This window comes from Capricornis sumatraensis, chromosome 15, assembly GCF_032405125.1.
Source record: "Capricornis sumatraensis isolate serow.1 chromosome 15, serow.2, whole genome shotgun sequence".
NCBI lineage: Eukaryota > Metazoa > Chordata > Mammalia > Artiodactyla > Bovidae > Capricornis > Capricornis sumatraensis.
In genome coordinates, this window is record NC_091083.1 from 34,013,836 (window position 1) to 34,158,014 (window position 144,179).

The 144,179-nt window shown below is 40.3% G+C and overlaps 2 protein-coding genes across 2 annotated transcripts; one reads left to right on the forward strand and one right to left on the reverse strand.

Moving 5' to 3' along the window:
- The first annotated feature begins 17,975 nt into the window (after positions 1 to 17,975).
- On the forward strand, positions 17,976 to 96,607 carry PTER (phosphotriesterase related). Its single transcript, XM_068987700.1, has 5 exons — positions 17,976 to 18,026; positions 61,169 to 61,639; positions 64,281 to 64,546; positions 88,729 to 88,869; positions 96,320 to 96,607. The coding sequence occupies exons 2-5, from the start codon at positions 61,208 to 61,210 to the stop codon at positions 96,528 to 96,530; spliced, it is 1,050 nt and encodes a 349-aa protein (XP_068843801.1). The 5' UTR covers positions 17,976 to 18,026; positions 61,169 to 61,207; the 3' UTR covers positions 96,531 to 96,607.
- A 3,138-nt stretch (positions 96,608 to 99,745) lies between these two features.
- Positions 99,746 to 106,318, reverse strand: C1QL3 (complement C1q like 3). The gene is made up of 2 exons (XM_068987775.1): positions 105,731 to 106,318; positions 99,746 to 99,925 (listed from the first exon to the last, which is right to left on the reverse strand). Exons 1-2 carry the CDS (start codon positions 106,316 to 106,318, stop codon positions 99,746 to 99,748), a joined length of 768 nt encoding a protein of 255 aa, XP_068843876.1.
- Between the last annotated feature and the right edge of the window lie 37,861 nt (positions 106,319 to 144,179).

The window sequence follows — 144,179 nt, forward strand, 5'->3', positions numbered from 1 at the left end:
CATTTATGTTTCTGTTAATGTTTCTCTGTTCAACTTTTTTCCAACTTAACTTACAGAAGAATAAAATTACTGACACTACCTCAAGCAAAGTTCAGATTCACCAGGTGACACCAATCCCTTAGGTAAGGAGTTCCAGTGCATTCCAGATAGAAGGTGAAGTGAAGTCGCTCAGTCGTGTCCGACTCTTTGTGACCCCATGGACTGTAACCTACTAGGCTTCTCCATCCATGGGATTCTCCAGGCAAGAATACTGGAGTGGATTGCCATTTCCTTCTCCAGGGGATCTTCCTGACCCAGGGATCGAACCCAGGTCTCCTGCATTGGAGGCAGACACTTTAACCTCTGAGTTAATCTAATCTTCCAAAAAGCATGGAAGGGAGATGTGATTTCCTGTGTACAGCCTCCATCCTGCTGCTAAGTCACTTCAGTTGTGTCCAACTCTCTGCGACCCCATAGATGGCAGCCCACCAGGCTCCCCCGTCCCTGGGATTCTCCAGGCAGAAAGCCTCTAGCCTAACCCTAGATAATTAAAGAAACTGCTCCAACCAAAAGTAAGCCATTTCATACCCACGCAGACTTGGACAGTTTAGCTTTGAAATGCAACTCGATTCCTTGAGAAGCTATCACCCCACCACTTACACAGCTTCTCCAACAGACACAATGAATTGCAAGAAAAATATATTACATACCTCAGTTTTCCATTTACAGCAATGATTGCTGGTTCTACAGAGTTTGATTGGGTGGGAGTTTTGTGCTCAAAGCAAAGATTCTTGCTATCACAGATTCCTTTAACCAAATGAACAAAAACGGTCAGTATTCAGCAGGGGGAGACTAGATGAAGCCTGTCTTTCTGGTTACACACTTGATCCATTCCATGTCTTGGATGAGCTGCTGCAGAGGGTTTTGAAGATCTGTGATGATATAAAGGACATGTGAATGATTCATTTGAATAGACTTAAACCAGAATTGGCCAGTTATTAAACTCAACTGGATAAGAAAACCAGCTACTACCTATGGGTGCAGAAGACAGAAATTCACAGACTCTAATTCCAAAACATTCATACAGAGTGCTGCTGTGGTATCTGAAATTTACACCATCAAATGAATCACTACTTTGGTTTAAGGAAGTGTATCTCTAAGTGGGCTTCCCTGGTGGCTCAGACAGCAAAGAATCTGCCTGCAATGCAGGAGACCCAGGTTTGATCCCTGAGTCTAAGTGTGTTTTCCATGGAGCATTAAGAGGTGTTATAGTGAGGGGAAAAATGCACATAGACTTATATGTTCATTAATATTCATAAGCACAGGAAAAAACTGAGGTTTAAATACATAGCTCTTTACTATAGATCTTACCCATGCTGGGAGAAACTACAAACTTCTGAATCTCCAATAATGGGACATAAATAAATAGTATTTCCCAACTCTACTGACCATGGGACACTTTTTTTTTTTTTGCAATATATCTTTATTAGATTGCTTTTTTCCCCCCTTAGATTAGAAAATGCATCTTCCCTAGCTGACTGCTAATAGCATGCAAATGCCCTAACTAGATGGACAACGTATGAACCCACACTATTCATGAGTATCTGAGCCTGAATTTTTTTTCCATTAAAATAATTAGCTGCTCTGCTAATCCAGGCTCAAATATTCATGAATGTTATGGATTCATAAGTTGTCCATCTAGTTAGGACATTTGTTAACAGATATATGTAGAATCTAGAAAAATGGGACAGATGAATCTATTTGCAGGGCAGGAACAGAGATGCAGACATAGAGACTGGACTTGACACAGAGAGGCAGGGACGAAGAGGGTGGGATGAATTCAGATATTGGGACTGATGTATATACACTACCATGTGTAAAATAGATACTGGGACCCTGTTGTATAGCACTGGGAGATCAGCTCAGTTCTCTGTGATGACATAGAGAGGTGGGGGGAAGGCTCAAGAGGAAGGGGATGTATGTACACAGATAGCTGATTCACACTGTTGTAGAGCAGAAACTAACACAACATTGTAAAGCAACTATATCCCAATAAATTTTTAAAAAAAAATAAGTGAGGATAATGTAAAACAATATTAATAATTGGATACAGAGAATAGTAATTTGCAATAACAAGGAATTTACATTTTGAAGTGATTGAAAAAGAACAGGTAGCACCTAGAGGTGCTGGCGACAGGGGAGGGGGTTTGCCAGGCAGGAAATCTCAGGTACAGTAAGCTGCTGCTGCTGCTGCTGAAGTCGCTTCAGTCGTGTCCGACTCTGTGTGACCCCATAGACGGCAGCCCACTAGGCTCCCCGTCCCTGGGATTCTCCAGGCAAGAACACTGGAGTGGGTTGCCATTTCCTTCTCCAAGGCATGAAAGTGAAAAGTGAAAGTGAAGTCACTCAGTCGAGTCCGACTCTTAGCGACCCCATGGACTGCAGCCCACCAGGCTTCTCCATCCATGGGATTTTCCAGGCAAGAGTACTGGAGTGGGGTGCCATTGCCTTCTCCGCAGGTACAGTAAGAATTATTCCAAATCCCAGAGTGAGCAAAGAAAGCATAATGAGGAGTCCAGAGAGCATGAGCAAGAATCACCAGACAGACTAAAACAGAAGTGAACAGGGGAAACAGGCGGTGACATTAAAGTGATTTTTGTTCAGGGAAATCTTTTGCCTAACTACCCTTTTTAGGAAACACGCATGTCACTATTTCTGATTTCCAGAGGCAGACAGCTATGTGAGGTCCCCCTGCCTATAAGCCCTCTGAATGTAATTCTTCCTGCCGTTATCTATCAATAATTATAATTACAGTGAGCAAAGGAGTGGAGACCTTCAGGAATACAAAGTTAATGCCTAACAGTCAATATGCTGAGACTCTCCAAGGCTCTGAAGTTTAACATCACCTACATCTGAATGCCCCACTTCTAAGGAAAATGGGTTAACTTACTATTTTAAAATCATTCCTCAAAACCACATAATTTTAAATTCTGTATTTAGAATTTTCTCCTAAAATGGGAGTTGAAGATTCACTTCATAACAGAAGCATCTATCATGTCTCCCAGTGGGATGTTAATTTCTGCTGTAAAGTTCTGTTTAAGACTCTGAGTTAACATGTGAACACCATTCTAATTTTAAAATTAAATTTCTCAAATATTTGAAATGATGAAGACTTTGCTTGTGCCTAAAAACGCTTCTATGTTGCCCCTTCTTATAACTGAAAATAGTTCAAAAGCCAGTGGTGATGGAGGTTTTATTTGGGGAAATGAGTATATCATGTTAGCACCACATTCAACGAAGACATGATATCTGTTGGGACTGTTACTTTGAACTGCAGACTTTTCCTTCTGAAGGAAAACTGTGTCATGCCATAGCAAGCATTTTTCTTCCACCCACCTAATGTCATGTTTTCCATCTTAATACATTCAATGAAATATTTTTATGTGAGGTTTCTACTGCCTGTCAAAAGGTACGATCTGCCTGTTACATGATGCGCTAAGATATTTGTATCTTATCAACTGTTAATTAGTGTGACAGCCTGCACCTTTTTTTTAAATTCAGTGCAGTTCTGGGGTGTCTAGGCTTAGGTTAAAAGAGCAGGCTGACATAACTGCTCTCCTTTTACACATACTCTGTGTTCTCTGGAAACTGACAGAAATATTTTTTACACTGATAAGTCAGGCTGTCCTGTTATCTGAAAGAGGAAAGAAGGCAAGCAAAAAAAGTTAGGGAAATGAACATTTCCATGATTTCACTCAGGCCAGAAGGAAAGTAATAATCTCACCTCTAGAGGTCTAAGTGAAATCTCATTCCCATATGATTTATTTTTTAAATTTATTTTAAAATATTAAATTTGCCTAGTGTTTTTTAAAACAGTATGTTGTTTTCTTTTTAAATTTATTTTTAATTGGAGGATAATTGCTTTACATTGTTGTGTTGGTTTCTGCCATACAACAACATGCATCAGTCGTAAGTATACATATATCACCTTCCTCATGAGCCTCCCTCCCTCCCCACCCCCCATCCCACCCCTCTAGGGCATCACAGAGCACCAAGCTGAGCTCCCTGTGTTTTCTATTACTACAATAAATGATGTAATGAAGAGTAGCTCGCCTGGGTTTCCCTGATGGTCTAGTGGTTAAGCATCTGCCTGCCAATGCAGGAGATGTGGGCTCGATCCCTAACCCAGGAAGATCCTACATGCCGCAGGGCAACTAAGCCCGTGCGCCACAACTACTGAGCCTAAGCCCTAGAGTCCAGGAGCCACAACTACTGAAGCCCACGCACCCTAGAGCCTGTGCTCCACAATAAAAGAAGCCTCCACAATGAGAAACCAGCAAGAGGAGTAGCCCTCGCTAACACAACTAGAGAAAGCCCAAGCAGCAACAAAGACCTAGCACAGTCAGAAAGAGAGAGAGAGAGAGAGAGTAGCTTGTCCTTTTAAGTAAGTCTCCAATTCCATCTTTTCCACTTTTCCCCTCTTTGCCTGTCTCTCTATCACTCACTGATTAGAATAATCAAATAAGGCTGGTTTAGGATCATGAATCTCAGCAGAACCGCAGGGCTGGTGCGTCTGCTAGGTCACGTGTGATCAGTGAAGAGCCAGATGAGGTCTGAAGCAATCTACAGGCAAGAAACAACTCCAGAACAAAGCAAAAGAGTTCTATGCAACTTGCTGACCAGGTAGAGGAACAGCACATTCTCAGTAGCGCTAGGCTACTTTTATGCAAAGCACGACTTAAACAACTGTCTTAGGGCCAGTACCTAGAAACCCCTGCATCTCCATTCTGAAAGCGTTGCCAGTGTCATCACTGGAATATGATTTCCAGAGCACACAATTGAAATCACATAGAAATGTACAAATGCGCACTACAAAATAAGATACAACCAACATTACCTTTTCAGGCTTCCCTGGTGGCTCAATAGTAAAGAACCCGCTTGCCAATGCAGGAGACACAGGTTTGATCCCTAGGTTGGGAAGATCCCCTGGAGAAGGAAATGGCAGCCCACTCCAGTATTCTTGCCTGGCAAATCCTACGGACAGAGGAGCCTGGTGGGCTACAGTCCATGGGGTTGCAAAGAGTCAGACACAGCGACTAAACAACAACAACATTACCTTTTAGAGCACTGATACCAAAATACTGCTCCAACCAAAATAATGAAACAAGCTCATCAACATTGTTGCCTTTTGTGTATGTGTGGTGACTTTAGTTTAGAAAGTTCCTAGATACTGCCCGTTTCCCAATCCTTTTTTTTCCCCCTCATTGCCTGTTTTTTTGAACAAAATTCAAAAGGAGGAGCACTGTCTTACATGTCTTCTCACCTCTATTCCCACTCCATTCCTGACAAAGACACAGCCTTCTCATCTCGTATCATCATTGAGTCCAAATCTCTGGTTACAAGTTCCTTTCTGTTGGATGACACAGTTTAGGACCTTTAATCAGGACAGTCCAGGCAGCATGGAGATGGAGCACCTACCATCTGTGCTATTCCTTGGGTACCACAGAATTAACTGGAGTCCAGCGTGACCCGTGGTGGATTCGAAGTCCTTCCTGGTTGCCTCTTCAGCCTCTCCAGAGCTATCCCTGCCCTAATATCAGCAGAACCGCTCTTATCAACTTCTCATCCTCTTTGTCCAACTTCCCTGCCCTACACTGCACCTACAAAACGGGAGTCTGTGAGAACAACCATGTACACATTCACCAGGAAAAGCTTGGGACCTCTGATTTAAACAGCAGAAAAGTAAGCCAATATGCCTTCACGCTCACCCAAATACAAAACAGTCCTTCTTGTAAATACCTATTTTGTGGCTCTGTTAAGCCTCTGTACACATGTGCTCTGGGTGTTAGAGAATTTTGAGTGTTAAGGAGAAGAGGGAAACAGAGGATGAGATAGTTGGATGGCATCTCCGACCCAATGGACGTGAGTTCAGGCTTCCCTGGTGGCTCAGACAGTAAAGAATCTGCCTGCAACGCAGGAGACCCAGGCTCAGTCTCTGGGTTGGGAGATCTCCTGGAGAAGGAAATGGCAACCCACTCCAGTATTCTTGCCTGGGAAATCCCAAGGATAGAGGAGCCTGGCAGGCTACAGTCCATGGGTCGCAGAGTCAGACAAGACTTATTGACTGAACAACAACAACTATGTTAAAACAGTCTTCGCAATATGTAACTATTGTGGACATTATTTCTTGGGGAATTCTAATTCCCCTAAGACTGAGACCAAGTCAAGCTCATTAATGGGTAATAGAATTTGACTTGCAGACTGTGTGTTTAATTCTGCTGTAGGAGAGAATTTTTAAAGTCATATCTGCCTGATTTTTTATGTCTGTGAGAAGCTAGTACCATCATTAACTAATTTTAAAAAGCTAAATTTAGGCAAAACTGTTAAGAAATGTGGCATTTGTTGTCACATCACAACTCTGATTTTTAACAGTAATACTTTTTCTACTCTTTGGAATCCTATATCCAGGAAATGGTGATGGTGGAGGTGCCAGAAATGCTGGGCATCTCTGCGAATAGCAAGGAAGTAATTAACCTTAAATTCTGGAAAGTGGTTGTCCCTGGTTAGGGGTGGTGGGTAATAATACCAAAGAAGAGATTGCAAAGGACATTTATGGTATCAGTAATGCTCGGTGGCAGGTTCACAGATGTATATTTTATTACTACACTTTTTAACTTTCCGTAATTTTTACTGAATATGTGAAGTGAAAGTTGCTTAGTCGTGTCTGACTCTTTGTGAACCCTTACAGTCCATGGAATTCTCCAGCCAGAATACTGGAACGGGATCAAACCCAGGTCTCGCAGGGATCAAACCTAGGTCTCCTGCATTGCAGGCAGATACTTTACCAGCTGAGCTACCAGGGAAGTCCTCATTATATTCTGTGTCAACTAAAAATACTGTGTGCCTGATATTCAAATAAGACTAGTATGTTAAAGCTTCCACGCAACTATGTTGTTGTTGTTGTCCAGTTGCCCAGTCGTGTCCAACTCTTTGGGATCGCATGGACTGCAGCATGCCCTGTCCTTCACCATCTCCCAGAGTTTGCCCAAGTTCATGTTCATCACATTGGTGATGCCGTCCAGCCATCTCATCCTCTGATGTCCTCTACTCCTTCTCCCCTCAATCTTTCCCAGCATCAGGGACTTTTCCAATAAGTCTTCTGTTTGCATCAGATGACCAGAATATTGGAGCTTCAGCTTCAGCATCAGTCCTTCCAGTGAATATTCAGGGTTGATCTCCTGAATACTCTATGTAACTTTTGTTTAAAAATAGTTCTTTTATTAAAATGACCACACTATCCTCATCAGTTCAGTTCAGTTCAGTCACTTAGTCAAGTCCGACTCTTTGTGACCCCATGAATTGCAGCACGCCAGGCCTCCCTGTCCATCACCATCTCCCGGAGTTCACTCAGACTCACGTTCATCGAGTCCGTGATGCCATCCAGCCCTCTCATCCTCTGTCGTCCCCTTCTCCTCCTGCCCCCAATCCTTCCTAGCATCAGAGTCTTTTCCAATGAGTCAACTCTTCGTATGAGGTGGCCAAAGTACTGGAGTTTCAGCTTGAGCATCATTCCTTCCAAAGAAATCCCAGGGTTGATCTCCTTCAGAATGGACTGGTTGGATCTCCTTGCAGTCCAAGGGACTCTCAAGAGTCTTCTCCAACACCACAGTTCAAAAGCATCAATTCTTCAGTGCTCAGCCTTCCTCACAGTCCAACTCACATCCATACCTGACCACAGGAAAAACCATAGCCTTGATTAGATGGACCTTAGTCGGCAAAGCAATGTCTCTGCTTTTCAATATGCTATCTAGGATGGTCATAACTTTTCTTCCAAAGAGTAAGTGTCTTTTAATTTCATGGCTGTGGTCACCATCCACAGTGATTTTGGAGCCCCCAAAAATAAAGTCTGACACTGTTTCTACTGTTTCCCCATCTATTTCCCATGAAGTGATGGGACCAGATGTCATGATCTTCGTTTTCTGAATGTTGAGCTTTAGGCCAACTTTTTCACTCTCCTCTTTCACTTTCATCAAGAGGCTCTTTAGTTCCTCTTCACTTTCTGCTATAGGGGTGGTGTCATCTGCATATCTGAGGTGATTGATATTTCTCCCGGCAATCTTGATTCCAGCTTGTGCTTCCTCTAACCCAGCGTTTCTCATGATGTACTCTGCATAGAAGTTAAACAAGCAGAGTGACAATATACAGGCTTGACGTACTCCTTTTCCTATTTGGAACCAGTCTGTTGTTCCATGTCCAGTCCTAACTGTTGCTTCCTGACCTGCATATAGGTTTCTCAAGAGGCAGGTCAGAGTTCCAGAAAAACATCTATTTCTGCTTTATTGACTATGCCAAAGCCTTTGACTGTGTGGATCACAATAAACTGTGGAAAATTCTTCAAGAGATGGGAATACCAGACCACCTGACCTGCCTCATACCCTATTCCCACCTAAACATCAGAATAATGAAATGCTTGTCTGATGGCTCAGCAGGTAAAGAATTCACCTGGAATACAGGAGACAGAGGAGATGCGGGTTCGAGTATTGGGTTAGGAGGATGCCCTAGGGAAGGAAATGACAACCCACCCCAGTATTCTTGCCTGAAAAATCCCTTGGAGAGAGGAGACTGGAGGACTACAGTCCAAAGGGTCACAAAGAGTTGGACACAACGGAGCCATTAAGCCCAGCACAGCAAGAATAAGAATGCCAGCACCGAAAATAGAAGTTTTCTGATGACATCTGTTACTATTAACCCATATTCTAACATTAATCTCACACATATGCTGTGATTACAGAGGGCTTTCTGAATTGCTCTGCTTCTCTCCAGTTAAAACCTTCCTCTGGGACTTCAGATTCTTGGAGTTAAAGGCCCTTTTGAGTTTGCATCTTTCTAAGCAGTGCATGATTTTTAAAAAAATCCCACTGAATGTCCCTTGCCTCCTTCCAAAAGAGAGGGGTATATACTAGGCTTTAAAAAATTGTTTTTAATTTATTTTTTATTGAAGGATAATTGCTTTACAGAATATTGCTGTTTTCTGTCAAAGTTCAACATGAATCAGCCATCTGTATACATATATCCCTTCCCTTTCTTCTCTGGCTCTAAACATCTCTGATTCTGGGACAATCAGGAGAAGCATTAGCTTTTCTTTTCCAGCTTCTCTGTTCTTGAAGAATCAGGTTCCTTTTCCCATATGACTGAAGAAAAAGAAGAGTGCTTGGAATTGGGAATTACTTTGCTCCCTGACTTCTCACTTCATTACCTTCCATGTGATTTACCTACAGAATACCCTATAGGTTCTCCCACCTCCCCACTGCTCTCTCCTACACACGCGCGTGCACACACCCACATATGCAAACACACTGTATACAGGGCACCTAGGCTCACAGTCTTTCCAGCTCACATCTAATCCTGCTTCTGCTGATCTGTGCCAGGCTGTACTCATTTCCTTGTCTGAATGATAACAACTAACATTTATCGATCCCTTTGCTAAGCCCTGTGCTAAGGATCTGACTTGGATGACCGGGTAGTTAATTCTTAGCCTTTGGATTTTGGAGCCAGCGAGTCCTAGATTTGAATCTCTGCATAGCCCTTCAATAGTTATGAGACCTTGAGCAAAAAGACATCACATTTATGAGCCTCAGTTTCCACATCTGTAAAATGGGGATTATGCAAGTATAAAATCTTATAAATGGTTACCAAGGGCTACCAGAATAGAGACTGGCACACCAACTGTCAATAAATGATAGCTATTTCTGTAACGATTATTAGCTTTATTGCCAGGGCCACTGTTTCTATGTTCTTGCTCCTCAGCTTCTCACCCAAGGATCTGATGCTTGATTTTCCTGCCTTTATCCTGGGTTTCAAATCTCCTCTCCTGACTCTGGTTCCTGAGCCTCTGTCTGATGCTCCTCACATGGTTGTTTCATAGAGGACTGTACCCTGAGGCCCCACCTACCCTCTTACCTGAAAACATACTATTAACTTCATTCTATTTACTGCTTATTTCCCCCTGCTTTCTCCACTTTTGTTGAGGTATAATTGACATACAGCATGGAATACATCCAAGGTGTACAGCATAATGATTTGACTTACATATATCATGATGATCACAAGAAGTTTAGTGAACATCTATCATCTCATATAGATACAAAATTAAAGAAACAGGAAAACATATTTTTCCTTGTGAAGAGAACTCAAGATTTACTCTTTTAACAACATTTGTAAATAACATGAAGAAGGAAATGGCAAGCCACTCCAGTATTCTTGCCTGGAGAATTCCATGGACAGAGGAGCCTGGTGGGCCACAGTCTATGGGGTTGCAAAGAGTTGGACCCAACTGAGTGACTATCATTCACCCATTCATATATAACACACAGCAATGTCCATTATGTAATCATGTCATATATTCTATCCCTAGTACCTATCTATTTTATAACTGAAAGTTTGTACCGTTGGCTGCCTTCATCTGATTCCTCCTCTCCCCAACCCCTTGCCCGTGGTAACTACAATTCTGACCTCTTTTTCTATGACCTTGTTTGTTCTTGAAGTATCATTGACCTACAACACTACTTCTCTATTCTTAAACCATAATTACCTCCCCTGTCTAGCAAACCTCCCAGTCTTGCTGTGAAGCCTCCAGAAAAGACAACTTCATATAAGGCAGCACTTAATTCACACAGCAACCTATGAAGACACGAGGTCTCTGCCATCCTCAACACAGAAATTCTATCTCTAGTCTCAAGAAAGCTTTTTCAATTTCCATTTTCTCCCAATGGGAGGAATCACAAATCAAATCTGCTAAGTCACATGGCCAAGCTTAGCTGCAAAAGAGGCAGTTAAAATCTTAGATTTTAACTTTCATAAGTTACTTAAAATGGTGTCGATGAACCCTGCTAAAATATTAGTGTGAAAGCAAAGGAGAAAGGATCTAAGGACAACCACCAGGCTGCCAGAGGGAGGTGACCATGTTTCCATTTCATATGAGGACAGCGTGGCTCAGGGATATGAAGAGGTCCCAGGAACTGAAGTCAGGTTTGTCAGACTCCAGAGCTGCTTCTGAAGATACTGGTTGGTTCTACCTGGTTTTCTGTGTTCACAGAGGATAGAGCTGTCTCCAGCACACTCTGTCTTGAGATTCGTTCAAACAGAAGGCCTGACATCCCCCCACCCCTCTGATTTTATCTAGAAATGGAAGCAAACTCCTCTCTTCAGTTATTTTAGCTACAACATGATTTTTACATACCCCAGTATACCGTTACTTCTCTTAACAATATTTACTAAGTCAGACACAATTTTGCCAACTACTCACAGGAAAAGAGTTCTTTAGCGTAAGGTTGCACAGGCTGTGTTCCTTACATAGCACAAAATATTTAAAACCAGTACTTAAACAAGGTTTCAGAAAAGCAATTTAAACTAAATCCATGGTAAAACACACACACACACACATTTTCAAGCTCCTGAAATGAAAACAAAGAAATTATCCATATTACTTACAAGGAAAAAACTAGTCAAGTTATTTGAATTATACATTCAAGTCATCCTTTTAATGTTTGCTTCAAATCCACATTGTTTTGTTTTTCAACACTGAGAAAACTACCATTTGGCATTCTTAACAGACACACATGCTTGTACTTACAGTTAACGAATAACTTCCTTGCAGAGTTTTTTTGGGGGGAGGGGTTGTTTAACATCATTCTGTTTCTCATTCTGTATCTTTCAACACTGTAGTTAATATCAGAGACCAATAATTATGTTATCATGTGCTAACAGATGCCTCTAACACTTAAGTAATTCTCTCAAGAATTCAGAAGCCACCACAAAAGGCATTTTGTATTAGTTATTAACAACTGGCTCAAGAGGGTCATCCTCAATTTGCAAATGGAACCACCTCATTCTTCGACCAGGACAGATACTGTATTAATCAGGGTAGGCTCTCTGTGGTAACATATAATCCTATCTCAGTGGTTTAAGACATTAAAAGTACATTTTCCACTCATATTTTCTGGTAGTTAAGGTTGGCAGGAGGGCTTTCCTTCACATGCCCATTCAGATACAGCTTCTTTCTCTCCTGTGGCTCCATGACCCACGTTTGAGGAATTGTCTCCCTCCTGTCAAAGAGTGGAGAAGAACGAGGATGTTTGGGGGGTGGGGAGGCTTTTTGATAGGTCAGTTCACAAAGGCACTTCTTCCACATGCTATTGGCTGGCACTCAGGGGCAGAACCATATCTAACTGCAAAGGAGCTTGGGAAATGCAGTGTCTTTATGTGCCCAGGAGGAGGAAGACAAGAACATAGGTTTAGTGAGCACTGAAGCGACTTAGCAGCAGCAGCAGCAGCAGCAGGCTTCCCATGTGGCTAAGTGGTAAAGAATTCACTTGCCAATGCAAGAGACAAGAGACACGGGTTTGATACTTAGGTCAGGTTGGGAAGATTCCATAGAGAAGGAAATGGCAACCCACTTAGTTTTCTTGACTGGGAAATCCATGGACAACGGAGCCTGGCAGGCTACAGTCCATGGAATCCTGAAAGTGTCAGACATTACTTAGCAATTAAATAAAAACAACAACAAACCACAAATACCATTGAGTCTCTGTTGCAAATACCAAAAGAAATTGCTAGGCCAGAAAAAAACAGAAACAAACAAACAAAACCCAACCAATCAAACAAAAAAAAAAACAGACAATTCACTTTAAAAGTTGTTTCAAGTTAATGATGATGTAATTAAAAATTATGACCTTTTACTTATACTAGCAAATCTAGTGTGAGTAATAGGTGTTCGAAATTCAAGTCAACTTTCATAAGTTATTTACACACAGTTACTTGAAGTCAAATATTTTTTATTGTGTTAAAATATTCAAAACATACAATTTATCATTTTAACTATTTTTAAGTGTCTGGTTCAGTGGCATAAAGTACGCTCACTATCCATCTTTACAATTTTTTCATCTTCTCCAAGTTGAAACCCAGCACTCATTAAATACTAACTCCCTATCCTCCTAACGCCAGCCTCTATTCTACTTCCTGTCTTTATGAATTAGACTATTCCCAGGCACCTTATGTAAGTGAAATTATACAATATTTGTCATTCTGTGTGTCTGGCTTATTTCACTTAGCATAATGCCTTCAAGGTTCATCCAAGCTGTAGCATTATCAGATAGCATTCCTTTTTAATGCTAAATAATATTCCCTTGTATATACAGACTATATTTTGTTTATCCATCCATCCATCAATGAACATGTGGGCTGTTTCCACCTTTTGGCTATTGTGAATAACACTGCTACCAACACAGGCATACAAATATCTGTTTGGTTCTTTGCTTTCACTTCTTGGATTTACACCCAGTAGTGGAGTTGCTGGATCATTTGTTAACACTAGTTTTTGAGGAAATGCTCTACTTCTCCAAAGTAGTTGTAAATCACAATAGTTTTTGAAGATAAATTTGTGACTGGCTTCTACAAATGGTTGTAATGACTCCTGTGTAAAAGTATAGTCCCTATTAAAAAGTTTTCTGATGTAAGTTGGTGTAGCCTATGGAAAACAGTGTGGAGGTTCCTCAGAAAACTAAAAATAGAATTACCATATGATCCAGCAATCCTAATACCACTCTTGAGCATATACTGAGATAATGTCACACCATGCTAAGTCGCTTTAGTTGTGTCTGACTCTGTGTGATCCCCATGGACTGTAGCACACCAGGCTCCTCTGTCCAAGGGATTCTTCAGGTAAGAATACTGGAGTGGGTTGTCATTTCCTTCTCTAGGGGATCTTCCTGACCCAGGGATCAAATCTGCATCTCTTAAGTCTCCTGCATTGGCAGGTGGGTTCTTTACCAGTAGCACCACCTGGGAAGCCTCACTGAGATAATACTATGATTCAAATAGATACACGTACCCCTATGTTCAGAGTAGCACTATTCACAATAGCCAAGACATGGAAACAACCCAAATGTTCATCCACAGATGAATGGATAAAGATGTGGTACATATATACAATGGAATACTACCCAGCCATAAAAAAGAACAAAACAATGTCATTTGCAGCACTATGGATTCAACTAGAGATTATCACACTACATGAAGTCAGAAAGACCAAGACAAATACCACACAGTACCACTTATATGTGTAATCTAAAATATGGCACAAATGAACCTAACTACAAAACAGAAACAGACTCCCAGACATAGAGAACAAACTTGTGGTTGCCAAGGGGGAGGGAAGGACTGGGGCTTTGGGATTAGCAGATATAAAGTATCATATATAGGATGGATAGACCCAAGGTCCTACTGTTTAGCACAGGGAACTATATTCAATGTCCTGTGGTAAACCATAATGGAAAATAATATTTTTTTTAATGTAAAAATAATTCCCTGGATGGGGAAGAGGATGGGGTTATGTTACTCTAGTTCTTTAGGAACTAGAATAGTTCTAATTTCACTTTTTCTTTGCCTCTAAATAATAAAACACATTGAATAGTTAGTTGTATTCTCTGAGAGGTGAAAAGAATAGGAGTTTGATGGGAAAATTGTGTGGAAAGCTCTGTCCTATCTCTCTTGTGACATTGGCATCTAACAGATTTCCTAGAAACGATGGTACTAGTTTACCACACCATGACCAAAAATTAAACTGGGAAAAATTTCTGTAGCAGTGAAAGTTTTAACTTCTAATTACCAATTAAAACCTGACAGCAACACTCTTCAAGAATTGATATCATTAACTGTGGTTTTTCCCTGCCACTCATATGATAATTATCTGGACTACTTTATATTTTGTCTTCTCCAGATTTTTTCCTATAGTCTATTTCTGCATAAATATTTAATACAGTTAAATAGGGTAATGAAAACCTGACTGTCTTCTGGAAGTTGAACCCAAACAGCAAGGGGTACTGGATGTTTGGGTTGGATTTTATTCTCTTTGCCAATTTAGTGTTTCTGAGTATAGGTACTGTCAAAATTCAAAGATACTATGAAAATAAAAAGCAGGTACTGTGGAAATGAGAGTGTATTTGAACTAAACCCTTAACAGAGAGATTGATTTGGGAAGCTTTGGTTCCTTAATAATATGATTTTTAACTCAACTATTTCATCACAGAAAGATGATAGTACAGTGATATTCTAGATTTCAAAAAATATCTCCAAGTTAAGCTTTTCCAGGAAGAAAGGCTGGAAAAAATGACACTGGGTACAAGGCTTGATGGCAGATTACGATTTGTCATGGCAGGACATCATAAAAGACCTCTTTCATCCATTCTTGCCTACCAGTCATCAGGGCTAATAGATCTGGGGCCCAGTTCTGGAGCACGTTTATTTTCATTTTTTTTAAATAGGACCACATTGGGTGTTTCAGTAACAATAGTGCTTACATCACATGTGACATGAAATGTAATTAGAGTCTATGAACTCAAATGCTACACGCTATCAAGTTTTTTCACTGCTGTACACTGAATTTGCATAATTTAGCTCCCCATGTTCAAACACACGCGTTCACAATAGTTTGAGAAATTTCCTGAAATAAAACTCCTACCTATTAATTTGAAGTTTCTTTGAAGCTGCTTCTTTCAAAACAAAGAGAAATAAAATCTAGAGCAGTTTCTCTTTAACACTATCTTTTTAAGGTGTTAAGTCCTAGAAGGAAGAGCCTGCATGTGAAATCCATCACAAATCTTCCACCATGGGTGTAATGTGGGCAGTGGAGAATTTAGTAACTTCCATAAAGGAAAACTGGAGTCATTTTTTTTAACATGAATCTTGTGTATAATTTCATGTCTGGCAGCGTGGACTAGTGAAATACATAACATTATAAATAATGGACTTTTAGGCCTCTCCTTAACAACCACAGTCAGGTACACATCTGTAGGGCTTCATGGCTATGGTACAATCAGAGCGGCCAGTAGCACTGAAATCACTCCAGAAGCTTCCACTGATCCATCTATTCATCATATAATCTTCATATGAGCCCCAGTCATTCCTGGTAATAGTCACCTCTCCAAGACTCACACCCCTGGAGTTTTTAACCCCAACATTTTTATTCTTTCTTCTGCCACCCCTGGGTGCTATTTTTACCCCCTTCTTGGTTCCTAGGATGTAAAAAGCCTGCTCTCCCGTTATTTTCTCTCTGCCTGTCCCTCACCAACCAACATCTTATACTTTTAACCTCTTGATAAAAAAAAAAAAAAAACCCTTGCCAAAACCCTTATTTTTTTTCTCTTTTTCTCATCATATATATTTTCAAAAATTTTTTTTGGTTATTTATTTAGGATGTACCAGGTTTTAGTTGAAGAAGGCAGGATCTTCATTGATCATGCAGGCAGCATGTGTCAGATTCAGTTCCCTGACCAGGGACTGAACTTGGGCCCCCTGCATTGGGAGCATGGAGTCTCAGCCACTGGACCACCAAAGAAGTTCTTTTTCACTTAAATATATTAATGTACTTCCTAGCATCATATTGAAGTTCTCTGTCCTCTACTAAGAGGGCAAGTGCTAAGACATCATCAAACTGGGTTCTAGCCCTGACCTTGCACAAGGCACTTTTCTGTCTGCTTTCTTATCTGTAATCGGAGGAGAAATTGATCCTATCATGTAGACTGTTCTAAAAGTTAAGATAACAGACGGTCCTTAGAGTAGCAGAAGTGGCCTCAGGAAACATCTATTACTATTAATATTATTATCATTATTAATGTTTGCCTTCATTTCAAACGACACCTGGAGGTTCTTCCCATCTGAGTACTCATCCTTTTTTTTTTCCCTCAGAATTCAGGATGAAGTTAAAGCAGTGCAAAGAGCAGTAACCACAGAGTAATCCTTAAACTCTATGCAGGGTAACTGCTCTCCGCACTGTTTCCTAGACTGACTCACAAGTATTCAGGAAGCCTGTTTGTCATAGCAAGTGCCTGACCAGAGCTCATGTGAGTCGTTCAGTTGTGTCCGGCTCTTTGCCACTCCATGGACAATAATAATTCTTGCCCAGGCAAGAACACTGTTCTCCAGGCGAGAATACTGGAGTGGGTTCTCACTTCCTTTTCCAGGGAATCTTCCCCACCCAGGGATCGAACCCCGGTCCCCGGCACTGCGGGAAGATTCTTTCCCATTTGAGCCACGAGGGAAGCCTGTCTCGTCACATCAAGTGCCTGGGCCAGTGCTCAGCATCACTCTCATTTTAAAGATGAGAAGCCTCAGGCCCAAGAACATGAAACAATGAAGGAATAAACTAATGTCAAATATCATGATTTTACTAAATGCCACCTAACTGTAAGCTTTAAAGTAGTAAATGTTATGTATATTTTACCACAATTTAAAAAATCATTTGGGAGGGAAAAAGAGAAAAAGAAAGAAACTCAACATTGTCCGTATTCAGGACGCTGATCCAAATTCTGTTCTTGCCATTAAACTACCAGTGCACTCCCCCTGGCTTGCTGTCCTTGCAGGAAACTCAAAATAGCTTCTAAGGCCTCCACGTTCCAGACTTTGCCACGGAGAACTGGGGTCTGGGGTAAATGCAACTGCTTCCTTTCTCCCCGGGGGCTGTAGTTCCTAATCCTTCAGACTCAGCCAAACTAGAAAGAGAAACCTCTCCTTCCAGAGTATCTGGCGGGTACAAGAGACTCGCGCAGAGGAAGTGGGTTCTGAGCTCAGCAGTTGAGCGGATTCTCAGGCTGTAAGTCTTAGACTGCTCAGGGGAAGGCCCAGCGCCCAGAACTTGAGCTCAAATAGCCTGGAGGCGGGAGGGGCGGGGGCGGGACCGAAGGCGGGGCCTGGCAGAAACCTGCTGGGCGTGGCCGAGTCTGGAGGGCGGCCCAACAGGAGCCCATTGCGAGTAGCTAGGGTCGTGGGCGGGGCCGACGGGCGCCCAGTGGGCGTGGCCGAGGGCAGGTGGGCGCGGTCAGGGCCGGAGGGCTGGGAAAAGACTAGACCGGAGGGTGAAATGGGCGGGGATTGGGGACAAGTCAAAGACCCGGAAAGTTGGCCCTGCAGAGGGTCTCCAGGGAGAAGGCGGCACGCAGCGAGTGGAGGGAAGGCGCCCTGGAACCGGAGCGGGCTCGGGAGCTGTGGGCCCGGTAGGAAGGGTGCGGTTGCTGCACAGCTGGGCGCGTGAACTCCTGCAGGGACCGTGGCGAAGGTCCCGCCTGGGGAACGAGTCCCTAAGGCTTTGGCTTCTTGCTGCCTTTCTCCTATCGCTCTCGGGGAAGCTCCAAAGACGGGGATCTTGAGGCTGCGGGAGGCCTGGGAGACTGGTCTAGGCTTGCCGGTGGCTTGTTGCCCCGAAGTCTGGTGGTGGTGGTTTAGTCGCTAAGTCGTGTCCGACTCTTTGGATCCCATGGACTGTATATAGCCTGCCCGGCTTCTCTGTCCATCGGACTCCCCAGGCAAGAATACTGGAGTTTCCATTTCCTTCCTCAGTCCCGTAGTTTCAAGTCCTGCACAGTCAAGCTTGAAACCCGAGATTCAGAGTCCCGCGCAGAACGAGGCCGAGGGCCCCTCGTGGCTCCAGCTCAGGGTTGGTGGGCAGCAGTGCTCTGGGGTTGTAGTTTGGCAGCTGTGCTGGTTTTCACTTCTGGGGTCGTAGTTGGGCAGCTGTGCTGGCCTCAGGGTCATCTTTTCCACGCTTGTTCTCCTTTATAAGCTTTGAAATCATACCTCTAAGCCTTGGGCCTCAGCTTGCCGCTTTATTTTACTGTCGTGGTCTTTCCATTGTAAAGATACTCCAGATACACTTAGGTGCGGATATGATCATGGTATTTACAGCCGCGATGTGATATTTTGAAGACGCCTCAGGTGCAGAGACACCTGGGGTGGGGAGACGTTTAGAGAACTTCCTCCATGTGTAGACACATGAGTCTATTCATCCTTAAATCACTTCTCCAGTGGAGAAAACTGACAAGCACTGACTCCTATCCTAAAGGGTCTGTCACGTTCACTGTCATATAGAATGAATATCAGTAAGAAAAAAGCCCTAAAAAGTAGAATTCCTCCTTGGCCAGTTACATTTTATTTTACATTGGCAGGAGGGGTGTACAGCTTTTATCCTGAAGGCCTGATGTAATTCCAGAAATAACCTAGCCCCTTCGAAAAGAAATCTCAGTGCAAGAGGCAAAGAAAAAGAGATCAGACAGCTGACTGACTGCTGATAGCAAGATAGCAACTTAATTTTTAGAAGGATGAGAGTTCTACTCTATGAAATGCTGTGTTCATTTGTGGAGGCTAGATGCTGCTTTATTATTATAAAAGTGACTAAACTATATGTAATGTAGATTTTTTAAAATAAATATTCTGTTGTTGTTTAGTCGCTAAGTCGTGTCCAACTCTGCGACCCCATGGATCGCAGCATGCCAGGCTTCCCTGTCCTCCATTATCTCCTTGAGTTTGCTCAGTTTCATGTCCATTGAGCTGGTGATGCTATCCAACCATCTCATCATCTGCTACCCTCTTCTTTTGCCTTCAGTCTTTCCCACCATCAGGGTCTTTTCCAGTGAGTTGGCTCTTTGCCTCAGATGGCCAAAGTACTAGAGCATCCGCTTCAACATCAGTCCTTCCAATGAATATTCAGGGTTGATTTCCTTTAAGATTGACTGGTTTGATCTCCTTATAAACTTTGCAGTACGTATAGTTAAAATTTGATCCAGATAGGAGCAAAGAACAACAGATCATTTACAGTCTTGAAAAGTCTATCCCTATGTATTTAATGCCTTCTTAGTCTTGCGCTTGGCCCTAAGATCCCTGGTATTGTAGTAGGTAGTGGACCCCTATGTAAGGCTTGTAGAAGTTGTTCTCAGAAATAAGCCTGAAGACAAAATAATGAACTACAGAGAATGGGAGGAGCTTTCTGACCTTGGAAAATATCCATTCTTGTTACCATATGCTTTAAAGGGTTACTATATGAGGAATCTTTCTTCTACATATCTTAAATACCTGAGTCAACCAAACAGTAACACTGCTGAGAAGTCCTTAAGCTGTGCACTGCCTATGAACGTCACTGTTAATAGGAAAACCTGAGATGGTTGTTGAAGAATACGTTTTTCATATACTGAATACGGCATCTTTCTGTTTCTCAGTGGTTCATGTTTTTCTAAAAATGTTTCATTTAAAAAAAGCCTTCTCATTCATAGACTTTCCTCCCTCACTTAAAAAAAAAGGAAGACGAAAAATAAAATATCTGCTCCCACTTAGTCATCTGGCATAAACTGGCTCTGTGGTTCTGACGACCTGTCTCATGAAACCATTATCTCTCTGAGTACAACTGTCTCTGCCTGCTCAGCATGGGAGTCCTAAGTGTTATCCATGTCCCTGTCCCCTTCCAATGAGGCATGGCCATGGAGCTGCCTTGGATAATTAAATATAAGTGGAGTGACCTGTGTCACTCCCAGGTGGAAGCTTTAAAAGCCAATGAGAGGCATACCTCACTCTCCCTCTGCCAGAGTGACCACTGGTTTTCTAGACAGTGGCTGTTCTGTCAGCCTGGAACACAGAATGAGGACAACCAGCAGAGTCTCCATCACTCTGTGTTAGACACAGTGTGAGCCAGAAACCAGCTTCTGTTGGGTTTAGGCCCCAGGGTTTGGGGATTTGTTTGTTAAATCAGTATAACCTAGCCTATCCTGACTAATACAGTCAGGTAAGGTCTGAGTCACATGCCTGCAGGGATTACTGGTTTCCAGCTTATCAGATATCCTGGGAGCCTAAAAGAGGGAAGGTTCTATAAGAAGTGTGCTTCTGTGACCAGTGTTCCTTTTTAACTATCAGATGAGATAGCAGGTAGACTTGTTTCCAGAACACTCAAGTCAACTTTGTGATTTTAATCAAAGGTGAGGAAGATGGCATTTAGATGTTTAATCACATTCTCTAAGGGCAGCAGGTGTTAAAGTGTAAAGTACAGAAAAGTTCAATGTCCATAAGGGATAGGAATTAAGGCTGTCATTTTCATTTTGAAAAATGCAATTTATATATAAATATATTTATATCTATAGATACAGATATATTTATAAATACATAAAATGTAAATATTTTACATACTTAAAATATATAGTATAAAATTTATATTTATATATATAAATATATCTTGTATACTTGTAAAATATAAATGTATTTTTCTATATAAATACATTATTTAAAATTTTAGCATTCTTCCCAAATTTTCCGATATAGAGGAAGGTTCACAGATTCATTGTTAAGAGACAGTTCTTTCCAAATGTAGTTATATCAATAGATGCATTGCAGAAATTATTTTGTCACCAAGGGACACTTGAAATGAATCATCCATACTTACCATTGACTACTTTCTAATTTTTTTTTTTAAAGCAGCCTCAAACAATACTTTAAATATCATTTCCTTGCTTCCTTATTTCAGATCTAAGAGGATCAGACCTAGATTTTGCTCTCCCCATGCAGGAAGCAATGTGTTCCCTCTTTTCCTCTGACTTAAACAGAAGTGAAGCAGGGAGCGTTTTGCTTAGGGCAGAGCCATGCTGCCTTCTTAGGGATGTTGGCTATAAATCCAGTCTCCCTAGAGGTTAACAATCAAAGTTCTCCCCCTCTCTTACTCAGACGAATGATATGATGATGATAAATTGCTTGGACATGACTGCCCTGAGCACTGGTGTGATGAATTATGTTGTTCAGGGCATGACCAAAGATCCTCCACTGTCAGTCGGCCACACTGAATATTGGCAGTTTTCATAAGTAGCTTTCTGCCAATTTTGGTCTCTGTTTTGCATATTAAATTCTCTGTTCTCACTGGTCATGGTTTTAGTTCTTAATCATCTCTGTCTTCCTCTGAATTCACTTAGCTAATCAACCTTTTGCTTTCTCTGTTCCCTGTTCACTAAAAGGCTGGTCTCTGTCTCACAGTTGTGTTCAGTAAACACTGAGTCTTTCTTCACAGAAACTGTTAAAATAATAATTATTAGTCCTTTCCATTAAATTCAGAGTAATGATAGCTTATCTCACAATGGCTTAATTGGGTAATTATTTAGTGTTTGAAAAACACTTTGAAGACTCTATTGGTAAATATTATTATGAATTTAATGTTCTGTGTGCAATTGAAAGTCCACTGCAACCACAAAATCCTTAGTATTTTTGTACCAAAAAAGATGTCTTTCTTAATATTGCTTACTATTTTCAAACGTATATTATTGATTTTTGAAATATTTAAAATATTTTCTTTCATACAATCTCAAAGTTATCATGTTTATTCGGTCACATTTCTAGATCTCATCTACTACATTCCTTATGTCTCTGAAAAGTTAGACATCAAATTCTTGGTCTGTGAAAGTTTGTAGGAAATATGAAGTGGATTCCCTGGTTCAGGGGTATTTCACATTATACAGCTGCCACATCTGTTGTGTGTGGTATCTGCTTAACTTTTCAGCAAGCTTTTCTATTAAGCCCTGACAAATAACTGCAATAATGATTTATTTCCTCTCAGTCTATACACTGAGCTGTCACCTCATTGGCATCAACATTTGTCAAAAAGGATTAGATTATATTGCATATGCCTGGCCAGACTCTTGACAAATTTTCTACTCACTTGATAGACCCAGAGCCCCCTGGTGTAATTAAAGGCCACTTCCATGGCTTGGACTACACGACCTCTATTACTGACTGTATTGGTTTGCTAGGGCTGCATAACAAAATATCACAGGCTGGGTGACTTAAACAAAAGAAATTGATTTTTTCATTTTTCTGGAGGCTAGAAGTCTGAGATCAAGGTTGTAGGTAGATATGGTTTCTTCTGAAGTTTCTCTTTTTGGCTTATTCATTACCCGCTCCTCCCTATATCCTCACATGGTCCTCCCTCTGTGTCCTAATCTTTTCTTCCAACTACACGAAATAGTATGTTAGATTAGAACCTACTGTAACAAACTCTTTTTAATATAGTTTCCTTTTTTAAAGACCCTGTGTCCAAATACTGTCACATCCTGAGATAGTGGGGGTTAGGACTTGAACCTAAGAATGTTTAGAGGGGGTATAATTCAGCCCATCAGACTAGCCTACAGTAATAATGGTCTGTGTGTGTGCGTGTGTGCTTAGTTGCTCATTTGTGTCCAGCTCTTTGTGACCGCATGGACTGTAGCCTGCGAGGCTCCTCTGTCCATGGAATTTTCCAGGCAAGAATACTGGAGTGGGTAGCCATTCCCTTCTCCAGGGGATCTTCTTGACCCAGGGATAAAACTTGGGTCTCCTGTGTTGCAGGTGGATTCTTTACTGTCTAAGCCTCCAGGGAAACCCAATGGTCTCTAGAAACTACCATTTTTGGAGGGTTTAAAAAAATTTACAAATTTGAACAATCAAGTGATAACTACAAATTTTTGTAGAGTCTACTCAGTTCAGGAACCTCTTAACATTACTTGGAGGAGAGCTTTATGTTTGTGACTTAAAAGACTGAACTGATGAAAATCAAAGAAACATGATTAGATGAATTCTACATAGTGTATTAAGCTGTTAACCATAAAATGCAGGTAAGCAAGTATATCTTGCTGTCTGAACTATCACCATCCAGATATTTGTGATGACAACTAGCACATATTTTTAACCTAAAATATCCTCTCTGAATCAAAAACATGCCTCGACTAGTCTGGCATCAAAAAGGGTAACAGGATATAAAATACACTTTGGTCCTGTCGCACATCTTTTCCCTGGAGGGTGACATCTTGTGCTCCTGCTGTAAGATGTGTTCGGAATCTCTGCCTCCTTATTATCAGCTGAAAATGTCCATGAAAGCAGAAGAGTCTCTGAAGAAAGATGATGAACCAAGAGGAAGTTAGATAAGCTCTTATATTTGGAGAAATACTGGGAACGTGAAAACCTCAAAGGCGTCGATGTCCCCTGTCTGCATCAACCACGCATCCTAGAGTTGATACTGGAAAACTGCACCATGTTCAGCTTCAGAACAGAATTATAGTTTTCTTTTAAAGCTCTCTTTTTAAAATGCCTTTTGCAGTAAACGGATAGCCAGAAATCCTTAGAGGATTGTTATGTGGGTTTATAAGAGTATGTTAGTAATATGTGGGATAATTGGTTGAATGGTTTTGCATGAGCTGTGAAACATTATTTTTCCCTTCAAAAACTTTGTAGTTGGAATTACTGTTGAAGCTGTGTGATGATACATAAGGGTTCATTACACTGATCTTTCTACATTTGTAAACTTTTAAAATGTCCACATTAATAAGTTCAAATAAGTGAATTCTTTCTTCAAAGATGAAATTATATCTATAATTATGTAATCACATAATATAATCATATGAATATATAATTCATTTCTTCTTTATATATATATATATATATATCCTGTAATGCAAAATTTGATACCATCACATTTAGAGGGACAGATTAAATTTGAACAGTAAGGTATGCAGGTTTACATAAGAGAATATACACATAGGTAGAATGTGGTTTTCCATAGAAAAGTATTGTTGAAACCTTTACCCAGGAAAGGCTACAAGGACGTCTTTGCTAGTTTTAGCCTAGATTATTTGACACATGTTCTTATTTATCACTCCCTGGTCTATGGCACGTCTATCATATGATGAGTCAGTGCTTTTCTACAAGTTATAGAGTTTCCCAGGCTGCATTTTCTCCAAGTTCAGTTTTTAACTTCAGCGCCTCCATTTGCCACTGCACAAATTCACATAACACAGGAATTTCAGAAGGGGCCACTGGCCTCCAGTGCAGATCTAAGGCCTAAACACTGATTCCCTTTGGCTTCTGTGTTCTTTTGAACTTGCCCCAGTATCAACCAAGAAAGAATAGTTTCCAAGTATTCTTCTTTCTCCTGTGGAACTAAATATCTGGGAGCAGCTGAGTGCATAAGTAGTGAAGATTCTGCTGTTTTAAGTATAGACATGACAGAGACTTTGACCTTACAGCCGTATCTGCCCTGCTATGTGTCCAGGGAGATAGAAGATTCCGGCAGATCCAGCTGCAGTGTTCCTTTCTGACCTTCTTCATTCCTCCCAGGTATTGCCTTTTTAACTTTTTGTCTATCAGAGTATTTCAGTGGAAAAATTAACATATGTCAAGCTAAGAGATTCAAGTTTAAACAGTCTCCACGCAGATTCTACATAGTTCTATATATTCTTGCCTACTGAATGTCACTGAATTGTTAAGATTTAAAATATATACAAGAACATATACAGTTTCTAGCATTAGGGATATTTCATGGGCCTTTGCTATTACGTATTCTTGCCACAGTGAGCTCAAAATGATTAGTTTCCAAATTATTTTGCTTTTAAAAATCAGAATTGCAATTTTTTTTTAATGTGGAGTTTTCATAAGGCATTATGTAAGGATACTGTGTTACCTGATGAAGCTGTTTCCACTTACTTATTTTTATTTTTGTTTTTAGTAATAATTTGGCTAAAATAAGTTTTCGTTAAGAAAAGTGAAAGTGTTAGTCACTCAGTCATGTCTGACTCTTCACTACCCCATGGACTGTAGCTTGTCAGGCTCCTCTGTTCATGGGATTCTCCAGGCAAGAACACTGGAGTGGATATCCATTCCCTTCTCCAAGGGATATTCCCAACCCAGGGATCGAACCCAGGTCTCCCACATTGCAGGCAGATTCTTTACTGTCTGAGCCACCAGGGAAGCCCAAGTTTTCAGGAATTATTCTTATATAATGTGATGATTTTACAACACTGTCACTAAAGGAGAGTTTATTTATATCTTGTTTCTCTAAAAAGAGTGATGTATTAAACCTTTAGAGTTTTACTCTATAAAAATTGGAAAACTTACTAAGTAGTTTTACTGTCTGACCACAGTGTCTCGATCTATAGTTTTTTACACCATATACTATCACATTTATATTTTTATATCCACATCATTTAAAATGATGTCAATTATAGGATCAATGAAAAGGTCTGAGAATTAAAACTGGATAATAACTTTCTCTGACTAATTAGAAGTCAAGATTATATTTCTGATATGTTGTGGGGATGTTACCTCCAGAACAGGAATTAGTTCCTTAATAGGCCAGAAAAATTAAATGTGTTACAAGACATTGCAGAGATGTTAAATGTCATTTAAAAAATTCATTCATTTTTGACTGGAGGATAATTGCTTTACAGTATTGTGCTAGTCTCCACCATACATCAGCCGGAATCAGCCATAGGTATACATATGTCCCCTCCCTCTAGAACCTCTCTTCCACCACATCCCACACGTCTAGGTTATCACAGAGTACCTGATTTGAACTCTCTGTGTATAATGTCATCAGAGTGAATGAGTAAATTCATCATTCATTGGTATTCATCAAATTTGATTCACTCTCATATCATCTTTAAGAGTGTTTGCCCAACAAGGACCTAATGTACAGCACAGGGAACTCTGCTTAATGTTATGTGGCAGCCTGGATGGGAGGGGGTTTGGGGGAGATGGATCCATGTATCTGTGTGGCTGAATCCCTTCACTGTTCACCTGAAACTATCACAACATTGTTAATTGGCTATACTCCAATATAAAATAAAAGGTTTAATAAAAAAAAAGTTTAAAAAGATAAGAGTGTTTGCTATGCCTATATACTACCTTCACTACTAATGACAATATTTTTCTTTAAACCAACCCATTGTTTTTCTTTGGCCTCATCCTAAGCAAAAATGTCTGAAATCACAGGCTTGCAGTGTTTATTACTTTCTCCCTAACATATATTAAATAAGTAAATACTTTTAAAAAACATTTTTAAATGTCCATATATCACCTAAAATCAATTTGAACACCAGTGGAGTATATATCACTTTCTGAAAACAGTGACAAAAAACAAGCAAATTGACTTTTTATACTTATCTCATTGCCCACTAAAAAGTAAAGTAATTCTTAGTTGAAAAGTTGGCACATAGTCATTTTCAGAATAGTTTCTGCACCTGTACTGTGATGATTAGAAACTCTGAAAACAATAGAAAATGTAGTTACCTATGTATCCATATGTATCAGTGTACACATATACTTAGATAATGGATCATTTTAGCTGGTACTTGGGAAAGAGGCAAAAGTTTCCAGTTGCTTAGACCAGTAGGCCCCAACCTTTTTGGCACTAGGGACTGGTTTCATGGAAGACAATTTTTCCATAGACCCAGGGTGGAGGTGAGGTGGGGTGAGGTGGGGGATGGTTTCAGGAGGATTCACATACGGTAGGGCACAGGCTCCTATGAGAGTCTAACGCTGCCCCTGATCTAGCAGGAGGCAGAGCTCAGGAGGTAATATGAGTGATGGGAAATGGCTATAAATACAGATGAAGCTTTGCTTGCTCACCTGCCTCTCACCTGCCCTGCAGCCCAGTTCTTACCTGGGGGTCCCAGTTTAGACAGTCAGCATCATTTATCTGAGGGCTAATCACCACCATTATTTTATACTAGTGCCTCTATTTACTCTTAGTCATAAGCAGTATAAAGGGTGACCATAGAAAGGAATCATCCAGGTAGCATAATATTTTTCTTTCATTTGCTAGTAATAATCTGAATTTACCAGTAAATACTATAGTACAGTTTGTTATAGGATAGTTTGCCTTGGTGGGAAATCAGAAAAAGAACTAGAAAGATCAATATTTTTACATTCCTTGCATAGCAGTGTTTCACCTAATTTTCTACTACATATAAATCCCCATTTGTTTAACATCTAAACACAGTGAGCTTGTGGAGGGGTGGCCACAAAATCAGTTTACAGGCCTTTGAATGTTACTTCACATAGAATCAGAGAAGTTGTATCTGAAAGGAATGTTAGAAATCACCTGCTTATTCCTTTGTCTTATTAATGAGAAAACAGGCCCATAGTTCAGCTCAGTTCAGTTCAGTTGCTCAGCCATGTCCGACTCTTTGCAACCCCATGAATCGCAGCACGCCAGGCCTCCCTGTCCATCACCATCTTCCGGGGTTCACTCAGACTCACATCCATCGAGTCCGTGATGCCATCCAGCCATCTCATCCTTGGTTGCCCCCTTCTCCTCCTACCCCCAATCCCTCCCAGCATCAGAGTCTTTTCCAATGAGTCAGCTCTTCGCATGAGGTGGCCAAAGTACTGGAGCTTCAGCTTTAGCATCATTCCTTCCAAAGAAATCCCAGGGCTGGTCTCCTTCAGAATGGACTGGTTGGATCTCCTTGCAGTCCAAGGGACTCTCAAGAGTCTTCTCCAACACCACAGTTCAAACGCATCAATTCTTCAGTGCTCAGCTTTCTTCACAGTCCAACTCTCACATCCATACATGACCACAGGAAAAACCATAGCCTTGACTAGACGGACCTTATAAAGGAATGTCTCTGCTTTTGAATATACTACCTAGGTTGGTCATAACTTTTCTTCCAAGGAGTAAGCGTCTTTTAATTTCATGGCTGCAGTCACCATCTGCAGTGATTTTGGAGCCCAAAAATATAAAGTCTGCCACTGTTTCCACTGTTTCCCCATCTATTTCCCATGAAGTGATGGGACCAGATGCCATGATCTTCGTTTTCTGAATGTTGAGCTTTAAGCCAACTTTTTCGCTCTCCTCTTTCACTTTCATCAAGAGGCTTTTTAGTTCCTCTTCACTTTCTGCCATAAGGGTGGTGTCATCTGCATATCTGAGGTTATTGATATTTCTCCCAGCAATCTTGATTCCAGCTTGTGTTTCTTCCAGTCCAGCATTTCTCATGATGTACTCTGCATAGAAGTTAACTAAGCAGAGTGACAATATACAGCCTTGATGTACTCCTTTTCCTATTTGGAAGCAGTCCGTTGTTCCATGTCCAGTTCTAACTGTTGCTTCCTGACCTGCATACAGATTTCTCAAGAGGCAGGTTAGGTGGTCTGGTATTCCCATCTCTTTCAGAATTTTCCACAGTTTATTGTGATCCACATAGTCAAAGGCTTTGGCATAGTCAGTAAAGCAGAAATAGATGTTTTTCTGGAACTCCCTTGCTTTTTCCATGATCCAGCGGATGTTGGCAATTTGATCTCTGGTTCCTCTGCCTTTTCTAAAACCAGCTTGAACATCAGGGAGTTCACGCTTCACGTATTGCTGAAGTCTAGCTTGGAGAATTTTGAGCATTACTTTACTAGCATGTGAGATGAGTGCAATTGTGCGGTAGTTTGAGCATTCTTTGGCATTGCCTTTCTTTGGGATTGGAATGAAAACTGACCTTTTCCAGTCCTGTGGCCACTGCTGAGTTTTCCAAACTTGCTGGCATATTGAGTGCAGCACTTTCACAGAATCCTGTTTCAGGATTTGAAACAGCTCAACCAGAATTCTATCACCTCCACTAGCTTTGTTCATAGTGATGCTTTCTAAGGCCCACTTGACTTCACATTCCAGGATGTCTGGCTCTAGATTAGTGATCACATCATCATGATTATCTGGGTCGTGAAGATCTTTTTTGTACAGTTCTTCCGTGTATTCTTGCCACCTCTTCTTAATATCTTCTGCTTCTGTTAGGTCCATACCATTTCTGTCCTTTATCGAGCCCATCTTTGCATGAAATGTTCCCTTGGTATCTCTAATTTTCTTGAAGAGATCTCTAGTATTTCCCATTCTGTTCTTTTCCTCTATTGCTTTGCATTGATCACTGAAGAAGGCTTTCTTATCTCTTCTTGCTGTTCTTTGGAACTCTGCATTCAGATGCTTATATCTTTCCTTTTCTCCTTTGCTTTTTGCCTCTCTTCTTTTCACGGCTATTTGTAAGACCTCCCCAGACAGCCATTTTGCTTTTTTGCATTTCTTTTCCATGGGGATGGTCTTGATCCCTGTCTCCTGTACAGTGTCACAAACCTCATTCCATAGTTCATCAGGCACTCTATCTATCAGATCTAGACCCTTAAATCTATTTCTCACTTCCACTGTATAATCATAAGGTATTTGATTTAGGTCATACCTGAATGGTCTATTTACCCAAAGACACACTCTGAGCAAGTCAACTTTTTTTTTTTTTTTTTGGTAATATAGATGTAGTTGGTAAATTTCTAGCTTGTCTTTCTCTTTGGGAAATAGTGATGTTTTCATAAAGTAGTATGCTGTCCCATCTGTGTGTATTCTTCCATTTTTGGAATACAGCACATTAGCATTAATGTTTGGTCGCACTTAATATATTATATAGCTTCTAGCTTTTTAAAAAATCAATGTATAGTTGATTTACAACATTGTGTTACTTTCTGCTGTACAGCCAAGTGAATCAGTCATACATGTATATAAATTCTTTCTCATATTCTCTCCTACTATGGTTTATCCTAGGACATTGAATATAGTTTTCTGTGCTATACAGTAGGATCTTATTATCTACCCATTCTATATGTAATAGGTTGCATCTGTTAATCCAGAAGCCCTAGTCCGTCCACCTGCCACACCCCCTCCCCCTTGGCTACCACAAGTCTGTTCTCTCTGTCTGTGAGTCTATTTCTGCTTCGCAGATATGTTCATATTTTAGATTCCACATATAAGTGATGTCATGTAGCTTCTAACTTTTGTTTGTATCAAAAGATTAACCTATTGCATATTATCATAAATGATGTCTGTTGCCTTCAATACATTTGAACAAGAGAGCGAAACTGGTATTTTTTAAGCAGCATCAAGATTTCAATATAATTCCCATGATAAATAAAATTTCTGTTCTTATGGTTAGTGCTCTTGGATTCAAATCTCCCTGAGTTCCTGATTTTTTCATCTCAGTATGTCTGATAATAAAATAATAGAAAACTGATAACCAAAGGTAATCAAGGTAATTTTCGATATGAATTCATAATGAAAAGTATATGACATGAGTTACTCTGAGCATTAGCCTGAGAAGTGAGTTGAATGTCATGTGATGCCCATGCAAGAAATCAAGGAAGACTAGGTATCGAGGGCCACAGACTTTACCGATGAAATTAAAAATCACTTCTAAAGGAAGGCCAACTAATTTCATTTATGTAATAATATTGCTCCACAGCCTGTCAGTAAAAGCAGCTCTGAGCACTTAGAAAGCACATCTGTATCTCATTGCGCTCCAATTTTAAAAGCGTCATTAGTTTTTTTGGGAAACTGAGCCGTGGTGTAGTTCTGAGATTTCCCAGGCACATATAACTAGAAAAGGGCAAAATTAGCAACCATGAGCCCTCTGAATGCTGATATTTGCCATCACTAAGAAAACGGGCAATCTTTAATAAAGTAAGAGACACGGCCAGTTGGTAATTCCTCTGCCGTTAATGCGACCGGACAGTCCGTATTCCACATCTGCCCTCTGCGTTTTCAGACCCACGGCAGCTCTGAAGCCTGCGTGTTCTCTCCAGCCACGATAATGAACTCCTCCATCCATCAGCATCTCTAGAACGCCTGCCACAGGCCTGTCACCCAGCTCAATGCTGGCTGTGACCTGACTCTCACTGAACGTTGAGCAGAGAGGAGGATTCCTTGAGAGTTGGGATAATCCGTTTGCAATTCCCCCACAGTGTCTCCAGAGAAGATCAGAGGCTCCTCCAGTGAACACAGTGCCCTGCCAGGCTCTGCATCACATGCCATTTGTCACTGACACACATAGGCAGTTTACTCTGTGGCTTCAAACCAAGGAGAGTGTCAGGGCCTGGGCGGTGCTTTTCTGAGCCTTGATGTGGCGCTTAGGGAGACCATCTCTGCTCATTCCTCTATTAGTGAGAAAGATCAAGGTCCAGCTTCCATGTTCTGCTCAGACTCCAGCAAAGGAGCGGGGTTTTTTGCTCTCTCTTTTTGCTTCATCCTTGGGCGGGGCTGTGGCTGTGAAACCTTTCCTCCTTCCCAGAGTTAACGGCTACAGAGATGCCAGCTGGACTGTAAGGAAGGCTGATAACCCGGACTCCATTCCTGCCATACAGTTTTTGTCTGACCCTTTATTAATTGGCAAACCTTTTCTTTTCAGGAGCACCTTGTGCGATTGTTCTCATAGGTATGTAACACCAGTTACTTCAAAATTTAGCATACGGGGCCTTCCCTGACGGTCCAGTAGTTAAGACTTCACCTTCCAGTGTAGGGGGTGTGTGTTAAGATCCCACACACCTCATGGCCAAAAAAACCCAAAGCATAAAACAGAAGCAATATTGTAACATTGGGTTTCACTGGTGGCTCAGCTGGTAAAGAATATTGTAACAAATTCAATAAAGACTTTAAAATGGGCCACATTAAAAAAAATTCTTTTAAAAATTAGCATAAGAGTATTAATGCTGCATGTAATTGGTCATAAACCTGACTAAATTACAAAGTCCTCAAAGAGAGGACAACGTCTGCTTTTCCTTTCTGTACCACAGAGAGGGAACGGACCTCCTTTCTTACTGTTGTGTGAATCCTGAACAAACACAAAGAAACAAGGAAAACAAAAACCTCACCTCCTGTGAAAGGAAATTTCTTCAATTAAAGGTCTCAAGGCCAACCTTACTGTAAAATGCGCTGACCTTTTGAGAAGTGATATGCTTTACTGCTAAGCATCACTTTTTAAAAAAACATTTTTTAAGCTTTCATATCGCAACAACAGGGCTCCATCACGATTAATCTTATATGGCAGTGTAGTGACAATGATATGATTTCTCTGGAGAACCTATGCTAATACTATTAAAATGCTCTTACAATGCCAAAATGATTGCAGTGGAAGCATGTGGGGACTGTGCTTATGTGATTATGATATTCTAGTGATGGGTGATTACCATAGGAAACTAGTAATTCAACTCTGCAGGGACTTGCATTATGAAGCCATTATAACATGAGATTATAATGACACAATAACTTGGATGCACATTCGTGTTTTGAAAACGAAAAGCTAATTTGAATGCAAGTAGTGTTTCCATTAAGTTGTAATTAAACACTGAAAGCAATGCTTGTTTAAATTTAAGACTGAGACATACAAGCCAGAAGTGAAAATGGTGGGAAGGAATGCATGCCAAGTAGAGGTTTAGGAATGGTTAGAGCCATTTACAATTCTGCCCTTTAGTACTTACTCAGGGTGAAAGCTCACCTTGAAGTGGCCTCCCGAGACTTTCTCCCCCTCTGCTGGCCCCCTAAAGTAACCAAGAGCCACATCAGGACCCAAGAACCCTAGAGGCAACTCCCATTTCTATCACTGCCATCAATTAACATTTGAAGCCTTCTGGTTTTATTTTGAAGTGGGCATGAGAGTATCTTACCTCCCTCAATACAAGAAACTAAAGCAATTTTTTTTTGCCATTAAAAGTAATCTTTTTTAAAATATGATACACTTAATCCACGTTCAAAATCCAACAAAACAGATAAGCACAAAGGAGAAAAAGAAAACAAGAAAAAATTCTACCCTTATAGCCACTATATGCCAATACGAATTTAAAAAAAAAAAAAAAACCCTACGGTATAGCTCAGGGACCTCTACTCAATATTCTGTAATGACCTGTACGCGGATAGAATCTAAAAACAAGTGGATATATGTATAACTGACTCACCTGGCTGTACACCTGAAACTAATACAACATTGTAAATCAACTCTACTCTAATAAAAATTCAACTTAAAAAATTCTACCTCTAGAAATAACCTCTATTAGCACCTCTGGGTATTTTCTTTCTTTCAGACTATTTCCTATGCATAGTATATGCACTTTATCCCTCAAAATATGTTGTTGTTTTTTTTACAATACTGTAAAAACCTACTTATTCATTCTTCCCATCCCTCGAAGTTGCAAGATTTATTTCTTATCCAAGAGAATCTAGTTGATAAGTTTTTGTTTTCTAAAGGTCAGCTCAAACTGGACGATTGTACATGTCACCCAGGAAATTATATTTTGCTATTAGAGAATAGTATTTGTCAGGGTTTATGCTCTGCATATATCAGTTACAGGATAGTTCTATAGTAAAATTTTCAGGTTCTTGGCAACACTACAAATGCTTCATTAACATTTATATCTGTTTAGGAATGAGTGGTGCATTTGATAAGTCACAGAGTTCTAATTTGTTCTTAATTGATAATTTCTATATGGCTTAGGTCAACATAAAGACAGATTATGAAAAACTAGGAAAATTCAGGAGCTGCTGAACTTGTTAGATAAACCCCTGCATTAGCTTGTTCAGATGGCATGAGGACACACAACAGCTAATATATACTCCCTCCTAGTGATGACTCAAAGGGGTTATTACTCCTTGGTTTAAATATAGTTGAGTTTTTTGTTATTAAGTATTTCATTTGCACTTAGAGATGCTGGACGCTTTATCATCATTTTTTATTACCACTACTTGCAACAACCAATTTAGGTAGATACATGCAAATTACTCCAGTCCTTATTTTTATACTCACACTTAATGGCTTGATTCGTGCCATCTAGGCCACAGCTCAGTTGGGATTAGATTTTCTTCTTCCTGAGGCCAGTAAGTGATGTTCCCTCTGAATGGTATTTCCACATTAATGGACACCAGGATAACTTAATGTGGTGATTACAGTAAATATCTACATGGTTGAAAAAAGGCAGCACCGGACTAATGAGTTAGGAGACTGAGTTCTGGTCAAAGTTACCAGGAAAAAAAAAAAGATTCAGTTTTTACATCTGAAAATGAAGCCTTTGCTGGGAACTCCCTGGTGGTCCGAGGGCTAAGACAATGCTCCCAGTGCTGAGGGGCCTGGGTTCAATCCCTGGTCAGGGAACTAGACCCCACATGCCTCAACTAAGAGTTTACATATCACAACTAAAGATCCTGCATGCCACAATTAAGGCCCAGCACAGCCAAATGAATTAATAAATATTTAAAATACAGTAAAAATAAAAATGAAGTTGAATTAAGTAGTTTCTATAGTCCCTTTGAGCTCAAAAATTTCAAGATCAAATAGTATGTAACATTAATTGAAGCTTTCACATTTTAATTATAAATATTATGCATTTTAATATTTAATCTTAATGTTTATTTTACCTGCTTCAAAGCCATTCATCTAAATGCAAAACCCTGCCTTATTTAGATGCAGCTAATAATTTGTCATGTTTTAGCAGACTTGTAATTTGAGTTCAAAGTCTTTTATATTTAGGAAATTGATGGAAATGATTAAAGTTGCAGATGTAAATCTGATGCAAAGAAGAGATTAAAATTATAGTGCTTTGGCATACACATACTTGTTAAAGTACAGTTAGAACTCAATGAAAGGAAATAGTGTGTTGAATAATACTTAAAATATATTATTTTCTGTGAATTCTTAGAAAGCAAGGAACAGCAATGATTTGAGGTATGACATTAAATTATAATATTAGAAAAACTTTCTAAATCTTTTAGGGTATCTTACTTTTAGGAGGAAAATAAATAATATATTTCCTTTATATTTAAATGCATATACATGACTAGGGATCAGTTAAGTTTGTTTTGGTTGTAGGCAATTTTCCTAATTTCGTGAGACATTATCTAGAGAATTTAGAATTCCATTAGAGCACTTTTTCTGCCATATCAAAGACTGAGAAAGAGTGATTGTTGCTCTAAGACACACGTAGTTATTACAGACTTGCCCTGGTCCCACTGTAGTAAATCAGTTTTCAGGAGTAGAAATAAGCTGTTTGTTACTTTATTTTTAGTACATCAAATACCAGTCTTTCCCCAAAAGAGGTTTCTGTGTCAGATGCCACCCTCTCTTAGGACCAGGCAAAATTCATTTTATTGCCTTCTTTCCTAGATCCATCAGTTTCTAGACCCATCAGTGAAGATTATCTCTAACACTATTTTTCTCAAACTTGAGGATCTACAGATTCTCAACAAAATTTTTTATTTTTTTCTTTCCATTTTTATGATAATCTAAATAACTGTAAGCATAGTCTGGATCATTATAGCATCTTACATCTGATCATTGCTGTAAGATTTCATTATTTGTATCTCCATTTGTTTTTTAGACTTCAGTGATAAGAAATTATTACCTAAAACCACAGGCAGCATCTATCTTTTTTTCTGATTCCCTCTCCCAAACTGTCTTTGTTTCCTTGGGAGCCATGACTGTGGTTTGTAGGATGTTCAGGTCAGTCTCTCAGTCATGTCCTACTCTTTGCGACCCCATGGACTGCAGCATGCCAGGCTTCATCCCTGTCCATCAACAGCTCCTGGAGTTTACCCAAACCCATGTCCATTGGGTTGGTGATGCCATCCAGCCATCTCATCCTCTGTCGTCCCCTTCTGCCTTCAGTCTTTCCCAGCATCAGGGTCTTTTCAAATCAATCAGTTCTTCACATCAGGTAGCCAAAGTATTGGAGTTTCAGCTTCAACATCACTCCTTCCAATGAACACCCAGGACTGATCTCCTTTAGGATGGACAGGATCTCCTTGCAGTCCAAGGGACTTTTCAAAAGTCTTCTCCAATACCACAGTTCAAAAGCATCAATTCTTCGGCACTCAGCTTTCTTTATAGTCCAACTTTCACATCCATACATGACCACTGGAAAAACCAGTAGTTTGTTAGGAGGTGGTAAGATCGAAACAGTGTCGATATAGTCCAGTGAAGTGGTTTTGGCCCTTTAATTTCCTTCATAAGAAGTGGATTTAGTTTATAAACTAGATAATATATGATAACTGCATGTCTATTGTTTAGAGTCTAACTTTAGAATCCATACCACTATCCTAAGAGTAGAACCAAGAGTCAAGACTTACTCAGTTTCCTAGTCTTCATTTTTCCTAGCTTTTACTATTTGCAACTGTGTCTTTAACATAACCAACCCCCTTAAGACTGGTACCCAATCTCTGTGTTGCTAAGGGAAGGATGAGGATATAGGGAAGGCAGCCAAGCTTCTGACAAGCCCACCAATCAAAGCTAAGAGATTGGATATCATGATACATTTGGATTCTTGTCCTGTGTTCTTTTGCAAGAAAAGGGAGATGTCTATTTTTTTGGTGACCATTTTAAGTGTTCATTAATAAGTGCAGGTTGACTATGTGGGAATCAAATCTAAGAGTAGCTGTATGTTTATTGATAACTGACTCTGCTATACAGCAGAAACTAATACAACATTGTAAATAAACTATACTACAATTTAAAAATAAATAAGTAAAAAAAGAAAAAGAAAAGTGCCAGTTGAATTGCAAAGGAGAAACCTGAGAGATTTCTCTTATACTATTTTTAAAGGCCTCCTAGGGGATGCTTCCAGGGACTAGAGCAGTACATTCTGCCTTCAGTGAAAATGGAAGATAGCCCATCATTCTTATCTGAATAAACCCCATTTCCTCCTTGGTGAAATGGGATTAATAATAATAAGAGTGGATTTCAGCTAAAAGTATGTCCAATGGTCCAGTCTTCTTGTCTTCTCGGTGGCTCGCCTTCTGGTGATCCCTTGTTAATGTCACAAGGACATTAGGAGATTTAATCAAAGTTCAGAGAGAGTCCTGAGCTTTTCAGAGAAATACATGACATTATCATTGTAGATCATACTTTTGATATTTCATAATCTCTTGAAGGTAATGAGACCAGCAATATAGAAAGTTGGGATTGCACGACAGTCACAGTTTTAGGGAAACACATTCATACCACGTGATATTTGTAGTGGTCATCATCATTTGAGAGGTCAGAGTTCAGTTACTGGGAATGTTCTAGTTGTTCAAAGTATTTTGATTTCATTTTTCCCATCAATAAGTTTGAGAGGTCAGTGAGTATTCAAGTCACTTGTGTTCAGTCAGTGTTTAAGACTTTCCAATCGTGTTTTCAAACTATGATCGGGAAAGGTATTTTACGCAGCTAGCATTGTAACACTTTTGCAAGTTAGAGGAGAATAAAATCCCATGTTCATCCAGAATTCTTTTCCTCTGAAATGTACTCCTGCTCTTAAAGTCTCTGAGGAAGAATGAAAATTCACTTTTGTTTCCTAACTCATCCTAGCCTTCAGTCTCCAGCATTCAGCCTATCCTTGCGCTGCCCATTTAATTACCATCCTAATACAAGTTTCATCCTCTAGGGCTAGCCCATGCTGTAGTGTTTTTTGCTACAGACCTGCTAGTCAATCCTTGTATGAGCCTCTGAAGATTGCTTACAAACCCCTAAACATGCCTTTCATTGTTCATGCTACCCGAATGCCTTTTTGCTAAAATCTTAATGTTCTGCAGGCTTGCCTAAATGCCATCTCCTCCAGGAAGCCCTCCCAGTCCCTGTAGCACTGGTGACCCTCCCAGTCCCTCTAGCACTGGTGAACATTGTCCAGACAGTACTCTCCAGGGCACTTGCTCTGTACCTCTTTTCTAACATTTACTGCACTCTGCTTTATACCATAGCTGTGCCACTAATACACAGAAAATAGCAATCTTGCATTGGAAGCTCTCCCTGTATCACACACTTATGTTGGAATGCTTCAGCTTCCTAAGGCACAAGTGTTTCTTTTTCATCTTTGTGTGCCATAGTATCCTCCTCCTTTGGACATGGTAGATCCTCAGCAAACATCTTCAGCAGACATTAAATTGAAATGTATGCAGGTGAAACTTGTGGATCCCTGGAAAGCAGGCTCTTTTATGCCACCTTTCAATGTTCTGAGAACTGAAGGCTCAAATTATCCCTCAAACCTACAAATCAAAGTTGCTTCTCTTACTATTTCAAGACAAAAACAATAGCTGATCACAAGCTGATAAAGAGGCCACAGTGCTGATGAGAGCATCAGATTGTTTTTGGCTGAAATTATGGTCCATCAGTGTGGAACTGAAGGGTGGGTAGAGCTCAAACTGTTCATTGGTTGAACAGACACTTAAAAAAAATATTTTGGCTACAGTATGGGTCATATGGGATCTTAGTTTCCTGATCAGGGATCGAACCCATGCCCTCTGCATTGGAAGCATGGATTCCTAACCACTGGGTTGTCAGAGAAGTCCCTGTATAGACACTTTTTGGGCATCTGCTTCTTGCCTATAACTAATACTGCTCAGAGGTGGTACCTACTTCTCCATGTGTGGGAATGGAATTAAAGTGGTTATCAAAGCCAAGGTAGTTATGTGTACAACACATTCCAGTATTCTTGCCTGGAAAATTCCATGGACAGAGGAACCTGATGGGCTACGGTCCATGGGGTTGCAAAGAGCAGCCATGACTGAGCACGTCGGCACCTCTTCCTCAAGCATGGGTGGCATGTCTCATACAGGTATCTAGGTAGACAACAGATAGTGTTTTGGAAGTCTCTAGAATAAGACAAGGGCTATATTCAGGTGAAGAGTCCTCTGGCTCTCCTTGACCTTTTTCTGCAAGACTATTTTTTTACACCAAACAGGCTAAGCTTGACAATCTAAAAGCACATACCTGGTACTGAGTCTTTAAGTCTGAACTAGCTAAGCAGGATAGTGAAACTCAAAACTCTTCTGTGTCTAAGACACAGAAACTAAGACAGTCTACTGTGTGGTCTACCCAGCCTGAGATGATTTTGTGGGCCATACCTTTTAGATAGATAGGTATTTGTGCAACAGAAAGACTTTCTGGGATTCCAGGAAAATTATGTTGAAGTTCAGCTGTCCTAAAGAGAAATTAGTGTGGTTGGCCTATGTATTAAAAAAAAAAAATTAGTTGTAAGAGATGTTACCGTTTTACTCCTTATAAAGGAGTGGTTACTACTGTGAATCACTTGTAGCAATTTTACTAAGTATTTTTAGTTGCCTGATTTATATTTGGTGTCTACAAATTCAGGCAGGAACATCCTTGAAGATAAAGCCACTTGATTTTTTTTCTGTATGTTCAAGTTTTATTTCATAAGGGAAAAAAATTTTTTTAAGTACATGTATTCCTATGTAGTACTGCATGGGGTGCAGAAGGATTAAGCTACAATGGCATATTTGCTATGTTCTGAGAAGGCAAAGATATAGGAAAGTGAGAAAAACAAACAAGGCATCAAAATTCATAGCTCCCAAACTTTGGGGAAAACATTTCCCATACTTTTAAATAAATTTCAGTGGTTTTAATTTAGGAAAATAATGTGATATGCCATAAAAGGGGCATGCCATGATCTTGGGATTACCTATATCACATATATATTTATAAATACTCCAGGGAGAAAATTTTTAGCCATTTTCTAACAACCACAAACGTGTTGTTCTCTTCTGGTCCTAATTCTACTTCTGCTTATTATTTCCTCACTTTGGCTTTAATATTTGTTTTCTTTATGTTATGTGTCTTTTGTGTAAGTTACCCCAAATCCTTCATGGAAAAAGGCTGGATTAAAACCAGCAAGCATATAGTTATTAATTAAGTACCTCTATGTGCCAGACACTGCCAGGGGATGAAAACTGAGAGATAAGACAGGGACTGTGTCCTCAAGAACCTCAAAGTCCGATGGAGAGACATTGAGACAAGAAGTGAGTTTCAAGGGTAACCTCAGACATGAGAGCACCTCAAGTGGGCATCTTACCCAGATTGCTTGAGCAACAAGGAGGAACATCAGGAAAAGCTTCCAGTTAGAAATGATGCAAAAACTGCCTCCTGAAGGCCTTGTACAAGTTAGTCAGGAGAGGAAACGGATTGAGGAAGTGGAGGGGGAGTAGGCTGGGTTTGTTATCTCAGAAAAAAAAGAGGCAGACACACAATCAAAGACTTAGAGATAGGAGCAAGCATGTTGAGTATTTCTCATAGGCTCTACCTGCCAAGCACCAGGTCTTGCACTTAAGGGATACACAATAAATATTAAAGGAATCTGATAACCGACTTTTTTAAAGAATGGAGAAACTGGGTGTGAAAGGGTTAATTTGCGGAGGTTTCTGGAGAGATGTGGATGATGGGAGAAAGTACCTGAAGTGCACTGTGGCAAGGAAGGGGTGAGGGGAATACACTTAGGACCATTCTCAGGTGCCCTCAGGACCACACGAACTTGAAAATAGAGAAGGCATCTAAGAAAATGACACTGGGTTGAGAATTATGTCACAAAATCAGTGAGGGAGAAAACTACACAAATCTTAGAATCTGTAGGAAGATCTTGAGTTGGAGAGTTTGGCCTTTTTGAGTAACTGAAAGGCCATGGGGAGAATGGTTAGAGTGAATGGGTGGAGTAGAGTGAAATGCTTGGAGAGGTAGACAGGAACTAGGTCATACCATGTTTTACAGGTCATGCCAAGTATTTTGGGTTTTATCCTAAGGGCACTGGGAAACTTTCAGGGGGTTTTTAAAGGAGCAAGAGACATGATCAAATCTGTTTTCCATTTGCAGCGACATGGACAGACCTAGAGATTGTCATACTGAGTGAAGTAAGTCAGAGAAGAACAAGTATCATATGATATTGCTTACATGTGAAATCTAAAAAAAAGGGGGGGGTAAGATGAACTTAACAAAACAGATAAGCTTTTTATTTTCATAGCTTGGAAAACACATTAAATTGCAACAAAGGAAAAATTTGTCTTCACTATCTATTGCCCAAAGATACACAATACACTTTAGTATTTCTAGTTAAACTCTACATATATGTGGCTATATGCAACAATTTACAGTTTTGCATTTTTTTCACATGTTAAAAGAGCATTTTATTCTATCATTAAATATAGCTAGATTATAGGGAAATATCCCTATATTATTAGATATTTTGGCCACTCTTTAAAATAATGCCATAAAGAAATCTTTGGGAGTAATATTTTTTATAGGTATCAAAATATTTCCTGAAGACAGATCTCCAGGAACACTGTAACATTTAATGAACGTAGCTGCATACTGCTAAACTGCTTTTCAGAAAAGTTGGGCAAATTTGCACTCTGCCAGGGTTACAGAAAGGAGGCCCATGTGTCACCATGTTCACTATATTACTTATTTTTCACAAACCATTTGGTTTGTTTTAACCATCTTTATTTTAACCATCTCCCAACTGATGCTTTCTGCTGGGTCCCCCAAAATGTGGCCACTTCTGCTAACTTTTAGGACCAGTTGTCACTTACAGTGGAAAGCTTTTTCTTCTTTAATGTGACGCTAGATTTCTATGAAAATTTTCAAACGGTTATCTATGTTTCCTGTGTTGCAGATGGAAGTTATGTTCCTTAAATGTGGTATATATTTTAAATACTTAAAAAAATTTTTTTTTATTTAGTTATTTGTTGCATCAGGTCTTAGTTGTATCGTGTGAGATCTTTCATTGCAGTGTGAGGACTCTCTAGTTGGGGCATACGGGCTTGGTTGACCTGTGGCATGTGAGATCTTAGGTCACTGACTAGGGATCTAACCTGCGTCCCATGCATTGCAAGGTGGATTCTTAACCACTGAATCACCAGAAAAGTCCCTAAATACTTTTATTATTAAGCACTGTTTGCAAAAAATTGAAATCAAGCTCCCCTCTCTGCCACCACATTTTGGGGATTATCTGGCAGCAGTAATGTCAAATAAATATCTTAGCTATTTGATATTTGACAGCTATTTGAAATTTGGACAGTTTTCTATTATGCTGTATTTGCTGGAAATTATTTTTAAAAAATATATCATGCTTGAGGTTTAGTTTGCAGGCTTGAAAATTTTATGTATGTAGCCACTGCTCTCTTCATTTCTCACTAAGAAGGCGTAATTGAAACTAGACTGTCACATTTGTTTGTATATAAAAGAAAAGTAATTATTTGTGGGATAATCCATTGGGATTTGGGGTATAGTTCTACATATTATGTGCCCTTTCCTCTTGCAAACTAAAATGAAAAAAGTGGAGGAGGGGGGAATCTTATTGGAATCATAGAGTTAGAGTAAATTTTCCTTTATTCATGAAACTTTTTCCTCTTTCACTCATTCTTTAATGTACAAACAAATGACTTTCTCTCTATTCAGTTCAGTCTACTTTCACAGGTGAAAATTACGTCCTAGATACTATATAAGCCTAGGGGATAAAAGAGAGATTCCCTGTGCTATACAGCAGCTTCCCACTAACCATCTATTTTACACACGCTAGTGTGTATGTATGTCAACTGTACTCTCTCAGTTCATCCCACCCTCTACGTCCCCCTCTGTGTCCACAAGTCCAGTCTCTATGTCTGCGTCTCTATTCCTGGCCTACAGATAGGTTCACATGTACCATTTGTCTAGATTCCATATGTGTGTGTGTGTTATTATGTGATATTTGTTTTTCTGACTCATTTGTGTAGCACAGGGAGCTCAGCTCCATGCTCTGTGATGACCTAGAGGGGCGGGAGAGAGGCTAACAGGGAGGGGATATATGTATACATACATCTGATTCAGTTTGTTTTACAACAGAAACTAACACCACACTGTCAGGCAATTATACTCCAAAAAAAGGAAGACAGAAACAGATTTTTAGGAAAGTTTACACTATGATGAAGCACAAGCTGGAATCAAGATTGCCAGGAGAAATATCAATAATCTCAGATATGCAGATGACACCACCCTTATGGCAGAAAGTGAAGCAGAACTAAAGAGCCTCTTGAGGAAAGTGAAAGAGGAGAGTGAAAAAGTTGACTTAAAGCTCAACAGTCAGAAAACTAAGATCATGGCATCTGGTCCCTTCACTTCATGGCAAATAGATGGGGAAACAGTGGAAACAGCGTCAGACTTTATTTTGGGGGCTCCAAAATCACTGCAGATGGTAACTGCAGCCATGAAATTAAAAGATGCATGCTCCTTGGAAGGAAAGTTATGACCAACCTAGATAGCATATTCAAAAGCAGAGACATTACTTTGCCAACAAAGGTCTATCTAGTCAAGGCTATGGTTTTTCCAGTAGTTATGTATGGATGTGAGAGTTGGACTATAAAGAAAGCTGAGTGCTGAAGAATTGATGCTTTTGAACTGTGGTGTTGGAGAAGACTCTTGAGAGTCCCTTGGACTGCAAGGAGATCTAACCAGTGCATCCTAAAGGAGATCAGTGCCAGGTGTTCATTGGAAGGACTGATGTTGAAGCTGAAACTCCAATACTTTGGCCTCCTAATGTGAAGAGCTGACTCACTGGAAAATACCCTGAAGGTGGCAGGAGAAGGGGATGACAGAGGATGAGACGGTTGGATGGCATCACCGACTCAATGGACTTGAATTTGAGTAAACTCCGGGAGTTGGTGATGGACAGTAAGGCCTGGCATGCTGCAGTCCATGGGGTTGCAAAGAGTCGGACACCACTGAGCAACTGAACTGAACTGACACTATTAAGGAAAAGAGATTTCCTCCTTTCCCCTACTACCAGTGCTACTACTACTTCAGCTACTACTACTACTACACACATACACACACACACACACAAACACACACACAAAGCACATAGTCAAATAGAGACTCATACCTTCATAGGTCAATTCAGTGCAATGTGACATTTGCTGGGATCTACTTTTGAATTTCATACTGTGATATATTCACTATGAGTACCCCTCCCCCTCCAACATTATCAGGTTTAGATAAACCAAATCTATACACTAATGAACTGACCATTCAAAAACTAGTTCCCATTTAAGCATTCTTGTTTCCATCATCCCAATTTCTGTTCCTGCCTTGCATCTGAATATCTTTTTCTTCATCTCTGTGGCTTGGCACAAATAGTCAAAAATATCAAGGGATAAGATGCAAATAGATTGCAAACTGAAATTGAAAGTTAAAAAAAGAGAGATGCCGTTGTATCATGAAGTTGAGGAAAGTGATACTGGAGAAATCCTACGATATATACCCACACAAATCCTATGATATATACAAACCCACACAAATGAGGATGTGACAGAATTAGACCTTTAACAGTATACGGATCACTGCTTCAAAAGAGAATATGAAGCATAAAACTGGTTAATGGAGGACTGTGGTAAAAAAAGAAAATGAAAACATCTTCAGAAATATTTTTTCAAAAATAACCTTTTTCATCACTGGGGTGCAAAAGTAAAGAATATCATCATATCCCCTTAAGATTATACAGTGGAAGTGACAAATAGATTCAAGGGATTAGATCTGATAGAGTGCCTGAAGAACTATGGATGGAGGTTTGTGACATTGAACAGGAGGCAGTGGTCAAGACCATCCCCAAGAAAAAGAAATGCAAAAAGGCAAAATGCTTGTCTGAGGAGGCCTTACAAATAGCTGTGGAAAGAAGAGAAGCAAAAGGCAAAGGAGAATAGGAAAGATATACCCATTTGAATGCAAAATTCCAAAGAATGGCAAGGAAAGAAGAGAAAGCCTTCCAAAAACAACAGAATGGGAAAATCTAGAGATCTCTTCAAGAAAATTAGAGACATAACACGGGAACATTTCATGCAAAGATAGGCAAAATAAAGGACAGAAATGGTATGGAGAATGGTATAACAGAATGGTATAACAGAAGTAGAAGATATTAAGAAGAGGTGGCAAGAATAAACAGAATTATATGAAAAAGATCTTCATGCCTCAGAAAACCACAATGGTGTGATCACTCACCTAGAGCCAGACATCCTAGAATGAAAAGTCAAGTGGGCCTTAGGAAGCATCACTATGACCAAAACTAGTGGAAATGATTGAATGCCAGTTGAGCTATTTCAAATCCTAAAAAATGATGCTGTGAAAGTGCTGCACTCAATAATGCCAGCAAATTTGGAAAACTCAGCAGTAGCCACAAGACTGGAAAATGTCAGTTTTCATTCCAATCCCAAAGAAAAGCAATGCCAAAAAATGTTCAAACTACCACACAATTGCACTTATCTCAAGCTAGGAAAGTAATGCTCAAAATTCTCCAAGCCAGGCTTCAACTGTACATGAACCATGGACTTCCAGATGTTCAAGCTGGATTTAGAAAAGGCAGAGGAACCAACACCATTGCCAGCACCATTTGGATCACTGAAAAAACAAGAGAGTTCCAGAAAAACATCTACTTCTGCTTTATTGACTATGTCAAAGCCTTTGACTGTGTGGACCACAAAAAACTGGAAAATTCCGAAAGAGATGGGAATACCAGACCACCTGACCTGCCTCTTGAGAAATGTATATGCAGGTCAAGAAGCAACAGTCAGAACTGGACATGGAACAACAGACTGGTTCCAAATCGGGAAAGGAGTACGTCAAGCCTGTATATTGTCACCCTGCTTATTTAACTTACATGCAAAGTACATCATGAGAAAAGCTGGGCTGGATGAAGCACAGGCTGGAATCAAGATTGCTGGGAGGAACCTCAGTAACCTCAGATATGCAGATGATACCACCCTTATGGCAGAAAGCGGAGAAGAACTAAAAAGCCTCTTGAAGAAAGTGAAAGAGGAGAGTGAAAAAGTTGACTTAAAGCTCAACATTCAGAAAACGAAGATCACAGCACCTGGTCCCATCACTTCATGGCAAATAGGTGGGGAAACAATGGAAACCGTGACAGACTTTATTTTGGGGGGCTCCAAAATCACTTCAGATGGTGACTGTACCTGTGAAATTAAAAGATGCTTGCTCCTTGGAAGGAAAGTTATGACCAAGCTAGACAGCATATTAAAGAGCAAAGACATTACTTTGCCAACGAAGGTCCGTCTAGTCAAAGCTATGGTTTTTCCAGTGGTCATGTATGGATGTGAGATTTGGACTATAAAGAAAGCTGAGCACCAAAGAGTTGATGCTTTTGAACTGTGGTGTTGGAGAAGACTCTTGAGAGTCCCTTGGACTGCAAGGAGGTCCAACCAGTCCATCCTAAAGGAAGTCAGTCCTAAATATTCATTGGAAGAACTGATGCTGAAGCTGAAACTGCAATACTTTGGCCACCTGATGCAAAGAACTGATTGATTTGAAAAAACCCTGATGCTGGGAAAGATTGAAGGCGGGAGGAGAAGGGGACGACAGAGGATGAGATGGTTGGATGGCATCACTGACTCAAGGAACATGAGTTTGAGTTTCTCCAGGAGTTGGTGATGGACAGGGAAGCCTGGCGTGCTGCAGTCCATGGGGTCGCGGAGAGTCGGACATGACTGAGCGACTGAACTGAACTGAATTTCATCAAAAAAATTACATGCCTTCTTTCCCCAAATCCAACTTTCGATTAATTTTTCCATCCTAAGAATTAGGACCTATCTATATTGACTTGTTTTTATAATATTTTATGTTTCTAACTTGAAATTTTAATCAAGTCCTTTAAATATGACCTATTATTCAATGTTGGTTTCTGTGTATTTTGATTACCCACTGCTGTGTAACAAACCATTCCCCCAAAACACAGGTTTTAAATAACAGCTATTTGATTATCTCCCATAAGCATAACTGTGTGGGTTAGCCAGACTGTGCTGGGTTGGCTGTAGCTGGGCCAGCAGTCAGGTGGGATCTTAGTTGGGTTAGAAGGTTCAAGACAACTCATTCATGTGGTACCTTCAAGAGACACCCACAAGGCTGAGCTCAGTGGGATGATGGGGTGGGGATAAGCCTCTTGCTCTACACAGGTAGTCTTAGGGTCTCTCCTTCTCCACATGAGAGGGTAGCCAGACTTCTTACATTGTAGATCAAGATTTCCCAAATCACAAAAACAAGCTATTTCCAAAAATGTGAGTCCCCAACTGACATAGCATCATTACCGCCGCATTCTGTTGGTTAAAGCCAATCTCAGACCAGCTCAGGTTGAGCCTAGAAACAGGCTGCACAAGTGTATGAATATTGGAAAACACAGTTTACTGAAAACCAGCTATGGAGACCAGCTAACACACAGTGTGAAGTGCCTTCATTTAAAGAGGCATTTCTAGGACCAGTTATCTGTGGATAATGAGGACCTCCTGTAGCTGTAATCACTTCAGTCAGTCATTTCCAAAAGCCCAGTGAGTTGTGATGTCAATTCCAACAGTCAATCTGCTTTTAACAATCATGGGCCTCAAGTGAAGGAATTCCTTTCTAAGCAAATTAGTCTCAGTTTGATTCATCGACTCCAATCTCTTATTGTTAGGGGTTTTTTTTAGAGAACAAATTTAGGTTCATTTGCCTAAGGATACTCAGCAACTATTTGGAAAAGATACAGTTGGGCAAATAATAATAATAATTCAGGACATTTGTCTGGTGCTTTATAATTTACATAATGCTTTTGGGTACCATCTTATTTGCTTTTCGTTTCAAATATTAAGCAGTAGGTGAGGCAGATCCACCACAGTTTTCAAGTGAGGAGACCAACATATCAGCTCACTGTAAGCTTTAAAATTTTTCAGTTACACAGGTGGGCACACTGGAGCCAGAACTTCAAGTTCGGGGTCCTTTCAAATCATCCATCCCTCCTAGCCTCCTGAAGAGTCCTCTTTTAAGCCGAACAGTAGCTGAAACTGAAATTAATTAATTAACTCTCTGTCTCTGACTCTCTCTCATGTATGTAAGTATTCACATGTATATAAAATGTACATTTTTTGGTTTTGGCAACAAGCTTTGTGGGCTCTTACTTCCCCAACCAGGGAGTGAACCCACGCCCATGTCAGTGACAAGTCCTAACCTCTGGACTTCCAGGGAACTCCCTAAAATGTACATTTTAAAAATCATTCTTAAAGTACAGCCTTTATTCACAGTGAATGAATAGCACTAATATTTAATGAAGTTCATTCTTTCACTTTCTTATGATATGTATGCATGTATGCATATCTATCCATTCCAGTATTCTTGCCTGGAGAGTCCCATGGATAGAGGAGCCTGGCAGGCTACAGTCCATGGGGTAGTAAAGAGCTGGACATGGCTGAGTGGCTTAGCACATGCATATCTATATAAAACATATATTTTTTAAAATGTTACAAAATGTTTTAAAAAGTACTATCTTCATGGATAATGATCTCTAGAAAGTCAGTAATATCCACTTCAAGTTCAACGCTATCATCAAAACATGGATGTCATCTAGAAGTCATCTGGTCAACCCCTTCATTTCACAGACGGGGAAACAGACTCAAGAGTGTGAAGTTATCTGCCCAAAGTCATACAGCTGTTTAGTGGCAGAGCCAAGAGTTTTGACACTAACCAAACTGTTCTTCCAATTAAACCAAGCCACCTCAAAAACAGCCTCCCAGATGAAACTGTGTGAGAAATAGAGATGTTTTGTGGTTAAGACATTAATTTAATTTGCCAGGAATTAAAAGTAACACAAATTTTAAGACTCTTATTGACTAAATACAGTTAAGAACCAGCTGTGCAATTTGCTCAAAATATTGCTGTTTCCAAGAGACAACCTAGTGCTGGGAATCCACAGAAGAAAAAAAAATCCTCTATAATAAGCTGAGCACTAACTTCACCTCAGAGAGTTCGTTACAAAGAAAAAGAAGTTCTAACTATTGCATCCAAGAGCTTGTCCTATGTTTCATTTCCAAGAGTATATGTTAGCAAAATCAAAAAGTTTGCATCAAACATTCTCAGCACTGAATGTGGAAACTTCTTCTGAGAATGAGAAGGGCTAAGAAGAGTTAACATCTTAGTTTTTCAAATGAAGAAAAACACAAAGATCCATTCAGTTCTGCAGACAGTATTTTGCCAACATTGCAAAACTATTACTTGTATTACAACAATAAGCAGTAAGCAATATTGTATTTTGGCCTCAGTAGAAAGAAATATTTTTTTCCTCTCTTCCACCCTCTTCCATACACCCCTCCTCTCTCCCTTCCTTTTATTGTTGTTGTTGTTGTTCAGTTGCTAAGTCGTGTCCGACTCTTTGCAACCCCATGGGCTGCAGGACACCAGGCTTCCCTGTCCTTCACTATCTCCTGGAGTTTGCTCAAACTCATGTCCCTTGAGCTGGTGATAGCATCCAACTATCTCCTCCTCTGTTGCCCTCTTCTCCTGTTGCCTTCAATCCTTCCCAGCATCAGGGTCTCTTCCAGTTGAGGGGAATATATTTTCTGTTTGTTGCCTAAACAGGTAATAGATTCAAGAAGCCAGTGGTATCATTTATCATAGCTATAATGTATGTGACTTGAAGAGTTGACCAGTTAGCACATGTCTGACTAAATTAAAATCAATGAAGCTATAGGCTCCATCCCTTTAGTCGAGAGCCCCATGTAATTTCTGGGTTTAATAATCACATGAATGATTTGTCAGTTTAGAGGAACTGTTCGCATTAAGGAGCACAGGATCAGGAAGGGCGGAGCTGACCTAGAGGAGGGTACCTTTGCCAAGCACACTCATCTGTGACCAAATTTTTCTAGGAATGTCACACCTGGGGTACATCTCTGCTGCCATCTTCATATTTGTTGTTTGAGATTTGGAAATATCCCGTTTGGCTCTTTTACTTTCTTCAGTTCAGTTCAATCATTCAGTTCAGTCACTCAGTCAAGTCCAACTCTTTGTGACCCCATGAATCGCAGCACGCCAGGCCTCCTTGTCCATCACCAACTCCCGGAGTTCACTCAGACTCACGTCCATCAAGTCAGTGATGCCATCCAGCCATCTCATCCTCTGTCGTCCCCTTCTCCTTCTGCCCCCAATCCCTCCCAGTATCAGAGTCTTTTCCAATGAGTCAACTCTTCGTATGAGGTGGCCAAAGTATCGGAGCTTCAGCTTTAGCATCATTCCTTCCAAAGAAATCCCAGGGCTGATCTCCTTGCAGTCCAAGGGACTCTCAAGAGTCTTCTTCAACACCACAGTTCAAAAGCATCAATTCTTTGGCACTAGCTTTCTTCACAGTCCAACTCTCACATCCATACATGACCACAGGGAAAACCATAGCCTTGACTAGACGGATCTTTGTTGGCAAAATAGTGTCTCTGCTTTTGAATATGCTATCTAGGTTGGTCATAACTTTTCTTCCAAGGAGTAAGTGTTTTTTAATTTCATGGCTGCAATCACCATCTGCAGTGATTTTGGAGCCCAAAAAAATAAAGTCTGACATTGTTTCCACTGTTTCCCCATCTATTTCCCATGAAGTGATGGGACCAGATGCCATGATCTTTGTTTTCTGAATGTTGAGCTTTAAGCCAACTTTTTCACTCTCCTCTTTCACTTTCATCAAGAGGCTTTTTAGTTCCTCTTCACTTTCTGCCATAAGGGTGGTATCATCTGCATATCTGAGGTTATTGATATTTCTCCTGGCAATTTTGATTCCAGCTTGTGTTTCTTCCAGCTGAACGTTTCTCATGATGTACTCTGCATAGAAGTTAAATAAGCAGGGTGACAATATACAGCCTTTTCCTATTTGGAACCAGTCTGTTGTTCCATGTCCAGTTCTAACTGTTGCTTCCTGACCTGCATACAGATTTCTCAAGAGGCAGGTCAGGTGGTCTGGTATTCCCATCTCTTTCAGAATTTTCCACAGTCTATTGTGGTCCACGCAGTCAAAGGCTTTGGCATAGTAAATAAAGCAGAAATAGAACTCTCTTTCTGGAACTCTCTTGCTTTTTCGATGATCCAGCGGATGCTGGCAATTTGATCTCTGGTTCCTCTGCCTTTTCTAAAACCAGCTTGAACATCTGGAAGTTCACGGTTCATGTATTGCTGAAGCCTGGCTTGGAGAATTTTGAGCATTACTTTACTAGCATGTGAGATGAATACAATTGTGCGGTAGTTTGAGCATTCTTTGGCATTGCCTTTCTTTGGGATTGGAATGAAAACTGACCTTTTCCAGTCCTGTGGTCACTGCTGAGTTTTCCAAATTTGCTGGCATATTGAGTGCAGCACTTTCACAGCATCATCTTCCAGGATTTGAAATAGCTCTACTGGAATTTCATCACCTCCACCAGCTTTGGTCATAGTGATGCTTTCTAAGGCCCACTTGACTTCACATTCCAGGATGTCTGGCTCTCGGTGAGTGATCACACCATCGTGATTATCTGGGTCATGAAGATATTTTTTGATCTTTTTGATCTGTTTATTCTTGCCACCTCCTCTTAATATCTTCTGCTTCTGTTAGGTCCATACCATTTCTGTCCTTTATTGAGCCCATCTTTGCATGAAATGTTCCCTTGGTATCTCTAATTTTCTTGAAGAGATCTCTAGTCTTTCCCATTCTGTTCTTTTCCTCTATTGCTTTGCATTGATCACTGAAGAAGGCTTTCTTATCTCTTCTTGCTGTTCTTTGGAACTCTGCATTCAGATGCTTATATCTTTCCTTTTCTCCTTTGCTTTTCGCTTCTCTTCTTTTCACAGCTATTTGTAAGGCCTCCCCAGACAAGCCATTTTGCTTTTTTGCATTTCTTTTCCATGAGGATGGTCTTGATCCCTGTCTCCTGTACAATGTCATGAACTTCAGTCCATGGTTCATCAGGCACTCTGTCTATCAGATATAGGCCCTTAAATCTATTTCTCACATCCACTGTATAATCATAAAGGATTTGATTTAGGTCACATCTGAATGGTCTAGTGGTTTTCCCTACTTTCTTCAATTTAAGTCTGAATTTGGCAATAAGGAGTTCATGATCTGAGCCACAGTCAGCTCCTGGTCTTGTTTTTGTTGACTGTATACAGCTTCTCCATCTTTGGCTGCAAAGAATAGAATCAATCTGATTTCAGTGTTGACCATCTGGTGATGTCCATGTGTAGAGTCTTCTCTTATGTTGTTGGAAGAGGATGTTTACTATGACCAGTGCATTTTCTTGGCGAAACTCTATTAGTCTTTGCCCTGCTTCATTCCATATTCCAAGGCCAAATTTGCCTGTTACTCCAGGTGTTTCTTGACTTCCCACTTTTGCATTCCAGTCCCCTATAATGAAAAGGACATCTTTTTTGGGGTGTTAGTTCTAAAAGGTCTTGTAGGTCTTCATAGAACCGTCCAACTTCAGCTTTTTCAGCATTACTGGTTGGGGCATAGACTTGGATTACTGTGATATTCAATGGTTTGCCTTGGAAACGAACAGGGATCATTCTGTCATTTTTAAGATTGCATCCAAGTACTGCATTTCAGACTCTTTTGTTGACCATGATGGCTACTTCATTTTTTCTGAGGGATTCCTGCCCACAGTAGTAGATATAATGGTCATCTGAGTTAAATTCACCCATTCCAGTCCATTTTAGTTCTCTGATTCCTAGAATGTCGACGTTCACTCTTGCCATCTCCTGTTTGACCACTTCCAATTTGCCTTGATTCATGGACCTGACATTCCAGGTTCCTATGCAATATTGCTCTTTACAGCATCGGACCTTGCTTCTATCACCAGTCACATCCACAACTGGGTGTTGTTTTTGCTTTGGCTCCATCCCTTCATTCTTTCTGGAGTTATTTCTCCACTGATCTCCAGTAGCATATTGGGCACCTACTGACCTGGGGAGTTCCTCTTTCAGTATCCTATCATTTTGCCTTTTCATACTGTTCATGGGGTTCTCAAGGCAGGAAAACTGAAGTGGTTTGCCATTCCCTTCTCCAGTGGACCACATTCTATCAGACCTCTCCACCATGACCCACCCGTCTTGGGTGGCCTCCTGGGCATGGCTTGGTTTCATTGAGTTAGACAAGGCTGTGGTCCTAGTGTGATTAGATTGACTAGTTTTCTGTGAGTATGGTTTCAGTGTGTCTGCCCTCTGATGCCCTCTTGCAACACCTACCATGTTACTTGGGTTTCTCTTACCTTCTCTTATTTACTTTCTTAGTCAAATAGAAGAAAGAAACTGGGGGATGAAACCCACCATCTTCCTTTGAGTTGTAGATACAAGTTGCTCATTTGTATCCCTGAGTGGTTTTTGTTGTTGTTTTTTCATTTCTATTTTTTGGCCTCACTGCGCAGCTTGTGGCATTGAACCTGTGCCCCCTGCAGTGGAAGCCAAGTGCCAACCCCTGGACCACCAAAGGAAGTCCATGACTTTGTTTTATGTATGTCACAGTTTGAAGAGCTTGCTGAGTCCCATTACTGCTCTGCATACTGAGGTTGTCGGATTTCTTTTTCTTTATTCAGGCATGGCTATTGATCTTTGGACAGTGTTTAATAGGAAAACTTATAAATCTCCACACAGTAGAGCCACTTAACCATAAATATTTGGGTAAGTGGACATGCGGTAACGTGTGTGAAGAGAGATTCCTTGCGTCACTATTGTTCAGCCACCCGACCGATGCTGCCTGAGAGGAGGCGTGTCAAAGTCTTGAACCTGCGCATGATGGAAGTATTCAAACAAAGTATTAGGTGGTGTTTAAAATATTTTAGTCACAAATCAAATGTCAGCTGTAAGTACAGCTTTTATGGAGCACTGCCGCTCTGTATGATGTCACCCATAAAAAATAGAAGTGCCCACACATTTCCATCAGACAGCACTTTTCTCTAAGGAGCCCATTTATTTGGGGGATTCTTTTATAGCATCAGCAAGGCCAGTGAGAAATTTCCATCTGCTGTACTTCTTTCTGCTTCTGCTGGCTCACCATCTCCACTGGCATCCAGCTCAGACAAAGCCACCACCTCCTTTTGTCCAGATTCTACCCACACCCCGCTGGTGTCCGCAGGCACACTGGCTGCTCTTCTGTCCATTCTCCACACAGTTGCCAGGTTATTCAGATCATATCTTCTCCTGCACAAAACTCTGAAATGCTTTCCCTTTTTTTTTTTTAATGTGTTAGGGTTTGACTAGGGAAAGGAAACAACTCTAAGTGAGATGGACCAAGAGATTTATTCAGTCAGTTCAGTTCAGTCGCCAAGTCATGTCTGACTCTTTGTGACCCCATGGACTGCAGCACTCCATGCTTCCCTGTCCATCACCAATTCCTGGAGCTTGCTCAAACTCATGCCATCCAACCATTTCAACCTTTGTCATCCCCTTCTCCTCCTGCCTTCAATCTTCCCCAGCATCAGGGTCTTTTCCAGTGAGTCAGTTCTTTGCATCAGGTGGCCAAATATTGCAGTTTCAGCTTCAGCATCAGTCTTTCCAATGACTATTCAGGACTGATGTCTTTAGGATGGACTGACAGGACCTCCTTGCAGTCCAAGGGACTCTCAAGAATCTTCTCTAACACCACAGTTCAAAAGCATCAATTCTTTGGTGCTCAGCTTTCTTTATAGTCCAGCTCTCGCATCCATACATGACTACTGGAAAAACCATAGCTTTGACTAGACAGACCTTTGTTGGCAAAGTAATGTCTTTGCTTTTTAATATGCTGTCTAATTTGGTCATAGCTTTTCTTTCAAGGAGCACGCATCTTTTAATTTCATGGCTGAAGACACCATCTGCAGTGATTTTGCAGCCCCCAAATATAAAATCTACCACTGTTTCCATTGTTTCCCCATCTATTTCCCATGAAGTGATGAGACCAGATACCATGATCTTCAGTTTCTGAATGTTGAGTTTTAAGCCAACTTTTTCACTCTCCTCTTTCACTTTCATCAAGAGGCTCTTTAATTCTTCTTCACTTTCTGCCATAAGGGTGGTATCATCTGCATATCTGCTGCTGCTGCTGCTGCTAAGTCACTTCAGTTGTGTCCAACTCTGTGCGACCCCATAGATGGCAGCCCACCAGGCTCCCCCATCCCTGGGATTCTCCAGGCAAGAACACTGGAGTGGGTTTCCATTTCCTTCTCCAATGCATGAAAGTGAAAAGTAAAAGTGAAGTCGCTCAGTAGTGTCCAACTCTTAGCGACCCCATGGACTGCAGCCCACCAGGCTCCTCCATCCATGGGATTTTCCAGGCAAGAGTACTAGAGTGGGGTGCCATTGCCTTCTCCCTGCATGTGTGAGGTTATTGATATTTCTCCCAGCAATCTTGATTCCAGTTTGTGCCTCATCCCGCCCAGAATTTCACATGATGTACTCTGCATATAAGTTAAATAATCAGGGTGACAATATACAGCCTTGACATAGTCCTTTCCTGATTTGGAACAAGTCTATTGTTCCATGTCCAGTTCTGACTGTCGCTTCTTGACCTGCATACAGATTTCTCAGGAGGCAGGTCAGGTGGTCTGGTATTCCCATCTCTTTCAGAATTTTCCACAATTTGTTGTGGTCCACACAGTCAAAGGCTTTGACATAGTTAATAAAGCAGAACTAGATATTTTTCTGGAACTCTCTGCTTTTTCAGTGATCCAAAGGGTGTTGGCAATTTGATCTCTGGTTCCTCTGCCTTTTCTAAATCCAGCTTGAACATCTGGAAGTTCATAGTTCACATACAACTGAAGCCTGGCTTGGAGAATTTTAAGCATTACTTGACTAGCGTGTGAGATGAGTGCAGTTGTGCAGTACTCTGAGCATTCTTTGGCATTGCCTTTCTTTGGGATTGGAATGAAAACTGACCTTTTCCAGTCCTGTGGCCACTGCTGAGTTTTCCAAACTTGCTGGCATATTGAGTGCAGCACTTTCACAGCATCATCTTTTAGGATTTGAATTAGCTCAGCTGGCATTCAATCACTTCCACTAGTTTTGATCATAGTGATGCTTCCTAAGGCCCACTTGACTTCGCATTCCAAGATGTCTGGCTCTAGGTGAGTGATCACACCATAGTGATTTTCTGGGTCATGAAGATCTTTTTTCCATAGTTCTTCTGTGTATTCTTGCCACCTCTTCTTAATATCTTCTGCTTCTGTTAGGTCCAGACCATTTCTGTCTTTACTGTGCCCATCTTTGCATGAAATGTTCCCTTGGTACTTCTAATTTTCTTGAAGAGATCTCTAGTCTTTCCCATTCTGTTGTTTTCCTTTATTTCTTTGCATTGATCACTGAGAAAGGCAGAGCTTAGAACTTAAAAAGTTGTTGAAGAAGTGAACTGAAAATCAATTCACCAAACATCAACTTGCCAATTTCACCATTGCTTCTAGAATTAAAATTGTGTATCTCCAATCTAGTCTAGTACCTGGCACAGAAGACATAAGGGCAGAAAGAGGGCTTATGTCTGTGGAATAGGACAGTGCATTGCCATTAAAGAAATTCCATTCAGGCATATGTAAAATATTCAGAGTTCTAGAAGTCCTACTCTGAAATATGAAATATAACTGAAATGAATCTCACTCTAGGTAGACAGAAAAGTCTTAAGCATAATGACGAGGGGGAAGCATGTGGCACAATTTCAATGAAACAAAACTAAATTGCTCCCAAACTACCCACTTACCTCCCAACTCTAATAATTAGGCCGATTTACTCTATATTTTATAAATCATTGACGCATATATTTTCAAAAAAGACTGAGCCTACATATCATCTCTTGTTTCCAGCTCAATGGTATAGTGCCTTTCTCTGAGTCTGTTCTTCTTCTTCTTTATTTTTCTTTAATGTTCTATGCTCTTTTTATCTCTCTCTCTCGACTCCATACCCATTGGAATTGGTAGTGCTGTTTTCTCTGACTGGGCTCTAATAGGAATTGCAGACTTTCCTCAGTCTCTCTGACTGTTCAGATTTCATATGTGAAGTACAAAAATCTTGTGGCAATTGTGTTTATAGCTCTGCCTAACCCCTTCCCCTCCCAGAGAAGGAAATGGCAGCCCACTTCAGTATTCTTGCCTGGAGAATCCATGGACAGAGGAGCCTGGCAGGCTACAGTCCATGGGTTGCAAGAGTCGGACATGACTTATCAACTAAACCACCACCACCACCACCACCACCACTTTCCCCAGTACCTTCTGGGCAGGTGTATGCAGTGCTGAAGTTTGCAAGTCTTCTGTAAAATGCCAGAAGCCTCCTTTTTGTGTTAGGGCTGGGGTTGGGGCTGGAGGGGTGTGGGGGGATTGGAGGGCAGGGAGGTCACTCCTATTTGCACAGCTGTGCACTGCAGCTTTTATTCTGCACTTATTGTCCTCTGTGTTCTGTGCTCTCTCTCTACGGCAGAAGGCCATCAATAGCCCCTTGCCTGCAGATTAAGAAGAGAACAAGTTCCAGGCTGAAAATAGACCCCAAAGGGCTGCCTCATAGAAACCCCATAGTTTCTGCACAGAAACTATGAAATCTACCTGCATACTTTAATCTCACTAAAACAGGGTTCCTCAACCCCTGGGCCATGGACCCGTACCGGCTGGGTTAGGAACCAGCCACATATCAGGAGGTGAGCAGTGGGTCAGTAAGTGAAGTTTCTCTGCATTTACAGCCACTCCCCATTGCTCTCCTTACCAGTTGAGCTCCACCTCCCGTCAGATTAGCCTGTCAGCATTATACTATGGTAGGAGATCAAACCCTGCTGTGAACTGTACATGCGAAGCATCTAGGCCGAGGGCTCCTTCTGAGAATCTAAGGCCTGATGATCTGATTCTGTGTTATGGTGAGTTGTATAATTAACTCATTATGTATCACAATGTAATAGTAACAGAAATAAAGTGCCCAATAAATGTAATGCACTTGAATCATCCCCAAACTATTCCTTCCACATCACCACCCCACCCCTTCGTCCATGGACAAATTGTCTTCCGAAAAACCAGTCTCTGGTGCCAACAAGGATGGAGATCACTGCACTGAAAGACATTCTAGCTTAGAGTGGTGTTGGGTCTACTTTGTTCTTTAATCTTTTCTTATCTTTTAAGTATGGGCTACATTGTATGTGATCATAGGAAGCACCAACTAGTTCTGCCTGAGAGTGTTAGAGGAATTTCCTAGAGGAGATGACAGTTCTTAAATGATATTTTTTCACGAAGACTCACAGTTTGTGAGCTTGAAACTTCCAACATTGCTCTTTCAAATCTAGATCAATTAAATATGTGGTTTGGCACTTTTCTAGTAAAAGCAATAGCGTTTTGTCAATTTATCCAAGTTTCTGGCCCCTGGAGATACTCCAGGAACACATCTGTAAGATCACCAGCCAGAAGGAGGGAAAGAACCAGTGAACCCATATGGAACACTGAGTCTATTACTAAATGATACTTTGATTCCATCAACTGAAGGAACTAGCTACAGTCACAAGGAATAAAGCATTGAACAGTGGGTTCTTGGACATCATCAATGGAAAATATTGCCCTCTGTAGTGACTGGCAGCTACAGAGTAATTCTATAAATAGGCAAACATCTTCTGTTATGACCGCCATGTGAAATATTTAGCTGTTGGAAGCCTGACTTGCAGAAGAGCACTCTCAAGCAAAAATTAATGGCCATGCTAGCCACAAGTCCTAAAGTTCTCTGTCAAACAGGCTAAATCAATCCTCTATGCATTGCACACCAATATATGTCAAACACTTGGATTCCAGATGATTGCAGTGGCTTGATATAAAGTGACCCCATAACTCAGTATTCCGCTTTCTCTATCTTTATTTTCACCTTGTCTTACATATGCACTGTACCTGTTACAAATTTGTCCTATACCCACTATGCCCCTAAATGATGACTTTTTTAATCAATCACTTCCTCTAAAAAGGAATAATGCAGGACATATATGAGTTTCCAAAGTCAGCATAACAAAGGTGTGTGCTGAGTCCCAGACACTTGGATGGGTCGTTTTACCTGTGCTATATAATTTAATTTCATTCTTATGACAGCCTATGAAATGTGCACTGTTGCTCTAATTTACAGATGGGAAAACTGATGCTCAGAAAGTCACAAAGGACCATCCTCAAAGGGATGTGGTTCCCTGGCAAAGGGGGAAACAGTTTCAGAATTTCATTTAAAGGAACAAAGTGAAAGAACAAATATTTAATGAAATATTTAAAAGAGTTAAACTCATTGGGACACAGTCAGTTAGTAGTTCTCAGGGTCTTGGGAAAGAGAAAATGGGGAATTATTGCTTAATGTTTACAGAGGTTTTGTCTGGAGTGATGAAAAAGTTTTGGAAACAGATGCTGATGATGTTTGCAAAACATGGTGAATGTAATTAATGCCACTGTACTGTACATTTAAAAATTGTGGTCCAATGATTAAGAATCCACCTTCCAATGCTGGAGACGTGGGTTCAATCCCTGTTTGGGGAGCTAAGATTGCAACTGAAGAGCTGTAACTAGAGAAGCTTGAGTGCACCTCAACTAGAGAAAAAGCCTACATGCAGTAATGAAGACTCCACAGAGACAAATTTTTTAAAACCCACAAAACTGTTAAAAGGCAAATTGTATGCTATATATATTTTGTGCTTCCCAGGTGACTCAAATGGTAAAGAATCTGCCTGCAATGTGGGAGACCTGGGTTTGATCCCTGGGTTGGGAAGATCCCCTGAAGGAGGGCTTGGCAACCCACTCCAGTATTCTTGCCTGGAGAATCCCTATGGACAGAGGAACCAGGCGAGCTACAGTCCATGGGGTCGCAAAGAGTCTGACATGACTGAGCACAGTAAAGGTGGCTCAGTGTTGAAGAATCGCCTGCCAATGTAGGAGACTGGAATTCAATCCCTGGGTCGGGAATATCCCCTGGAGAAGGAAACGGCAACCCACTCCAGTATTCTTGCCTAGGAAATCCCATGGATGGAGGAGCCTGGTGGGCTATAGTCCATATCCCCTAGAGAAGGAAATGGCAACCCACTCCAGTATTCTTGCCTACGAAATCCCATGGATGGAGGAGCCTGGTGGGGTGCAGTCCATATGATCACAGAAGAGTCAGACATGACTTAGCAACTAAACAACAACATATATATTTTACTATAATAAAAAAAGATGGGAGAGGAGGGGAAAAAAAGCAACAATGTGAGAGCTTCAAAGGACACTCCGTTTTACTCAGTTCCCGGTAGATTTCTTCTGCCATCCCTTGGATGTGTCTGGTTGGTCCTCCAGTGTCTGTCTCTGGCCGTGGTTTTGTCCTTGACCGTGTACCTTCATCACTTTCAGGATATCCTTTCTCTTTTCCAAGTGAAACCCCTTCATTTATGAAATGAAAAGCTGTGGAATTGGGATCTTTGCTGTTATCGATACAAACTTGGTGCAGACTTATTTGTGTTACAAATGAAAGTAAACAGAGGATAAACAGAGTGGTATTTGTTCTTTTTAGAGACAATAGATTTCCGTTTTAGAATGCACAGTTGCTTCCATTAAGCCTAAGAATTTTTGCTTTTAAAATTTTTGAAATGTATTTCTGACTGTGTGCTCTAGACAAAATAAAACACCTAGAATGGAGAAGTTTGTTTGTTTGTGTTTTTTCATTATTAGGCCTAGACATGCTCCTTCTAGCTGTTTTTTGGGGAATAATCTGTGAAATGATCAATTTTGTTGTATTCCTTTTTATATCTCCAGTTTTGACACAGTGGACCTGGTATCATGTGGCTAGTAAATGAGTCATGGAATGATCAGTCATCACAGTATATTTAATTTAGCTGAAAAATGACATATGGCTACTGATCTATGGCTACTTCGGATATAAGTTATTGATTATGAAGGTTTTTTAATGGACATTATCGTTGAATTATCCAAAGAAGCATAGCTCTAATGAGATAAAATTAAGCAAAAGAAAAATGTGAACTGAATATCAAGAAATACTTCCAGTAGATGAACTTGGGATTAAATCAGACAGAGAAGTCCCAGTGAAAGTGGTTGGGGGACATTTAACACCATGAACGCTACTTCGAGCTGCAGTGAACTTAAACAATTTACAAGCGACAGACTCTGACTTTGGCAGGATGATGAGTGAGATCGTATCTCTAGTTTCATTGATTCTCTTACCCTGGTATACATTCACAGCCTCACATCCCCTATGGACAGAATTTATGTGTGTGTTAAATTTTCTGATTATCGTTTTCTTTTTTCCAGGAAACACTCTTTTTAGAGCATCGCCTGGTCCCATCAGAAATGTCTTCCTTAAGTGGGAAAGTTCAAACGGTCCTGGGCCTTGTGGAGCCTGGCACACTGGGTCGCACCCTGACCCACGAACATTTGACAATGACCTTCGACTGCTGTTACTACCCACCTCCTCCAAGCCACGAAGTTATCTCCAAGGAGCCTATTATAATGAAAAATTTATTTTGGATCCATAAAAACCCTTATTCCCATAAAGAAAATCTGCAGCTGAATCAGGAGACGGAAGCTATCAAGGAAGAACTGTTGGATTTTAAAGCCAAAGGTGGAGGAGCTTTGGTGGAAAACACAACCACTGGGATCAGCCGAGACGTGCGGACCTTGAAGTGGCTTGCGGAAGAGACTGGCGTCCACATCATAGCTGGGGCTGGCTTTTATGTGGATGCGACTCACTCTTCAGAGACCAGAGCCATGTCAGTGGAGCAGGTATCAATAAAAGCCTTCATTTCTTGGACAACTGTTGTTGTTGTTCTTTAGCCTCTAATTCATGTCCAACTCTTTTGCAACCCCATGAACTATATAAACCACCAGGCTCCTCTGTCCATGGGATTTCCCAGGCAAGGATACTGGAGTGGGTTGCCATTTCCTTCTCCAGGACATCTTCCCGATTCAGGGATCGAACCCTTGTCTCCTGCTTGGCAGGTGGATTCTTTACCACTGAGCCACCAGGGAAGCCCTTCTTGGACAGTATTTGTGTGTAAATTCAGAACAGTCAGCCCTTCAAACCTTGGATTATCCCTACACGTCATCTACATTTGGAAATGTCATTGGCTCAGAGGCATGCTATGGAAATTTGCCAGCTAGCAAAGACATCTGTCACTGGGACCTAAATTAGGAACATTTCATTTTACAAAGAAACAGTGTCCTGGAAGAAGATCTTAATGCATGGGTCACCAAAAAACCTGATATGTTCATACTTCGATTCCCGTATATGATATTGGCTCAGTAGTGGTGGCACAGGCTTTGTGTAAATCTCAACTTTCCATTGTAAGCTTCAGTTATGCAACCTCAGTTTTCTTTCTGGATTTTATAATGTAACCGGCAATAAAAATTCACTGTAGGGTGAAATTTGGCAGGCATAGACTTGGCACTTTTGCAAATATGTTTCCTTCTCCTTTTACAAAACAAGACGGGTAGAAGAAAATCCACTTTCCTGTTTTTGTTTAAATAGGATCTTAAGCAAGAATGGGCAGAAGGAAAAGTAAATCTTTCAGGGATTAAAGAGAAAGAATAAGCCACAAAGCTTTTTTGCATGTCTATGTGTGTTCCTTCTATATATGCACATAATACAAATGTATATGTATTTACATGTATATGTATATATTCATGTGTATCTTCCATTATCTGTTTCATAGGCATAGAATGTCAGCTGCAGCCTTTGCAAAGAATCAGTTAATCTTTAAAATACTTTATATTTCAGATTTTTATCTGCATTTTTCCCAATCAGGTCTTTCTCTTTTTAATTGGTGTCATATTTATTTATTTATTTATTTTTGGCCACACCGTGCAGCATGCAGGATCCTAGTTCCCTGACCAGGGAGTGAATCCAGGCCCCCTGCATTGGGAATATGGACTGCCAGTCTGTGTGTGTGCTCAGTCGTGTCCAACTCTTTGCCAGCCTGCCAGGCTCCTCTGTCCATGGGATTCTCCAGGCAAGGATACTGGAGTGGGTTGCCATTTTCTTGTGGCAAGTCTCTTGTGTCTCCTGCATTGGCAGATGGATTCTTTACCACTGAACCACCAGGGAAGCCCAGGGACATACTCAAATATATATATATATATTTTTAATTGGTCCCTTTATATACACTGATATTATTTGAAGACTATCCTGATATCAGGGATTACACATTCCTCTAACCACACTTAGCAGTAACTATAAAAAGGAACTGTCCCAAAATGTCATCTTAGAATTGTGTGCTGGGAATTTGCTTTGCTGCATAGTGTAGCTTCCCTGGTGGCTCAGATGGTAAAGAATCTGCCTGACCCAGTTTCGGTCACTGGGTCAGGAAGATTTCCTGAAGAAGGGAATGGCAATCCACTCCAGTATTCTTGCCTGGAGAATGCCATGAACAGAGAAACCTGGAGGACTATAGCCTATGGGGTTGCAAAGAGTCGGACATGACTGAGTGACTACGCTTTCTTTTTCATAGTGTAAAGGGAACTTCCCAGGAGGCTCAGTGGTAAAGAATCCACTTGCCAATGCAGGAGACACTAGTTCAAATCCCTGGGTCAGGAAGATCTCCTGGAGAAGGAAATGGCAATCCACTCCAGTATTTTCACCTGGGAAATCCCATGGATAGAGAAGCCTGAGAGGCTACAGTCCATGGAGTCACAATGAGTCAGATACATCTTAGCAACTAAACAACAAGAACAGTAGGGCAAAGGACAGAATAAATAATAGAGGATTAAAGAATTACTTGTTACGGTTGACACAGGCTCAAAAGACAGTCTTTTTACATTCTACATGCCCCTAAGATTAAATTATGGATTTTTATCTCAATGAATGAATGAATGTACAATTATGTACTCTTAAGTCACTTTTCCCCATGTAGCTTCCTAAATCCATGGATTTCTTGTAAAATAATCACAGTAAGATACTATCAAATCTTTGATTTAGAGTAACTTGTGTTTTTTGTGTTTTTTTTTTTTAATTAAAATTTTTAAAAATTTTTCTTTGGAGTATATTCGATTACCAATGTTGTGTTAGTTTCAGGTGTCCAGCAAAGTGATTCAGTGATACATATACATGTATAACTTTTCAAATTCTTTCTTTTTGCCACACTGTGCAGCATGTGTCATCTTAATTCCCCAACAAGGGACTGAACCCGGGCCCCTTGCATTGGGAGTACAGAGTCTTAACCACTTAAATTCTTTTAGAGTAACTTTTTGAATTTGAGATTTTGCCAGTAAAATGCCTTTCTCATTTGCCAATATTAACTGAATGAATGTTGAATACATTTATACCTTTTTAAAATAATGAGTGACTCAATGAATAAATTCACTCACATACTGTATTGGCTCTCTGTTGAAAAATCTAGTCTATAAATTTTCATTCTCTCTTCCTTAGCTTACTGATGTCCTTGTTAATGAAATTCTCTGTGGAGCCGATGGAACCAGTATCAAGTGCGGCGTTATTGGGGAAATTGGTTGCTCCTGGCCTCTGACTGACAGTGAAAGAAAGGTTCTGCAGGCAACAGCTCACGCCCAGACTCAGCTTGGCTGTCCTGTTATTATTCATCCCGGCAGGAATCAAAGTGCACCATTTCAGATTATCCGAGTGTTGCAAGAAGCTGGAGCAGACATCTCCAAAACAGTTATGTCACACCTCGATAGGTAAGCAGAACATCTACCAATTAATGTCAACCATCACGTGATTCATGGATAATCAAATAAATAGAATCATCAGATCAATGAAACACTAGAGAAAACTACCAACTACACGTTAGATAGTATTTAGAAAGTTTTACCATAAACATTAATAAAAGCCACTGATGCCGTTTTTGTGTCCCTACTCTGTGTCAGTACCCTAGGTATTTTGCATACACCATTTCTTTTAATTTAGTTAATCCTTCATAACCCTTCAAGGTAGGTATCACTGCTTTGCCTCAAGGTATGATGTCACAGTTGGTGTCAATTCCAACTGCTTAGTGTTTACCAGTAGTTAGAGTGATTAATTTATCTGCAAATATAAAGGGAAGGCAAATTGGTTTCATTCTGAGAATAACACACATATAAATGTTGAGGTTTGCTATTGTGACTGATGGTTTGAATCATCTGAATTTTGGAAAAGGCAATGCTAAAAAAGTAATAGTAATACGTATATTATTTGTTTGGTGGTATTATATCTTAGTTTCCTATGGTTCTGTAACAAATTGTAAGAAACTAGGAGGCTTCAAGCAGTAGAAATGTATTCTCTGACAGCTCTGGAGACCAGCAGTCTGAAATTAAGGTGTTGGCAAGGCTGTGCTTCCTCCAAGGACCTACAAGGAGGAGACTTCTTTGCTGTTTTCACCATCTGGTGGTTCCAGGCTTTCTTTGGTTTGTAGCCACCTAAATTCAATTTCTGCTCTGTCTTCAGATGGCCTCCTCAAGCCCGTCTGTGTCTCCCCTTTTGTTTCTTATGAGGACACCGGTCACTAGATTTAGTGCCCACCCAGATCATCCAGAATGACCTCATCTCAAAATCGTCAACTTAATTACATCTGAAAAGACCCTCTTTCCAAATAGGGTCACTTTCAAAGATTCAGAGAGTTGAAACATGGACATGTCTTTTTGAGGTCCACCACTCAGCCTCCTCATATTATATTGGATGTGTAGGGTCAGTAAAATAACTGACTATATAATGAGACATTAGCTACAGTTATCGGAATGAAAAAGTCCAACAATGTTGCAAAGGCTAGACACTGGTCCTTACACTGAACTGACGAAGGAATTAACATAGTACCAATGAGGATAATAATACATTACAATTGCTTCTATCTTGCAAAGTGAAATAAAGCCATGTTAGCAGACTGATAAATCCTGATCATGAGACCTGACAGTCTACTGTTTAATAAATTAATGTTCCTATGGAATGTATTGGCAAAATGCTTCATCTTGATAAAAACACTGTAAAATCCTGTGCAGAAAAAATATTAAACATGTTACAGTTGTGGCAGAACAGAGAAGCCAATGTTAATGGGAAAACTGAGGGACATCGAGGTAAAGGCAGTTGTTCTGGCAGCTGGTATCCAGATCAATACTTGGCAATCTTCAGGAATCTTCTGGTTGTACTGATAAAATACAAGGATGCTTCTCAATAATGGTCACTGAGGTAGTACATCACAGTGTGAAGAACAGAATCTTTGGACTCAGAGACACCTTCTTGTAAATCTTGCCTCTATCATTTGCTCTGAGGTCTTGGGTAGCTTCATTTGAATTTAAAATAATGTATTTTTTATCATATTTTGTATGATATGGTATGTATATAGCACCTTTAATCAATAAGATGATTTTTAATTCTTTTTAAACAGTGTGAAATATATCAGACATGCAAAAGTATATAGATAATATATATTTTTAAAATTTAAAAATATTTATTAGGTTCTTGAAAACATTGTGTTCTGCTGTTATCATGTAAATGCTCTCTATATATCCATTAGACTACAGTTGTTAATGGTGGTGTTCAAATAGTCTATATTTCTACTGATCTTTTGATTTCTCAATTTATTGGTTACCATGAGAAGTATGTTAAAATCCATCATGGTGGATTTTTAGTTTCTGATTGTATATATTTCAATTTTTGCATCATATATTTTGAAGCTATATTATCACGTGCATACAAATTATTATTTTTCCTGGTGAAGTGCAATATATCAACATGTATTGAGCTGCTCTACATTGTAATGTGAATACTGGGGTCGGGGGGGTTGATTTTAAAAGCTGTTTTACCTGATGTTAATGTGCCTATACCAGTCTTTACATGTTTGTCTTTATAGTTTATGTGTGTCTTATATAAAAAGCATATGGCTGGGTTTGGAGTTTTACCCAGCCATATTCTTTTTATATGTCAAACCCAATGTTTTACATTCACGATGTTTACTGATTTTTCGTCATAGTTACTGTTGAAATTTCTTGATTTATTTTTATTGTTTCATTTTCATCTCCATATTCTATTCTTCCCCTTCTTTGGAAGGTATGTATACTATTTATATTCTATTAGTGGTTACAGTAGAAAACTCAACATGTATATTTAACGCATAGAATTTTAAAAGTTTTGAAAACAGTAAATATTTTTACCTTCCTTCCTAGTAATACAAGGACTTTAAAATCCTTCAGCCTTAATTATAATCTAAGTTATGTTTAAATTTTTCAGGATGTGGGGTTTACTTGATTTTTTAAAACCCAGTAATTAGATATTATTTTGCTATTCAAAACATGGTCAGTATATATTTAGATTAATGTTTTTGCTTTTTTCCTTTGCTTACCATTTTTTCCTCACATGTCAGATCTTTACCCTTGAAATATTACTAATTTCCTGAGGTACATCATTTGAAGTTTCTTTACTGAGGGTCTGTTTTGGTAATAAATACTTAGGTTTCATGTGTCTGAAAATGACTTTATTCCTTCATTCATAAGGAATAATTTAATATAATAGATAATTTATAATAATGAATTAGAATGGATAATTCTACTTAAAAGTTATTCTCCCTAAGTCCTTTAAAGATATTCCATTTTCAACTGACATGTATTATTGCTGTTATATCAGCTTTTAGTAATTGTGTTTCCTTTTAAGTTATCTGTCCTTTTTTCAGATTACTTGTCGCATCTTTGTCACCTGTTCTGTATTTTCCCCTATGAGCTATTTCGGTGTGAATTTCTTTTTTATTTTGTTGCTTGGAATTCCTGGGTAGGAAGGTATTTTTCCATTGTTTCTGAAAAACTTCAGCCATTGTCTCTTCAAATATTGCTTCCTATTTCCTTATTATATGCATTGTAGACTATATGTTGATACATGTAGGATCTTAATACCTGTACTTCATTATCCATTTGTGTCTTTGAGCTGTAATTTCTTCAGTCTCATCTTCCTATTTACTACTTCTCTCTCCAGTGGAATCAATCTGCAGCTTAGTCCATCGGTTTGGTTTATAACATTAAGAACTATAGATTTTTTCCTTCTATAAGTTCCATTTGGTTACTTTTCAATTCTCCTTGGTTAATTTTGATCATTTATTTTTCCTTCATCATATTTTCAGCTTCATCTTTTAAAATTATCAAAAATACAATCTTAACTCTGTAGTTAATAAACCTAATTTCCACTGTCTTTTTCCTCTGACCTTATAGTTTGTTGGTTTTTCTGGCCCTCATTCATTATTTCCTTGTAAAATGTTACTGTGATCTTAGATTGCTTGGAAATTATTATCAATTCTGGGTTGGAGGGTATTTTCCTGTTTTTTTGTTTTCTTTTGTTTGTTTCTTATAGGTAGTTAGGGGTCATTACTAACTTGAGACTACTTTGAACTAAATTTTTAAAAATTATAAACCAACTTTTACTGTGGTAAAATACATACTGCTGAAGAATTGATGCTTCTTGGAGAAGACTCTTGAGAGTCCCTTGGACTGCAAGGAGATCCAACCAGTCCATCCTTAAAGAAATCAGTCCTGAATATTCATTGGGAGGACTGATGCTGAAGCTGAAACTGCACTACTTTGGCCACCTGATGTGAAAAACTGACTCATTAGAAAAGACCCTGATGCTGGTAAAGATTGAAGGCAGGAGAAGAAGGGGATGTCAGAGGATGAGATGGTTGGATGGCATCACCAACTCAATGGACATGAATTTGAGTAAACTCTGGAAGTTGGCAATGGACAGGGAGGCCTGGCATGCTGCAGTCCATGGGGTTGCAAAGAGTCGGTTGCATGACTGAGCAACTGAACTGAACTGAAAATACATAGAACATAAAAGTTACCACCTCAACCATTTTGAAGTGTCAAGTTCAGTTGTTTTTGGTACATTCACATTGTCTGGCAACTAATCTCTAGAACTCTCTTCATCTTGCACAACTGAAACTCTATGGCCATGAAACAACAATATCCCCTCTCCCTTCCCCACTCCTCAACCCCAGTCCATGGCAAACACCATTCTACTGGCGTCTCTATGAATGTGACTACTACAGGTATCTCATATATGTACAATTGTACCGTATTTGTCTATCTGTAACAGCTTAAATGTTTCAGGGTTTTAGAACCACACAGATGCTATGAATTTTGACCCCTAAATTCAGTAAGTACAGGTTTGTGGTTATTGATTCTCATGGAAGGAGACTCTTTTCCTGACTACCTCCATTCCACCAGAAGACAAGACTGAGGAAGAAATAAAATCTCTAAAGACTCCTTCTGTGGGCCAGGTTTTTACTGAGTCAATCCACATGGGTGTTTTTTGGGGGAGTGAAATTAGTACTCCCTTTATGTGCTGATGGAGGCTATATCTCTGATTTATCTCTGTTCAGCCCCAGCACTTTCTCACTTCACCCTTTGAAACCCTCCAGGCATGGATCACAATAAACTGTGGAAGATTCTGAAAGAGATGGGAATACCAGACCACCTGACCTGCCTCTTGAGAAACCTGTATGCAGGTCAGGAAGCAACAGTTAGAACTGGACATGGAACAACAGACTGGTTCCAAATAGGAAAAGGGGTACATCAAGGCTGTATATTGTCACCCTTCTTATTTAACTTATATGCAGAGTACATCATGAGAAACGCTGGGCTAGAAGAAGCACAAGCTGGAATCAAGATTGCCAGGAGAAATATCAATCACCTCAGATATGCAGATGACACCACCCTTATGGCAGAAAGTGAAGAGGAACTAAAAAGCCTCTTGATGAAAGTGAACGTGGAGAGTGAAAAAGTTGGCGTAAAGCTCAACATCCAGAAAACGAAGATCATGGCATCTGGTCCCATCACTTCATGGGAAATAGATGGGGAAACAGTGGAAGCAGTGGCTGACTTTATATTTTTGGGCTCCAGAATCACTGCAGATGGTGACTGCGGCCATGAAATTAAAAGACGCTTACTCCTTGGAAGAAAAGTTATGACCAACCTAGATAGCATATTCAAAAGCAGAGACATTACTTTGCTGACTAAGGTCCATCTAGTCAAGGCTATGGTTTTTCCTGTGGTCATGTATGGATGTGAGAGTTGGACTGTGAAGAAAGCTGAGCACTGAAGAATTGATGCTTTTGAACTGTGGTGTGGAGAAGACTCTTGAGAGTCCCTTGGACTGCAAGGAGATCCAACCAGTCCATCCTGAAGGAGATCAGCCCTGGGATTTCTTTGGAGGGAAGGATGCTGAAGCTGAAACTCCAGTACTTTGGCCACCTCATGTGAAGAGTTGACTCATTGGAAAAGACTCTGATGCTGGGAGGGATTGGGGGCAGGAGGAGAAGGGGATGACAGAGGATGAGATGGCTGGATGGCATCACGGACTCGATGGACATGAGTCTGAGTGAACTCCGGGAGATGGTGATGGACAGGGAGACCTGGCATGCTGCGATTCATGGGGTCGCAAAGAATCAGACACGACTGAGCGACTGAACTGAACTGAACAGAAAAAGAGCAATCTGACTAAAAATGGGCAGAAGATCTGAATATATATTTCTCCAAAGAAGACATAGAGATGATGAACAGGCACATGAAAAGATGCTCAATATCATTAATCATCAGGCAAATTAAACCACAGTGAGATATCATCTCACACCTGTCAGAATGGCCATCATCAAAAAGAACACAAATAACAAATGTTGGCAAGGATGTGGAGATAAGGAAACCTTTGTATAGTGTTGGTGGGAGTGTAAGTTGGTACAGCCACATGGAAAACAGCATGGAGGTTTCTCAGAAAACTAAAGATAGAAGGCGTACATAACCCAGAAACTTCACTCCTGGATATAAAGCCCCAAAAGCCAAAAACAATGATTCGAAAAGATATGTGCACCCCGAATGCTCACAGTAGCATCATCTGCAATTGCCAAGATGTGGAAGCAACTTCAGTGCCCATCAACAGATGACTGGATAAAGAAGTGATATACAGTACTCCATTATATATAATGGAATACTACTCAGCCATAAAACGGAATGAAATTTTGCCATTTGCAACTACATGGATAGATAGGGTGCTACTAGAGAATGACAGACACTATATGATATCACTTATGTGTGGAATCTAAAAAATACAACAAACCAATGACTATAACAAAAAAAAAAAAATGAGCTCACAGATAAAGAAAACAAACTAGTGGTTACCAGTGGGGAGAGGGTAGGGGGAGGGATAAGGTAGCAGAAGGGGATTAAGAGGTCTAAACTACTATGTATAAAATAAATAAGCCACAGTGATATTCTATACAACACAGGGAATATAGTCAATATTTTATAACTAATAAATGGAATACAAGCTTTGAAAGTTGTGAATCACTATGTTGTACACTAGAAAGTTACATAATGTTATACATCAATTACACTGCAATAAAAAAAACGTGGGAAAACAGCAGCTCTGGGTCACCCCTACACCTCATTTCTCTGCTCTCTCTTTTGTTTCTGCCCCCCCCCCACCCCCCAAGCAAGTCCTTTGCTTTCCTACCAGCTTAGACAGGCATTTTAAAATATGATCTGTTATCCCCTTTCATTTTATTCATTATTTTACATGTACTCTGCTTGGAAGTTTTCCTGTGAATGTTCAGCCTGCCTTACTGCTTAAACTGGCTCCAGCTAATTCTTAAAGAATCTTTAAGATTCTTAAAGAATCTATCTGTTTATAGCTAGACATGTAAGCAAGTTAGAAAATGATGCTTGCTCAGTTGCTTAGTCATGCCCGACTCTTTGCAATGCCATGGACTATAGCCCACCAGGTTCTTCTGTCCATGGGATTGCCCAGGTAAGAAGAGTGGGTTGCCATTTCCTTCTCCAAGCCAGAAATTCAACTTATGGATTGGCATATGGATTCTTTACCACTGAGCCATCAGGGAAGCCCTAGAAAATGATGCTTGGCCTTAATAGAACATAACCTTTCACTGGAAATTGTGAGATAAACTTTAACTTTTAAAACAGTAGGACTTCTCTGTTAAGAAAATCAAACTATACCCCTGATCAGGGAACTAAGATCCTACATGCCATGCAGCCAAAAGGTTTAAAAAATAACTAAATAAAATAAAATTGAGTCTTTAAAAATATTTTAATAAATAAAAAATATATAATATATATGCATACATATTATGTCTGTATATATATGTGTTTACTTTTGGCTCACAAAATCAACATGTATAGGTGCACAAATATGTGTACACACACTTGTATATGTATTTTCGTTTGAACAATAAAGCTACACTATCTCAGTTTCATTGACTGCCATTTCATTGCCTCTTCTAAAAATGGCCTGGGATGGAAAGTAGAGCTTGACCTGACATCAGCCAAACTCAGAGCATCCTAGAAAATCCTGAGACCAATCCTAGAACAGTCACCCATTCTGTACCCATACAGGGATGATTCAGGGTTCCAGTGTCTAAAAAAACAGTACTGTACCTATAAGTATGAGTATTTCAGAGCACAGGCAAATTAGGGGAAATGGCCTCACAAAAAGGAGTGCACTGGGAAAAACAAACCAAATAAAGTAACAGAAGAAAAAATTCAGGGGGGCAGAGGCGGGCAACTTTAGCTTTTTGATGTGAGTGTTCACAGCAAGACAGTTGCCAGGCTAACGTTTGACTAGGTCATCTTTTCTCAGACTCTCCGAAGTCCACTGGGCCGCACACACAGTCTGATCTGTGTTGAAAGGGCAAGGACTTCAGCTTCTATAATGGGGACACATCACAAAGAACATGTATTTCGTGTAACAAAATGCACAGACAACACACACAAAAAGAAGAGAATCCTGAAAACAAGCCTTCCAGGAAAACAACAACAGAAATTTGGGGCATAAAGGAAAAGGTTCTGAACCTGCAGGCTGTTGTGGTTGCCGGTAGCAAGTTAAGATGCTAGCTCTGTCCTGTGAACTTGTTTTAGGACACTGGGCTTTCTAGCTTTTTACAGGCTTTCAATCCCTGTAAAACTGTTCATTCCTTTCTTTAAAGGTAGGATTTCTATCATTTGAGAATACAAAATACAATTACTTCAGAGTCAGAGTACTTAATGATAGGGAAATATAAGTAAATAAATGATATATGATAAAAAATAAAATACTTCAGGGTGTCCATAATCCTGGACACCTTTAATTTATTAAAGCAATAAGTATTTTTGAAGATATGTAACTCTTCACTCACATTCAGACATAAGGTATTTTATCTTACAATACATGCACATACACAAAAAATAACAACACTGTGATAGGCCTAGCCAAAAGAAGCAGTTGGGACCCTGAGAGGGAAGGGTTAATGAATGGCCATCACCTTAGGACACTCTAAACCATATTGTTGTCACGTGACCATTTGTGACCTGCTTCAGGTCATTTGCCTGGAGACAACAGCCTGACAAGATAAATCTGCTTCTGTGTCTAGTCCCCTCCCCTAACCATCTGTTCTCTTTAGGAAATGCAGGCCGGTGGAAGTGCCCAGGAATGCAGCGGGTGTAACCCTAGGGAACATCACAGGGGGGTGCCCTTGACAGTTACAGCCACCCAAAGTCAACATCTGTCAGAAAATAACACCAGCATTTCCGTGTTGCTGTCTGGGTTTTTAATCCACAAAGGCTTTGTGCCTTTTAATCACTTACTAAAACTTGTCTATCTGTTAAAACTCCAGCCACATTTTCAGGTGGCATGTCATCATAGCCCTGCCTCTGGGCCTGGTCTGATATAGGATATATGTGATGGAAGAAGACAACCCAGGGAGAGTCTTGTTGCCACCTGCCTCCAAGGAAGTTTTATCTGCCATGGACTATAGAGTAGCTGTAGGTATTTTTATGACAACAAAATTCTTTCATTATCAAGGAAGGTGGGGTAGAAAGACATGGTTGGAAGGTATTTGGGCACTAGCTATTTGCTGATCAAACTCCAAGCCCCTGGGAGGGCAACAGACAGGTGCTGTGTCTCAGTCTTTTTCTACTTAATTATGTATTTAACAAAACAGAGGGCTTTGATGGATACCCGGGGCCTAGAGTTTGATTAGGGGCACAATGATAATTAAGTGCAGGAACACGGCACATCTCTCTGAAAATCTCTCCCCATGGAAGGCAGAGGAATATTACCTGAGGGTTTCTGAAAGAGAAGGCAGAGCACAGGGGATGGACTATCAACACATGTTATTCTCTTTAGCCCTGATTATTCATGCCAAATTTGCCCACGTCTTTAAAGGATGCAATTTTGATACATTTTTTCATGCTCTTAATTAGATGAAGTAATGGAGTGAAGAATAATTTCATTTATTCTTTCATTCACCAAATATCTGTTAAGTGTCTAAGTACCGTATATCAGACACTAGGATGTAGCAAGGAGCAAGACCCACTTTCTGGCTTCAACATGAATATTCCATTATAATTATGGTGGCTTAACCTTAAGGGTGTTTTTGTAAAGCCACCCCAAAATAATTATGTGGGATCCTTGGAACTGCATCCTTTTAATTCCTATGAATGCTAGTGACTTAATGTGAAACCATTCAAACACAATTCCAGGCAGAAATTTAGCAAACTTAAACTTGACCAAAATATTTTAATATATGTAAATAGAATGGAAATACTTAAAAAAACAATTGGAATGTTTTGCATGTGAAATGATTTATAACATTTAGAATTCCCTGCATACAGTGCTATATTTCGTAATAGTTGATTGTTAGGACTATGCTTACGCATGCATTATGTATGAAATGTATGTGGGGACAGAAATGAGTGTGCATTGTAGAGTATATACTTTATACACATTATATATAGTAAGGACAACTTATTTAGTCAAATAGGCTCAGATCTAACTACTGATGAGAAATGCAGGCACTTTCCTGGTACTCCAGTGGTTAAGAATCCACCTTGCAATGCAGGGGACATAGATTCAATCCCTCGTCAGGGAACCGAGATCCCACATGCTGCAGGACAACTAAGCCCGTGGGCCACAACTAGAGAATCCGAGCACCACAATGAAAGATCACAAAGATGCAACAAAGATCCCATGTGCCAAAACTAAGACCTGATGCAGTCAATTAAATAAATATTTTTAAAAAACCAAAATCAAACAAGCAACAAAAGAAATTAATCAGGAACAAAGTAAGGGCCTGGTAAGCACATGATAATTTTTAAAAGCAAGTATTTACTAATGACACTGCTTCTTTCCCATTTCCTAATGTCCACTGACATTTCTTCTGTTACCACTATTGCAGGCGACAGGAAAATATAAGAAAAACTAGATGCTTTTAAACATGTCATCATAGCTACTGTATAAACTTAGTTATTCTGCAGTTAAATTTTACATAAGAATCTACATTGCAACCCACAGAATGGGAGAAAATATTTGCAAATGAATCGAACAACAAAGGATTAATTTCCAAAATATACAAACAGCTAATGCAGATCAATTTAAAAAAAAGAAACAATCAAAAATGGACGGAAGATCTAAATAGACACTTCTCCAAAAAGACTCATGGATGGCTAAGAGGCACATGAAAAGATGTTCAGCATCACTACTTATTAGAGAAACTCAAATCAAAACTACAATGAGGTATCACCTCACACCACTCAGAAAGGCTATCATCAAGTGGGGTAGGACAAACTAAGAAAGTAGAGGGTAGGACAAATTGAGAAAGTAGCATTACATATATACACTGTGCTGTGCTTAGTCGCTCAGTCATGTCAGACTCTTTTCAACCCATGGACTGCAGCCCACCAGGCTCCTCGTCCATAGGAATTCTCCAGGCAAGAATACTGGAGTGGGTTGCCATGCCCTCCTTCAGGGGATCTTCCCAACCCAGGGATTGAACCCCGGTCTCCCGCATTGCAGGCAGATTCTTTACCAGCTGAGCTCCCTGGGAAGCCCTGTATGTACACTATCGTGTGTAAAACAGATAGTAGGAAGCTGCTATGCAACGCAGGGCGCTCAGCATGGTGCCTGTGATAGCCTAGATGGGCGGGGTGGTGGTGGGGGCAAGGCTCAAGAGGGAGTGTATGTCTATGTGTATATATATATGGCTGATTTGCATTGTTGTACAGCAGAAACCAACACAATATTGTAAAGCAATTATCCTCCAATTAAAAAGAAAAGGAAAAAATCTCTTCCAACAACAAATGCTGGAAAGGGTGTGGAGAAAAGGGAAACCTCCTACACTGTTGATCGGAATATAAATGGATACAACCATTATGGAGAAAAATATGGAGGTTCCTTAAAAGCTAAAAATAAAGCCACCATACGATCCAGAAATTCCAATCCTGGGCATATATATGAAAAAAATCATAATTCAAAAAGATACATGTATCCCAGTGTTCATTACAGCACTATTTACAATAGCCAGGATGTGAAAGCAACCTAGAGACCCACTGACAGAGGAATGGATAAAGAAGATATGGTACATATTTACAGTAGAATATTACTAAGCCATAAAAATGAACAAAATAATGCCATGTGCAGCAACATGGATGGACCTAGAGACCATCTGTCTCAGAGAAAGACAAATATCATATGATATCACTTATATGTGGAATCTTAAAAAAAATGTTAAAAATGAACTTATTACAAAAATAGAAGTGGAATCACAGACATATAAAGCAAATTTATGGTTATCAGGGGTGAAAGGAGGGAAGGGATAAATTGGGAGATTGGGATTGACATATACACACTCAGTTCAGTCAGTTCAGTTCAGTCGCTCAGTCGTGTCCGACTCTTTGAATCGCAGCACGCCAGACCTCCCTGTCCATCACCATCTCCTGGAGTTTACTCAGATACACACTACTATACAGCTATATATAAAATAGATAACTAAAAAGAGCCTAGTGTACGCTACTCAATACTATATAATGACCTATATGGGAAAAGAATCTAAAAAAGAGTGGATATTTTATATGTATGACTGATTCACTTTGCTGTACAGTAGAAACTAACACAATATTGTCAAATCAACTATACCCCAATAAAATTTCTTAAGAGATCTACATCGGTTTGTAGAGAGTACTCAGTGAGACAGAAACACACACAAAACGTGAGCACATTTCAGTGTGATGTTGTGTAGTGACGCTGGCCACAGCTACCCCTTCACGAATGCAGCGCATATTCCATGCATCTGGGACAATGGAGAATGAGAGGGTGCTGAGAACACAGTGTCTGATCCTAGCTCTGTCAACAGCACCTACTTTCTGAGTGACCTTGAGCAAGTCACTGAAGCCTCCAAGTCTTTTATGCATCTGTCAAAAGGGGTTAATAAAAATTATTTTTTAACCCTTAAAGTGTTAGACAAATTTCCCCAAGTATTGCTTGTCATAGTTTTCCTTTTACTATTTAAGAGAAGTAAAATAAAAGTAAAGTAAAAAGACCTATTTAAAAACAAATAGAAAATCCAGACAAATATTGGACAAACTGAAATGGAGCAAAACTACTTAGTATACCTAAAAGTGCTGAATAAAATGCAATTAATTAACTTATGCTAGTAATTGGTATGTGTTAATTATCCCAAATTGCACTCTTTAACACAGACACTTGGGCAAATCAGCCCAATGTCAACAGCAAATGAAGACATTGGTCCTGTCTTCTCTCCAACACATTATAGCCACCAAAACCTCCCACAAGTAATTTTTTCTTCTAAAGCCATTTTTCATGACTCTGACACCATTCCCAAGAACTGTGACATTTTAACAAATAGGATTGCCATGTCTATGAGATTTATCTTCACTCTCTTCAATACCATCATTCCATGAACTATGTATTGCTTTACAGAAAAACGCAACCTCTTTTGTGCTCTGTGGCAGCTGCAAAGTTCATATGGTAAAAAGCTCTTCCTAGGGTGGATAAACTGTGAAATGCATTTTAAAATGAAGTTTTAATTACATTTCGCAATTCAGAGCCAACTTCTGGTTTTAGTGTAATTTAAACAAGGGTTTTTCTCTCTTTCAGCCATCTGTTCCTTTTCCTTAAGCTTAGACTTATGTCATAATATTGAGAATGTGACGTCATTCTCTCCTATGACGTCATTAAACATCTCTGTAGGATACTGTGACCAAGCAGACAAATGAATCATGTTTGTTCAAATATATAGATAATAGGGAATATGCAAAATAAACACATGGCAATCTAAATTATTTCTCTATTGCTTTTTATTCCCAGTTACTCTCTACAGTTGAGAAGCATAAAAGTAATCCTTTATCACAAAAAGAATCCTCTAAAGAAAGACAAAAGAATCTTTAAACTACCTACATGTACGTGAATAAACTAGTATATTAATGTGAATGTACTATGTGAATTGATGGTTTTGAGTTTGTATGAAACCAATGTTCCCGGTAAATATTTACTTGAAGTAATAAATTATACTTTCTGGCTATAGACAATGTTTAGGCATTGTTGAGGGTAAAAATAGTCTTACATTTAAAACTTACATCATTCTATTCAGTTTCTGTTTTTGACATTAAGAATAAATTAATTGAAATTCATCAATTAAGAATTTTTCAGATTTTGTAATTAAGCTGTAACTGCCACTAGTAATATAGGAATACATCTGACTAATGTTTTGAATTATAGTAACATTGAATTTATTAGATTATAGTAATTTATATATTAACTTCTCTTAGATATATTATAAATATTTTAAAAATTATTTTAGTTATTAAATCAATAATTCTAGGTGAGTTTAATAATTCTTTTAAGTAGCTGTTGAAGAACTCTCATTAAATTGTAAAGAATCCCACACAGTATGATCTGCACAAATATTCATTGGTTTTAAATTAAGAAATTCAGTGACGAGGGAGACAGAATTTTCAGGGGTGTTTCTTTCATGGTAAACAATTTTTACAATAACCAGTCATTGAAATTCAACATTGTTTTAAATAAATCAGTTGTCTATAAGTATCCCCTTATTATTGTATTTTTAAATTAAAGAAAATTTTAATTACTTGGTCAAGTTCATAAGTTTTAGCACTGAATATATTCTGTGTTTCTGGATGTGTCAGGCTCTGAACTCAAGTCTCAAAATAGACCAACACATGATGCTTACCCTCCAGGCCCAGGAAGTCACAGGCTGGATGACTGACGAATTCCAAAAAAGTCACTGCACAATATAATGGGAAGTGCACTAGCCTATAAGCTAGAATTCCTGGATTCCTGATCAGTTAAGAAACCCAAGCTTTGGTTTCTTCATTTTTGCATTCGTGTTAGTACCCAGCATCTGTATTTCACCAGTTCATTGAGTTTCAGAACCTGCCCTTTCCATGCTCTTGGTAGTATTTAATGATGCCAACATCTAATGAACTGCCCACAGGAGGCACTGGTTTCTCCTTCTCCACTTCTTTCACGATGGGGACCAAGTCCCATCACTTGACTCTTCCTTCTTGCCCTGTTCTGGTCTATGACAGCATGATTCGCCCAGATGCTAACCTCAATTCCCCTTCCCTTTGCACCCACACAAACTAATAACTGTCTACCCCACAAAGATCTCCAAATTCAGCCCCTCCTATCCATTCTTCTGTTGTTAACTTAATTCAGATCCTCATTTGTCCCCTAAACCACTGTAATTATCTCTAAACAGGAAATCTCTCCTAGTTTTGCTCCCTAATCTAGCCTCCATGTTGCTACTATTTGGATCTTTCCAAACACAAATCTGCTTTATATATCTCCATCCTGATTTACAGCTCTTCAGAGGTTGCATGTCACCTGCGGCACAAAATCCAAACATCCGGGTCATTTGGTCCCTACCAATCTTTCCAACTCATCTCCCGTCCTTTCTAGATGCACAGGCAGAAGCTGGGCTAAAGCCACACTGACCACGATTCTGACTAACCTATGCTGAGTGTTCCTACATGCCTCTCACATGACCTCATCCCTCTGATGTGAATACAATATTCTCTGATCTACTAGGCAGAGCCTTTCTTCAATATACATCTAATCAGAGATGTTTTTCTCTATCAAGCCTTTCTTGAATGAGCCAAGCAGTGTTTGGTATCTCCTCTGTGTCATCCCAGATCCTAGGAATATTTTCTTAGACTCGGTAAGGTCTGAAAAGCAATGATCTGTTTCCATGTCTATTTTTCCTATTGGACAGGGATCTTCTTGAAGGACGGGATTCCATATTATTTGTCTTTGTTTTCCCAGCTCGTACATCATAGTAAATAAATGATCAACAATTTCTTATTAGATGGATGAATGGATGGATAGATGGATGCATCTCCCCTCATGCACGTTAGCACTGATAAATTCAGCCTTATCTTCCAGAAACAACAAGCTCATTTACCTCTCAATAGGTATTCTTCTGGATTTTCCATCCTTCATCTGACAACTTGAACCCCACCAACCTACATCTGAATAGTTTTCTTCAAGACTCAACTCAAATGAGTTGCTTCTTTCATTTTCCTTTCACAATATTTTGTATGTACTGTACTATAAAAAGCTTTCAATTACAATAACTATAATTATTAATTTAAATCTGTGTTTCCTTCCATGACTTTCAGTTCTTTGAGATTGCTGCTTAAATTTCTTATTCATAGGAGTATTCCCAACACAAAAGCTAGCACAGGCTAGATAGCAGTACAAGACAGTAAATGTTTGCTGAATTAATTCATGAAGGTGTGCTTGAATGTATGAGATGAAATCATATATTTGCAAGTTCTTTGAAACCGGAAAACCCCAAGACAAATGTTAGGTAATGTTATCATCTGGATCACACCCACGTATCATATCCTTTCCTCTGCTTCTTAGTCCTTTCTTCCCAGAGAGCTCACAGGCCCGTGTCTAAATTATCACTTCACACAGATTTCCTTGCCCCAACTCAGAGGGCATTTTGACATTAAACTAAACCCCTCAGCTCTTGGATAAAGATCTAGAATATCAAGAGGTTTGAAAAACAGAATCAATCGTCTTCGTTTCAGTACTGGCCTTAAAAACGTACATACGTGATAACCATATTCTGAAAATAAAGACAGCCAGATGGTGTCAGAGAACTGTTTTCTTAGCTAATAGCAATATATTTGTCATCAATGTATGCCTGTTCCTTATAAAGAGAGAATCTGTTTACTGGTTGAGGAGCAAACAGAAGAAATGATATAATATAAATAACAAGAATAAATACTTGATACGAATATCTCATCTTCCTCTTGGGAAGTTCCAGGATATTTTACAGATAACATTTGTGATCAACATTATTGACCTTGAAGAAGGGACTTTCTCCAGTGTGAAACGCAGCAGCTCTTCTGCGTCTCACAATCACCACACTATTTAGGGCAAGAGGTGAAAGATATTTACTTCAAAGGCTGGGGAAGACTGGAATACGAAAGAATGTAATTATTCATGGAAATAGACTATATGGCAACCCACTCCAGTATTCTTGCCTGGAAAATCCCATGGACAGAGGAGCCTGGCGGGCTATAGTTCATGGGGTCACAAAGAGTCGGACACGACTGAGTGACTAACATACATAGAATATGGAATGAGGAAAACTGGCTGAAGTTGACACCTTCACTCTTGTAAGAAGTGCTATGAGATCACTGATGACCGGGAGGGGCAGGACCTCTGTTTAAGCCTCATCTGAAAGACGTCAAGCAGAGTATATTTTTCCCTGGTACCATTTTGACATCTGGGGTCAATCCTTTCTCCAAGCGGAAAAAAAAAGTCACATGCATAAATGCAGCTTCAGTAGCATCCTGACAGTCCCTGGAAGTCATCCAGCCGATTGTCAGTTGAGTGTAGTTAAGTCACCTTGTTAGAGATTCTGTATGCTGGGTGAGATGCTTTTATGATGGGGTGTATTTCTCCACAGGGGAGTGCTGTGGTAGGGAATGTGGTGGTGGAAGTGGGTGGGTGCTCTCATCACAAAAGGAGCAGTGTGGTGTAGGACCGGGACATCTGAAGACGAATACAAATTGTTCTTATTCACCAGCTGCTCATTTCAGAAGTTAAGGACTCCCAGACTTTTCTGAGACTTAGTTTCTTCATCTATAAAATGAGGACAATCACTGAGGGTGGGGCCCTCATGATGAGAATGTGGCTGCCTGCAAGCCAGAAAGATAGCTCTCACCAGACCTGACTATGCTGATACCCTGATCTCAGATTTCTAGCCTCCAAACTATAAAAAACAATATATGTCTATTGTGTAAGCCAAAAAAGAATAAAAATAAAGTATGGGATGCTCATACTTTTCTCATGTAGTTTTTGTAAGAATTAAATGATATGGGGCCAAATGCCTGAGGATTATTAAGTGTTTTATTTTCTTGCTTCACCTGCTTCTCCATCCTACCACCTCATTAATATCTAATCCCAAACTCTTTTTTTCTTTTCTTTTTTTTTTGCAGGGCTCTCTTCTGAAAAGTATGTATGACCACTGACACTATTTTTTCCCATAGATTTTATACTGTGTTCCCTTCTTTAATAGGGAGAAATTAAGTGAACTCATTTCTTAGTTGCCTTCACACTAATGTTCAGTTATCTAGGCTGGGTCACATCACCAGATGTCACTAATCATAATATTGGGTTGGCCAAAAACTTCATTTGTGATTTTTTCCATAACATTTTATGGAACAAACTTTTTGGCCAACTCAATATATGCGTGTATATGTGTGTGCAATGCTTCTCCGGTGGCTCAGTGGCAAAGAAGATTCAGGTTAGATCCCTGGGTTGGGAAGATCCCCTGGATCTGGCAACCCACTAGAAACGACAAGCCACTCCAGTATTCTTGCCTGGGAAATCCCATGGACAGAAGAGTCTGGTGGGCTACAGTCCAGGGTTTGCAAAAGATTCGGACGCAACTTAGCGACTAGACTAAACTAGAGACATATGTGTATGTGTGTATATGTATATATATATATATATATGTATATATATATATATATATCCTGGCTTTTTAATGACAGCAAATTTGTCTGTCTCCTTTTTTAACTTCATTTACCCAATGTCTAAAACATGAGCCTAATTGCTTCTTTTCTGAAGTCTTCTCTCCTCTACATTACTGTGAAATTTTTAACGGTGTTTTACAGAAGGACCATTTCCCTTAAGTCGTACTCCTTTCTAATTCCCAGGGATTACATTTGACACTTACATGTGTAGATGAATCTTACTGAACGTATTCATCTTCCTCTAGAAACTTACCATGCCATTTTTCAGATGACATTTACAATCCAGGCAGGATTTATATGTAACTGATGTCTGGAGGTCTGGATGCCTGCATTCCCCATCCCTCCCTGAGATAGAGCTTTTGGAAGACCACATACAGGAGGATCACGCAGGGTCTCATGGGCCACTGTAAGGCCTTGGCTCTTTCTCAAGGAAAATGAGGAGCTGTTGGTGGGTTGTGAGCAGAAGAGAGACGTGATTTGACTGAGTTGTGAAGACAGACTTTGGTGGTTGTGATTGAATAGACAGTAACAGAGCGAAGGAAGAGAAACAAGGAGAGTGTTTGAGGGTCTATTGCAAGGATCCTGCAAAAGATGATGGAGTTTTGGATCAAGAGGGCAGCAGGGAAGGTTGTGACGTATCTGGATTCTGGTCATATTTCGAAAGTCAAGCCATAAGTCTATTTGATGGGCTAGATGTAGAGGGTTTTACAGGAAGAAAGAGGAAAAAAATCCCAAGGTTGTTGGTCTGAGCAGTGGATGGATGCAGTTGCTATCAACTTAGACAGGGCAGTGTGCTGCAGCAACTGGTTTGGGGTGGCACATGAGGGATTTAGTTCAAGGCATGTTAAACTTGAGTTGTCTATTAGACATCCAAGTAGAGATGGCAAGCAGGCAATTAGACATGCAAATCTGAACTTTGGGAGAAAGGACCTCACCATGGAAGACCCTTAATATGTGACCTTTAATATTTGTGAGAGGCTTAGACAAACCTCAGGTTCGAAGCAACAGTCATGATTAATAGAGCTTCTTCTCCTTCTCTGACCATATCACTGGAAATATCCAGAATGACATAATGGTCAAATCCTGTCTATTATATGCAGTGATTGAAGACCTCCACAAAATAATCCTTTCTTATTTGGGGAGTAAATTTCTCATTTTTCAAGTGCAGTTTGAAGGTACAGTGGGGAGGGAATTACATTTTAAAATAAAAATTAAAAAACATGATGCACATACAAAGTCAATGCAATTCTGGAAAATGTCCTTTGAGGATAAACTATTTAGCCATAGGAGATGTCACATAGTATGATGATTAAGGAAGTAGATTCTAGCCTCAAAATGAATTTACATTCCAGCACATCACCTTGCATATCTAATCTCTATGCCCCAGTTTCCTCACCTATACACCTGAGACCAGATGGGATTATAGAGAATATTAAGTGAGATAATAAATAAAAAGCACATAGCACAATGCCAGAAGCATAGTAAGTTCTTATACTTGTTGGCTATGATGATAATAAGCAAATTTATTTTTCAGTTGGAACTAAGACTGAAAGATTTTCTTATAGTTTTTCATTTACCATGGATATAGACTCGCTATATCACTTAAATTCTTAGAAAACTGAGTCTCAAGGAATTTAGGCCTAAAGAAGCAAAAAGACATTGCAATCAGAAATAAGAGTCTGATCCAACCTGTTATGGGCAACTCCATTGCCTTTCTTGACTCCCCACCCTAACCCACCCCGGTATTTTGCCCATGTTGGTAATCAACAAATGGCAGTTAACAAACCAAATGAACTTCCTCAAAAGGAAAAAAAAAAATACTAAACTTATCTCTTCCCCCTTATGTTAATTGTGTATATTTCATTTTTAAGCATGATTCTTTGGGGAAAACAGAATATGTTTACTATAGAAAAACACATATTCTTTTAGCCGAGTAATTTTGGAAGCAAAAATGGTCTCCATGGTAAGAAGAAAGAAAAGGAGTAGTATTAATAGAAGGTGGCACCGAGCTAATGCGCATTTTATAGTATAAAGGAAAGAGTTTTTTTAGCCTCCCTGCCTAAAACAACATCGTGAACTAGAAGTTATGCTAAATTGGTGAAGAGAATAAAAAGGAACCAGCTAGAGTATGACTGCTCAGAATCGGAGTCAAGAGCCAGCTACCAAGAAGCAGCCCGGGACAGCAGAATCCTCTCACTCATGGACACAGAGGCTTAACTGGTCCTCCCAGGGTTTGGAAGAGAGGCTCTGAAAATACTTCTGACCTCTTAGAAGCAGATTTATAGACATATAATAGTGCTTTAATCCTGGCATCCTGATACTGCCAAAGTAATAGAATATCAGAATGGAAAAAAGTCTAATAAGACAATGATTATCTGATGTTCCACTTCTTCTCCAGGCCAGCTTTGGATCCTGAACAATCTCTTCTTTTCTCTTAACTCCCTTCATGCACTGTTTAACGAGGCTTTTTTCCCTTCTTATTTTTTTCCATATGGTCTCCTGGTAGGATCCTTCCTTTCTTCATCCTTCTTCCCTCCCTCCCTTCTTTCCTTCCTTCCTTTCTCTCTTCCTTTTTCTCTTTCTTTCTTCTTTCTGTTTTTGAATCTCTGCAGTGATACTTTAGGGATTAACTTTCAGCTCAGTTCAGTCACTCACTTGTATCCAACTCTTTGCAACCTATGGACTGCAGCACACCAAGCTTTCCTGTCCATCACCAATTTCCGGAGCTTACTCAAACTCATGTCTATTGAGTCAGTGATGCCATCCAATCATTTCAACCTTTGTCGTCCCCTTCTCCTCCCACCTTCAATCTTTCTGAGCATCAGGGTCTTTTCTAATGAGCCAGTTCTTTGCATCAGATGGCCAAAGTTTTGCAGTTTTAGCTTCAGCATCAGTCCTTCCAGTGAATATTCAGGACTGATTTCCTTTAGGATGGACTGGTTGGATCTCCTTGTTGTCCAAGGGATTCTCGAGTCTTCTCCAATACTACAGTTCAAAAGCATCAATTCTTCGGGACTCAGTTTTCTTTATAGTCCAACTCTCACATCCATACATAACCACTGGAAAAATCATAGCTTTCATTAGATGGACCTTTGTCAGAAAAGTAATGTCTCTACTTTTTAATATGCTGTTGAGGTTGGTCATAGCTTTTCTTCCAAGGAGCAAGCATCTTTTAATTTCATGGGTGCAGTCACCATCTGCAGTGATTTTGAAGCCCAAAAAGATAAAGTCTGTTACTGTTTCCATCGTTTTCCCATCAATTTGCCATGAAGTGATGGGACCAGATACCATGATCTTAGTTTTCTGACTGTTGAGTTTTAAGCCAACTTTTTCCATTCTCCTCATTCACTTTCATCAGGAGGCTCTTTAGTTCTTCTTTGCTTTCTGCCATAAGAATGGTGATATCTGCATATCTGAGGTTGATATTTCTCCTGGAAATCTTGACTCCAGCTTGTGCTTCATCCAGCCTGGCATTTTGCATGATGTACTCCGCATATAAGTTAAATAAGCAGTGTGACAATATACAGGCTGACATACTCCTTTCCCAATTTGAAACCAGTCTGTTGTTCCATGTCCAGTTCTAACTGTTGCTTCTTGACCTGCATACAGAATTCTCAGGAGGCAGGTCAGGCGGTCTGGTATTCTCATCTCTTGAAGAATTTTCCAGTCTGTTGTGATCACACAATCAAAGGCTTTGACATAGTCAATAAAGCAGAAGTAGATGTTTTTCTGAAACGCTCTTGCTTTTTTGATGATCCAAAGGATGTTGGCAATTTGATAACTGGTTCCTCTGCCTTTTCTAAATCCAGCTTGAACATCTGAAAGTTCATAGTTCACATACTGTTAAAGCCTGGCTTAGAGAATTTTGAACATTACTTTTCCTAGCATGTGAGATGAGTGCAATTGTGCAGTAGTTTGAACACTCTTTGGCATTGCCTTTCTTTGGGGTTGGAATCAAAACTAACTTTTTCCAGCCCTGTGGCCACTGCTGAGTTTTCCAAATTTGCTGGCATATTGAGTGCAGCACTTTCACAGCATCATCTTTCAAGATTTGAAATAGCTCAACTGGCATTCTGTCACCTCCACTAGCTTTGTTCGTAGTGATGCTTCCTAAGGCCCACTTGACTTTGCATTCCAGGATGTCTGATACTAGGTGAGTGATCACACCATCGTGATTATCTGGGTCATAAAGATCTTTTTTGTATAGTTCTTCTGTGAATTCTTGCCACCTCTTCTTAATATCTTCTGCTTCTGTTAGGTCCATACCATTCCTGTCCTTTATTGAGCACATCTTTGCCTGAAATGTTCCTTTGGTATCTCTAATTTTCTTGAAGAGATCTCTAGTTTTTCCAATTCTATTGTTTTCCTCTATTTCTTTGCATTGATCACTGAAGAAGGCATTCTTTTCTCTCCTTGCTATTCTTTGGAATTCTGCATTCAGATGGGTATATCTTTCCTTTTCTCCTTTACCTTCTCTTCTTTTCTCAGCCTCCTCAGACAACCACTTTACCTTTTTGCATTTCTTTTTCTTGGGGATAGTCTTGATCACTACCTCCTATGCAATGTCATGAAGTTTTCTGTCCATAGTTCTTCAGGAACTCTATCAGATCTAATCTTTTGAATCTGTTTGTCACTTCCACTGTATAATCATAAGAGATTTTTTTAGGTCATACCTGAATGGTCTAGTGGTTTTCCCTGCTTTCTTCTATTTAAGTCTGAATTTGTCAAGAAAGAGTTCATGATCTGAGCCACAGTCAGCTCCTGGTCTTGTTTTTGCTGACTGTATAGAGCTTCTCCATCTTTGGCCACAAAGAATATAATCAATCTGATTTCAGTGTTGACCATCTGGTGATGTTCATGTGTAGAGTCTTCATGTGCGTTGTTGGAAGAGGGTGTTTGCTGTGACCAGTGCATTCTCTTGGCAAAACTCTATTAGCCTTTGCCCTGCTTAATTTTGTACTCCAAGGCCAAATATGCCTGTTACTCCAGGTATCTCTTGACTTTCTACTGTTGCATTCCAGGGGTTAACTTTATGTATCCTTTTTATCTGTTAGCGTTGAAATTTCTTGAGATAATCTACTCTTGTTCCAGACTTGACTTTTCTGTCTGAAGCCTGCACTTATCCTATATTTTTCTCCTTTTCTGTTCATTTACATAGTCTTACAAAGAGTGATATTTTTGCTATGATCTCTACTGAAGTGAGAAGATACCCATAAAATTAGCATAAAATAATAAATTCCATTTAAAAAATAGCACACCAGAACATAAATATCTATAGGAGCATTGCCCCTTAAAAAAATTGCACTGATATTCACATAGCCTTTGGGATTAATTTTAGAATCACTTTATGATCGTCACAAGAAAATCACCCTGTTGCCTTACCTTGGCTTCATGTTTTATCCAGATCAGTATTACTCACCTAATCCTCCAGTCCTGGCCAAATTTCCTTTTTGATAGTTTTCATAGTTCATATCAGTCCCACTAAGGATTTTCAAAAGAATATAGAGCCTACCCTGAAGACAATTCTGGAAAAGAATTACAACATTGTTTTTGAGATGGCAGTATAATTAAAATGTCTATAGTTTTGAAGTCCTTGCGATGAGAAAACTCCCTTTTGGATGAGAATGTTCCCTAATTTCTGGGCTTTCCTGGTGGCTCAGACAGTGGGGAAAAGAAAAAACGAAAACTGCCTGCAATGAAGGAGACCCAGATTCAATCCCTGGGTTGGGAAGATGCCCTGGAGAAGGGAATGGCAACCCATTCCAATATTCTTGCCTGGAGAATTTCATCAACAGAGGAGCCTGGTGGTCACATTCCATCAGGTCGCAAAAGGTTGGACACAACTGAGCAACGAGCACTTTGACTTCACTTTTTAAATTTCTAGTAACAATTGGACTTAATATTTTATAGCTAGATCCTAAAAGCCAACTCCAAAGTTCTTTTACTTGATTTCAACTATACTCCAGTACATGGTGTGCTTAACACTTTTAATGTGTAGGGTGGAAAACATGGTCTTGATAGTAACAATATGCCTGTCTTCCTGTCTCTAGGACTATCCTGGATAAGAAGGAACTACTGGAGTTTGCTCAGCTTGGCTGTTACTTGGAATATGATCTCTTTGGTACTGAACTTCTTCATTATCAGTTCAACCCAGATATTGACATGCCCAATGATAATAAAAGAATTAAAAGGTAAATATGATGAAATCTCTCATAGCATTTCCTTTTACCATGTCTTCCGGACTTTCATATCTGGGTAGGAATTAGTAAAGATTCAGGAAACAATAAGCAGGCGGAACCAGAGACTTGCAAGGGAAAATATATCAATGCTGTTTCAGGAAGCAAATCTCTATATATTATTTCAAGGAGAAAATGAGTCAAGCTAAGTAGGTAAAAGCTTAGCAGAGCCTTAGAAGTTCAGTGCAGATGGGCAGCTGATAAGAAACACAGATAATACTCAATCTCTGCTCTGACAGTAAAAGAACAAAAGACATTTCCCTGTTTTTATTCCTAATGAAGTAAGCTGTTTCTCAGGTTGATCACACCAAAGTCCTAACCTCCTGCAATGAATTTTTGAAATGTTTATTTAAAATATTCACTAAAGAGGTCATTGCAACTGAAAGGCTATAAGGTCAAACATTATATAAAGTCCAACTTCTCAAAATTGTTCAATATTTGTGAGGGAAAACAAATACTTGTACAAGTCATTTTCTGCACTCAAGTGGAAATTTTTGAGAGTCAAGACTAGATGGTTACCTGGTTTGCCTTGGTTACCTGGTGATATGAAGAATGAATGCACCAAGTTAGAGAACTTGGGAGGTGAAATAGATTTGGGATCAGCAGGATGACTTTAGTTTGAGAATACAGTGTTGCTATCCCATGGGGCCATGGGAAAAGGCTGTGAAGCTCAGGACAGAGACTTGGACATGCAGCTAGACACTGTTGGTTTGCATGTGACAGTCAGTAGCTTGGGAATGAATGAGATCACTCCAAGAAGCAAATGAGGACAGACCCTGGTGACCACCCACATTTAAGGGATGAACTCAGAAACCAGTCCCTCAAGGACAGGTTGAGAAATCTTCAAAGCATTAAGAATATCAGGGAAATGCATTGTTATGGAAGTTGGTGGAGAAGGATACTTAAAGCAGAAGGACTTGAACCCTTGTACTAAGTGGCAGATACCAAGAGAGATAAGGACGGAAAAGTATCCATTGGATTTCACCATCAGGAAGTTTTCATTTCACAGTCAGTAAGTGCAGCCTTGGCAGAAAAGACTTGAGGAAAGACTACAAGGTGAGTAAGAGGACAGAGAATATGGAAGCGACTCTTTCAAAAAACTGGGTAGTAAAGTGAAGCAGGGTTGTACAGCTAGAGCTAGAAGACCAGACAGGGGACTTCCCTAGTGGTCCAGTGTCTAAGACTGCATGCTGTCAATGCAGGGGGCCCAGTTCAGTTCCTGGTCGGAGAACTAGATCCCTCATGTTGCAACTAAGAATTTGCATGCAACAACTAAGACCTGGCACAGTCAAATAGATAAGTAAATAAATATGAAAAAAAAAAAAAGAAGACCAGACAGGGCCAAAGAAAGGGTTTGTTAGGAGACTGAGAGGATGAATCCAGAGACTTGGCGCTTATTCTATAGGGTTGGTATAGAATGTATATGAAGTAAAGCATGCAGTTTTTAGCTGAGTGTCTGGGGTATACTATGAAGTGATCAGTCAATGTTAACATAAAAAAATCTGGACAGATAAGAGATATAGAGCAAGACTCCTGAGGAGACAAAGAGATGGAATTTGGGCAGCAAATAGAAGGTTCATTAAATCAGCCATAGGCTGATTCATGTTGATGTGTCGCAGAAACCAACACAACACTGTAAAGCAATTATCCTTCAATTAAAAATAAACCAATATTTTTAGAAAAGGAGGTATGCTATTTCCATAGAAAGGAGAGGAGGCGAGGCAGGTAATGGAGCGAGTGCAGATCAACGTCTTGGTGAAAGGGACAGAACACTGAGGACAGATGGTCCCATTTGATCTCGAAAGCTCCTGCAAAAGAGATATGGTCATCTCCTGTAAAGGAAGGAATAGATTCAGGGTAGGACCTTGTATAGGAGGATGAAGGCTGGGAGTGGATGGGGAGTGACTGAGAGAGATACTGGCTCAGGACACATTGTATGGAAGACCCAGTGGAGGCCAGAGATCATTACTGCATGACTGTCTATTAGCACCAAGCTGCATAATTTGGTGGTTATTTTCCTAAAAAAGATGTTTTGTGTTTTGGTAGTAGGGCCAAAACAGTTTTGTGAGTAGAAGCAATAAATGTAAACAGAGAGAAGGTTGGGATTCTGTCTGAAGAACGTGCTTGATATCCAAAGGGGACAAGGGCAGGGTTGAGATGAGGGTCATGCGGTCCAAGCTGGAGGGAAGAAAGTATAGAGAGAGATGGAAAGAGATATCTAGCAGTAACATAGCAGGGGTAAACCCCTGGATGCTTTAATGAAGTGAGTGAATACAGAATGTGGAAGAGGGTGAGCAAAAAAAGTAGAAAGATGCAACTCGTGGTCAGGGTGGAAAACACAAGGCTGAGCAGAGAAGTTCTCCATGATGACAAAAGCAGAAGAGCGTTTTGAGTGTAGAAAACTCGTTGGAATGGGAGTAAGCCAAATTGGAGTAAAGAAGTGATGTCCAGAAAACGTGAGGCTTGAGCGGCACATGAACTATATGACCATATCTACATATGTACACTGGGGTAGGGGAAGGCCCAACAGCTTTAGCGTCTTTCCCCTAGGCAGTTGATCTTTACATGTGTGTCTTCTGCTGTCCCGTGAACTGGCATACCTCCTTGATGGGCTCATTAATTAAAATACCTTCTAGTTTAATATCATTAGAGAAAGATAGTTGAGCAATGTCACTGTGGTTACAAAAACATGAGACCCTCACTCTACATCCTTAAACTGCCTTGAGTGCCCTGACTAGTATCACTAGGTCTTTTTTTTTTTCCAACTACTCAAACCAATTCTTTGATTAACAGATTTATTGTTTGTTTTATAATTTAAATTTACTTGCCCAGTAATACCATTCAATATTGGCAAACCATACTAGCTTGAACTCAGAGGTGAATATTCTCTGGAATTTAAGATGAGCCTGTGTGGTAGATCTTTCTCATCTTTCATGACCTCAGAATCATGACTTCCTGATGAATGCCCTAAACACATATTTTACAATTCATCCTGGAAATAGGAAGCTTGCTCCCAGGGTTCGCTTCCTTTCTCTAAGCCCCCTTGTGGCAGTGAGGTGTATCTTTTCTACCCCTATGCTTTGCATAAGGCTCCTAGACTTTCTGGAATAAAAGAGGGGATCCATAGAGGGAGATCGATGGAGATATGAGCTTTCATTGTGCCAAATGTAAACATTCTAGATGTATGGAACTACATAAAAATTTTATGTATATATACACATCTGCGTTTGTGTATATCTATGTGTCGGTATAAGTACATATCTTTAATCTCTTGTCAATTATAAGTCATACACAGTGAAGTAAGTCAGAAAAACAAACGTCATGTATTAACGCATACATGTGAAATCTAGAAAAATGGTATGCTGCTGCTAAGTCACTTCAGTCGTGTCCGACTCTGTGCGACCCCATAGACAGCAGCCCACCAGGCTCCCCCGTCCCTGGGATTCTCCAGGCAAGAACACTGGAGTGGATTGCCATTTCCTTCTCCAATGCATGAAAGTGAAAAGTGAAAGTGAAGTCGCTCAGTTGTGTCCGACCCTCAGCGACCCCATGGACTGCAGCCTTCCAGGCTCCTCCGTCCATGGGATTTTCCAAGCAAGAGTACTGAAGGTATAGATAATCTTATTTGTAAAGCAGAAACAGAGACACAGATGTAGAGAACAAATGTATGAATACCAAGGGGGGAAAGGACGATGGCATGAAGTGGGAGATTGGGATTGACGTACATACACTACTATGCATAAAATAGATAAATAATGAGACCCTACTGTATAGCACGTGGAACTCTACCCAGTGCTCTGTGGTGACCTAAATGGGAAGGAAGTCCAAAAAAGGGGATAAATGTACAGGTATGGCTGATTTGCTTTGCTGTACAGTAGAAATTAATACATTGTAAAGCAATTATACTCCACCAGAAATTAATTTTTTTAAAGTCATGCATTAAGTCACTGGACTCCAGTACAGCTCAGGGTGATTATTAAATGACCGTTGGGGTTGTGTACACCCTAGTTTATTTCCTTGTCCCCACCTCTCGGGTGCTTGGTTTTCATCAGTCATCAGCAGTCCTTCTCTGAGCTTCAGCAATCGTAAAGCTTTGACGTGAACAGAGAAGCATGCTTCTGCCTACCTCTGGTTTTCAGCACCAGAAATTCTGTGTCTAACACCTGTTTTCAATCTTCTGCTCCATTTCTCAAATCTTATTATATCTCTGCCTTTTCACACTTTGTAGTCTCTCTCTAATATTTGTTTGTAAAACACTAACTCATTTGTATTTCTATAATTACTGTGATTTTTTGTCTTCTCATCTGTAGTGGTTCCTTCCTTCTGGCAGCCTCTAACTACTGTTCTTCTACACAATGGCACAGTATGTGAGATGATCCCTTATTTTAGGAGCAACCAGGCAGCTTTCTTGATAGTCAAGATAAAATTATGTTTCTAGAACCAGAACATTCTCTTTCTCATGAGATAACTAGTCTTCAGTTTCTTGACTTACTGAGTTCTAACGGTTCCCATTTTCAAATGAGTATCTTTCCTTGCTACTGTGAAATTTAGTAACTTTGTGTTCCAGGATATGACTCAGGCCTCTTACAGGTATCTGTTTATCTATACGATATGCCTCTGTAGTAATAAGATATCATTTTTTCACAGACAAGGAAAAGAGATAAAAATGTTGTGAAACGCTCAGAAAATACATGGGGGAAAGTATACCTTAAAATTTCCTGTAATGGGAAATTCCCTTTAAATTGTGAATCCGGGTTTGTCACCCTAAGTTTCAGCATTATGCATGCATCTGTGAAATATTTCTCTTCCTTCATAAATGATGATAGAGCTGTCTTAGATAATTCCCTTAAAGAGAGGTTGTTCCAAAAGCAACTTTAGATCAGAACTTTTGGACATTATACAAATTTTAAAGACCAACAAACCAATGTCCTACCCCTATATAGGGGGAGGTAAGGGTACATGGAATACAGAGGTGGGGGATTAAAAGGTACAAATATTAACTATAAAATAAGCTACAAGGAATATAGTCAATATTTTATAGTAACTATACACAGAGTATAATCTTTAAAACTTCTGAATCACTGTACTACATACCTGTAACTTACATACCATTGTACACCAACTATCCTTCAATAAAAAAAAAAAAGAAGCAAATAATGATAGTGGCACAGATAACACTCCAAGTATTTTTAGGACACACTTGGGGTACATGTGCTAGGACTGAAGATTTCTAGACGAAACAGCCAGGTTGGCTTTTTTCTGGCATCCCTTTAAATGTAATTTGTTTTAAAATGTATGTTCTCATACAGAATAGGTAACTAATGAGAACCTACAGTGTGGCTCAGGGAACCACACTGAAAGCTCTGTGGTGACCTAAATGGGAAGGAAATCCAGAAAAGAGGGGATATATGTATACACGTGGCTGATTCACTTTGCTGAACAGCAGAAACTAACACAGCATTGTAAAGCTGCTATACTCCAATAAAAATTCATAAGAATAAAATAAAACACACATTCTCAGAAGGCAAAGCTTTGTGTTCAAGTGTGTTGTTGTGGCGACCCAAATTTTGCTTACTGTTGTTGTTGTTTGGTTGTTAAGTCATGTCTGACTCTTTTGAGACCCAATGGACTCTAGCCTGCCAGGCTCCTAGCATGGAGCCATGGGATTTTCCAAGCAAGAAAACTAAAGTGGGTTGCCATCTCCTTCTCCAGGGGATCTTCTGAGACCAGGGATCAAACCCCCATCTCCTGTACTAGCAGGCAGATTCTTTACCACTGAGCCACCAGGGAAGCCCTTTGCTTACTGTAGCACTTATTAAATATGACTAGAATTCCAAGAAGCACTATCGAAGCAAAAAGGATACCTTTCAAATAATTTGCCCTTGGAGGAAAGTGCTGCCCATCTATCTAGATCCACTGGGGAATTTAGGGGCCAACAAGATAATATAGAAAAGGTCAGAGAACAGCCAGGGTCTCCAAGCTGCATGTCCTGCCCTCAGAGACCCATAGAAGTCACGGCAGACACTGCCCAGCGTCCAGACATCCACAGATGGTGGCTGTCACGAGGGGACTGCCTCACACTATGGATTACAGCACTTAACAAAGCAAACAGGATTAGATGTTTAGACAATAGGCAGAAAGCGGTTCTATAGTTCACTGACTACAAATTTAAAGGAACAGTTCATTATTTATAGCAATCTTATCGACATAGAAGGAAGATAGAGTAAATTTTTATTGGTCAATTTAATCCAACGCTCCCACACTACTACTAAGTCAAAAGACCCATCAGCTTCCAAAGGACTAACGCAGAGGGACTGAAACTGACCTTTTAAAAATGATGATTGATCTAAACTATGACACGTATGAACTATAGCTACAAAACAGAAACAGGCTCACAGACATAGAGAACAGACTGATGGTGGCCAAGGAAGGGGAGTGGGGGCCGGGGAGGACCGGGAGTTTTGGATTAGCAGATATGCAAACTTCTAGAAACAGGATGGGTAAACAAGGTCTGCTGTGTAACCCAGGGAGCAATACTCAATATCCTGTGATAAAGCATCATGGAAAAGAATGTGAAAAAGAATATATATGCATAAGGGAGTCATTTTGCTATACAGCAGAAATGAACACAAATTGTAAAGCAACTCTACTTCAATAAAATTAATTTAGAAAAATGACAACCAAGGGATTTCCCTGGTCCAGTGGCTAAGACTCCGTGCTCCCAATGCAGGAGGCCCAGGTTTGATCCCTGGTCAGGAAACTAGATCCCCCATGCTACTACTAAAGATCCCACATGTTACAATTAAGACCCAGTGCAGCCAAATAAATAATAAAATAAATAAATATTTTTTTAAAGATGTCTACTGCATCACATGCCCTTCATTTTAAAACCAACCAATTTTAGTTTCAGAACATTTTACTTGTATGAAGATTCCTATCGTTTTACTATTTTAATCCCAAATAGTCATTGATTTTACTTGCTAGAAAACAAAAATAGGAGAGACAGAGAGCTGAGATCTGAAGAATGGGTTCACTAAGTGAGGTATTTTAGAATGGAGAGCTGGATACAAATTCAGGATAAAGTTATTTAATGAAATGCTAAAATGGCCGTTTATTCAAACTGGCACATCTGATTAGAAGCTATCTTTAATGCAGGCTTGCCAGGCATCATCATAAATATCACAGGCTAGGAATTTCTGTGTGCATGGAATAAAAATCCTCTTCCTAGTACGACAGGATAATATCTTTAGCATCACCACGCAATATTTATTAAGGGTGTTTTCGCAATGGAAGATGGTATCTTTACGACAACACAATAGGTTTATGAGTAGGAAAAAGTTTAAAGCATTCTGAATGTTGTAAACATGAAACCAGTGCCATATAATGAATTACCATTTTTTCACAGGGTGCGACTTCTGGTGGATGAGGGCTACGAGGATCGAATTCTGATGGCACATGACATACATACGAAGAATCGGCTGACGAAATATGGAGGTCACGGCTATTCCCATATCCTTACCAACATTGTTCCTAAAATGTTGCTGAGGGGGATAACTGAGGGTGCACTTGATAAGATACTGATCGAGAATCCCAAGCAATGGCTAACTTTCAAATAGGATAGTTGTTACGAATTCACACCTTGAATGTAAAGCTTGCCCGGGAACAGAGTGATTTCAAACCCACTGTGAGATATTAATCAGATCCACAAAGGACTAATGACAGAATATTTCCTTTTTATGAGAAGTAGGAGACTTTTGCCTTCTCAGAAACTGGCTATTCCATCTGTACCTTTAGGGAGTTGCGGAGCCTAATTAAGCCCTATTGTTTTTCCTTCACAAAATAAATACAAAAGTAGCCATTTCCAAATGATGATTTACAGTTTAGATCCCCTGAGTAGAGTTTTGCTTCCTTTTGTTTTGTTTTCTTAATCCATCAGCAGCACTCCTTGAGAAAATTTAAACTGTTTTTAGTTAAATTACCCCCATCTGGAGGAATCTAATGTTTCTTGTAAAATTGATGGTTCTACTAATTATCCTGCTGTTCTTTAATTAATGCTTAATGAATAATATCCCACTTTAAAATAGCTTCTGCAGCAAAGGAAGCTAAATTTTGAGACATTTATTTTAACTATACTGTAATACAATAACCAATTCACAACAGTAAAAATATTGTGGAAGGTTAATTATATCTGTTCACCTATCTTCATATACTTAAATCAGTTTTGTTGCCTGTGCCTTTCTGGTATCCAGTTTTCCTATATTTTCTTGTGATTTGAAAAATTTATATAGGGGGATATGAACACACAGCATAGTATTCTATTATAAAAATTCAATCATAAAAGTCAAAATATATTACATAATATAGTTTAATGAATCATTACATTTATAATAACAAAGGCCACAATTTAATTAATAATATAGAATGCAAAAAAAGAGAAATGTTTGCCTTATATATATATTCCCTTTATTTTCTTTACCTTTCATTTGTCTTTCCTTGAGCCTGAACAGGAAATAATGCTTATTTATCTGAAGAAAAGGTCAGATCTATTAGAAATGACAGTCTGATTCTAGAGCCAAATTTTAAAAAGGTACCCAGACCTGATGTTTAGTGTAAATAAAACATTTTTTGAAACTCTTAGTTGATAGATACTGCTGTTTATAAACTAATCTTTTGGTTGAATCCTTCACTATACTATTTGCTACCTAATAAAGAAAAGTCTTCAAACCCTTACTGCTAATTCCTCTTTGATAAATACATATTGTTAAATGGAAATAAAATCCACTGCAACTCCTTGATAATTTATCTTACATATTAGAAAGGCCAAATAGAGTTAGTCATTAGTGTTGATAAAGGGGCTAAGTGTTGCTAATCATGTAAACCATGAGAGTTACTCAGACCAAGGCATTTAAACCAAGCAAACAGCACTTGCAGATGGGAACACCAGGCATAACTCATTCAGAAAGTTGAGGTTTGTGAAATAAAAGGTATTTCTGTGGATCAAGGATGATCAAGCTTTCTGTGTATTAGAACAGAAAGCACCCAAGAGGAAGGAGCCAGGAGAGCAAACTAATTCCTTTAAATGAACAAATGCAAATGCCCTTCACCAGTAAAAGAGGCAGATTTTTCAGTCTCTGTTTTGGAAATCTAGTTGTCAAAGAGTCTTCAAAGGCAACTGAGAGTGGAACAGATTTTTCATTGTAATAGTGGAAGTGGTCTGAGAGTTAGGATATATCAACATGCATTTCAAATCTTTTTCTTAGAATAAAGAGATGGCTTTTGGCAGTGTATTTTAAACAGAGAGGGAGGATTTGCACTACTCTCAAAATCTACCTTACTGTCAGCTTCAGGCCACTTGAGAAAAAAAAATTGATCATTCAAATGCATATGATTCATAAACACTGCAAAGGACAGCTACTTCATCTCTGCAGTCCTAATAGTAACAGTCACAGAATGCAGTGAAAGTATTGATTGGCATATGGTAATAAAGAAGCCATAGGCTTAACTTACAGACGTGATTTCTGGGGCATTTTAACCTGATAAAATTTAATTTTCTGGATCACTCTTAGAAGTCATCTGAATGATTTTGCTACGGCATATATTTTTGTCTTCCAAAATATATTTCAATCCAAAATAAGTCAAGTAATTTATGCAAGTTTGTGTTTGTGCCCACATGTACATATTTTTAAATTAAATTTTTGGGTCTATATAGCCACTGTACCTACGGTCTGAAGCCATATATTTATTTCATCTAACATATATATATATATATACATACACATATATATATGTAGCAGGTATTTGTATAAAATATATACACTTTGTTGTCATATTAGTTATATGTGAAATGGTTTGTTTTGAAATAACCTCAGGCCACAACCTGTTGTAACTATTTGAAGGCCTTATTTAGTGTTCCCTCGGTGATGCATGCAGCAGTGCAAATTAAACCTATGTGCATTGGGTTATGAATAATCTTTTGTTTCAAAGAAGGCAAAAGCCTCTGTCTGATTTAACACCAAAGAATAAATTTCTCTGACTTGTCCAAGTAAACCTAAACACATTCTATTGACAAACCGGACACAGGGGATTTTTCTAAATACCATACATAATTACACGTTTACACACTTAGAGGGTAATCCTATGATACAAGTTCAATCTCTATTTTTAAGGACTATCACCCAAAAAGAAAAGAAGATTCCTAAGTCAAAGGAAATGTGGAAAATGACCATAGGCTTGGGAATTCCCTCAAATCCAGAAAATTCCAGGTTAAGGCTTGAAGTTGAATCATTCCCAGGTCTAAGCTAAAGTTAACAAGAATACAAGGCAAACAATTTCTTTGGGGACAAAGCAGCATTGTGTCAATGAGACCCTCTCCTGCAGGGTAAAAGTCATTCTTCCCCACACTGTAAATGGACCCCGAGTTTCATAATTAGCAGATAAACTCACAGGAACCAAAGCTGACATATGGATAAAAGCAGTGAGATCACAGTACACCAAAGTATCATATATATCGAAGAAATAATTCAGTGTCTTAGATTTTTCTATAAAAATTTGTGATCTATATATAGGACTTCATTCACATGGACACTAACAATAAGGAGTATTTGCTTTGGCGGTAGTGGATCACACATCTGCTTATCTTGATCTTAATATATTTTTTTTTACATCATGTTCTGAGTACACAGATGTGAGTCAGGTAGCATTTGAATCCCCCACATCATATACACAGCTGAGGTGCCCCGCATCCGGCATCCCCCGGGGTCCTCGGTTCACTGACGTTAGCCACATGAATCCAAGGTCTGAACTCAGAGCAAAAAGCTTAGTTTTTGCACAATCAGTCAGCATAGATAATAAATCCAGAAAATGTGCTGTATTTGTTGTTGTTGCCTCCGTGGGCTTTCCCGCCATCTAACTTGATGTAGACTTCATCTCCTGGCTCCAGATGAAGGACCACACTGTTACTCGCATAGTCGTAATTCTGATCCGCATCTTGGGCAATTGCGCTGGCGCGCACCTGTGTGAAACAGACAAGAATTAGAATCTGCAAAAGAGATTTTCTTTTTTTTTTTTTTTGCCATTCACACAGCACGATAAATAGACTGGCCATCAGGGCCCTGAATTTAGCACAGCCAAGTCCACCTTGGCCTTGGGGCTTTATGAGGATATCTTTGCAACGGTTTCAACTACGCTATTGGAAAACAGAAAATAGTGCTTTTCTGATGGTCATTGTAGCAGTCTTTTTTTTTTTTTTCAACTATATGTGGTAAACAATGCATACCAATCTCTTCTCTTCCTAAATCAGGACTTTTCTAATTCCTTGTATCTCTATTCCCAATCACTTCCTGAAATGGCTGTTGTTTTTTGCATTTTAATTTAAACCAAGCATCAGTATTCTAACCAGTTGTCTATGAGTACAGAAGTTCAAACCAAACTTCAGTTGGTCCCTCTGATGATTAGAAAACTGAGATTCATGGTATGTAGAGATTCAGAGAAATCTGACTCTTCTAACTCTACTATCCAGAAAGAAGAAAAGAAGAAATCTTTTTGATTTGGGGCTTTCAAAATCTAATTCAAGGAAAAGCCTCTGTACCTGAATCAAACATTATTGGTTTAAAAGTTTTCATAGTTCTTATTTCTATTTGTGCCTTTTTATTACTTACTTGTGGACACTTAAACTATTTAATTTCAATACATCTAAAACTTACAGAAGGAACAACATTCCCATGATTTGATGTCTCTAAAATTTCTAGAATTTTTGAATGATCTCATGGAATACCCTTTTATATTTAGGTGATTCTAAATGTGTGGTTTGCTCTGAGGATGGAGGTTTGCTTATATTCCACTCAGGTTGAGCCTGTGATCTCATTAGAGAGCTGACAGACACTTCCAAACAGTCCAATTCCCCATCATATCAAGTAATATGGACATTCTGTCACATTCTCAACTCCAATTAGGCTTCACATTCATTTAGTTGTATTTTGAGTCTACCTTGGAAAAAAAATTTTTCAATAGGCAGACTTGTACTTGATTTATTTCAGTAAAACATCTACTTTGTGGCTTGTTTCTATTCCACTGTAATGATATTTCCCCAAATAACACAGCGAGTGATTTAGTGGTTTTGTAAACCTGTACTATGTAATAATGCATGACTTGGGGTGCAATATGTGGGATTTTATCACTTGGCAAAATGAGAGAAATGAGACATAAGTCAAGCATTTCCATTCCTTTCTTTCAAAATTTAGATGGTAGGTTTTCAAATTAAATTTTCATGTGGTATGTTCTCACAGTAATGCTGAAATGTTAAAAAAGGAGAAGGCTCTTTGACACTGCTGAACTTGTAATTCGAGTAGTATTTTAAGCATTTCTTTCTGGATATCATATGGCAAAAGGAGAAAAGGGCTTAAAGATTTAGAATCATTTAACACTGTGCTAATTGACACTAATATAGTGAAAGCAATATATAATTATGCTGAGAAGCACTGATTCAAATGTATACACCACTTTAGTGAAGTCATCTGTTTTGAACATTAATAAAAATACAACTTAATGTCATAATATTTCTTAGAAATTAATCCATTAGATGATAGGAGTTGGATGCTTTGATTCACTAATTTCATCTGGTCATTACATTCCCAGGAGAAAATAATCTACAAGGAGGACAGCATTCTTAGGACTTGATTTTTTTTTAATGTGTGGATTTTTAATGAGTGAGAAAAATTAAAATACAAAATAATAGCTAGCCATATTAGTAATATATGAATTATCAATCTATAATAGGTTTCTCTCCTAATAATCAGCCACACATTTTTATTTAGCACTTCAGGTATTTAGTATGAAATTCTATGGGCATTGTGCTTTAACACTGTTTTCTTCATGAGGGCATTTGAGAATTGGGATGATCAAAATCCATTGATTTAGAGATAACAGTCTTAAACACATAAATAATGCAATTTTGTTCTATTGCATTATGGGGTCTAACCACATTTATTCAGTAGGTGTTACCATGAAAATCTGCAAATGCATTAGGGTGATCCCACAGACTGGAAGGTTACCCAGGTTACCCTTACAGTTTTCACTTCCTTTGTTGGATAAAGCCAGTGTGATTGCTTTTTAATGAAAGTGATTCTCTAAGATTTTAACCTGTACTGTACCATAATACTCTCCCAATTAAATACGTGCCATATTCTAGTGTACTTTGCTGGATTTTTGTATGCCTGCTCACCTGATCATACTATGAAGGTATAATGGAACTTGAAATTTCAAGCTCTAGTATCCAGCCCAGTAACTTCCAACAATTCTTCCTTTAAGCCATCAAACTATTGAGGAAAGTGATGTATCTACCCTGGAGACTATTTTCAGGTTCCAAAATGTGTACTGATTTCAGCATTTTCTCTGAGAGTTTGATCCATTCTTTTCTTTGCCCCATATACCCATTTCTACCTAAATGTACTCTAATATCTTTTCATCTTATAAGTTAACTATTTAGATTCTGCTGATCTTTAGTGCATGTTTCACAGCCCCTAAAAAGATAATTAATTTGACACTTCATGAATCTTGCTAATAAATTAATACCAGTCCACAAACTGCCCATTATTTCCAATATATCTCATATTTACTGGTGCCATGACTAATAAATTCTTAGAGTAAAAATGGATCTTTAATTATTTTATAGTTCTTATCTTAAGCCAGTTTTATTTTTTATTACAGTAGCTTATTATTATTTTTTCTTTCCAGAAAATTAGAGTAGCTTATTATAGTGGTATTATAGTGACTGGATTCAAATAGCTGCATTTTTTATTCAGGAAACAAACTTAAAAAAAAAATTCCTGTCTCTGTTAAAGCTATTTGAGTCCAACTTTTGCCTTTAATATGCACTGTCATGGGCTTTTAACACATGGTAAGATTAAATTTAGGTTGATGGTTTCATGGGGAATATGAGAATCGTGGTCCTTTTAGTTCTCTGTTTGTGAGGATATAATAGGTTATGTTGCCTTAGCATTATCTTATTAGTGAGGGTTTATCATTAGAGACAATATTTATGGTAACATTTGCTAATTTAATTAATTGCTACTGATGCTCTCGTAATTTCATTTTCATTGTACTTCTGTGGAATCATAAACAAAAGGTTAAGTGGTGTATCAGGTTAATTTACTGGCCTTTGATGTTTCCATCTGTGATTCTGCATTCAAACACAAAGCATAAATAAAATGGCTCTCATATGGTTACGGTCCAGAGGCATTCCTCTATCCTAGAGTGAACTGCTTTTTTAGTTTAATTTTTTGTGCTTCTCAAATCTGCTTAATCCATAGAACATTACACTGACATGGATCTCTTGAGTTTCTGTTTTATGAAAACAAATTAGGTCAGCTCAGAAGAGGGTACTGCTGTCTAAGAAGTGATCAGACAAGAGTAAAATTGAAAATCAAGGATCAACTCTTTCTTTAATATTAATTTAAAAAAGATTTTGTAAGATTTGTCATTTGTAATGCTTGCAGACCAGACTTTACAAAATAGTTCTATTCTGGAGATAGAATTTCTTAACACTAATATTGTAATAACCATTTTGCAAAACAGTCCTTGCTGAACTCAAAAATATATTGTTTGCTACGGTATTTGTTTTTCTGAATAACTTGTTGCTCACCTTTTATAGAAGCAGCAGCTTAATAATGCCAATGAAAAGCATTATACATTATCAGGTCAGCTGTTTTGCCTTTTTTTTTTTTTCCCTGATCCTCACAGAATGCATATCCTAGGATGATACAAAGAAACCTTCGACACTCCAAACAATGAAATAATTTTAAAAAACAAACTGCACATGGAACACATATATGGCATGGTTTTCCTGGAATCTAAATCTGGCCTCAGCGTCAACATTTAACCTAATTTAAATGTACTGCTCCCCAGCTTTTCATGCAATTGCAATTTCCAGAGACTTAAAGATGTGTGCTTTTATACTCTGGCTGAAACAACTTGAATCTTTTTTTTAATTTGAATTAATACCTCCAAAAACAATCTCTTCAGCCTGACAGTATTTGCTAGACTTAATCTTTGAGTCAGAAGGCAGCCAAAATGTAAATAAATGGGTGCCTCATCACTGCCTACTGAGGGGCTGTTCACAAATCATTTTGTTAGGGTGACACAATAGCTCTATTTTGGTTACAATGAGTCATGCCATTTTTAGCCATTTACCTATAACGAAGCCACTGCTCTGTGAATAATTTTTATTTATCTTAATATTATTTTCATGCATAATAACTATAATAAACAACCCTGTCAGTGCCTCCTGGTGGCCATTTTTCCTCTTTTTTGTTCTATCCGACCTTAGGGTCCCTTAAGCCATTTACTTCTGAATTCCTTTAGAAGTGAGGGGTGATAGGAATGAGAACGAAAGGATATTCCGCCCTTTCTCTTATTTATTTAGAGCATTTGTGTTTCACTTTGGAAGAATTCTGACACTGTGAATTGTGTGTTTGGAATAAATTCTGGTTTAATGTGGCTTAATAGAAACCAGGGTTATAGCTAGAAAGGTCTCAGTTCAAGGGACAAGCGACCTGAAGCCTGAGAATCCTTGTTATATCACAGTTGGCCCTCGCAGGGTCATGGGGAGCCGGGTGGAGGGGGGACTCTGTGCCACCCGAGAAGCAAAGTTAAACCCAAGAACTCAGCCCAGACTGCAGGCTGCAAGGCCCCCCTCAGCGGCTGCTGATTTACCGTGTGCTGAGGGTCTGATTACACCCTGAGGTAGATACAAATATGATTTTCCTCCCCTGACTAAGAGATCAGACACACTTCGGTTTTGCAAGGACTGCGAATTTCTCAAGGCATCGGGAAAGTGGCCCCAGCCTAACACCGCAGACCAGTGGCCCTTGGAGCAGCGCGCAACGGCTTGGCTCAGGGGAGCAAGTCGTCTGGCCGAGGGCTAACCTGAGGCTATTTCACAGTCCAGGCCAAGGCCCCCGCTGCTTGTGAGGGAAAGGTTGGGTTGGAGAGACCCTCACGAAGGCGCCCTGGGGCTCGCTGGCAGGGAGGCTCATCGCCCCGGGGTTGGGTTGGGCCACCAGCTTCCTGACCACCCGCATGTGCCTCCTCCGGCTCCAGCCAGTGGAGTTTGGGCTGTGTGTTTGGCAGCGTGTTTGATGGCACAAACCCAGGATTCTCAACTTTTCCTTTTGTTAGCAGCACTTATTGCCTCTCCCCCTTCTTCAGCTGAAATCTAAACCAGAGTTTTGCATCTCGAATTTGACTACTTGTGAGTTTATCTGGGCCTGGCGACCGCGGATCCCATGGTCCTGCCTTGGCCCGGGGTGCGCCCTGGGCTCGGACTCACTCCTCCGCGCCTCTTCTATTTTTTCCTTTGGGCCCAGGTCTTTCTCCCTCGGGTTTGTCACGCTGGCACGCCCACTTCTGGCTCCCCTAGCCCTCCCAATTCCCGGCAAAACCTGACAGTGACCCCACGCTGGTGAGCATCCCCCAGCCGGGGCGCGCGGTGGGGGGAGGGGGGGCGTGTCGCTTTCTCCTCCGGGACTGCCCGAGGTGCACGAACTGTCCCGGACCGAATCCTGCTTCCCGCTTCTTAGGGTCGCGCGCACCGAGCGCAGGTGCCCGGGCTCGGGAGCCACCCTCGCCCGGCCTCCGGGCGCTCTTCGGCGTACGACCCCCGCCTCCCCAAGGTGGAGACAGCATTCTCCCTCGCTCGAAGCTCCCGGGAGCGGGAGCTGCCGCGCCCTTCCTCCGAGGGCTCCCACCCCCCATTTCCGGGGTCTCCTCCCTCTTGCCTGCACCTTCCCGCGCGCCCTCCCCGCCCTACGCCTGCTCTCACCTGGTTGTTTTTGCAGAGATCAGCCCACATGCTGGTGCCATCCCCTCCTCGCATCAGAACGTGGTAGGTGAAGAAGTAGATACCCGGGATGGAGCAGGTGAACTTGCCCGTGGTGGGATCGTAGTGGTTCCCGAGGTTGGTGACCACGTCGTCGAACTTGAGCACCTCGTAGCCTTCGTGCTGCCGCTTGAGGCCGGCGTAGAAGGCGATCTTGGGCACCGTGCTGTAGGTGGCGGCGCTGATGGCCCCGGCTGCGTTCAGGCCCGGCGCCCCCGGCGGGCCCGGCAGGCCTTGGCGGCCGGGCTCGCCCTTCTCGCCCGGGGGGCCCACGGGGCCCGGCGGCCCGGGCTCACCCGGGGGTCCCCGCGGGCCCGCCTTCCCCGGCCTGCCGGCCTCGCCTTTGGGGCCCTGGATGAAGGTGGGCAGGGACTGCATGAGGCCGCGGTCGGGCGTGGCGGCCGTGCTGGGCGCCTTGGTGCCCCCATAGGGGTCGCAGACCATGCGGCAGGTGCCCAGCATCTCGTAGTGCGCCGACGTGCCGGCCGAGCTCACCAGCACCGGGATGAGGATCACCAGCAGCAGCACCATCACCACCCCCAGCGCCCCGGCTGCAATCAGGCGCCTCCTGCTGCCCACCAGCCGGCTCAGCGCGGGGCGATCCTCTTGTCTGCTTTTGGACAAAATTTTGAAGGTTGGGCGGGGACCTCCTCAGAGCCGAAAACAACCCCCTGCGAACCCCAAGTCCCCTGGGCGGGCGCGCGCCGGCCGCTCCTCGCGGGCTCTGGCTCTCCCCCCAGCTGAGGCTGCGGCTGGGGAGGGAGCTCGGACGCCAAGTGACTTGAGCTGAAGTCCCGAGCTGGGGGTGCGGGTGGGGGTGGGGGCGGGGGGAGGGGTGCGCAGGGCGCCCTCTCGCCTCCCGTGAGCCCCTCGCACCTGTGGCTGCCGGGCGCCGGCGCGGCCGCCCTGAGTGCAGAGCAGCCGCCGCCTCTCGCGCTCGCCCGGGCCGCTCACACTTTTATGCCGCCGCCTGCGATCGACTTTTCCGTTTTTGCCGACTGCGCCAGTTCGCACCAACTTTCCGTCTGAAGTTGCCTTTTTCTGCCTCCTTCTCTTCTTTCGCTCGCTGGGATCGCCCTTCTCCTGCCTTTTCTTTCTTTCTTTTTTTTTTTTTTTCCCCTCCTCGGCAACCACCAGAACTCTAATAGATGCGCATCCCCAAAACCCCGCGCACCGGCCGCACGAGCTAGAGCCCGGCGCCCCCCGGATGAGTGGAGCGGTGGCGCTGGGCACCAGTGGCGGCTCGGAGAGGCTCCAGGCTGGATCGGAGGAGCTGGCGAGCAGTGGCGAGCGCCTCACGGCCGGGAGTGGAGCGAGAGAGAGACTGAACGCAGAATTCTGCCTGGGTACCACCTGCCAGGAGAAGAGGAGGCTGACAAACGCGCGCCGGAGCAATTTATAGGCACCCAAGGCGCAGAGGAAGGGGAGCCGCTTTGGCATCTCATTGCGGCATCTGCTCTGCTCATCCCACTCAAAGAGAGTTTGGCATTACTCTGACAATGTGGGATTTTTCCCCCCCTCGGTCTCTCTCTCTCTCTCTTTTTTTTTTTTTTCCTTCTCTGCACATGGATGAACAGTGAGATCCTGAATACTCCCTTGCTGAACTCAGGCGATGGCAGCGCTCTCCCTGGACATATGGGGTGGGGGGTGGGGGGAGGTGAGACAGATGTACAGGAGGAGCCTTCAGAACTCAAGGGTCACACCTAAGTCCTCTATTTCCCCACTGCCTGCAGCCCCAGTTGGAAGGTGCAGTTGAAGGTTGAATGGAGGGTGGCTGGGTTGACAGTATTTCTCTAATGGCTCACCCACAATCGGCGCTTCAGGTGTGTGTTTTTTTTTTTTTTTCCTTTCTCAAAATGCCACTTTTAACATAAGGAGGGCCCTTTAGAATTTTCCAGATGGCAGATGTGATTTTTTTTTAACCTTATGATTTTCCTCACCAGCCTTCCAAAGTGAAATAAGATGTTACCCAAAAAACAGTAAGGTGTGTTGAAAAGCCAAAGGACCTTTCTCAAGGATTTTAAATGAACATGCCCACCACATAAAAGGGGGCAGGGGGGCTCTTTTGACAAATGCTGCAAATGGTGAGTACAGACAGGCACTCTGATTATAGGCCTACAATTCTACCAACCTTTCAGGAGATTCAGCCATGGGCCTAAGTTGCATTTACTTAAAGGTAGTACATGCATGAGAAATAATCACTCATCAGGATGCCTTCAGAAGTCTTGAGAGAAAGCAGGCAGCGTTCACAAAAGTACTGGACAAAATCTTTTCCTAAGACACAGAAAGAGCCCTGCAAGTCAAGCACATTTCCTGCATGTGTCTTGGGGGAGGGGGAAAATGGGCAAAATATGAGAAAGAAGAGCTCCCATTTGTGATGGCAAGCAGAAGGACCAACCTGAATTTATAATATTAATGGAAAGCCCCTCCACAGTAGATATTAAGCAAGTTATCCCACCGACAAATACATAAGACACACAAGAACGACTTTAAATAAACAAGTAGAATTGATTCGTAAATCATACTTCTGCATTCAGGAGCAACGGATGTCAATCAAACGTGGGTGACATTTGCTTGTCAATACGGGGATGATGGCTGGGAAGACGGTGACTTATTACATCGGGGCGAGAATTGAAATGAGAAGCAGAAGCAAGTAAGATTGCACAACCAGCAAACAATAGCATCCCAGGTGACCATCTGGGGCCTGTGATCTGGTCTGTGGGTTCCACAGCATGGATGGACATCCTCTCCTCTCTGCTTTCTGCCTACCCCCATCCCACCCCACCAGTTCAGTTCTTTCTCTCCTCCTCCTCTATTTCAGAACAAAATAAGGTCAAATGAGGAGGCAGAAGGAACAAAGATTCATTGATTCTTCTAAGAGAAATGTCAGCGGCTCGTCAGGTCTTTCCTGGGAGAATCAACATTAAGGCATTGGGCAGTGGTCTCCCTACTCCCCAGGTCTCCCTACTCCCCAGGATCACGCCTTCTGGCTGCTGACATGGCCCCTCCTCCTGCTAGTGGGACACAGTCCTTCTCACTTCTCAAACCTTTCACTTTTATTTGAAGGGGTTGATTTTCTAAACATCTGTCTTTACATTGGACATAGTTACACATACATTTCACACTGTTTTTGTTCACATGAGCTGCCTTATTTTTTCATATGTTTAAGCAACAAACACACAGTTCTCTCCAGGCAACAGTAAATATTTTCCTAACATCTCTTCTGGGTTGCTTCTCAAAGTTACCTTTCTTTGTGGGGTGGAGAGGAGTGAGGGACAAAATGTGGTGTCAGCAGTAGCAGATAATGTATTAATGAAATAAGTTCTTCCCTGATACACCAAATTATCAGATGTCATCCGAGTTCTTTATTGCGAAGAAGAGTTGAGTAGGGGAATAAAAGCAAAGTTTTTTTTTTTTTTTAAAGGGAGAATTGTATAAATAAATTGTCATCAAAAACATGGAATATATTGGGTTTGGTCAAAAAGTTTGTGTGGGTTTTTCTGTAACACCTTATGGACTGGAACGAACTTTTTGGCCAATCCAATACATGGCTGAATACTTATCCCATAGAGGAACCCATCAAGGATGAAACAGTAGAGTTAAAAGGGACCCTGGAAAGCTGTTTTCTACTTGCTCACTTGGCAGATGGTGAGACTGACCCATAGAAATCCATCCCGTGTTTGCTGGTACACTTCCCTCTGCATGGTAGTATGGACACATTCTGGCCCAGCCCAAGACCTGTGGTACTGTTCCTAGTAATTCAGGCTTTCCTCCTACTTTCTCTCATGCCAAGGCAGAGCTTGATTTTTGCAAATGAGGGCTTTAATATCTCAAAGTTCTGCTGAGATGTGGACTGGTGCTCAATTGTCATGTCATCCTTCATAAGAAGTGCACCTTCTGAGTTCACATGGCTGACCCTGGTCTTTCCCTTGAGTGCACACACCTGGGCAGTGCATGGACATTTGCTTTTTAATGAAGGAAGTTTAAATGCTCCTTCTCTTTCCTTTCCTCTATAAGTCATATATCAATACTTAGGGAGAAGCTTCTTTTCTCAAGATTTTCAGGGATGCCTGTGTGGTAGATGAACTCATTTACCACTGCTTTAATTTTTCAGAAGTTTCTCTGGAAAGTTACTCACGCTTCAGCCCTTATTCTGACAGTTTGAATAAACCATCTGATATGGCATATTACTCATCATCTTTATATATTTATAATAATAGAAAATGTGTCAATTGAAAAAAAATATTTGCTTCTTTTCAGTCCTCATCAGAGAATCAAGTTGTATCTCATAATTGATACTAGTTTTGGAAGCAGGCCCTAGAATCTCATTTTCACAGGACTTCCCAGTCATTTCTCAAGAAAACACTATGCTCCATCTTCCCATTCCTATGGCACCTGGGTCTTTGGAGCCATTAAATAATAGTCAAATGCCCATGATCTGGACTTGTGATGATCCTGTGATTTTCACCTTCCCCACATCATTTCTGTCTCTTTTGCAGAACTGAGCAGATCCTCAACCCACGACTCCCACACGGATGTGTGTGGCCATCCATTAATCTTTATTGAGCACTCACTGCCAGCATAGCCCTGCACCAGGCTCATCTGAGGCAGATAAATATTTAGTCATGAGAATAATTTTCAAATCCAGCAGCACTTCAGCAGAAATAGCATTTCTTATAACAGTGGGGGAAAAAATAATGAATTCACAAACCCAAGGGCTAAAGAAATAGATATTAAAAATGCAAATAATAATAATAATAATAATTGGGGCTGGATCAGCTATTGATCTTTAATTTCTGGGTCTTCATATTGTATTTTAGGACACACACTCCTCTGATTGAAGAATTGGAGGTTTCCAGCCAGACAGAGTCTGCTTCAAATTACACAGGGAAGCTCTGGAAACAGAAGGGTCTTAACTTGACTCTTGTGCTGTGTTCAGTCACTTCAGTTGTGTCCCACTCTTTGCAACCCTGTGGACTGTAGCCCATCAGGCTCCTTTGTCCATGGAATTTTCCAGGTAAGAATACCGGAGCAGGCTGCCATTTCTTACTCCAGGGGATCTTCCTGACCCAGGGATTGAACTCACGTCTTCTGCACTGGCAGGCAGATTCTTTACCACTGAGCCACCTGGGAAGCCCAATTTGAGTCTTAGCTTCCTCATTTAGTAGCTAGGGAAATTACTTGTAATCTTCCTGAGGCTTAATTTCCTTTTCTATGAAATACCTAAATCAGGATTGTGGTGAAGACAGAGTTAATGTATCTAATTACAATGATACTCAATGCCCAGTGAGAAGCCAGTAAATGTCAATTTTTATCTTAGTACTGGATTGGCCAGAAATTTCATCTGGGTTTTTCTGTTTCATCTTAGGGAAAAACCCAAATGAACATTTTGGCCAACCAAATATATTGTAAGCCTACTGAGGAGTGTGTGTATGTCTATGAATTGGATGTAGAATACAAGGCTCTCAAGGGAGTTAAAGCTAAAGAACCAGACTTCAGAAAAACTGTATCCAATGAGCAATGAGTAACACAGACTTAGATAAAATGAGAAAGAATACAGAAGTTGTCCAGGAGAGCAGCCTTCTATAATATAAAACAAAGCAAGACAAAACTCAAAACAAGCATCACTTTACTCTTCAAAGGAAGAACCTTATAGCAGTTTGAATTCACTGCAGTTTGCCAGGCCAAGTTTTTACATTTAAAACCTAGGACTTGCCAAGGTGGCTCTAGTGGTAAAGAACCTGCCCGCCAGTGCAGGAGACCTAAGAGATGCAGGTTCGATCTCTGGGTCAGGAAGATTCCCTGGAGGAGGGCATGGCAATCCATTCCAGTATTCTTGCCTGGAGAATTCCATGGACAGAGGAGCCTGGCGGGCTATGGTCTATAGAGTTGCAAAAGAGTCAGGCATGACTGAAGGGACTTAGCCCAGCACAACACAGCAAGGAAGCATCAGAATATGCTTTTTGTCCCCTTTTTTTTGAAAGTTCTCCAAATCTGAAGTAGCAAGTGTATTTAAAAATCACTGAGGTAGTTATTTAGGACCTGAGCCTCTGGATGGTGATTCTCAACAATGCAGACAAATTAGAGAGGGTGGCTTTGAACAGACAGCCAAAAGAGCCATCCCTCTGCTGCAGACCTAAATCAGAACCACATGCAGGAGAGGATTTCCGACACTCACCCTGCATAGAAGATAGTGAGCAGAACAGCTAGCGTGGCAGATCTACTGTCAGAAAATGATCGAATAGCCAGATGGAGACCGTAACTAACACATTATGTAAGACTCTGTTACAATACATGGTTTCAAGTTGGCCTTGAATTCTTGCTCTGTCCGTCCAGAGAAGGATGAAGTCTCTAGTATGGATATGATATTTCCTACTTGCTTGCCTTGGGTCAAATTTTTGGTCCCTACGACTCTACTTAACATAGAAATGAAGGGAAATATTACAAAGACTGAGATCTAAGAAACTGGCAAGTCCTCCTAAGCTGTGCCCAGGATAACTCAGTCATACAAGGTAGATGGATGAATTCAAGAAACTAAAGGCACTTATTTACAAAACAGAAACAGACTTCTAGATATTGAAAACAGACTTATGGTTACCCAAAGGAAAACATGGGGGGACATAAATCAGGAACTTGGGATGAACATACACACCCCATTATATATATAGATAACTAACCAGGACCTACTGTGTAGCACAGAGAACTCTCCTCAATATTCTGGGATAACCTATACGAGGAAAGAATCTAGGAAAGAATGAATAGATATATATGCATAACTGAGTCACTCTTCTACACACCTGAAACTAACAAAACACTGTAAATCAACTATATGCTAAAATATTTGAAATAAAGAAAGAAACTAAAAGCGGGAAACTTCTAGCAGAAGATGTATCCTGGGGACACAGTTGAGAAGCTGTGCAACAGACAGATGAACTGACAGGCAGCAATAAGAAGTGGGGTGGTCTTGATGTTTTGTTATAAAAAATCTAAACCATTAGGCATTCTGGGAAGAGAGGTTACAGAGAGCTCCCAAGGGAACCAGACCCAGGCAAGAGCAGCCAATATTCTAGAAACTAGCTCAGAAAGTAATTAGGCTGCAGGAGGCATGAGCATCAAGTGAGGTGAACATGGTCCCACTCCCCACTCCCACTCCTCCCAGAGTAACTGACCTTCGAAAGGGAACAATATGTATGTGCTATGAAGAACTACTGTGTCCCTTGGGTATTTGTACATCAACAGACATATCAGCTTTTCCCTGATGCAGGCAATCTCCTGGGAATAGTCTTAAACAGTGTAAAAATAGATTTAATTTGAAACCAAGATAAATTGTGAAGGTAGTTTAGATTTGTAATAAGCTCAAAGGAAGAAAATCCAAAATAAACCTATCAGGGGTAGTAGTATATTCAATACGAGTGGCAGTATATGCCAATACTTCCCATTGAAAGAACTTGTCACGATTCATAATTCAGTGAATTACTTTATCTTTGGCTCTGGAAAGTGGAAAAGGTCAGTCAAAGTTGATCCCATATAGACCAGGGTTTTGTGATTTTCTTTTTCCTAGGTAGTTCAAGACAGAAGTCATCATCCTTCCACTTGTCAGTATCCACAAAGGTTCTCGGGTTTCACTCGGGGCTCTTCTGACACACATCAGCAGGCAGGAAGATTCTGAGTGTGATGTTAATCATTCTGGGTGTTTTAGCCTTTTATTGCTGCTGCCTGGCTGGGACCATTCCAGCAAGCCGGCAACTTCATAGAGGCGGGAACAGAGACAAGACTGTTCATTTTATTACCAATGGCTGCTGTTGTGAATTTGCAGTAAATTTTCATGACAGAAAAATTTTAAATTATTGGCTAACTTAGAAGAATTAACTGAACATGTCTATTATCCAGTACCTGTCATCATGTATTTGTACTTGTATATATACATATAATCCCAATTATATATATATTAAATATGGCACATATTGTATGTCATAACACATGTATGTATATTATATATGATCACTATATTGATATGTATATATCATATATATGATCGCTTTTACATCAGTTCAGTTCAGTCGCTCAGTCGTGTCCAATTCTTTGTGACCCTATGGACTGCAGCACACCAGGCCTCACTGCTGCTGCTGCTGCTAAGTCACTTTAGTTGTGTCCAACTCTGTGCGACCCCATAGACGGCAGCCCACCAGGCTCCCCCGTCCCTGGGATTCTCCAGGCAAGAACACTGGAGTGGGTTGCCATTTCCTTCTCCAATGCATGAAATGAAAAGTGAAAGTGAAGTCGCTCAGTCATGTCCACCCCTAGCGACCTCGTGGACTGCTGCCTACCAGGCTCCTCCATCCATGGGATTTTCCAGGCAAGAGTACTGGAGTGGGGTGCCATTGCCTTCTCTATACATTACTAACTCCCAGAGTTTACTCAAACTCATGTCCATTGAGTTGGTGATGCCATCCAACCATTTCATCCTCTGTCATCCCCTTCTCCTCCTGCCTTCAGTCTTTCCCAGCATCAGGGTCTTTTCAAATGAGTGAGTTCTTCACATCAGGTGGCCAAAGTTTTGCAGTTTCAGCTTCAGCATCAGTCCTTCCAATGAATATTCAGGACTGACTTCCTTTAGGATGGACTGGCTGGATCTCCTTGCAGTCCAAGGGACTCTCAAGAGTCTTCTCCAATACCAAATTTCAAAAGTATCAATTCTTTGATACTCAGCTTTCTTTATAGTCCAACCCTCACATCCATACATGACCACTGGAAAAACCATAGCCTTGACTAGACGGACCTTTGTTGGCAAAGTAATGTCTCTGCTTTTTAATATGCTGTCTAGGTTCGTCATAACTTTTCTTCTAAGGAGCAAGCATCTTTTAATCTCATGGGTACAGTCACCATCTGCAGTGATTTTGGAGCCCCCCAAAATAAAGTCTGTCATTGTTTCCACTGTTTCCCCATCTATTTCCCATGAAGTGATGGGACCGGATGCCATGATCTTAGTTTTCTGAATGTTGAGTTTTAAGCCAACTTTTTCACTTTCCTCTTCACTTTCATAAACAGGCTCTTTAGTTCTTCTTTGCTTTCTGCCATAAGGGTGGTATCATCTGCATATCTGAGGTTATTGATATTTCTCCTGGCAATCTTGATTCCAGCTTGTGCTTCATCTAGCCCAGAGTTTCTCATGATGTACTCTGCATATAATCAGGGTAACAATATACAGCCTTGACGTACTCCTTTACCTTTTTGGAACCAGTCTGTTGTTCCATGTCCAGTTCTAACTGTTGCTTCCTGACCTGCATGCAGATTTCTCAAGAGGCAGGTTGGGTGGTCTGGTATTCCCATCTCTTTAAGAATTTCCCACAATTTGTTATTCTTTTACATATATATACACATAGATTATATATATATATATATGATTATTTATATATAATTTCTTTTACATAAACTTGTAAGGATTGTTTTTGTGGGTGGGCAGAAAGTCTTAATGGTCAGATAATGAAAGCCAGCTATGGACCACCCATGGTGCTTTCTCTTTCTCAAAAGCCCTGGACCATGACCTTGACACCCCAGGACGTGTGAGCATTAGTCCTTGCATTACACAGACCACTGCTTGGTGCTCTTTGCCCATTTCCCTCGGGCTTGAGGGAGGCCTCCACACGGTCCCTTTTCTATAAAGGCCTTGGACAGAAAAGAGAAGAAAAAAAAATAGGAGCTAATCAGAAGAAATTTTAAGAGAAGTGTGGTTTTCAGAGGGAAAAGCATGCATTAGGCCTAAACTACATAATTAACTTTTTCCTCAGAAATTCAGAACAAGCTCAGAAGGCCCTAATCTAATGTTTTATCTGGTGTTTGACGGCACTAGTTAGAATGAATTCTCTGGATAAGTCACTTCTATTATCTTCTCATTAATGTGTTCAATTTAATTCAATTTAATTGAATTGAAAACAGGCAAGAAGAGAGCTGGACTTGGCTGTCTTTTCCTCTGCCTCCAGTCTCTCCCTTCTGCAAACTGTCTCTCTCACACAGCATTTGCAGGCACCTTCCTTCGCCTGTGGAAGCCTCCTCTGTCATCCTGTTTCTCAACAGCTCCCCTCCCCTACCTCCCACCTCACTGCCTCTTTCTTCTCTGGGCCTCCCAAGCTCTGGTGAGTTCCCTTTGTCTTACAGCACTGGCAACCCTGGTGGCTCAGATGGTAAAGAATTTGCCAGCAATGCAGGAGCCTCGGGTTCAATCCCTAGTACGGGAAGATCCCCTGGAGAAGAGAATGACTACCCGCATCTAGTATTCTTGCCTGGAGAATTCCATGGACAGAGGAGTTCGGCAGGTTACAGTCCATGGGGTCGCAAAAGAGTTGGACACGGCTGAGAGAATAACACTTTCACTTTATAGCACTAACCTCATTCTGCTTTCCTAAAGGCTCATGTCCTTTCTCCTGTGACAGAGAAAAATCCCAAGTCTTTCATCTTTAGCCCCCCACTTACTCCTTCCCCCATCCACATGCACTAGAGACACATTTACTAGGGACTAAATATGTGTTTGTGGATGTGAATCGCTGAACTGGGAATCAGCAGCAGCATTTTCAAAAGAATCTTAAAAAAAGACTGAAGAAATCCAGATGTACCGAACAAAGCTGGACTGGAAACGAGACATTTCCAAGGACTGCTCATTCACTCAGTCATGTCCGACTCTTTGTGACCCCATGGACTGCAGCCTGCCAGGCTTCTCTGTCCATGGAATTTTCCAGGCAAGAATACTGGAGTGGGTTGCCATTTCCTACTCCAGGGGATCTTTCCAACCCAGGGATCAAACCCGAATCTTCTGTGTCTCCTGCATAGGCAGGTGGATTCTTTACCACTGAGCCACCTGGGAAGCCCATTTCCAAGGACTGAAAACTCTTTAAACTGCCCAAGGACTTCCCTGGTGGTCCAGCGGTTAAGAATCTGCCTGCCAATACCGGGGACATGGGTTAAATTCCTGGTCCAGGAAGATCCCACATGTTGTGGAGCAACTAAACCCGTGTGCCACAACTACTGAGCCTGTGCTCTAGAGCCCAAGAACCACAGATACTGAGCCCTCATGCCCTAAAGCCCATGCTCTGCAACAAGAGAAGCCACTGCAATGAGAAGGCGGTGCACCACAACTAGAGAATAGCCTCCACTCACCGCAAGTAGAAAAAGCCCATACGCAGCAGCAAAGATCCAGCACAGCCCAAAATAAATAAATTAATAAAATTATCTTAAAAATAGTTTCTTTAAAATAAAAATATGAGAACTTGAGCTATGTGATTGAAAGAAAGGCTGGACAAGGGAGAAAAAATTGCATCAGAAGTATTATAGCAAACATGATAGCTGCTCTATGGAAAATCAAATACTCCTGAGCTCCCCAGGAGCTGAGGCAAAAAGGAAACATCATGACTGAACTCTAGCTCATGACTCATTGAGAGAAACATATCCGACTTTCAGGAGAAAGAGAATTTTTCCTCACACAGAATTGTAAGAAGAGTTTATCAAGTGAGGGGGTATGAACCTCTATTATGGATAACAGTCAAAGATGGTCTGCAGGAAATAAAAATATATTCCCCACAGAGGAACTAAAGTAGCCCAAGTCTAATTCAGCTTACTAACCCTAGAATGTCTTGAAATTCATTCAAAGAAAGCTGACATATTGAATAACAGGCAAATACAGCCCTCAGAAAATACATAATTAGCAAGAACAGAATGATGGGGGATAAAAATAAGAGTGGAGTTCAAAGCAAAAGAGGTGATGACTTATTTTTAAATAAAAATCAAAAGGGCAGTAAATGATATCCCTGGAGTGACAAAACTCAGTGAAAACAAATGCAAATAAATTCCGTATTTCTGTTTTCTTTTTGTGTGTAATTTGAAAAGATCAGTCAAATGTGATTAGCTACAGGAAAAAAAAAGTTAAACTATTTGGCAGATTTGTTCCCAAGTCATGACTACCATATTTTGACCTGTGAATTATGACTGAGATATAAATGTTACTTGTATTATAAAAAAAACTTTGAGCTGATAGGAAGTTAACTGAATCCCACCTAAATCTCCAAGTTTGTAAACAGGAAATGAAGCATATACTATTTGACAAGGATATTCATAAACACTGGGAACTACCCATATAAAAAATTAATAACTGTATGTGCCCCTGTTTATTACAAGCACTGATCTACTTACTGCAAATAAAAAAAAAATCACTTTTCTCCCTTCACATTCAACTGGTCAGTTTTAAGTAAGTATATTGATTTCAACCCCAACAACTCTTTACTTTAGCCTATAGTAACTCATTGGATATTTACTCGCAATCTCTAAAATATGGACAAGTGTATGCAAACTAAAAGCATCCCAGTACTCCTGAGACAGCCAATGAATTTTCTGAAGATTTTTGAGCATGCAGCATTGTGTGAATGTTAATGATTTTTCAGCTCCTCTTAGATCCACACACAAATATAGAAATATGTATTGGCTGATGCAAATGAAATTGAAATGGGTTCAGTGGATGGTAAAGCCATCTCTGTGCTGAGTGCTTTAATACCCGGGGTTCAGAAATCACTCAGAAGGTAACACTCTCCGCATCAGCAAAAGATAAAAGGCAAACTGCTCTTACAAACCGATAAACAGCGTATAACACAGAGGGGGAAATAAATACTCTTTCACAACACAAAAGGGAACAGAGCCAGGGAGATAAAAATGCAAGAATAAATACAGGTGGTTTAAACTAGTAAGGAGAATCTGAATGAGGGAGAAAAACGACTTGCTGGTTTTCCTTCCTGGAGGGCTTTACAAACTGAGGTTTCTTAGAATAACTCAAGTTTCAAATATGGCTGCACATTAAGTTCTGCATTTACCTCTTGTCATGGTCATGGAGAGCTTTGAAGCAGTGTGAGCATTTCTAAAGAATGGAGCCCCTTGGAAATGCAATTACAGCATTTATCAGTGAAATTGGAAATAAGGAATAGGAAAGAATCAGAGGGAAAGGGAAGATTTGCCACACAAGTGCTGTCATTTCCCTTGATCAACCCCAAATCTGTTGAAGTGCTTAGCCCTCTGGTCTCATGATAAACTATGATCCCTCATATTCATCAGGGGCTTGATAGCTGGGAGTGGGCAACTCCAAATTAAAATCTCCCCTGTTTTGTTGGCCCGGAGATTCATTTTTGCTGTCACCCACTCCACATACTCCTCCCTTTGTTTGCTGATTATTAATTTTGGACTCATTAGTGATTTAATTTTTCAACTCCAAATGCAATCATTTTTAATGATTCATTCATGGAACGTTTTTCAATTTAAAGTAGGAGAGAGTTCAATCTCTACTGAGTTCTCTGAAATGAAGTGGCCTCTTGATGGTAGAGAGCATATTTTGAAGGGGTTTGAAGTCTTTGTGTGGAATTTAGTTGCCGTGATAAAGCTCAGTGTTGCAGGATGATTGGGGGCTATATATACGCTGACTTAAATAAAACGTACAGGATTCGAGTCAAAAAACTCTTTTTGAGTGAACTATTCATGAAAATGGAAAATTACAGGATTTTTCTCACTCACATGAAATGTTGGGCTCTGGCAAGATGTCACTACAGATGATCTTGGCAATAAGAGCTAGTGAAAGTAAACGAGGTGGCTGCTTTCGAAAGGAGGGCCTCTGGTTTGAAGGCTGTTTGTTTTGTGTAATGTTTCATACTGATGAAGCCACAAAAGCATAAAAGTACTTCTTCAGGTTGTTAAAGAAAGGGTCCAAAGAAGCCAGAGAAACCAGCCTCTTTTCAGTTCTTAGATGATTCGGTTTTGTACAGAATGAATTGTATGAAGGAACTAGATGTATTTTTAACACAATATATTCTATTCCCTTTTATATCTCCCAGAGCATCCATACCAGCACCTGGGCACCAAGTGAGTCTTCAATAATTGTTTGTCAAAATGGGTAAAGAGAACCATCTTTTTTTTTTTTAATCAGACGATAATTGCTTTACAATGTTGTGTTGGTTTCGGCCAACAACAACATACAACAACATGAATCAGCTATGTGTATTCATATACTCCCTCTCCCTTCAACCTCCGTCCCACCCACCCCATATCCTAGCCCTCTGTGTCACCACAGAGTACCGAGCAGAGCTCCCTATGCTACACAGCAGGTTTCTACTACTATTTTACATACAGTACTATATATATATTTCAATGCTACTATCTCAATTCATCCCACCCTCTCTTGGCCCAGCTGTGTCCACAAGTCCATAAAGAGAACCATTCTATTTGCTGCTTGTGACTTACAAAAAGAGCAAAACATATACAATGCTAACTATGTGATGGATGGTTCTAGATCAACCACTAAAGAGATACCTTTATCCAGAGCACTGAACCCTAACTGAGGTGGTGGCTCCACTTACACTGACTCCTGGATCCCTGACATAACGAGGAAGAAACGTGGATGGACATCACATGACCATTTTGTCCTTAAGGGGCCATCTCTTGACCACCCATGTTTGGCTGAGTAGACCTTCAGCTCAGAATGGGCCATTCAGATTCTTCTCCTTCCTGATTTTTGAGATGTGGAATAGAAAGCCGTGGACATTGACAGTTCCATGGAAGAAAGGCTCACAAATGCCAATTGAAAAACTCGTTAGGGACTTCCCTGGTGATCCAGTGGCTGAGACTCCCCACTACTGATGCATAGGGCTTAAGTTTGATCTCTGGTCAGGGAACTAGATCCCACATGCCACAACTAAGAGCCCACATGCCATAACAAAGATCAGTCGTGGCCAAATAAATAAATACATAAATATTGAGAACAATGACAAGTTGTTTGAGCTGTCCCTGGCTCTTTTGTCTGTTCTTCTAATCCTGTGGGGTATTTTATATCTTCCAAAGAAGCCGACCATCCTTTTTGGGTGGCTTAAACAATAGACATTTATTGTCTCCCAGTTCTAGAGGCTGGAAGTCCAAGACTGAGGTGTCAGTAGGGTTGGTTTCTTCTGAGGCCTCTCTCCTTGGCTTGTAGATGGCTGTCTTCTCCCTGTGTCTCCGTGTGGTCTTCCCTCTGTGTGTGTCCGTGCCCTGATCTCCTCTACAGAACACCAGTCCCATTGGACCAGGCCCCAACTGCAGCCTTATTTTATCTTCGTGACCCCTTTAAAGGCTTTATCTCCAAATACGGTCATATTCTGAGATATTGGAGGTTAGGACTTGGACATGTGGATTCTGCAGAGGGGACACAATTCAGTCCACAACCAATGTGTAGTGTGGATATGCCTGAGAGACAAAGCAACACTGAAAATTCCAATCATTAGCATGGCTGGGAAACTGGTCTCCCTTGAGACTGGAGACCTATTAAGCATTTCCAATCCAAGTGTGGCTGCATTTTCTGCATTTTAATTGTGGCAACAGATGAATTACAGACATGGGCATCGCTTGATGCTAGGTTACCATTTCCTGGGAGTTTAATGAGTGTGACTTCTTTCATATAACTATGAGATTTGAATACCAATTGTGACTCAGTCGAGTCTTCTTCTGAAATCACCTCTAATTTTGAATTTTTCTTCCTCCAACTGCTATCAAAAGCAGATATTTATGACCAACATCAGGACCCTCATAATAGCTTCCTGTTCCACCCCTGGCCTCCAGTTGGCTCGGTTCTTGCTTGCTGTACATATGAAGCTTAGATTTTTCTTCCCAAGAGACATTGTCCATTGTTCTTTCCATTTCTTGTAACCTTCAAAGGAGGCTCTCTCAGATTAATCCTACATTCCTAATGTCATGCTAAGTGCATGCTTAGGACTTTTATTTCTATTACTACCAAAACTACCCCAAAAGCCTCCCTTCTGAATCCCTCTAGATCAAGTTCCTCAACTTTCTTCTCACACATTTCATACACATTTCCAAGCCCAAGTCCTTGCTTATATCACTCCATCTGGAATATCTCAAAAGGTCTCAGCTCTTAGGAGACATATCATTCTTTAAAGGAAAACTTGGCAGAGAAAGACAAATATCATAAGATATTGTTTATATGCAAAATTTTAAAGATGGTACAAGTGAACTTTTTTTCATGAAACAGAAACAGTCACAGATGTAGAAAATAAACTTATGGTTACCAGTGGGGAATGGGGGAAGGGATAAATTAGGAGACTGGGATTAACATATACACATGATTATATATAAAACAGACAACTAATATGAACCTACTGTAGCACAGGCAACTCTATTCAATACTCTGTAATGAGCTATATGGGAAAAGAATCCAAAAAACAGAGGATATATGTATATATAACTGGAAAAGGGCATGACAACCCACTCCAGTATTCTTGCCTGGAGAATTCCATGGACAGAGGAGCCTGGTGGTCTACAGTCCATAGGGTTACGAAGAGTTGGACACGACTAAAGCAACTCAGCATGCACACACACATGCATGGGTACATATAACTGATTCACTTTGCTGTATACCTGAAACACAACATTGGAAATCAAGTATACACCAATACAAATTTTAAAAAAGAAAACTTGCATTCAAATTTTACTTCCTCAGACATGTTTTCCCTGATCATTTTGTCTACAGTGATACCCCATCCACTGACATCCTATCACCCTGCTTTGTTTTTCTTTATGGTGTTATTATTGGCTGAATTATGTTTCCCTCAAAAATTCCTGTGTTGAAGTCTTAACCTCCAGTACCTCCGGATGCAGCTGTATTTGGGGATATGGATATTAGAGGAGTGATAAAGTTAAAATGAGGTCACTAGGGTGGGCCCTAATCCAACGTGACTGATGTCCTTATAAGGGGAAATCAGGACAGACACAGAAGGAAGAGCCAATGAAGATACAAGTAGAAGATGGTCATTTATAAGCCAAGGGGAGAAGCTGGGAACAAATCCTCCCTTCGTGGCTCTCAGAAGAAACCACCCCTGCAGACACCTTCATCTCAGACTTCCAGCCTCCACAACTGCGAGAAAGTTTGTTTCTGTTGTTGCAGTCATCCAGTCTGCAATCCTTCAAAATGGTGACACAGTGCAGGTGTGGACATTACTACCTATTGTTCTTAATCTGTTTCCATCTATTAGGGGCTTTCCAGCTAGTGCTAGTGGTAAAGGTAAAGAACCCACCTGCCAATGCAGGAAACGTTAAGAGATGCAGGTTTGATCCCTGGGTCAGGAAGATCCCTTGAAGGAGGGCAAGGCAACCCACTCCACTATTCTTGCCTGGAGAATCCCATGGACAGAGGAGCCTGGCAGGCTGGTTTGCAAAGAGTCGGACACAACTGAAGTGACTTAGCATATCCTCTACTAGAAAGTCAAGTTCAAAAGTGCAGAAACTGAATTTTATTCACTGCTGTATCTTCATTTTCTAGACCTTAGAGCCTGGTGGATAGTAGGTGTTCAAAGAAATGAAATTTGGAGCCCGTTCTATATGCCCAGCTCCAGCCATTTCTACCTAATTCTGGGGAACTCCATTGGCCAGCAGATACCAACTACCCCTCCTCAAAACATAGCTTTTATTGGTAATAAAGGTAGTACTTTGGTCTCTGTTTGCTTTATACTATTTCTCAATTGGTCTTAAACCTGGGCAGGGAGGACAAGGTGCTAGGTTTCAGTACCCTTGCTCCCTAACATTCTGTAGCATCTTATAAACACAGGTACTTCGTGAATTTTTATCCCTATGTCCCCTTTACATGGTTCCCGACAACTTCCACATGTATATTTTTATTTCTGGCTAAATTACCAGCTTCTAGAAGGCAGAGATTGTTCTCAGTACCTGCATGTGTCCTTTTATTACCGGAGCAGCTCAGTAAACCACTAATGACTGAGCAACTAACACACATGCAGTGTGGAACCCCAGGGGAGTTATTAGTCCAGTGCCAACGACTCTCCTTCTCAGAAGATCTCCTCTCTTCTCACCTCTCAGCTCTCCTCCACAATCAATGTACACGGCGTAGAGATGGATAGAGGTGAGTGTGTACCATGAGTTTCTCATGGCCACAGACACTGGGCCAGAGATGGATGCTGTCCCACCAGGGTAACCTCTTGGACTGAGACAGAGAGACTCATGCTGGCCTCTCGCAGCTGCCAGACTTATTTTTGCCCACTTAGGTGACAGAAAGAGGGCAACTGAGGCCCACCTTGTGACACAGAAGGAAAGGTAGTCCACAGAGAAACTGAAGGTGCAGGCAGCCAGGCAGAGAGGAAAGGAGCCTGGGAGCCACCTGGAGCCAACTTCCACTTCTGCCCATCCTTTCCAGGAGACACCCTTGTATCTTTGTTACCAATTTCTCCCTCTCTTGTCCCATCTTTACTTAAAGTGGTTTGTTTCTCTTGTATGCAGAACAAAGCAAAACACACAAGGATAAAACAAAAGCAACCAAAACCATTAATGCATTCACCCCATGATGGTTTTTTGAGGTATAGGTGTAATTCCCTTCAGAGAATGAGGAATAAAAATCTCTGAGCCCCTCCTGAACCTCTCAAATCATCCATTAAAGCCCATTTACTTCCAGGTAATTGAGAAGCCACTGCCATGCATCAGTTATTGTAGTGTTGGACAGTATTTCTTTGCAATTCTTTCCAAATAGAAGAAAGTACACCTGTGCTCCGAAGTCTACCAGGAACACTCAATGTTTTTAAATCTATCTTTTGCTAAATTGCCTCATAAATTCTGGCTGGTCTCAGGATCACCTTTCTCAACTCTGCCAGCTGAGATCAACTCAGGTGGTTACCTGAAGAGTTCCAAGATGTTAAATTTGAAATGCTAAACAAAGATCTTTTATGGGAAGAAGGGTGTTCATTTTTTCCTTCGTGTTTACAGCTATACTGTTCAAGTGAGAAAGGGGGTGGGGGGAATCCTTGTATGAAATTAAATCCAGATTGGACTGAAAGGACACAATGGTTGGAATCACCTCCAAGGACTCCCACCCATCTTCATTTGCATCTTATTGATAGCCAGTTAGGAGGTTGCTATAATAGAGCAGGTCAGACGGAGGCGTGGACCAGGAGGTCTCACATATCCCAGGAGATGGTGATAAGTAGTCAGTGAGGGCTCAGTGAGAACAAGAACCCAGTGGGGCAGAAAAGGAAGAGATAGTTCATAGACACAAGAATATAATGAACCAAGCAAGGATAAATTTTGTAAAGAAAATAAAAGCAGGGTGATGCGACAGTGCCCTGTGGGCAACCTTAGTAGTAGTCACCTAGGAAGCGTCTGAGGAATTAATAGGTAAACTGAGCCCTGGAATATATGGGAAGGAAAAATATAACCCAGGTTAAGAAACCCACTAGCAAAACACCCTCTCTTGTGAACAAGACTGACCGACTTGAAAACCACAAGAAAGGTCAGTGTGGCTGCAACAGAGTAAAATGAGGGGATGAAGAGGTGAGGGGGGGAGGACAGCACCTCAAGACCTCTGATAATTTAAAAAGTCTTTTTTTGGTTGTGGTCTATGGAGGATTTCTCTTTTTTAAAAAAATCGGTATTTTAAAGAGAAGTTTTAGTTGTGCAGAAAAACAGAGGAGAAAGTACAGGGTTCCTATATCCCACATCTGCCCTCCTTGCATGGTTTTCCCTCTTATTAATATCTTTGCATTTGTGTGATGCATTTGTTATAATTGGTGAACCAATACTGATACACTATGATTAACAGAAGTCTGAGGTTTTTATTAGGATTCACTGTTTCATTAAAGGGGTCTTAGCATAGGCAGGGGGATGGGATTGGCATGGTCTGACTTACAATTTTGAAAGAATGTGGTTCACAAAATTGTTGATACTGGTTGTACTGTTTCTCCCTCAAATTCCTATGTTGAAGCCCTAAGGAATGTGACTATACTTGGAAATTGGCCCTTCAGAGATAATAAAGGTAAAATGAGGTCACTGGAGTGGGTTTCAGTGCAATATAACTAGTGTCCTTGGGCTCTCCGGTGGCTCAGTGGTAAAGAACCTGCTTGCCAGTGTGGGAGATGCACATCCGGTCCCTGTGTTGGGAAGATCCCCTGGTGAAGGAAATGGCAACCTACTCCCACATCCTTGCCAGGAGAATCCCACGGACAGAGAAGCCTGTAGCGCTACAGTCATGAAACTGCAAGTTGGACATGACTTAGTGACTAACCAACGACAGTCAGTGTCCTTTTAAGAAGAGGAGATGATGACACTGATAAAAAGGGAAAGCCACGTGAAGATGGGGGAGGGGACGGCCATCTACAAGCCAAGGAGAAAGACTGAAGAAGAAACAATCCTACCCAAACCTTGATCTTGGACTTCCAGCCTCCTGACCTGAGAGACCATAAATTTCTGTCATTTAAGCTTCCCAGTCTGTGCAACTTTCCCTAAAAACCAATACAGCTGTGAGGATCTACTATGAGAAAATCGACTTGATTTCATTCAACCAAGTATTTTCCAACATTTAAAATCAGAGGACCCCCTTTCCACTATAGACTATTGACACTCCACAGACTAGCAGTTTGTAGACGATGCCCTGGGAAGCCCTGAACTAGAATATAAGCTCCGTGAGGGAGGGGCCGTGGTTCTGGTCACTGCTATGTCCCCAACCCCTGAAATAATGTTTGGAATTCATTAAATATTGTTGAATAAGTGAACTACACACATGGCTTTATGCTGCTCCATGTACACCAACCTCTTGTCCATCTGTCTGTCTGTTCCCAGTCCCTTTACAAATCTCAGTACCACTTTTCCTCAGGTAAAGGGAAGAACTGCCTCACAGCCTTCCTTTATTGTCTATGAACAATTCACAGGGAATGGGGGTCAACACCATCCAGAAACAGTCCTATCTACACGCCCATATCTTCCACAGTTTGGAAAAATGCCACACGCTCCCTGATGTTTCCTTCTCATCGAAATTTTACAATTGTCCTATTTGTATTTTCTCTGATATTATTTTTAAAGCATCTAAGCAAAAGGAACAGCCATAAGGAAACAGATATTCACTTTTTTCCCCTCATCATTCTAACCAGGGAAGTCTCTAGGAGCAGCTGGTTCACTAGGTAGAGTGTACCAGGAACCTACATTCTCTGGAGAACTGTTTACTTGTCTACAGAGGGCTGGTATGCAGTGAGATTCTCCAAATAGTCACTGAGTCCACATGGGACTTCCTTCCCTGGTGGTCTACTGGTTAAGACTCTGTGCTCCCAATGTAGGGGGCCCAGGTTTGATCCCTGGTCAGAGAACTAGATCCCACATGTTGCAACTAAGAATTCTCAGGAAGCAGTTAAAGGCCTGGTACAGCCAAATAAATAAATAAATAATAAATATTCAAGACGGAAATCAAGACTACATAGTACCATGTGAAAGTGAAAAGTGGTCATCTTTGTTCTACATAGGTTTAAGAGTACCTTTATAAGATGTTTGACAATAACAGCAATATCTGTTCTAGGAATTAAACTAAACTATTTGCAACAGTCTATGGTAGTAGACTCATTGACTCATTGGAAAAGATTCTGATGCTGGGAAAGACTGAAGGCAGAAGGAAAAGGGGATGGCAGAAGATGAAATGGTTGGATGGCATCACCAACTCGATGTACGTGAGTTTGAGTAAGCTCCAGGAGCTGGTGATGGACAGGGAAGCCTGGTGTGCTGCAGTCCATGGGGTTGCAAAGAGTCGGACACGACTGAGTGACTGAACAAACAGTAGAAGTAGGGCTTCCCTGGTAGCTCAGCTGGTGAAGAATCCTCCTGCAACGCAGGAGATCTCAGTTTGATCCCTGGGTTGGAAAGATCCCCTGGAGAAGAGACAGGCTACCCATCCCAGTATTCTTGGGCTTCCCTGGTGGCTCAGATGAAAAAGAATCTGCCTACAATGCAGGAGACCTGGGTTTGATTCCTGGGTTCGGAAGATTCCCCTGGAGGAAGGCATGGCAATACACTCCAGTATTCTTGCCTAGAGAATCCCTATGGACAGAGAAGCCTGATGGACGACAGTTGATGGGGTCACAGTCGGACACGACTGAGCAACTAAGCACACACATGGTAGTACTATCTATAGTAGCACCTCTGGTATTGGGATGATTCTGAAAGAAGGAACAGAGGTTCACTCCAGTGACCGACGCAAAAGGGTATGTAGAAAAACATCCATGCACTAGAGCAAAACCCATCAGAAAATGAGCTGTTGTTTATGCCTGGCTTCAATTTTCTAGTGTCCATGTTCTCTCTGAAGTCTCGCTTCTTGTTTTCCTGATTCTGTGCATGCGGGCTCAGTTCTCTAGGTCCTACTCGATCATTCTTCTGTGTATTCTCAGATTCTGGACGGACCCAGTCTTCTTTGTTTAGTTCATTACTATAGTAACTTTGGGCAGAGTCCTTCGTATGAAGAAACCACAGGTCAGTGGACAGGCTGCCCAGGACCATTTCTCAGGGCCCTAGAGGTCGCTGACTCTACAGCGACAGAGACTCTGGGGCTGCCTGTGGGCCACATCACTCGTGTGATGTGGAGTAACTGGAGGGCCTGTGACCATGACATTCACTTGAATCTCAGTTGCCACCCAAGTTCTGCTTTAAGGCTCACTGTCTGAAATGGTATAGTAGAGCTTGGCCCTGAAAGCTTAATATATCAATGATGATCTCTTTATTGGTTATTTTCATATCTACTAATTGTATTTATTTGCAAATTATATTTTCTTTGCCCATGAGCTAGTATATGTAAAACCCAACCTTGTTAAAAAAACCTTCAGATGTACCTTGAGTGCAATTATCTTGATAGCAATTTCTCAATATTTATCTTAACTTGCAAACAGAAAGCCTGATAAATAGAAAATATGATAGCAAATAGACGGTTAAAAATTGTCAAGTAAATGAGATTTTAAGATGCTGACATTGAAAACTGATGTCTCAGGGTGGGAAGGAGGCACAAGAGGGAGGGGATATATGGATACATAGAGATGATTCACTTTGTTGTACAGCGGAAACGAACACAACACTGCAAAGCAATTATATTCCAGCAAAAAAACAGAAAGAATTTCGGTCTAGATGAAAATTTCCTATTTCCCTTGCTACGTGGGTGAGACCATGAAGTTGGCCCACGTGATCTGAGGAAAATGAAAAGTTTTCAGCAACACTATGTGTAACTCTCTGCCCTCCCAGCCCTTTTCACTGAAGAAGGACACATTTATTACTACACCTCAGACAAATGTTCTCCTTGCAGCTTCCTGGCTTCATCTGAAGGTAGACAAAGAGTAAAGAGTCTGTCTCCTCAAAAACAAATTCTGAAGGTTCTATTGGTCATCTCAAAGAACTTAATTTGTTTTCTAGCAACTTCTTAAAAATCCAAGGGCTATGTGAACCTCAGAGGAAAAAAAAAAAAAAAAAAAAGATGTAGCCAAAGCATAGGAATAAAAAATGACAAGAACATTTAGCCATTTAAAAAACCCAGACACTATAGTGCTTCTTAGACGTACAAACATCTTACATAAAATCTTCTCGTTTATTGGAAAAGAAAGAGGTGCCAAACCTGAGAAATGGCAGCTTCCCCCAAAATGCGTGAACAGGGAGGAAAGTCGGTTTATTTCTCACTGTCTTTGGGAATCCTGTTTTCACTGGGAAAAGACTGCCCCGTTTTTCTTTTCACTACATACTTAGCAGCTCTGCAGCCAGATTTCTCTCTGAGGAAGGAGGAAGGCTGGTGAGAAGCACTGTACAAGTTTTCCAGCCACTTGGCTGGCACGATGCATTTTGAAATGGGTCATATCACTTTGTATTTCCCAAGAACCCCAAATCATTCCAAAAGGAAGATCAAGGTAGAGCTAAAGTTTTTTTTTTTTTTCCTCCCCAAAGGATAACAAGTAGTTGTTTTACATTTTAATCTTGATCTTTGATAGCTGAACTTTGATCTTAGATGTCCATCTTAAAAATTTTTTAAAACGCGTGATATAAACTAGGAGTCACATTTTTGCCTCCTTTTCTGCTGGCAAGCATTTTTCTATTTCCCTTGGCTTGGGTGACAGCATATGCCAACTACCAGGTTGTCAGAAGCCTTGTTGATGGACTGCACCTTTAAGCTTCAGTATTGTGTTAAGGGATAGGGTTGTTGACTGGCAAAAAAAAAAAAAAAAAAAAAAGAGAGGCGCCCTCTGCTGGCTGTCCGCTCTTTGCAGAAATAAACATCTCATCCATTTAGAGGCTCGATTGATTCTTTCAGGTCCCAGCCCTGCCAGGAAACTCTCTCTTAAAATGGAGCGAAGGAGGGTCCGTGAACCTGAGACCTCGGATAGCTCAACAGGCAAATCATCGAGCTGATTTCTCTGAGGATGCTCCTTGAAGTTTTGCATGTAAAACCTGAGATTCTGGACAGAGTTTAATTCCAACATTTATAACTCTGGAAGGGACAGATGGCAGACCTACCCTGAAATAGCTTTTCTGGAAGAGTAACACATGGTAAATTGCATTAATTGTAATAATTGCTTTTTATGCCTTGATAAAAACTGGCAAAGACCTTCAAAGATCTTTTAATCGTGGCAAATTAATACTGCTCCTCTTAGCAGTGACAAGGCTACAGTGCTCTGGCTTTGGCTTCTGCTTAGAGCCTGCAGGATTAAAAAAAAGCATAGGAACCACCGACTCTGGACAGAGCCACAGCTGAAGTCCTGGATATGCACAAGCTAGAGAAGTAGCTAGTCCCATTGGGAGCCAGACGGTAGGTTATTTCTTACAGGTACATATTTGGTTAATTTCATAGTGACGGCACATAAGGATTTAGAAAAGCACCTCCCTCACCATATACCGTGGGTGAAGGTTACGTGTGTATCACAGCTTCCTTCCTTTCAAACCCAACAGAATAGAGGAGGGCAAGCTCTCCTACAACATTTCTGTATTTTTCTTCTATTAACAAACCATGTAACTCAAGAAGAGCTTCTATTATATAACAAAAGCTTTGCATTTTTTCCTTTTCTCTTTCTTCTAGGAAGGCTTTTATGTATTTACTTTATTGTCCCTCCTTTAAGTACTCTAAGTCAAACTTTGGTTTTGTGTGTGGAATTTGTCCACAACAGTGGGTATCTTCTCTTAGTTTAAGCCTCTAGGAATATTTATGTTTTTTTCTCTCCATTCACTCAATGAGTGCAAGAAATCTTTATGGAAAAAGGACCACATTTCAGGCATCTAACAATGTGGGGCATTTGAAAGGCATGTGAGAGACAAAGATGACTGATAGGTGAACGAGCCCTTTTACAATATCTCATTTAATCCTCATGGCAAGCCTGTGAGATTATATTAGCAATAACAATAATATAAACAGTATTCTTCCCATGAGAAACCAGGGAATGTAGACAAATGAAGTAATTTTCTCAAGGTCACACATTTCTTAAGTGGCAGAGCTAAAACCTGAAACTAGGCAGGCAGTCCACCTCCAGAGCCCAAAGGACTAAGACAAAGATGATGTAGGTGAGCAAATTGGTTAAAAATGCAAACAATTTCAGTTCAAGATGGTAAGAGCCCTGCTATATATATGCAGATGTTTTAGGCCAAGGGTCAGCATACTTTTCCTGCCAAGTGCCAGACAGTGTGTATTTAGGCTTTGCGGGTCATACAGTCCCTGCTGCAATGACTCAATTTTACCATCGCAACAAGAAAGCGGCCACTGACAATATGCAAACAAATGAGGTGGCTGTGTTCTAAAAAAAAAACTTTATTTATAAAAAACAGGTGACAGGCTGGATTTGACCCACAGGACTCTAGGTTGCCAACGTCTGTGCTCTGTATGAGGGGATTATGAAAAATCAGGCACCAACTCTGTCTACAAGAGGTAGGCATCTCAAGTAAGTCTTGGCTACTGGGCAACAAAGAAGAATGGCATTTGAAGCAGACAAAAACATATTTGACAATGAGGAAGATCTGATAGAAAATGAATACTTGGGAAAGATGTGAAATCGTGTCAAGACATATAAGATGGTGGCAGAAAAGAAGCCCGGAAAGAAGGATTTGTATCTATGTTAATGAAGAGTTTATTGTGAAATAACTGCTTTCTAAGTGTGGTTTATTAATTTTTGGGTGGATTTTTGCTTTTCTGTGTGAAGAACTTGTTTCTCTTCCCCAATACAACTTTGATATTTTCCATCTTAATTTGTAGTATGGAACATTGTCATTTGCAATTTTCTCAGCAAAACAGAAAAAAGAAAAATCATAGAGGGTCTACTGTCTACATGGAGATAAACACCGTCAAAGAAACATGGTGTTCTAGAGATACTGGGCTTAGACATTCTAGGAGAATACTCAGAAGATGAGGACAAATTTTTGTCTTTTGTAAAACCCCGTGGGTATAATTTTGCCATTAGTCAAGATGGATGTTTCAGTGTTGAGACATGAGAAATCGTTCAAACACCAACGGCATAACAAGAAAGCTGCAGGGAAACGAAGTGGATTCCGTTCCTTTTCTTGGGCTGTAAGTCAACTAAAGTTGCTTATGATAGCTTGCTGATGAAACATGATTTATAATGTTCACAGACACTTGTCCAAATTATTAAGTTTATTAGAATTACTGCATAGGTCTGAAAGCTGTTGAGGATGAAGTTGGATTCTCAGCTCTAAAAATCAAATGATCTTCCCAGGCGTGTATCTTGGATAGTTTCTCATGATAGTTGAGTCCCTCTCTGGGAGAGAAAAAGGGGGCTGGAAGATAGATCAGTTTCCCCTGAAGCATGGGTATGTCCTCTCTATGCAATCAGGGAATTCCCTTGATTTTAAGATTTCCCATCTGGGGGGGGAAAAAGTTTCAGATGAATCACTGAGTTAATTAGATAATATTCCTAAGTCAGGTGCTTGGTCAAGATGCAAGTTTTCTCAAAAGAGGAAAAGAAAAAGAGTTACGTTTACCTTAAGCGCCTACCCACATATAAGGAATACAAGGGTGCAAAAGAGAGTGATTAGTGTGTTTTAAGCTCCACTTCACCACACTCACCTAAGAGTAGGGTGGTGAGACTGTGTCCTGCACTTAAGCCCACAGGTGCTTCACCTGAAACCCCATGGTTAGAATGACATGGTGGGGCTTGGTGGACGTGCATCTGGTTCCTACCCCTGAAGGGTGGAAAGCAGGATGGTTAGCTGAAGAAAGGATGACTGAGCTGGGGATCACCCTGCCTGGGAGAATCTGCAAGAGCAAAGGATCCCACCAGGTTCTCCTGGAATTGAAGAAGGACCATGTGGGAGAAAGCCAACAAGAGCTGGTCTTAGTCTAGTCTAAGATGGCTACATGGCCAGTGAAGGGACTTCAGCACAGAGAGGCTAGAGGTGAATGCAGACTCACAGAGGTGGAGGAAGGTGCCATTAGAGACCAGTGTGAAGAGGGGTTCATCTTCCCTCATTAAGGAAACTGTAGATAGGATAGCTCTGAAGATGTCTCCGTAGAAGCAGCCATAAGAAGGAGAAAGTGTTTGATCCTTGCCAGACCCAGAAAGCCTGAAGCCAACACTGAGGGCCCCAGACATGGAAGGATATCCATGCCCACCTTCCACTTTCAATCTGTAGGCTTCTCTCCCCTCTGCTCCAGTGGTGGCAGTGTCAGAACCTGCATTTGGCAACGTGTGGAGGAGAAGATGGCAGAGTAAGGAAACACATGTTTATATACAAAATTTTTTCAGTAAAAGAATGAGCCAGTGCAGGTCCAATGGATGACTACTGTTTCCAGAATGCTTTCACACTGATTAATAAACTTTCAAAAAGAAATACATTTGCTGGCACTTAGTAAAATGACATATTGAGAGCTTTCATAGCCAGATCTTTATTACAATCGGGATTCCCCAGTCTAGCCTCGCTCTCTAATCTGTTATGTCACACATCTTTGGGTGTCCTTACCCTAGGGTTTCCCGGGTGGCTCAGTGGTAAAAGAATCCAACCACCAATGCAGGAGGTGCAGGTTTGATCACTACATACAGAAGATCCCCTGGAAGAGGAAATATGGCAATCCACTCCAGTATTCTTCCCTGGGAAATCCCAGGGACAGAGGAACCTGGTGGGCTACAGTCCATGGGGTCACAAAGAGCTGGACATGGCTGAGTACACACAGCCATGTCTTCTGTACGAGAAGCTGAGTCAGTTAAGAGGACTCTGAAGAAAAATTCTACCTCCTTCCCTTCCCCTATCATCTTCTCATAGCTTCAATATAAGGTTACATCACTGGCCTAAATGCACAAAAAGCCCAGAATTAGCAAGTGCTGGAAGCAAGGTGTGGTCCCCACAGTGTCCTAGTCATTCAACAATATATTTCATCCATAATAAGGCAAGACATTTCAGCAACCCACTCATTTTGGGTCATGCTCATTTTGGCAAATTCTGTTATAAAGTGAAGATACTCTGCCAAAGAGGTAACTCCCTAGACCATCAAAAAATTTCAACCCTCTTACTCCTTTTATGGTATACTACTTATGGCTTAAATTCCCCCACACATTAAAATATTAAAGGAAGAGACACTCATGTAGAAAACAAACATGGTTATCAAGGGGAAAAGGAGGTGAGGGATAAATTGGGAGACTGGAATTGATATATACATACTATTAATACTATATATAAAATGGATAAATAGTAAGGACCCGCCGTATGGCGCATGGAGCTCCATTCAATCCCCTGTAATGATCAATATGGGAAAAGAATCTAAAAAAGAGTGGATACTTGTATGTGTATAGCTGATTCACTTTGCTGTACAGCAGAAACGAACACAACACCATACATCAACTATACTCCAATAAAAAATTTCTTTTTAAAAGAGGAAGAGACACTCAGGTGCAGGCTCAATAACCCAACAAAAGTGAAGCTGCTGCACCATCTCTTTATTTAACACCCATGTATGTATTAAAGAGGCAGTCAGTGCCTGGACTGTGGATTAGGGCTCCATATGAGTTCTCGATCTTTCATAGAGATAAAGCTATCATGTAAATGCTGACTCAATCGCTGGACTTAACCAGATGTATCATCCGAAAGCGGCCAACGTTAGCATTAGGCAGAGAAGGGGAGAGCAATTCAATGCGCTCTAATGTGAGCTAATTCATAACAGAGGATCAGGACATGCACCTCCTGATATGCAAACTTTATTTTACCCCGGCTGGCTACGCAGTGCCGCTATGAAGACTCACTTACCCTGGCGTGTCAGTCGGTTCTGTCATTTCCCACCTTCCGCCATTATGGAGACGCCCACAGAGAAGGCGTTTGGTTACATGCCAACAGGCAATGCAGAGCGGTTACCTTTCTGGTTTGTGAAATTCACAATGATGCTGTGTATGGAAACAACAGCAACAATGGGTTCAAAAGTGAGTTGAATGTACAGAATGCTTCTATTGACTTCGGAAGAATTCTGTGTCTGTAGACAAGCTAAGGCCACCAATGATAAATGAGCAGAGTTCTGAGGTGAACGCAGGCTGATATTTTTTTTTACGTTAATGAGTAAGAAAAAGGTGAAACAACAAAGAAGACATATGTTGGAATTTCACTCATTTGTCAGTGACATGAACGACTTTCTTGCGGAGTCAGGTAATAATTTTTGAATATGAGAATACTGTCTCCACTTTTTGCGGTATTCTTGGTATAGTAGCTACAAATATAACCAACTTTTAAACTCCATCTGCATGGTTAACATTGTCTCCTTCATTTAATCTTAAGTGTAGAAAACTAAGAGAACAATAAATCAAGCTCAGACTGGCTGTACTTGTCAGTTTCTGTGGTGCAACCCTTAGCATGTAATCCTCAAATGTTAATCACTAAACTGGGAGCTTCCTTGGTGGTCCAGTGCCTAAGACTCTGTGCTCCCAACAAAGAGAGCTTGGCTTCAATCCCTGGTCAGGGAATTAGGCCTCACATGCTACAACTAAGACCCAGCACAGCCAAATAAATAAACATAAAAAAACCCCAAACGTCACTAAGCCAGAAGCTTGAGGGCAAATCTTATATGTTATGCTAAATGCTGTGCCCCCAGGACTTGTATAGTTCATGATGCCTGGTAGATGCTCAAGAGATGCTGAAAGAATGAGTAAGTTCTCTCTACCTGATTGTGAAATAAACAGAAAATAAGTCTGTTCACCTTTTGGGAGTTACCGCATAAAAATCCCTTATTTTACAGAGTTTCTTATTACTGTTTATTACCAATTTATGACTGTATATATTATAATACAGTATATTATATATATATATTTATGTATTATCTATTATAAAATACACAATGCATGTTATATATAAATTATATATGTACAAATATTAATATATAACATATATTTATATCATATATAATTGGATACATAATCATATCAATATCATAATTATATAATATATTATAACATACAATTATACTATACATTAATTATAATATTGTGATATATTACAATTATTAAAGCTACATGTATTTGTACATACATATGTATATATGAATTATATTTATAATTAATATATAACACATATTATACATATGTATTACATTATATATGATACATATATTATAACAAATAATTATATATTTTAGTATGCCTATTATATACATGTATGTGGAAGTGAGAAATAGATTTAAGGGAAAGCATCACTACGAACAAAGCTAGTGGAGGTGATGGAATTCCAGTTGAGCTGTTTCAAATCCTGAAAGATGATGCTGTGAAAGTGCTGAACTCAATATGCCAGCAAATTTGGAAAACTCAGCAATGGCCACAGGACTGGAAAAGGTCAGTTTTCATTCCAATCCCAAAGAAAGGTAATGCAAAAGAATGCTCAAACTACTGCACAACTGCACTCAACTCACACGCTAGTAAAGTAATGCTCAAAATTCTCCAAGCCAGGCTTCAGCAATATGTGAACCGTGAACTCCCTGATGTTCAAGCTGGTTTTAGAAAAGGCAGAGGAACCAGAGATCAAATTGCCAACATCTGCTGGATCATGGAAAAAGCAAGAGAGTTCCAGAAAAACATCTATTTCTGCTTTATTGACTATGCCAAAGCCTTTGACTGTGTGGACCACAATAAACTGTGGAAGATTCTGAAAGAGATGGGAATACCAGACCACCTGACCTGCCTCTTGAGAAACCTGTATGCAGGTCAGGAAGCAACAGTTAGAACTGGACATGGAACAACAGACTGGTTCCAAATAGGAAAAGGAGTACATCAAGGCTGTATATTGTCACCCTGCTTATTTAACTTATATGCAGAATACATCATGAGAAATGCTGGACTGGAAGAAACACAAGCTGGAATCAAGATTGCCAGGAGAAATATCAGTAACCTCAGATATGCAGATGATACCACCCTTATGGCAGAAAGTGAAGAGGAGCTAAGAAGCTTATTGATGAAAATGAAAGAGGAGAGCAAAAAAGTTGGCTTAAAGCTCAACATTCGGAAAACGAAGATCATGGCATCTGGTCCCATCACTTCATGGGAAATAGATGGGGAAACAGTAGAAACAGTGTCAGACTTTATTTTTGGGGGTTCCAAAATCACTGCAGATGGTGACTGCAGCCATGAAATTAAAAGACGCTTACTTCTTGGAAGAAAAGTTATGATCAACCTAGAGAGCATATTGAAAAGCACAGATACTACCTTGCCAACAAAGGTCTGTCTAGTCAAGGCTATGGTTTTTCCAGTGGTTATGTAGTGAGAGTTGGACTGTGAAGAAAGCTGAGTGCTGAAGAATTGATGCTTTTGAACTGTGGTATTGGAGAAGACTCTTGAGAGTCCCTTGCACTGCAAGGAGATCCAACCAGTTCATCCTAAAGGAGATTGGTCCTGGGTGTTCTTTGGAAGGACTGATGCCGAAGCTGAAACTCCAATACTTTGGCCACCTCATGCAAAGAGTTGACTCACTGGAAAAGACTGGAAGGGATTGGGGGCAGGAGAAAAAGGAGATGACAGAGGATGAGATGGCTGGATGGCATCACCAACTCCATGGACATGAGTTTGAGTGAACTCTGGGAGATGGTGATGTACAGGGAGGCCTGGCGTGCTGTGATTCATGGGGTTGCAAAGAGTTGGACACAACTGAGTGACTGAACTGAACTGATGTATATATACATATGAATATATACAGACATATCAAATACATATTTGTATGTGTGTATACATACAAACAAGGTTTTAAATAATGTTGAAAGTGAAGGAAGTTATTTCTTAGTGGTGGGTTAATTTTTTTAAAATTAGACTTTGAACTTCTCTATTGCTTGAGTTTATTTCCATTTTATATACTTTTTTATAGAGAAACATAGTTGTTATGAAGATGAAGGAAGGTGAGGAGAAGAGTAGGAGGAGGGTCAATTGGGAGGGAGGAAGAAAGTCTGACCCAGGGTGGAGTACTCCAGGGAACAGCCTGCAGTAGGAGGGTCTTAGCCCGAAAAGAAAGGAAGAAACAGAAGCAAGGGCTCATGAGAGAGTAGCTAGAGATGAGCCGAGGATCAGAGATCCTAATTACATAGACCTTGAAGGCTGCTTCAGGGACCGAGAACTTTATCCAAGTTTGAAGCAGAGAAATACATTAGAATTTCTATAATAAAAAGATCACTCCTTGAAAAATAAAAAAATAAAAATAAAGGACTGAGTAAAAAGGAAAAAAAAAAGATCCGCTCTTTAAAAATTTACCCAGGTGGCTGCTGTTAGTTACTGATGCTTAGTGATAGGAATATAATCACTGTGAGTAAACTAAATTTAAAACACAACCAAAACAAAAAGACTACTCCATATAAGACAGATAACTAATTGGAACCTACTGTATGGCCAGGGAACTCTACTTAATACCCTGTAATGACCTCTATGGGAACAGAACCTAAAAAAGCGTAGATATATGCATATGTATAAATGATTCCCTTTACTGTACAGCAGAAAGTAACACAACATTCTAAATCAACTATATTCCAATTAAAATTATTACTCTGATAAAAACAATCGAAGATTTAAGAAACAAAAACAACCCCCCGCTCCCCACCGCCAAGAAGAACACATCAGAGTTTTCACCTGAAACAAGGTGAATTTCTTCTCTCTTATTCATCTCATCTATGTAGTCAGCATTTCCACCCCAGCTGGCATCTGGGGCCCCAAAGTGCATTCTGGGTTTTGCTTTTAGCTCTACCCCAATCAGGAGATTTTACAGACATTATCAATTGTATGTTTTCCTGCACAACATGAAAATCGGGCTTTGATTAGTTATAAGAGTTGAGTTCGTCCTTTAAGACAGGCAAAGAGAGAGGCGGGGAGAGAAGGAGGGAGGGAGAGAGGAGTGGAAAGAAGACAGAATTGCAAAACAAAGCAGAGCTGAATGAAGCACATATGGAGCTGAAGGCAGAAAACAAGAAAGAGGAAAAGGAAAAAAGAAAAGGAAAGAGGGACGGGAAGGAGGGTGGAGGAAGAAAAGAAACAAAACAAGATTTAAAGAATCAATACCAGCCGAGAAGGGCGGATCCCTTCAGGCCCTTGCCTGCTGTAATTACTTAGCTCAATGGGCTGGGGCACCAGGCACAGACCCCTGAAGGGCTTGGATCAGACCCAGCACTGTGACCAATTAGCTTCACCCCATTCCCTGCTCTGCCTCAGACACTTTTCACCACCTCAGGTCTTGTACTTCAGTTTTTCAGCTTTTCACACCTCAGATTATTTCTCTATAAAACGGGAGCAGCAATTTTTTTTTAATATATATTTTTTTCTGGCTCACAGATTGCTTTAAAAAATCTGCATAACTTACTTGACGGAAGCCACAGTGTCAATATTGAAAACAGAATTCTCAATTCAGAGCTCACGTTTTTGCTAGTCCCAGTTTGTTAGTAAACAAAGGTTCCCTAAGGGTCAACTTGTGTGCTCAGAACTCTCTATTCAAAGTGGTGAAGTAGAACAAGCAGGTATTAAAAAGAATCCCTTTTCATCAAAATTCACAACTTCTGGTCTTCGAATGACAGTGTTAAGAAAATGAAAAGGCAAGCCACAGACTGGAGAAAATATCTATATCTAAAAATATAAGGAATAAAAATATAAAAAAAAACTTTTACAAGATGAACAACCCCATTTTAAAAAATGAGCTAAAGATATCAATAGACACTTCACAAGCAGAGATATATGCATGGCCAGTAAGCATATGAAATGATGCTCAACATCATTAGTCATCATCCACAATGAGATTTCACTACACACCCATTAGAATGACCAAAATTAAACAGACTTGACAATACCAAGTGTTGGCAAATATATAGAACAACTGGTGGTGGGAGGATAAAACTGTCCAACCCCTTTTGAAAAGAGTTTGACAGTTTCTTATAAAGTTAAATATACACCTAACAGGCATTCAATCATACTACCACTGCATATTTACCCAAGAGAAATAAAAACATGTTCACATAAAGACTTATTCATGAACGTATAAAGCAACTTCATTTATCATAGCCGAAAAGTGGAAACAAACTGTCCATCATCAAGTGTATGGAGAATGAATACACACATATGCTATCTTCATAGACTAGAATCATAACAAGGCAAAAAAAAAAAAAAAGAATGAATTACTGGTATACGCAACAATGTGGATGAATTTCAAAAGCAGTATGCTGAAAGAAGTCAGACTCAGAATACCACACTCTGTAAGATCTGATTTATATAAAATCCTAGAAAAGACAAAACCAATCTATAGTGACAGAAAATAGTTTAGCAGTTGCCTAGGGCAGAGGAGGAGGGGCAGTTGCCTAGGAAGAGGCAGAAGAGAATTTTTAGGGTGACGAAGCGTCTCAAACCTTGAGGAGACTGTATACATTTGCCAAAACTTATTGAAATGTGTTCTTAAAATGGGTGCATCTTACTATATATAAAGTATACTTCTAAACATTGATTTACCTTTCTGAAAAATAAAGGAAGAATCTCTACATCGGAGGACTTGCTGTCTAAGAAGCATTGTATCCTTGGGGCACGTTATTCCAAATTATATCAATTTGAGGAGGGGGAGAATTTTATAGTAGGGGGATCTTAAAGCCTGTTCTAATATTAACATACTTTCTATATTAATGTAACTATCAATCATATCTCAATCTATAAAGTGACAAAGATGCTAAGTAAATCAAATAGCATGCCAACTCCCTCTACTGACATCTTGACTATCCTTTATAATGTCATCTGCCTTCAAACAAATCAAATTTTGTCCTAAGAGGTACTATTCATAATATTTGTGTCATCAGTTTTACATTTACTGTGCTTACTGGTTAATAGCAAGGTTTTTTAAGCTTCAGAGACTTAAGTGACATTTGAAAAATATCCAAGATGAAAAATACAGTAGATGAATAATTTCCTTAATCAGTATAATCTCCAAGAAATTGATTATCACAGTTTATAACTGGTTCATGGGAATAGCTTTAAAGGCTTAGACTACTGTCAAAATAAATGTGTTACAAATGATCATTTATATTATAAAAAGAGAATTAATAATAAAAAGCTACTTTTTCATCTCCCTTCTACTCAAATTATTTCCAATTACTGTCACTCATTCTTTTGTGGAATTTCTTTCCATTACCTTTTCATGACAAGTTTGAGCTCTGGTGTATCCACAGGGAACAAGAATTGTTTCATGACTGCAGAGAGCGCTGGTTACAGTGGAATAACAGACTTCAGTTAGCCAAGAATGACGGCATTCCCCGGCTGCCTTAACCCTTGTGGAATGTTCCTAGTCTGGTTCATCCTAAAGCTGTCGATTATAAATAACCCTGTCAAGCAACATGGAGTGGAAAGATCCCCTTCAGACCCAAGACACAACAGGTTGTAGTCCTGAGACCTTTTTTTCTTTTTCATTTGTAGCTATTAGGGAAATGGATTCACTACAGCAGAGACTCCACCTGATGTGGAAAATACAATTTGGGGTCTGGCTTTTCTTCTTGGAACATATTCAGTAATAAGCTTCATTCTTGCTTGATCCACATCCATCCCTTCCTTAAAAAAGAACCAAGTATAAGGTAAATACTGAAGGCAGATACTTCAGAACACTTCAGTGACAAAAGATTTGGTCTATTAAAGAATCTGTGCAATAGCTAAACACTTCAGACCACGAAGTTAATATAGGTACATACACCTAGTACCAGGCACTGTAGAAAGTTTTAATTTAATCCTCTTAATCTCTCTACAAAGTAGTCTTTATTGCTACTTTTCCATGTTGCAGAAAAGAAAACTGAGACAGAACGGTTATGTAATTTGCCCAAGGACACACAGTTCACAATCAGAAGAGGTAGGAGTCAAATGTAATCTGTCTGACTCCAAAGTCACCAAGGCATTCAGCTTTTCTTACTGGGAAACTCAGTGCTTACTTACTGAGACATCAAGGATAGTCTCACCGTATTCAATGGGAGAGAGATTCTGTAGAGAATAAGCAATAGACTCATACTAAATCTAAAAGTCAACCTGAAATATAATTTTGACCTTGCAATACACTGCAAATCTATTAAAATAAGAATATTGGTATACATTCACCTTCTCCTAACACTCTACCAATTTTCAAAAAGGTCGATCCAAATAAATTCATTTAAAAAGGTAATTAGCAAATGCTTTGGAGGAAAGATTGGCATAAATAAAGTTTAGATTATGTATTGTTTGGACTAAGCATTTCCAATTCCAGGATCTGTCCTGCAGGAAATTTGCACAAGTATCCAAACACATATGTCCAAAAACATTCTTTGCAAACATTCTTACACTGGCAAAAACTGAAACAACCCAAGGAGCATCACTGGAGAATGATTTTAAAAGTTTTGCTACATTAAAAAAATAACATTACTACGCAGCTTTCAAAGAAAGAGGTAGATTTACATGATGTGGGAAGTTATCCAAAATGTATTTGGTGGAAACACAGGTTGCATGACAATACGTGTATTATTTTTGTAAGAATAAAAAGATGTATGAAGAGAAAAATCTGAACGGATATGTGTTAGTTGTTTCTTCTTTTTCTGTTTTTGAGGTGGACCATTTTTAAAGTCTTTATTGAATTTGTTACAATATTGCTTCTGTGTTATTGTTTTGGCTTTTTGGCCACAGGCATGTGGGGTCTTAGCTCCCCAATCAGGGACTGAATCCGCAACCCCTGCCTTGGAAGGCGAAGTCTTAACCACTGGATGGCCAGGGAAGTCCCTACATTCTAATTGTTAATGGTAGCTATTAAAGTGGTAAAGTACTGTAGTGAAGTATTGATGAGATAAGGAGGGGAAACTTTAGTCATCTTAGGTCTTCATAGACGTCTGCAATGAGAATGTGTCTGTGTGTTTAAAGAAAAGCAAAGTATTTGAATTTGCATTGCTCTTTACTTTTCACAATATATTCATATATATACATACATACATTGAAATATGAAATATACATGTGAATAGATCAAAATGTAACAATGATTATCTCTGGATGGTGGGACTAAGATTTCCTCTGAATTCTGTGTTGCATAGATCTTTATATTTTATAACTTTCCGTAATGAATATGCATTACTTTTATAATCATCCTAAATTATGTGAATCCCTGGAGAAACATCCTTCTCTCTGGAATTTGGCTCTCTCAGCCATCCCAAATGGGACAGACTGAAGGAATAGGATGTTCTTTTACCTCATTAGGCAAAACAACACATTCCCAACCTAAAACATTTGGCTTGACCATACACATTGGAGTGTTTGGTTTTGTGAATACACAGAGGCGTGGGCATATTTGTTGGGGAATGTGCTCATCCAATCAAGCAACACAGACTTCTTAGGCTTTTGTTTTGCTCAAGAGGTAAGGCGCTGTGGAGGAATACAGGAATGAGACCTGGCCTTGTCCTTCAGGCCTGGGAAGGTCAGGATCTCACTGAGCGGAGGGATACACATATATGGAATGGGAGACAACAGCCAACACAACATCTGAAGAGTCACAGTGTCTAGTACCGCTGCATGAACATTACAGCAGAGTCAGAAGAAGGAAAGGGTTGGAAAGGGTTCAGGGCATCGGGGCCCACTTGCCTCATTTGACACAGGAAATGCCATCAAGCTTCAGGGAGCATTTTGAAGTTGTTCAGTAGTGCTGTTTCTTGTCCCCATTGCTTCTTGTATTGGGTTTGCCATATAAGGCTATGGAAGAGTCTGAACGAACTTTTGGGCCAACCCAGTACCTATTCTGCTAGGCTAGATTGGCTTAATCGAGGCACATTTTGCTGTGAAAGGCTGTCCTGCACATGGCAGAATTAGTCTGCCAGCATCCCTGGCCTCTCTACATGCAGGTAATATTCTCTGGCCCAGTTGTAACTATCAAAAATGTCCTGTCTGATCCTGAGTGACCACAATGATGGTGTAAAAGTAACAGGAATGGGAATGTCAAGGAAGGAAGCCATGGGACTTCGCTGGTGGTCCAGAGGTTAGGAATCTGCCTGCCAATGCAGGGGACACGGGTTTGATCCCTGGCCTGGGAAGATTCCACATGCCATGGGGCAGCTGAGCCAGTGTACCACAGCTACTGAGCTTGTGCTCTAGAGCCTGTGAGCCACAACTACTGGAGCCCACGTGCT

What these genes read in the sequence shown, in the direction of transcription:
- PTER (XM_068987700.1), top strand. Translation starts at nt 61,208, where the DNA reads ATGTCTTCCTTAAGTGGGAAAGTTCAAACGGTCCTGGGCCTTGTGGAG. An exon ending in GTTATGTCACACCTCGATAG is followed by an intron (nt 64,547 to 88,728) that starts GTAAGCAGAACA and finishes TCCTGTCTCTAG; the next exon opens with GACTATCCTGGATAAGAAGG. An exon ending in GATAATAAAAGAATTAAAAG is followed by an intron (nt 88,870 to 96,319) that starts GTAAATATGATG and finishes ATTTTTTCACAG; the next exon opens with GGTGCGACTTCTGGTGGATG.
- C1QL3 (XM_068987775.1), bottom strand. Translation starts at nt 106,318, where the DNA reads ATGGTGCTGCTGCTGGTGATCCTCATCCCGGTGCTGGTGAGCTCGGCC. An exon ending in ATCTCTGCAAAAACAACCAG is followed by an intron (nt 99,926 to 105,730) that starts GTGAGAGCAGGC and finishes TGTTTCACACAG; the next exon opens with GTGCGCGCCAGCGCAATTGC.